Source organism: Sesamum indicum, linkage group LG3, assembly GCF_026168435.1.
Source record: "Sesamum indicum cultivar Baizhima isolate 11 linkage group LG3, ASM2616843v1, whole genome shotgun sequence".
In the NCBI taxonomy this organism is placed as follows: Eukaryota; Viridiplantae; Streptophyta; class Magnoliopsida; order Lamiales; family Pedaliaceae; genus Sesamum; species Sesamum indicum.
In genome coordinates this window covers 5,098,051-5,224,158 of record NC_142659.1, presented here as the reverse complement: position 1 = coordinate 5,224,158, position 126,108 = coordinate 5,098,051, and the positions used below count along the sequence as shown (strand labels likewise).

At 33.9% G+C, this 126,108-nt stretch overlaps 18 protein-coding genes and 1 pseudogene across 26 annotated transcripts; 9 read left to right on the top strand and 10 right to left on the bottom strand.

Moving 5' to 3' along the window:
* The first annotated feature begins 4,552 nt into the window (after positions 1–4,552).
* LOC105157463 (putative late blight resistance protein homolog R1B-8) lies at positions 4,553–11,238 on the top strand. Its single transcript, XM_011073871.2, has 4 exons — positions 4,553–6,008; positions 6,341–6,473; positions 7,275–10,047; positions 11,102–11,238. The coding sequence occupies exons 1-3, from the start codon at positions 4,874–4,876 to the stop codon at positions 10,000–10,002; spliced, it is 3,996 nt and encodes a 1,331-aa protein (XP_011072173.2). The 5' UTR covers positions 4,553–4,873; the 3' UTR covers positions 10,003–10,047; positions 11,102–11,238.
* LOC105157266 (putative late blight resistance protein homolog R1A-3) lies at positions 10,638–14,069 on the top strand. The gene has a single exon (XM_088878943.1). The coding sequence runs from the start codon at positions 11,164–11,166 to the stop codon at positions 13,828–13,830; it is 2,667 nt and encodes an 888-aa protein (XP_088735069.1). The 5' UTR covers positions 10,638–11,163; the 3' UTR covers positions 13,831–14,069.
* A 698-nt stretch (positions 14,070–14,767) lies between these two features.
* On the bottom strand, positions 14,768–16,114 carry LOC105157265 (glycine cleavage system H protein 3, mitochondrial). Its single transcript, XM_011073632.3, has 4 exons — positions 15,876–16,114; positions 15,706–15,794; positions 15,085–15,255; positions 14,768–14,992 (listed from the first exon to the last, which is right to left on the bottom strand). Exons 1-4 carry the CDS (start codon positions 15,976–15,978, stop codon positions 14,864–14,866), a joined length of 492 nt encoding a protein of 163 aa, XP_011071934.1. The 5' UTR covers positions 15,979–16,114; the 3' UTR covers positions 14,768–14,863.
* Positions 16,115–17,912: 1,798 nt separating this feature from the next.
* Positions 17,913–20,924, top strand: LOC105157263 (putative apyrase 7). Of its 2 annotated transcripts, XM_011073631.3 has the most exons (3): positions 17,913–18,098; positions 18,250–19,466; positions 20,277–20,924. In XM_011073631.3, exons 2-3 carry the CDS (start codon positions 18,320–18,322, stop codon positions 20,801–20,803), a joined length of 1,674 nt encoding a protein of 557 aa, XP_011071933.1. In that variant the 5' UTR covers positions 17,913–18,098; positions 18,250–18,319; the 3' UTR covers positions 20,804–20,924. The 2 variants fall into 2 exon arrangements, with proteins under 2 accessions (XP_011071933.1, XP_011071932.1); XM_011073630.3 differs by having other exon boundaries at positions 17,914–19,466.
* A 246-nt stretch (positions 20,925–21,170) lies between these two features.
* On the bottom strand, positions 21,171–23,198 carry LOC105157262 (uncharacterized). Its single transcript, XM_011073629.3, has 2 exons — positions 22,763–23,198; positions 21,171–21,947 (listed from the first exon to the last, which is right to left on the bottom strand). The coding sequence occupies exons 1-2, from the start codon at positions 22,981–22,983 to the stop codon at positions 21,494–21,496; spliced, it is 675 nt and encodes a 224-aa protein (XP_011071931.1). The 5' UTR covers positions 22,984–23,198; the 3' UTR covers positions 21,171–21,493.
* Positions 23,199–25,485: 2,287 nt separating this feature from the next.
* LOC105157461 (putative late blight resistance protein homolog R1A-3) lies at positions 25,486–28,443 on the bottom strand (annotated as a pseudogene).
* Positions 28,444–33,737: 5,294 nt separating this feature from the next.
* On the bottom strand, positions 33,738–36,840 carry LOC105157460 (putative late blight resistance protein homolog R1A-3). The gene has a single exon (XM_011073869.2). The coding sequence runs from the start codon at positions 36,512–36,514 to the stop codon at positions 33,866–33,868; it is 2,649 nt and encodes an 882-aa protein (XP_011072171.1). The 5' UTR covers positions 36,515–36,840; the 3' UTR covers positions 33,738–33,865.
* A 298-nt stretch (positions 36,841–37,138) lies between these two features.
* LOC105157261 (Sec14p-like phosphatidylinositol transfer family protein) lies at positions 37,139–41,883 on the bottom strand. Of its 3 annotated transcripts, XM_020692590.2 has the most exons (7): positions 41,579–41,719; positions 41,214–41,385; positions 40,574–40,726; positions 40,059–40,205; positions 38,723–38,875; positions 37,883–38,005; positions 37,139–37,435 (listed from the first exon to the last, which is right to left on the bottom strand). In XM_020692590.2, the coding sequence occupies exons 2-7, from the start codon at positions 41,214–41,216 to the stop codon at positions 37,358–37,360; spliced, it is 657 nt and encodes a 218-aa protein (XP_020548249.1). In that variant the 5' UTR covers positions 41,217–41,385; positions 41,579–41,719; the 3' UTR covers positions 37,139–37,357. The 3 variants fall into 3 exon arrangements, with proteins under 3 accessions (XP_020548249.1, XP_011071929.1, XP_011071930.1); XM_011073627.3 differs by lacking the exon at positions 41,214–41,385 and having other exon boundaries at positions 41,579–41,879; XM_011073628.3 differs by lacking the exons at positions 40,574–40,726; positions 41,214–41,385 and having other exon boundaries at positions 41,579–41,883.
* A 1,348-nt stretch (positions 41,884–43,231) lies between these two features.
* On the bottom strand, positions 43,232–44,756 carry LOC105157260 (Auxin-responsive family protein). The gene has a single exon (XM_011073626.3). The coding sequence runs from the start codon at positions 44,562–44,564 to the stop codon at positions 43,356–43,358; it is 1,209 nt and encodes a 402-aa protein (XP_011071928.1). The 5' UTR covers positions 44,565–44,756; the 3' UTR covers positions 43,232–43,355.
* Positions 44,757–45,276: 520 nt separating this feature from the next.
* Positions 45,277–47,422, top strand: LOC105157259 (plant UBX domain-containing protein 10). The gene is made up of 4 exons (XM_011073625.3): positions 45,277–46,283; positions 46,398–46,571; positions 46,705–46,848; positions 46,938–47,422. The coding sequence occupies exons 1-4, from the start codon at positions 45,693–45,695 to the stop codon at positions 47,163–47,165; spliced, it is 1,137 nt and encodes a 378-aa protein (XP_011071927.1). The 5' UTR covers positions 45,277–45,692; the 3' UTR covers positions 47,166–47,422.
* A 10,443-nt stretch (positions 47,423–57,865) lies between these two features.
* Positions 57,866–61,373, top strand: LOC105157258 (protein neprosin). Of its 2 annotated transcripts, XM_020692407.2 has the most exons (8): positions 57,866–58,534; positions 58,652–58,738; positions 58,900–59,112; positions 59,299–59,463; positions 59,717–59,770; positions 59,901–60,047; positions 60,569–60,963; positions 61,098–61,373. In XM_020692407.2, exons 1-7 carry the CDS (start codon positions 58,229–58,231, stop codon positions 60,944–60,946), a joined length of 1,350 nt encoding a protein of 449 aa, XP_020548066.2. In that variant the 5' UTR covers positions 57,866–58,228; the 3' UTR covers positions 60,947–60,963; positions 61,098–61,373. The 2 variants fall into 2 exon arrangements, with proteins under 2 accessions (XP_020548066.2, XP_011071926.2); XM_011073624.3 differs by having other exon boundaries at positions 57,868–58,534; positions 60,569–61,373.
* Positions 61,374–63,437: 2,064 nt separating this feature from the next.
* LOC105157257 (2-oxoglutarate (2OG) and Fe(II)-dependent oxygenase superfamily protein) lies at positions 63,438–68,083 on the bottom strand. 2 transcript variants are annotated; one of them, XM_011073622.3, is made up of 10 exons: positions 67,737–68,083; positions 67,501–67,656; positions 66,760–66,780; positions 66,433–66,595; positions 66,183–66,300; positions 65,721–65,790; positions 65,544–65,624; positions 64,549–64,605; positions 64,348–64,459; positions 63,438–63,984 (listed from the first exon to the last, which is right to left on the bottom strand). In XM_011073622.3, the coding sequence occupies exons 1-10, from the start codon at positions 67,944–67,946 to the stop codon at positions 63,557–63,559; spliced, it is 1,416 nt and encodes a 471-aa protein (XP_011071924.1). In that variant the 5' UTR covers positions 67,947–68,083; the 3' UTR covers positions 63,438–63,556. The 2 variants fall into 2 exon arrangements, with proteins under 2 accessions (XP_011071924.1, XP_011071925.1); XM_011073623.3 differs by lacking the exon at positions 66,760–66,780.
* A 50-nt stretch (positions 68,084–68,133) lies between these two features.
* On the top strand, positions 68,134–71,023 carry LOC105157459 (Pentatricopeptide repeat (PPR) superfamily protein). The gene is made up of 3 exons (XM_020692474.2): positions 68,134–68,345; positions 68,575–68,909; positions 70,020–71,023. The coding sequence occupies exons 2-3, from the start codon at positions 68,598–68,600 to the stop codon at positions 70,437–70,439; spliced, it is 732 nt and encodes a 243-aa protein (XP_020548133.2). The 5' UTR covers positions 68,134–68,345; positions 68,575–68,597; the 3' UTR covers positions 70,440–71,023.
* A 1,301-nt stretch (positions 71,024–72,324) lies between these two features.
* Positions 72,325–76,797, bottom strand: LOC105157256 (uncharacterized). Its single transcript, XM_011073621.3, has 2 exons — positions 73,574–76,797; positions 72,325–73,237 (listed from the first exon to the last, which is right to left on the bottom strand). The coding sequence occupies exons 1-2, from the start codon at positions 76,380–76,382 to the stop codon at positions 72,732–72,734; spliced, it is 3,315 nt and encodes a 1,104-aa protein (XP_011071923.2). The 5' UTR covers positions 76,383–76,797; the 3' UTR covers positions 72,325–72,731.
* A 6,821-nt stretch (positions 76,798–83,618) lies between these two features.
* LOC105157254 (kinetochore protein) lies at positions 83,619–87,395 on the top strand. The gene is made up of 8 exons (XM_011073619.3): positions 83,619–83,981; positions 84,201–84,266; positions 85,180–85,326; positions 85,677–85,790; positions 85,881–85,970; positions 86,061–86,183; positions 86,352–86,572; positions 87,055–87,395. The coding sequence occupies exons 1-8, from the start codon at positions 83,813–83,815 to the stop codon at positions 87,064–87,066; spliced, it is 942 nt and encodes a 313-aa protein (XP_011071921.1). The 5' UTR covers positions 83,619–83,812; the 3' UTR covers positions 87,067–87,395.
* On the bottom strand, positions 87,393–90,524 carry LOC105157255 (NAD(P)-binding Rossmann-fold superfamily protein). Its single transcript, XM_011073620.3, has 8 exons — positions 90,108–90,524; positions 89,406–89,637; positions 89,226–89,305; positions 88,615–88,768; positions 88,370–88,448; positions 88,036–88,123; positions 87,903–87,949; positions 87,393–87,733 (listed from the first exon to the last, which is right to left on the bottom strand). The coding sequence occupies exons 1-8, from the start codon at positions 90,316–90,318 to the stop codon at positions 87,524–87,526; spliced, it is 1,101 nt and encodes a 366-aa protein (XP_011071922.2). The 5' UTR covers positions 90,319–90,524; the 3' UTR covers positions 87,393–87,523.
* An 8,185-nt stretch (positions 90,525–98,709) lies between these two features.
* On the top strand, positions 98,710–105,570 carry FIP37 (FKBP12 interacting protein 37). The gene is made up of 14 exons (XM_011073866.3): positions 98,710–98,866; positions 99,015–99,066; positions 99,163–99,224; positions 99,896–99,963; positions 100,156–100,192; positions 100,360–100,447; positions 100,545–100,609; positions 100,694–100,771; positions 101,593–101,640; positions 101,995–102,048; positions 103,702–103,863; positions 104,152–104,221; positions 104,728–104,783; positions 105,141–105,570. The coding sequence occupies exons 1-14, from the start codon at positions 98,840–98,842 to the stop codon at positions 105,306–105,308; spliced, it is 1,035 nt and encodes a 344-aa protein (XP_011072168.2). The 5' UTR covers positions 98,710–98,839; the 3' UTR covers positions 105,309–105,570.
* A 109-nt stretch (positions 105,571–105,679) lies between these two features.
* LOC105157253 (D111/G-patch domain-containing protein) lies at positions 105,680–109,314 on the bottom strand. 4 transcript variants are annotated; one of them, XM_088878795.1, is made up of 10 exons: positions 109,141–109,314; positions 108,805–108,910; positions 108,561–108,677; positions 108,322–108,383; positions 108,109–108,236; positions 107,939–108,031; positions 107,329–107,601; positions 106,629–106,855; positions 106,216–106,428; positions 105,680–105,937 (listed from the first exon to the last, which is right to left on the bottom strand). In XM_088878795.1, exons 1-10 carry the CDS (start codon positions 109,218–109,220, stop codon positions 105,833–105,835), a joined length of 1,404 nt encoding a protein of 467 aa, XP_088734921.1. In that variant the 5' UTR covers positions 109,221–109,314; the 3' UTR covers positions 105,680–105,832. The 4 variants fall into 4 exon arrangements, with proteins under 4 accessions (XP_088734921.1, XP_011071918.1, XP_088734922.1 ...); XM_011073616.3 differs by having other exon boundaries at positions 108,322–108,379; positions 108,581–108,677; positions 109,141–109,313; XM_088878796.1 differs by having other exon boundaries at positions 108,830–108,910; positions 109,141–109,190.
* A 2,480-nt stretch (positions 109,315–111,794) lies between these two features.
* Positions 111,795–115,589, top strand: LOC105157457 (galactinol--sucrose galactosyltransferase). Its single transcript, XM_011073865.3, has 4 exons — positions 111,795–113,040; positions 113,124–113,301; positions 113,672–114,039; positions 114,963–115,589. Exons 1-4 carry the CDS (start codon positions 111,817–111,819, stop codon positions 115,530–115,532), a joined length of 2,340 nt encoding a protein of 779 aa, XP_011072167.1. The 5' UTR covers positions 111,795–111,816; the 3' UTR covers positions 115,533–115,589.
* The last annotated feature ends 10,519 nt before the right edge of the window (positions 115,590–126,108 follow it).

Sequence of the window (126,108 nt, the reverse complement as noted above, 5' to 3'; positions counted from 1 at the left end):
AGTTTTTATATTTAGAAGAGAAAGAATCAGTTTTTTGGCTTTAAAAAATTACTTTTGAAGTGTTTGGAATGCTAATTTTTGTGTTTGCAATTGCTAAAAAGGAACACGCTCTTCTAGTGGCTTTGATTTCTTATGTAAATAAATGGGGTTAAATCCATTTTGATCCCTTGTGAAATATAAAAATATCAACAATCCCCCTAAAAAATCACCCTCATGCTATGAATAAATAATCACACTGATTCCTGGTTAATTTGAGTCAATTTTTTTAGAAACACTGACTAAAGTACCCCTTTTAGTCAAATGGTCAAACTAGACCTATTAATATATAATTATTTTAATTTATAATATATATAATTTAATATTATTAAAATATTTATATAATATATAATTATAATTTATAAATAAAATAAAATAATAATTATAAACCCCACCGCCCACCCCGTCTTCTTCCCCACTTTTGCCCCCGCCCCCTTCTACACCTCCCACCCCCACCCCTCTCGCCTCCTCCCCCCTCCCCTCCTCCCCCCTCCCCTTCCCTCCCCCACCATCCTTTTGGAAGACGCTGGTCGCCCAGGCCGCCGCCCTTGCTGCGTTGGGTGATGGCCGTCGCCCAGGCGCGCCCTCCTCAAGCCGCCGTCGCTGTAACACCTTTTTTTTTTTATAATTTAATTTAAATAATATTTTATTAATAATAAAAATATATAATATTTTAATTAAATAATTATTATAAAAAATATTTTAAACAATTATTATAAAGATAATATTTTATTATTAATGAATATATATAATATTATATACAGTAAAACCTCTATGAATTAATACTTTATAAATTAATACTCTATAAATTAATAAACTCTCTAAAATAATAAAATCTTTCGGTTTCGACTTGGGCCTTTGTAAAAAATCATCAAATTCGATGAGATAATAAGATATAATTTTTTGAAAAATTCCTTTATAAATATTAGGTCCCATTAAAACTCTAAATTAATAATTCATAAATATTACAATTATAAATATTAGGTAATTTGCTAAAATATAATTTTGTAATGCTTTACGCATTTGATCAATCATGGATGATTTTGCAATGCCTTTTAGATGAGAAGACATGGTTAGGTGTTATGAATCATTTTATTTTCATATTGAGATTTACATAGTATTATGTTTCATTCATCATGCATGAATATATTTAATTCGCTATGATCGTTATTTAAGTGCAACGAATTAATGTAAACATGTATATTTAAGTAATTCCAATGAATTGAACATCTGTCTATAAATATAATAGTTAATTGTATACACTGAATTGATATTATACATGAATATATTTAATTAGTTACAAAGAATTGATTGATGCATGAATATAATCAATGAAATATATATGAATTTATTTATTTTTAATACATATGTAATAAATTTACTGAATTTAAAAAGTCTCTCTTTTAATTAATAAAATATTAATTTATTGATAAATTAATATCTGTCTAAATTAATAAAATTTCATGGTCCCAAGGTTATTAATTTATAGAGGTTTTACTGTATTAACTGTGAGAGAAGGGCAAAAATGTCAAAAAAAGAGTACTTTTATAGAAAAATCCCAGTCAAAGCGCGTGTGACCCAAATTTTGTACGGAGGGATTTTTTTAAACTTTATTTTATATCACAGGGGATATTTGATACTTTAATTTTTATATGGGGCTTTTTGAATATTTCTATTATCACAGGGGGTCTCTGGATTTTTTCCTAAATAAATCGGACTTTCTTTTGGACAATTTAACTCTCATTTTAATAATCTTAATGGAAGTTTAACCTTTTCAATTTATTTTCAAAAGTTTTCATCTAAGTTGATGTTGGAATTTTAAAATAATTTGAATAATTTAATATTAATAAAATTTATGATTTTACATATTTAATATTTTATAATTTTTGTATTTATTTTTCTATATTATTTGATATTTTCTAATATAATAGAAAAATACAAATTAAATTGCTATCATTAACTAATAAAAATTATTTTTGATAATCACGTAAGTTTATTTATTGCCTATGAATGAACAATTATATTAGTTAATGGGAATATTATTCAATTGAACATTCAATTTTTTAACAGTATTCAATATTTCATTAATATAAATGTCAAATATTTGAAAAAATTAGATATGTGATATACTAATTGAAATAAAATAACAATTAATAGTAACAAAAGACAAGTGTTAAGCAAAAATAATCTCTTTAACATATGGGGATAAAATAATTTTTCAATTAAGTTTATTTTAAAAGTATTTTTTTTTTCAAATCCTACTCAATTTAGTTTCAGTACAAAAAATGTGAAATTTTTTTGTAACGGCTAGGAGGCCGTTCCAACGGCCATTGTAACAAATTTGGAACGAATTATATTTGTTGACATCACGGTTTTGGGCGACTGAATTTTGTATTTTTGGAACGGCAAAATAGTTACAAAGGCTGTTCCAAAATTGTCATATGCATAAAGCTGTTACAATATATAGATTGTTACAAGTTGGAATGGCTTCTGATGTTGCTGTAACATTTTGTAACGACTGTTCTTAATGTGGAAGTTTATTCCAATATCTGGGGAGGAAGCCATTCCAAATATTTATTATGGCTAGACTATTTCAAACATTGATACAAATTTTTGAGCGCTGTAAAATTATAATGGTTTTTCGCCTGAAAATATAAACGGCCGTTCCAAAAGTTATAAACAAAACAGTTTAAAAACCTAATATATAACGTGCAGTACAAAGCAGTTTCAATTGACACGGCTTGTGTGCGAAAGGCATGTGTTGTTACAAAGGCTGTTACAATAATGGATTTGTGCAACGATTATATTTCAATGGCTATTTTGCCGCCCCAATGGTCGATCTAGATTAGGATTTCTTTTTTAATTTTTATTTGTATGTATATTATAAGTACAATTTTAAAATATTATTTTAATTTTATTAATTATATTGTTACTATTTTCTTGCTGTGCTATATACTTTTTTTATATAGTATCTCATAGTTAACAAATTGAACAAAATATTTTAACAAAAATTCCTTGGGGACGTATGACGATTATTGGTTCTTCGCTGTCCAATCTTGAAGTTTTAAATTGTTGAATAATACTTTCAGGGGGCCCAAGTGGAGTCCAGTTGAAGGGCAATTTCCTCGACTCAAAGTCTTGTTTATTTCGGATGGTGACTTGGTGTCATGGAGAGCTGATGATGTCCATTTTCCAAATCTCGAGAGCCTTTTCCTTCGACTGATGCATAAGTCGGAAGAGATCCCTTCAGGTATTGGACATATAGAGACGCTTCGTTCAATTCATTTGAACAAGTGCAGTGAGCTAGCCGTCAACTCGGCAAAGCAAATACTGGAGGAACAATCTAGCTACGGAAGTGAGCTTGAAGTCCGTGTGGATCGGAAAAAGGTCAGTGTGGATGATTTCTGAACACTAGGAATCAAACAAAACGACAACATATTTTACACAGTTAAGGTAATGTTTCATCTCCAACGAATAATATGATTAGTAATCTCCAATTTGTTTCTCATCTCGATATTTTTCTTTTTTTCTCAGTCGTGAACTTGTACTTAGAAAAACTGCCAAAATTTGAAGTATCTCATATTTTGAATTGAAGACAGACTCAATTTTTTTTTTTTTAACTTAAATTAAAAGAGAAGGTAATGTTTTTAAGTGTTATTTTTATTATTACTTTATAGAGTAAAATTTATTTTTGTACTCGAGTTTCTTCATTAAATACAATTACTACACGAGTTTTGTTATTTATGTTATTTTGATACCCAAGTAATTATGAATGACTTAATTAGTACCGAATTTAAATATAAATATAACTTTGGCACCCAATTCATTTTTTAATTTAACTTTTTTGTTATCTTTTTATGTGATGAGTATTTTACTCTTAGATATTAAATTAAAATATAATAAATTTATCAATTTTATTTTTTGCATAAATTCCTATTGATATATTTTTATCTTTATTTAAACCAATTGACTTTCATTTTCATATTTTGGCTAACAAGATTATTCTATTTTTAGTATTAATTTTTATACTTTTTACTCTTTATTTTTCAATATATATAGGAAAACTCTTTATTAAATAGCTTATATATTAATCAGTCAAGTGATGCAGAATAGAGATTTCCATGGTCGAAGATAGTTTTTGCATTTATTTGGGATATTAAAATTTGATTGCAAAACTTAATTGAGATTCAAAACTTTCAATTTTGGATTATAAATTTTCAAAATTTAGAATGCACTTTTAATATAATTAATTGCTTAGTAAATAACTTATAAATATTGATAAATAAAGTGAGTTTTAAATTAATTAAATATTACTATCAAATTTAATACTCAAATATAAAAATGAAAGCCATATGGTTCAAATAAAGAGAAAATATATTGATTAAGTTTTATTTAATTCTTTTTGATATACTTCTAAATACTAAGGGGAAACAATGGAATTTTTTAAGCATAGTATAGTGTTTGTTTATTATCGTTCCAATAATATTTCGATACGCTAAGATCAATGTGAAATAATTGTCGCTAATATTATCACAAACATTGCAGCTTTAAACCATAACTCTTAATGGTGAAAATATAAAAATTGTAAAATTAATTACACGTAGACCTCTTCTAAAAATGTAAAATTAGACACTCTGCTGTCCGACCCGCACGCAAATATGGAGATCCTGCAGATTTTAAGCTATTTTATCCTTAAGGGAGGCGCTTTTTCGCCTTATCCATAGATAGGGATAGTACCCCCGTCACTGTACTACACTCATTCCTGCAGTTGTGCATCTTTTTTCTGGAAATTTCAAGAAGTGCACTGTGCACCTGCACAAGATCGGAGGAGTTTGAGATGGCTGTTGCAGCTTATGCAGCTCTGCGTTCTCTCAAGCCTGTCCTCGACAATATCCAGAATCCCGTTCGTCGCCATCGGCTTCATGTAGACTCAGATCGAATTCAAAGCTTGCAAGAAAAGGTAGAGTTCTTGCAAGAGTTCCTCGAAGTTCATTCTCAAAGTAAAAGCCAAGAAATAGAAGATCTGTCGAGGCAAATCGCTGTTGTTGCGGTTGAAGCGGATGATGTCATTGACCGTCACGTAGTGGATCAACTTTGTAAAGGATCTCAAGATGAAAGTCATCACCTGGCCTCCCTCTCATCTTTTTGTCAAGATATAGACAAAATAATTGAAAAGATTGATGGGATCACCGAAAATTTGATGATGATTAAAGAGGAATGGGGCGACAACGTTCAAGAGAAGAATTCTGAAGTTTCCGTGCCAGTTAGTTCAAGAACACTTCCTTCCGGTGGCAACGATACTATGGTGGGATTTGAGGAAGGCTTGCTTCAGATCATGGATGTGCTTACTAGAGATGAATTTAACCTTCAAATTCTCCCAATTGTTGGAATGGGAGGGATTGGTAAGACCACTCTCGCAAGAAATGCTTTTAATCATCCATATATTGTCAACCGATTTGATATACTTACTTGGATTACAATATCTCAAGAATACAACATGAAAGAAATTCTTTTGGGCCTTTTGAATGATGGAAGTATAGAAGAAAGTGCAGAAATAGAAGAGTTAGAAGTACTATTGTACCAAAGATTATTTGGCAGAAAGTATTTGATTGTTATGGATGATATTTGGAGTATCAAAGTTTGGAATGATTTAAAAATATTCTTCCCAGATAATGGGAATGGAAGTCGAATTATGATGACTACTAGGCTAACCAATGTGGTTGTTTCTTTGGGCACTCTTAAACCCTATTCGATGGATTTTCTAGACGATAATAAAAGTTGGAATTTACTTTGTGAAAAGGTATTTGGTGAAAGAAATTGCCCTTATCCAGAATTAGAGGGAATTGAAAAAGATATAGCCAAAGGCTGCAAAGGGCTTCCTCTTGCACTTGTAGTAATTGGTGGGCTCCTTGCGAATTCCGACATGCAACGTGAATATTGGGTGTTAGATTGTGAGAAATGTGAACTCATTTGCCAATTCACAAGATAATGAGCATTGCTTAAAAATATTGCTTTTCAGTTACAACAACTTATCTTCATCCTAAATTATGTTTTCTCTATATGAGAGTTTTTTCGGAAGACCATGAGATCAATGTCTCCAAACTCATCAACTCATGGGTCGCTCAAGGATTCATAAAACCAGTAAGAGGTAAAAGTGTGGGCGAGGTTGCAGAGAAATACTTGAGAGATCTTTTTGATAGAAATATGATTTTAATTCATAAATGGACAAGGAGTGGAGAAATGAAAACATGCAGTAGGGCTAAGTGATCTGCCGAAGCTGTGGGATGTAAAAATACATCGGTAGGGGAGCGTTCCGCCTTGGAGGGAAGCCCCCGCGCGAGTGGCGCTGGACGAAGCGGAAGCGAGAATGTCGGCTTGAGTAATGCAAACATTGGTGAGAATTCAATGCCACGAAAATCTAAGGGTTCCTCCACAAGGTTCGTCCACAGAGGGTGAGTCAGGGCCTAAGATCAGGCAGAAAGGTATAGTCGATAGACAACAGGTGAATATTCCTGTACTACCCCTTGTTGATCCCGAAGGACGGAGTAGGCTAGGTTGTACAAATATTATTAAGGACCCCTTTGAGAAAATTATGACAGAAAGGAATAAAATTGGGAAAAAAGAAAAAAATGAGAAAGGGAAAAAGCAAAAAAATGAAAGAAATGGCCAATGAACAAAATAGGAAGGGAAAATAATTAAAATTAAAATTAAAATTAAAATTAAAAATAAAACTAAAACCATTAGTTTGTTGACAGAGTTGGTGATTAATTAACTACAAACAATGCCTTTTAAATTAGCCATTACAGCTAGATTTCTTGAGTCAACGATCCTCCTTAGCTGCAAACACATGGATCATGTAAGAAATATTATTTAAAATTCAACAACTTGGCTGTTAACTTTTCAACTTAATCTTTGAAAATCAAGAGCAATATTATTTCAAATCCATAACTTAAATGAGAAAATTTTTATCCAAAAATCATGTTCGGTCAAATTAAATCAATAATAAAGTAAGTACGATACATTTGTTATGTGATTAGTCATTTTTATTAAACTCTATTCCATCACACGGTAAATGTATTGTACTGACTACCATACAATTGGTTTAAATTTGACTAAATTCAATTTGGATTAAAACTTCCGGTTAAATGGTAAATCAAGGGTTTTTAATCCATTTTGTGGGAATCCTCACATTTTATTACATCAATGTTTAGAGAAATTAATTAATATATATAATTAAGTTGCAAGAAGCTGTTTTACTTGCACAAATTGACAATTGTCATTCACATTCTGCATCTAGTTCTCCTTCAACTCAGTTTGAAAAACAACTCCTACAAAGATCAAATTAAGAGGTTTGAGATGGCTGTTTCAGCTTATGCAGCTTTGCTTTCTCTCACGCATGTCCTTGATAATGTCCAGCATCCTACTCGCCGTCATCGACTTCTTGTAGACATAAATCGGATTCAAATTCTGCAGGAAAAAGTCAACTTCTTGCGAGATTTTCTTGAAGTTCACTCCCAAGGGAAGAGCCAACAAGTGGAAGATCTGGCGAGGCAAATCGTTGTTGTTGCGGATGAAGCAGAAGATATCATTGACTCCCACGTTGTGGATCAGCTTCGTGATGGATCTCGAGATCAAAGTCATGCTACGATCACGACCTCGTCTTTTTGTCAAGATATAGACAAAGTAATCGAAAAGATTGACTTGATCAAGAAAGATTTGATGATTGTTAAAGAAGAATGGGGTGACGTACAAGAACAAAAGCCTGTAGCTTCAGCATCTGTCAGGTCATCATCCAGTGGCAAGAATACTATGGTGGGATTTGATGAGCACTTGCTTCGAATCATTGATGAGCTGACGAGAGATGAATCAAATCTCCAAATTCTCCCGATTGTCGGAATGGGAGGTATTGGTAAGACCACTTTAGCTAGAAATGCTTTTGACCATCCATATGTTGTCAATCGCTTTGATATATGTATTTGGTTTACAATATCTCAAGTATACAATGTGCGAGAAATTCTTCTCCACTATCTCAATGATGGAAAAGATGAAGAGAGTAATGAATCTTTGGCTAGATTAGGTGAAAAATTGCACAAAAAGTTATTTGGCAGAAGATATTTGATTGTTATGGATGACGTGTGGAGTACCAAAGCTTGGGATGATTTTAGCTTGTTCTTCCCAAACAATGGGAATGGAAGTCGGGTTTTGATGACTACCAGGTTGTCAAAGGTGGGGGGGTCATTAGGAACTCACAATCCTTATTTGATGGATTTTTTAAATGAGGAGAAAAGTTGGAATTTACTTTGTGAGAAGGTGTTTGGTCAAAACGATTGTCCATATTCGGAATTGGAGAAAGTTGGAAAGGATATCGCAAAAGGTTGCAAAGGACTTCCTATTGCCATTGTAGTAATTAGTGGGCTGCTTGCAAGAACCGACATGAAACAAGAACGTTGGGAGCATATTGCCAGAAATGTTGCGTCTTTTGCTAGTTCAAAAGATAATCGGCATTGTTTGGAGATATTGTCACTGAGTTATAACAATTTGCCTATTCATCTTAAACCATGTTTTCTCTATATGAGTGCTTTCCCAGAAGATAGCAAGATTAAGGTCTCTAGACTAATCAAATTATGGGTTGCTAACGGATACTCGAAACCTGAGAGAGGTAAAAACTTGGAAGAGATTGCAATGGAATATTTGGAAGATCTTATTGATAGGAATTTGATTTTAATTTCTGAACGGACAGATGGTGGAAAAATAAGAAGTTGTAGCATTCATGATCTTTTGAGGAACCTATGCTTGAGAGAATCTAAGAAAGAGCATCTTTTTCGTGTCTCAAAAACACAACGAATTCGTATTTTGCCACAGGAGAAAAACGTATGCTTTACATGTGGTGAGCGAGCCTCGCCACAAGAAAGTATAGATGTCCCAGAAATTCTTGTTGGCTCGCGTTCCACATTGGTTGCTAGTGGGCTGGTGTGTGATACATGTAAAAGAAAGCACCAACATCTTGATATATTCAGATGGGTGAAGCTTTTCGGGCAGTCTTGTGAAAAACTTCGGCAACATACTAAATTGCGGTTGATTGATGTTCGAACAAGTGTGTTCTGGTATCGTACTCTTAGCAAATTTGAATTCGTGCCTTCGTCCTCTATACCTTTATTGTGGAACTTACAGACTTTACTTATAGATGGAAGCGGAGCAAATGTCAAGAAGCGACCAATCGTCGTTCCATCTAAAGTTTGGGAGATGCCACAACTTAGACATATCGTCATGGATTTGGGTTTTTTACCTACTCCTGTAGATACTCAAGATACCATCACTCTGGAAAATCTGCAGACTCTTTCCACAATGCATAATTTTAGGTGTACAAAAGAGGTTTTTGAAAGAATCCCAAATCTGAAGAAACTGAAAGCTCGTTATCTCAACGTCAAAGATTGGTCCTTCTATTGTCTTCACAATCTTGCTCATCTGCATAGGCTTGAATCCTTGTCTCTCATAGCTGAAGATTTGTTATTGGAGAAAACCGCCTTTCCGACTTCACTCAAGAGGTTGAGTTTGTCCAAATGCAGAATTCCTTGGGGACATATCACGATTATTGGTTCTTTGTTGCCCAATCTTGAAGTGCTTAAATTGTTGAATAATGCTTTTAGAGGGTCCGAGTGGAGTCCAGTTGAAGGGCAATTTCCTCGACTCAAAGTCTTGTTTATTTCGGACAGCGACCTGGTGTCGTGGAGAGCTGATGATTTCCATTTTCCACATCTCGAGAGCCTTTTCCTCCGACTGATGCATAAGTTGGAAGAGATCCCTTCAGGTATTGGACATATAGAGACGCTTCGTTCAATTCATTTGAACAAGTGCAGTGAGCTAGTCGTCAACTCGGCAAAGCAAATACTGGAGGAACAATCTAGCTATGGAAATGAGCTTGAAGTCCGTGTAGATCGAAAAAAGGTCAGTGTTGATGATTCCTGAACACTCGGAATCAAACAAAACGACAACATCTTTTACACAGATAAGGTAATGTTCCATGTCCAACAGATAATATGATTAGTAATCGACTCTATTTTTTTTTTTTAACTTAAATTAAAAGAGAAGGTAATGTTATTTTGATACCAAGTAATTATGAATTACTTAATTAGTACGAGTTTAAATATAAATATGACTTTGGCACCCAATTCATTTTTTAATTCAACATTTTTGTTATCTTTTTATGTGATGAGTACTTTACTCTTAGATACTAAATTAAAATATAATAAATTTATCAATTTTATTTTTCCATAAATTCCTATTGATATATTTTTGTCTTTATTTGACTTTCAGTTCATATTTGGCTAACAAGATTATTATATTTTTAGTACTAATTTTGATACTTTTTACTATTTATTTTTCAATATATACAGAAAAACTCTTTATTAAATAACTTATAAATTAATTAGTCAAGTGATGAGAATAGAGATTTTCATGGTCGAAGATATTTTTTGCATTTATTTGGGATTTTAAAATTTGATTTGCAAAACTTCAAAAGTTTCAATTTTGGATTATAAATTTAGAATGCAATTTCAACTTGTCTGTGGTTGTAATGCATTTTGAAAAATTTTACTTTTAATATAATTAATTGCTAAGGAATAAGTTATTTTATAAATATTGATAAATAAAGTGAATTTTAAATTAATGAAATATTACTATCAAATATAAAATTGAAAGCCATATGGTTCAAAGCCTAAGGGGAAACAATGGAATTCTTTGAGCATGGTATAGTGTTTGCGTCTTATTGTCCCAATAATATTTAGACACGTTACGATCAATGTAAAATAATTATTACTGATATTATCACCGACATCGCAATTTTAAACCATTACTCTTAATGATAAAAGTATAAAAATTTTAGAGTTAATTATACTTAGATCTCCTCTAAAAATATAAATTCAAGAATCCAAAAAATCCGACCCATACGCAAATACGGACATCCAGCAGATTTTTAAGCTATTTTATCCATAAGGGAGGGGCTTTTTCGTCTTTTTGCCTAGATAGGGTGAATACCCCCGTCACTATACTCCACTCATCCCTGCAGTTGTGCATCTTTTTTCTGGCAATTTCAACAAGTGCACCTGCACAAGATCGGAGGTGTTTGTGATGGCTGTTGCAGCTTATGCAGCTTTACTTTCTCTTAAGCATGACTTCGACAATATCCAGCATCCTGTTCGTCGCCATCGGCTTCATGTAGACACAGATCGAATTCAAAGCTGGCAAGAAAAAGTAGAGTTCTTGCTGGAGTTCCTCGAAGTTCATTCTCAAAGTAAAAGCCAAGAAATAGAAGATCTGGCGAGGCAAATCGCTGTTGTTGCGGTTGAAGCAGATGATGTCATTGACCGTCATGTAGTGGATCAACTTTGTGAAGGATCTCAAGATGAAAGTCATGACCTTGCCGCCCTCTCATCTTTTTGTCAAGATATAGACAAGATAATTGAAAAGATTGATGGGATCACCCAAGATTTGATGATGATTAAAGAGAAATGGGGCGACAACGTTCAAGAGAAGAATTCTGCAGTTTCCGTACCAGTTAGTTCAAGAACACTTCCTTCCGGTGGCAACGATACTATGGTGGGATTTGAGGAAGGCTTGCTTCAGATCATGGATGTGCTTACTAGCGATGAATCTAACCTTCAAATTCTCCCAATTGTTGGAATGGGAGGGATTGGTAAGACCACTCTTGCTAGAAATGTTTTTAATAATCCATATATAATCAACCGATTTGATATACTTACTTGGATAACAATATCTCAAGAATACAGCATGAAAGAAATTCTTTTAGGCCTTTTGAATGATGGAAGTATAAAAGAACGTGCAGAAATAGAAGAGTTAGAAGCACTTCTGTATCAAAGATTATTTGGCAGAAAGTATTTGATTGTTATGGATGATATTTGGAGTATCAAAGTTTGGGATGATTTAAAAAAGTTCTTCCCGGATAATAGGAATGGGAGTCGAATTATGATGACTACTAGGCTAACCAATGTGGCTGTTTCTTTAGGCACTCTTGAACCCTATTCGATGGATTTCCTAGACTATGATAAAAGTTGGAATTTACTTTGTGAGAAGGTATTTGGTGAAAAAAGTTGCCCTTATCCAGAATTAGAGGGAATTGGAAAAGATATAGCCAAAGGCTGCAAAGGGCTTCCTCTTGCACTTGTAGTAATTGGTGGGCTCCTTGCAAATTCCAACATGCAACGTGAATATTGGGTGTCAATTGCGAGAAATGTGAACTCATTTGCCAATTCACAAGATAATGAGCATTGCTTAAAAATATTGCTTTTGAGTTACAACAACTTATCTATTCATCTTAAATTATGTTTTCTCTATATGAGAGCTTTTCCAGAAGACCATGAGATTAATGTCTCCAAACTCATCAAGTCATGGATCGCTCAAGGATTCATAAAACCAGTAAGAGGTAAAAGTCTGGACGAGGTTGCAAAGAAATACTTGAAAGATCTTGTTGATAGAAATATGATTTTAATTCATAAATGGACAAGGAGGGGAAAGATGAAAACATGCAGCATCCATGACCTTTTGAGGGATCTATGTCTCAAAGAATTTGAAAGAGAAAATCTTTTCAGTGTCTCTAAAGTCGAACACATTGAACTTTCAGGAAAGTTTAAAAATTATGTGTGCTGTCTATGTAGTCATCCATATCCAAAAGAAAGGATACATCTCCAAGCAGTTCTTGTTGGCTCGCGATCTGCACCATCTAGTCCCTTGGTGTGCGAGGCCTGTAGAGTTATGCATCCAAATCTTATTAGATTAAGATGGGTGAAGGTAATCAACCATGTTCATGGCTTTTCCGGTGAAAATTTTCCGCAACACACTAGATTGCGGTGCCTTACTATCAAAGCATCTCGTGAGGGTCAGGGAGATTGGGCTGAAGCGAAATTTGTATTTCCGTGTACAATTTCTTTACTATGGAATCTACAGATTTTGGTGCTTGATTTGGAGTATTCATATTCTCATCCATTAGTTTTGCCGTTTGAAATTTGGGAGATGCCACAACTTATGCGTCTCAGTGTTGGAGGTTTTAGTTTGCGTGATCCACACATGCATCAACTTGAGATTACTTTGGAAAACCTAAGTGTTCTTTCTACAAGAACTTTCAAGTGCAGTGAGGAAGTCATCAAAAGAATGCCAAATCTGAAGAAACTACGAAGTAGCTATTCAAACGGCTTAGTGAAGGATTCGCACTATTCTCTTTGCAATCTTGCCCAGCTGAATAAACTTGCATCACTCTACTTAGAGCATTATTCCCTGTCGGAGGGCATCGCCTTCCCAACTTCACTCGAGAAGTTGACATTGTCTCGGTGCAGTATTCCTTGGGAAGAAATGACGATCATTGGGTCATCACTACCCAATCTTGAAGTACTTGAACTGAAGCATCCCACCTTCCAGGGGGCAGAGTGGAATCTGGTAGAAGAAGAATTTCTTCGACTGAGAGTGTTGTCAATTTCGGGTTGTAAGCTAGTTAGCTGGAGAGTGGAGAGTAATCACTTTCCGAAGCTTGAGAGACTTTTCCTTGAAGACATGCATGATCTGAAGGAGATCCCATCTAGTATTGGAGATATAGCCACACTGGTTTCAATTCATTTGGATACTTGCGGCAATTCAGTCCTCCACTCCGCAATGCAAATGCTAAACGAACAAGTTGACTATGGTAATGAGTTTGAACTTCTTATAAATGGTGAAGATATCTATTCGTTGATTCTTGGAGAAGGTAAAGATATGGGTTGGTGGAACCCGGACGACGACGACCATTAGGAATGGTAAAATGCTTTTTCTATGAAAAATTAGGAATTTGAATTAATTTAGCATTATCCATTTGCTCATCCCATTTATATCTTCTTCCTCAGTCTTATAAACTGTGACAACTTCAAGGCAATGTCCAAAGTGCCCATTCAAATGTTTTTTTTTCTCGGATCTTTTATTTTTGCATCCTTAGTCCTTTTTCTTGTGTAAGAAGATGATCCCATATGTTTTTACTTCCTTTATAGTTTTCAGAGTCGTGGCCATTTATAGTTTAGAGATAAATTAATTCTTTTTTATTTTGATGTCATAAGAGTATTTTATCAAGTTTACTTACTAATTAATAGCATCTGACAAGCTTACGATGAAATAAAAATCTAAATTTTGAAGTTTTTATTAGATGTAAACCAACCATTATTAATAATGGTTTTTAACTTTTAACGTTGTTGGATTAATGGACCTCTATTAAATAAATTAAGAAATCAAAATAGGCCTCAGTAAAGAAATTAAAATAATATTTAAGACTAATTAAATCATCTTCCACTCGAAATATATGTGGGGATAATATAATTGTGACAAAATAAATATTTTTGTCATATAATAATCACAATATTAAAATTATCACTTAATTGTTTGTACATACGTATGCATACAATATTGTAGTATGATAAGATTTGATACTACAATAAAATCAACAAGTATAAGCTCGATCTCAATCAAATTCACTCCACACTAGATAACTGCCACACATGTCTCTCATTTTTTTAAAAAAATTACGTGCTACCTTAAATATAGTACCAATTAAGCTTTGAGGTTGTAGAGTTTCGTCGTGGCAAAAATTTTTTTGACTTGCTCGTACTATCGATTTGTTGTGTTGTATGGTAATAACTTGTGTGTGATGAAAGCCCCAATTATAGATATGAGCATGCTTCGACTTGAGTTTTGAATTAAATTAAACACAAATTTAAGTAGTGCATAAAAATTGAACTTGAGTTTTGACAAAAGGGGCAAAAAGGAAAAAAAAAAAAAAAATGAGGGTGAAGCACAATTAGTGAGCAGCATCTTCTTCTTCACAGAACTTAGTGTACTCTTTGGGTCCCATCAAGGATTCCAATTCAGAAGGATTGGAGGGCTTCACCTTTATCATCCATCCATCTTCATATGGGCTTGTGTTGATCTTCATCCCCATTATTGCAAACACAAGAACCAAACATTTCATTTTTCCACAAAAAAAATGTCAATTTATTACAACGAGTAATTTTTACGTACCAATCCAGGAGTTTCTTTGAGCTTCGCGTTGATCTCCACAATCTCACCGGAGATGGGAGAGTTCACATCGCTCGTCGCCTTTACACTCTCGACCGATCCAAAAGAATCGCCTTGCGTCACCGGTTTCCCTGCCTCCGGCAGCTCCACAAACACCACTTCTCCTAGATGGTCCTAAGAACATGCAGTAGTATCACTCAAAGGTCATGTTCACATCCATTTGGCATTGATGGCCAAAAAGGTTTTTCTTTCCTTCAAAAAATATGATAAGGCCAATAATTTTAACTGTTTTTCCCCCCTTAATATGCCGTCATTACATCTTTCACTATACTAAAGTATCATATCCTTATCGATTACATCAACAATTTCATTACAACAAATAAATAAATATTTACATTCATGAAACTCAAACTCAAAACTTCTTACTAAGCTGACAGCCTCAAACGCAAGCCGAAATTATCATACTATCTACTCATTATGGAGGTATATCCAAACATATCATAAATAAACACAATATATTACCTAACACCTTATCCTACTCGAATCACAAAAAGGACATCATGAGATGCTCCAAACACACACACACACACATATATATATATCGAGAGAGAGAGAGAATAAAACCTGGGCATGGTGAGTGATTCCAACGGTGGCTACAGGGCCATCATGCTTCACCCATTCATGTGAATTAGCATACTTGAACCCCTCCAACACTGCAAAAATCCATTATTTTGCAGTACAGAAAATAAACAGAAAGGGATAAATTAAGAGTGATAATAGATTTGGTTACATACCAGTAGAGAAGCATCTGGAGAGTGAAAAAGCAGGAGATTTTGAAGCAGCAGTAGAGAGTTTGAGGGCATTGGCTGTAGAAGAAGCCCACATTCTGAGTGCCATATTCCTCAAATTATTACAACTGTTGGAGACTCCTAAACTTGGTGTTGATGTAATAACAAAAGGAGGAATAAAGGGTTGCAATATAGTTTGGTGCTTTTGTATTATCTTTGATGAATGGTGAGGAATGAAAGCCTCATCCTACGAATTCACACCATCTCCCTTCCATATACATATATATATATTATTGTTTTTTTTTTATTATTACTATTATTCTTCATGTTATTTTTTTTTTATTATTCTCAATCATTAAAAGTAACAAATATATACTTCCATATCTTGCATATTTGAGGGTTTTTTTTTTTATTTGAAAAGTAATTTTAGTTATAATAAGTTAATTACATCCCGAATATTATCATACGTGCCAGCTATTTTGTAAATACATACATTCTTGGTCATGTAATTAGTTTAAATTTGAGGAGCTCGATTATAAATTGGATTTTCTTTTATGACGCTATGATATTTAAAAATGTCGAACTTAATTTATTGAAAATTTACATCAAAGTTGGAAACATAATAATTAGATTATTGGCACCAAAGGTAGTTATGTTTAAGCAGTTAAGTTAACGTATAAAGTCGTGCACACGAGTATTTACAATTTTTCCCAACTTAATTATATATTAAAATGAAAAAACAATAGATAAGTAATTTCTTTTTTGGGGCGTTTGCAAGCATTTAAATTAAGTGTTTTTTTTTTAATTATAACTTATATTATGTTAAATGAAGGTATTTAAAAGTATAACTAATTATTTTTTATAATTTTCTTAAGTTAAATTAAAATAAGTTAAAAGTTATAAAGTGGTGGGTAAGTTTTTATTGCAATTTAAAATACTTTTTTTAAATAAGATAATTTTTTATGACTTTTGTGCCATAATTATTTTTTTATATATATTTTAAAAATGCCCTTAAATTTCAAGGTTAGTAATTTCATAAATAAGCTGATTATCAATTTTTTTTTTACTAAATATTTTCATATCAACTTCTTTTTCCTAATTATAACCGTTACTTCCAAATACTCTCAATTTTTGCATTTTAATCATTTGTGTATTTATTTTTAAAATTTAAGCATTTTTTAAAAAGTATAAGTTTTTGCAAGCACCCCTTTAAATAATTCTGTTCAAAAGGTTTATATGGGTGAAATTACGCTTTTGGTCCTATAGGATACATAGGGAGTTCAACACATTTAATTCTCTACTTTACCAAAATTTTAAAATAGTTCCGAAATTGAAAGTTTGACATATTTAATACTATAATTTATGAAATTTTTTAAACCAAAACTAAAAGTTGATATATTTAATACTATACTTTTTGAAATCTTTTAAATGATTCCAAAAATAAAAAAACTCGATATATTTGATCCCGCAAATTTTGTAAAGCAGAGGAGTAAATGTTTTGAGTATTTTGAATTTTGGGATCATTTTTAAAATTCAGTAAATGTGTCGAATTTTTTTAATTTGAAAATTATTTTAAAAATCTTGTAAAATATAGGATTAAAAGTATTAAACACAATAGGATTAAAAGTATAATTGTAACGGTTAATGTGTATATATTATATTTTTAATTTTTCATATGCTTGTTTTAAGTGGCTAATTTTACTTTTTTGTTAAAACAAAATTAAATTCGAGGCTAACGCATTTATCAATTACATGAATCAGTAGAAGAAACAAAATACTTTATGATAAATAATTAATATTAATCACGATTAAATGAAATTGATAAAAAAAATAATTTTTTTTATTATGAAAAATTTATTTTTCACATCTAAGAGTCAAATATTTTAGTCAACTTTACAAAATGACAGCCAGTAACTATGTTTGATTTTGATCAATAATTATTTACTATGATTATTTATTATTAATTATATTTTTTAAGTAATTTTTTTATTTGATTTATTACATGAATAATGAAAATTACATCAATAGTTTGAAATTAAAACATATTACACGCTCAATTTCACAGTTTCTTGAGCGTGAGTTTCAACTCTGGATTTCAGAATCTCAATCAGTACACTCTGTAAACAGAATCTTTCCAATCCCACCCTTCTAATCCTTCCATAGATCTGCAAATATCTCCTCGGAAGCCACCGGAAAGGCAATTTGGCATTTCATCAAACATCTTTCCAGGTAATTTGTTTCTGAGGTTGTTCAAGAATTGATTAGAAATCTTAAGTTGATTTTACTATTCAGTTCTGCTCTGGGTTATTCTGGTTAAGAATTATGATCGTAGATATTGCCACCTAAGATGCCTGCTATGCATAATTGCTTTGTGGCTCAGCTTTCAGAACTGGAGAAGATGTTTGGCAGATCAAAATTATTGGGTTTAATTAAGTGATTGGAAGTTATAAATGGAGCCCAAGTCGCCTTCGAAATCGAAACCTCAGATTACGGGGTTCACTTGCGATCCCAGATCGCCGAAGTTCGTTGTAGTCACTATTTCGATAATTTTGATTTTTGGAATGGTTTGTGGATATTTCATTTTTAAAGAACGGATTTGGACGACTGAGAAGATCCGGACATATTTCACTGTCGTGTTAGACTGTGGAAGTACAGGCTCAAGAGTAAATGTGTTTGAATGGATGACTGGAAATGACAGTAGAGTTTATGGAAATTTACCTGTTTTGTTGCGTAGTTACCCAGATAATGTGAATAAGAGCAGTGGCTGTCAGTACCACTGCATGCAAACTGAGCCTGGATTGCATTATTTCGTCAATGATGTAGTAGGTGTGAGGGCCTCTTTAGAGCCACTGATTAGATATGCGGAACAGTGGGTTCCTTTGGAAAGACGTGCTGCAACGCCTATATTCATTTTAGCTACAGCTGGAATGAGGAGGTTAGTGGCTGAGGAAGCTAAGCGAATTCTGGGAGATGTCGAAACTGTTGTGAAAGAGCATGAGTTTCTATATAGGAAGAGCTGGGTTAGGGTGTTGACTGGGAAGGAAGAGGCATATTATGGTTGGGCTGCACTGAATTATAAGATGGGGGTCTTTGGAAAATCTTCGAGGACGTCCACATTGGGACTCCTTGATTTAGGGGGCTCATCATTGCAGGTGGTGGCTGAAGTAGATGTTTCAACGAAAGACGAGCATGTTTTTAGATCAAAGATTGGGCCAGTTGAGCATGATATTGTGGCGTATTCACTACCAGCCTTTGGTTTGAATGAAGCTTTTGATAGGACAATCGCTTTGCTAAGTCATACTCAGGCACTTGGAGAAAGTGCTGGTGGCGTCTTTGAAGTGAGACATCCATGTCTTGGTTCTGGTTTTGTCCAAAACTACACATGCCATGGTTGCTTTGGCAGCGATTACTCTAGAGTTAAAATAAATATGAGCAATCAGGTGCAAGTGAGTGAGTTAAATTCTGTGTTCCTTGTTGGGGAACCGAATTGGGAACAGTGCAAAGTAATTGCAGGGGCAGCTGCCATCAATTCTAGCAGTTCAGAATTGTCGTACCATCTTAATCATTCAAAATGCATAGGCTTGTTTTCTTATGGAGGTCAGTTGAACTTATCTTGAGAATATAATCTTTTAACAAGCTATATAAAATTCCCACACTTTGATACCTTTAGGTTACTTGAATGTGCTGTCTGCATGCACATGGGTTGCTAGTTCTTGATATTATCATGATCTATGATGTTGCAAACAGATTAATTTCTTTCCTGCAAGGATTTTAGCTTTTTCAGATTGAAGAACTCTAAATTTTCCCATTTCCACTTTATAAATATGAAGGAATATGATGAAGCCTACCGAGCTTTACTTCATATATGAGGTTGATTAAAGCAATTTGTGGAGATTGCCTTATTAGGAAATCTTGTTGAGCTTGAATGATGAACAAGAGAACAAGCAAATCTTGGACTGTGCACTTTTCTCATTGCAGCTAAATGCAATTGAGCAATTTTAGTATTTGCCTCTCCCAGCACATGACCAATACATAACTGAGGATCATTATTTTTCCAACTGATCCGTCAGCTTTCCCCAGCATACTATCTATACATAACTAAAGAGCGTTATCATGAGTTATCCTATATTCACTAAGACTCAATCCAAAATTAATAAATCATGCTTCATTTTAAATTTTAATCTTTTTCGGTGGAGAATAGTTTGTTATTTCGAAAATGCCATGTTCTGTGAACTGAGGGGGTGAACGAAGTGTAAAACTGATCCCTTTCAATAGAAAAGGTAAACCAGATATTACAGGTAAATACCTAGGTCGCTGAATGATTTTGCTAAGCATTTGCTGTATATCTTATTGGGACATAGTTGATCTCTGCTGGATTCTGATTATCTACCTTTTTCTCCTCTGCAGGCTCTACAAAGCTTAATTTAACAAAAACCTTACACACCGTCTCACGGTACCATGCATTATCCGGGTTTTTTGCTGTCTATCATGCGCTAAACTTGAGTCAGAGGGCAAATCTTTCTATGCTGTGGGAGTCGGGCGAGAAGTTATGTTCAGGATCATGGGCTGATCAGGAAAGCAGCAATGGACAATATTGCTTTCGAGTGCCCTATTTGACATCACTCATCGAAAATGCTCTTTGTCTCAGTGACATCGAAATAATATTTGGGCCTGGAGACGTTTCTTGGACATTGGGTGCTTCATTAATTGAAGGAGAGTTTTTATGGCTTGATCCTGAGAAATCACAGAATCCCATGTTAACTCTGAAAGACTATATAATGATACCGTCTCCAGTGCTTATATTTGTGTTGCTTTTATCCCTTCTGCTCATTGTTTACTGCTGTCAAATTAAGTTGCCTATGCCTGGAAGGAAAACTGCTAGTACTAGGACATCATTGCCATCTTATTTATGTCCTAAACGTCAGATTAACTAATCATTGGGTTTATTATTTCTTCATTGGAAGATATAGAATTCAAGTGAACTTCTATTGTATGTACTTTATAGAATCTAAAGTCATCAGTGATTCAAATTCATCTGCAAATTTTGCATGTCCACACTAATTTTCCTCTTCTTCCGTAAAGTTGCTGTGTGGCTGGTTGCCAAATAGTGGACTTAACAATGTGGCTAGGAAGTACTCTTGTTTTATCCTATTTGTGTGCTATTCTTGGTTTGAAAACTTGCTTTGCTGTGCTACAAGAATCATAATATGTTTTTCCAAGCAGATCAGAATCAAAACCAGCAGATCACACTTCTATCCCCCAATAAATGTCACATGTGGATCAAGAACATGATAACATAGGTTTTGCAAATCAAGATGTCATAGCAACAAGAAAGTTTGTCCAACACATAATTTACATGAAGATTCAGCAGAAATTGCCACCTTAGATTAGGTGAAAATTCTCCTGCTTGTACGCGTGCTAGTGAGTGATATTTTGAGGAAACACAAACTTAATCCTTCCATAATAATGCTCCGAACTCCCTAGTTAGAAGCACAACACTATGAAGGAAAACAACAGAAAGTTACTTGGATGAGCTTCAGTATGTAGCTAAGAGACGGGACTTCCAACTGTTTGCCTCAGATCCAAACATCCACTCAAACTTCATTTACACAACCAATGAAGCTTCAGTATGCAGCCGAGAGACGGGACTTGCAACCATTTGCCTCAGATCCACCAACATCCGCCCAAACTTCATTTACACGACCAATGAACCTAAAAGGGGAATTATACTGTGCAATAGAGTAAGCATATTCACTCTCAGTAGAAGTTGTGTTTGCCCACTCAGACCTACTCAAACTGAGGGCAAGTTTCTTGGCCTCTTTAACGATATTGTTATCCCTTGCAAATCCTGAAAATTTCCTGACAGCAATGCACCGACTTTTCCACCAGTCGGGTTGAAGGTTCAGTTCGGGAAGAGGAAGGGGTGGGGTGGCCTGGAACTTCTCAGGCAGATAAAATTTGACAAAGTATGCCGATGAGTGAAGAGGACCAGCTCCTGGGACAATGCTCGTCAAGACGGGGACAGTCATTGGTATCCTAGAGAAGTTCAAGTTTGCGCCTTCTATGAACTGGAACAATCTGCAACCGGGAGAAAAATTTGGAATCAGTACATCTAGACCAGATTGATGCACCGCTTTTGGTTTTGCATGCATCTAACATCCAACTCGATGCTGAAACATGGAATCCTCTTTCCATCTGATAAATACAACTAACAATCTATCAATGACTTAATCCAGTCTGAAGAGATTCTTGATCTCTTACATATGAACTAGATAAAACAAACTAAGAACCCCTATGGATTAACTTGGACATTTTCAAGCCAAGTTCAGACCAAATCTTTTTTCCCAATGATGATAGTGCAATCAATTGTATCCTTCTCTCTTCTGAATTTGGTTCATGATAGGGTACCTTCCAGCCATGAGGGCTCATAGCCTGCAATACTCATCAAAAAGTTTACAGACCAAACTTACAACAGCTTTATTACTGGACTTTGCAGAAGTAACATTAGACAAAGTTTGACGCTTTTTTAAGAAACACCATAGTCACTCCTCCAACAATTCGTAGGAATTGTACTTAAGTCCCAGAATTGAAACAACCAAGAAGCAACTTCAACATAACCCAAAAAAGATGAACTTACACTACATAGCTACATGCTAAAAATGCAAGAAACACAGACACTGAACGGTAAGATCATAACTACAAACAATTATACAACGAAGTCAATTTTCATTCTTTCATCCCTTTTTCATTATCCCAAGAACAATCAAGAGATATATAGTAAAAGCACAATGATATAACTTAAATACCACCAAACAAACACCCCTCCCACCCCCCCACCCCCCCAAAAGAAAAAAAAAAAAAGAAAAAGAGAAAGAGGATCAGCAAAAGGGTACCTGTGGAAGCCATCTTTGGTAGCTTTCTCAAAGGAGATTTCGTCAACAGGGGCAGTCATCCAAGCTGATTCCCTGTAAAATCTCACCTCAAAATCAGATTCTGAATGCACTACTGTGTATTGTGGTGATTCTAACCCCTTGCACTCAACCTTTCCAGTTATAATAATTGAAATTGTAAAGAACAGTATTAGTCTTAGAATCGTGATTCTTGGAGAACCCATTTCCCAGGAACAAACGAAACACAAGAATAAGAAGATGGCGATTCTGATGATGGTGTCAATGGATGAATTCAAAACCTTCTTTCTCTTGAAGTCGAAACTTGACAAATGGTTAAGGGACGAGTTGGGGAATCTATGAGATTGAAATCGCAAAAACTAGTCTTGCTTCTCACATAAAACCGACTTTGGTTATGATAGGAGAAGTGTGTTAACGTGGGCAACAACTAAAAACAGCTGAACGAGAAAGAAATCACTATATGTATTTTTATTGGACTAAATTAATTTTATAATATTATTTTTTTAAAGAATAAATTTATAACATGATATACTTATTAATTACTTTTTACATTATACATATTTCATTTTATTAATTACTTTTCCATACTTTCATATTTCGTATTTATTACTTTTTCACATTATAATTATTTACTCATTTCATATACCACGAAATGACAAAAAAAATTACTATGGTACTATTTATAACATTTATAAAGTAAAATTCATTTTCACATTCGAATTTTATCATTAATGCCACTTTGGTACCTAAATATAAATGACTTAGCCGAATTTCACGAGTAATATTACTTTGATAGCCAATTAATTTTTTTTATTTCTATATTATCTTTTATATAAGGACTATTTTACCTTAGTACTAAAAATCAAAATAATTAATACACCAAAGAAAATTTCGCATAAATTTCAATCAAGACATTTGACTTCCAAGTCTTGTTTTTTGATTATTATACTTGATAATAATATTTTTTCTACTAACTTTATTTATAAATGTTTATAAGATAATTCATTATGTAATAGTTAATTATATTAAAGTAAAATTCAAGATATACGGCAACCTCCGAAAGAATTAAATTTCATTTTAATTTTAAAAAATTGTAATATGAAATTTAAGCTATTGAATTAAAATTTAAAGTTTTGCAATTAGATTTTAATATGTTTGACGATGCATACTTATGTCCTATATAGTTCTAATATTAATTAATTAGGAAAAAATATTTTTGAGTGGACTTACTTGATTATTGTATAAGTTATTATTCAATAATGAACTTTTTATGATATTAAATAAATATAGAAAGGCATACAAAAAAGAATAAAAGTATAATAACCAAATATAAAGAATAAAAGTAGGACGGCTAAAATAAAAATAGAATATATTCTTTGATATTTATGAAATTTTTTATTAAATGTATTTATTATTTTTTTATTTTAAATTTAATGCCAAATCGTCGTTACTTCAAAATAATAGAAAAAGAAACGAAAAACATTAATGGGGTTTTAAGATGAGATTAATGGTAAACTAGAGGTACCAATTGTGTCATTTGAAGTACTCGGGGTACTAAAATGACATTGATAATAAAACTCGGATCAAAATAAATTTTACCCGGTATTTATTTATATATTTAATAGTTAGAAGTCGTGCAAAATACATGACGGGTTTAAAAGAAAATTTCACAAAAGATAGAAAAAAGATAATAGGAAAGGGTTAAATGCAATTTAACCCCTGTCATATGTGAAATGAGTAAATATCCCTCTATGAACAAAAGATTAGCAAATTATCTCTCCATATTTCAAAAAATGAAGCAAATTACCCCTCTATCTATGGTTTAGATAGGGGAGTAATTTGCTTCTTTTTTTAAAACACAGGGATAATTTTACTATTTTATTTTTCACAGAATTTTTTTTTTTCCTCATTTCTCAAATCACAGGGGGGCCAAATTGCATTTTTCCCTAGTAAAAAAAAAAGTATTTGGCTAACTTAATAGGAAGAAAATAATTGGCAATAATATTTATCAAGATCCCAAAAGAAATTAAAATGTGGTTTAAGAAGGAGGTAAGAATGAGGTTATGTGACAAATAGATTTACATTAAAAAAATTATTTCAAAATTTTGCTTGAATTCTCTTTTAATTTGAGTTGATTTCTGATTTTTTTTTTCAGTTTAATTTGAATATTTTAATTATTAAAAAAAATCAATTTGAACTAAAATAAAATATAGTTATATCTGCAATATAATAATATTTTTATAAAATTAAAATTGTGTTTATAACAGAACTAAATTGATCATTTGAAATTATAGTGAAGAACAATTTTTTATTAGTAAATTATTGCACACTCTCTCAAGAATCGTTTAGCTAAAAGGAAAAAAAAATTCAATTCCCAATGTATTTGTAAGATAACTTTGAGTTTATATCTTTGCTAATACCATGATTGATTATATGTTTTCTAAAAGGAAGAGTAATACAAAAGAATTTTTGTTTTTAATCTTAATTTTTTTTAAAATTTAAAATAGTAAGAAATATAAAAGAATTGTTCATTGATTGTTTAAATTTAAATAATAGTTTAATTTGGTCATGCAAGAACTAATATAAATGAATTTAATTGAGCCAAATTTATAGCAAAATGTATATAATTTACTACAACCTACACAATCTAACAACATTTGTTGGGTTTTTACCTTTCAGCGGAAACACGAAAAACCTGTACAATGATGTTATCAAATCTTATGATTTTCTTGAAGATTTTTGAACCACTATTGATTATCTTGATTCTTATTGACTATAAGGGAACAAGAATTTGTTTTCCATCTACATAAACCTGAAGACTCTCGTTTCCTTTCTCCTCTTGGTCCTCCAGTATTTCGTATGCTGACTTGATGACAGACTTACTGCACCTATCCAAATGAATGAACTGTAGTGTGCATATATCTCCAATACTTAAAGGGATCTCCTTCAAACTATTCATGCTTGTGAGAGTCAGGCTCTGGAGATTTGGAAAATGAATATCCTCTGCTCCCCACTGTTCCAAATAACATAATCCAATCACCAATACTTTTAGCCGAAGAAATGCCCCTTCAACTGGAATCCACTCGTACCCACGGAAGGCACGATACAATTTAAGCACTTCAAGATTGGGCAACGAACTACCAATTATCGTCATTTGTCCCCAAGGAAAATTTCTGGTCATGGACAAACTCAACTTCTTAAGTGAAGTTGGGAAGATTATTTGCTCCAAGCTGGGACAAAATAGTTCGTAAAGTGATTCAAGTTTATTTAGCTGTGCAAGATCTCTAAGATAATAGCATGAATCATCCCTTCCGAACCTCAAATAACTAACATTTAGTTTCTTCAAATTTGGAATTCTTTCAACAACGTCCTTCTCCGAACACTTAAAACCTCCCACAGAAAGTGTACTTAGGTTGTTCAGGATATTCAAATCTTTCCCCTCCACACTTCTAACCAGTGGACCACACAAAACAAATTGTCTAGCATTGAGATGTCTAAGTTGCGGCATCTCCCAAATTTCAGATGGCAAAAGTAATAGTGGATCTGCGCTTGTATAACCCACATAAAGATGCAAAGTCTGAAGAGTCCAAAGTAAAGAAATTGTACGAGGAAATGCAAATTTATCAACCCTTAGTGGATCCTCAGGTGCTTGAAACTCAAGGTACCTCAATGTTGTGGGTTGCGGAAATGTTTCAACTGATTGATACTTAACTCGTTCGAATACCTTCACCCATCTAAATCTGTTAAGATCGGGATACATATTGTTACATTCATTACACAATGATGGACTGACAACTGTTGGTCGCATGCGAACAACAATTCCCTGGAGAAATATCCCATGTCGTCTACCTGGGTGACTACACAGGAAGCATGATCTATCATCCGTCCTTTCTGATAAAGCAATGCGTTGTACTTTAGGGAGACGAATAAGACGTTCTCTGTTAGATTCTCTAATACATAGCTCTCTCATAATGTCATGAACACTACAAGTGTTTATATTCCCTCGACGTGATCTTTTATGAATCAAAATAAGATTCCTGTCTGTAAGATCCTTCAGATATTCCTCTGCAACTTCTTCCAAACTTTTACCTTCAATTGGTTTCATAAACCCCTCACCAATCCATAACTTTATCAGCTTGGAGGCTTTAATTCTATGATCTTCAGGAAAAACTTTCATATAAAGGAAACATGGTTTAAGATGAATAGGTAAATTGTTGTAACTCAAAAATAATATCTTTGAACAATACTCATCATCTCCAAAATTGACAAATGAGGTCACATTCTTTGCAACATATTCCCAATATTCTCTTGTTTTATTGGATTTTGCAAGGAGCCCACCAATTACAACAACTGATAAAGGAAGTCCACGACAACCTTTTGCGATTTTCCTTCCAATTTCTTCCAATTCTGGGTGTGGGTGACTTTTTGGTCCAAAGACTTTTTCACATAATAAATCCCAACTTTTATTGTCATCCAAAAAATTCATTGTGAAATAATGATTGTCAAAGCATAAAGGACGAGCCACATCCAACAGTCTAGTAGTCATCAAAACTCGACTTCCATTCCCATTATTTGGAAGGTATTTCATAAAATCTTCCCAAGCTTTGAAACTCCACACATCATCCATAACAATCAAATACCTTCTACCAAATAAATGTTTGTGCATGCATTCTCCTAACTCAGCTGCTCCTAATTCATTTAGACTTTTACCTTTTTCTTCATTCTTTTCTTCAGCATCTGTAGGACATTTTTGTTTCTTTTCATCATCTTCTTTGTCCTTTTTATCATCTTCTTTGTTCTTCTCATCATTTAAAAAGTATTTCAGAAGAATATCTCTAACTCTATACTCTTGAGATATTGTAAACCAAATGCGTAGATCAAAGCTATTGGCAATATATGGATGGTCAAAAGCATTTTGAGTTAGAGTTGTCTTACCAATGCCTCCCATTCCGACAACTGGGAGGATTTGGAGATTGGATTCACCTCTAGTAAGCTCGTCTATCACCCGAACCAAGACATCATCAGATCCCACTGTAGTATTCCTTTCACTAGAAGGAAGTGTTGTTAAACCCACAGGCTCCACAGCAACTATAGGCTGTTGATCTTGGACATCGTCCAGTTCCTCTTTAATCATCATCAACTTTTTTGTGATGAAATCAATCTTTCTGATTAGTTTGATTATTTCTCCACGAAAATGTGGGAAGGCGGCGGTAAGACGCCTTGGAAAATGTAGGATGGCAGCGGTAAGAGGCCTTCGATTTTTAAGATCTTTCATGAAGTTGATTAACCACGTAGGAGTCAATGATATGCTCCGCTTCATCTGCAACAGCAACTATCTGCCTCGCCAGATGTTCCGTTTCTTGGCTTATTCTTTGGGAATGAAGTTCAAGAAAGCCTTGCAAGAACTTGACTTTTTCCTGAAGGGTCTGAATTGGTATTGCGTGTAGATGAAGCTGATGACGACGAGCAGGAAGCTGGATATTGTCCAGGACATGCGTAAGAGAAAGCAGAGAAGCATAAGCTGCGACTGCCATCTGAATGCGACTGCTTCGAAGAAAAGACGCAGAATCTGTATAATTATTGTTTGTGCAAGTGTAAGAAAAGGAAGCCCGACCCTGACTTATGTAAATCCTGGAATCTGGACAAAGAATTCCATGGTTTCAGTAGACTCTCTCTATATATTTGTTCCGACAGATCGGGCAGTAGTTGGTGGCGGATTAATCGTTCATGTCGTGTGGGATGAAGTCTGAATGTCAACTTAAATTTTCTGTTCAGCATCACACTTCACAACTGCCGCCTAAATTAAAAACTCTTGGACAGCTGAACATAATCTTTCTGTGATGATTTTCTCATTATAATAATCTTGTGATGATCGATCTTCCAGTTGAATATATATTTTTCAATTAAGTTAACTTGCTTTTTTTTAGATTGTTAAAAATAGGTTGGGTGGGTTAAACATAGGATTAAATGCATTTTTATTGTTGTAATTTAGGATTTTTAGCATTTTTGTTCTTTAATTTAGAGTATTAGGGCCGCGTTTGGTCCTTCAATATCTTTTCAATTATTATGATTTCAGTTCTTCCGTTTGCTGGTATTCAAATCCACAAATAAGAAGGGTGAACGTCAATAGAAAAAGGACTGGACAAAAATTGAAATAATGATAACAAATAATGGGTCAATTGTTACAAAAACCCCAATTTTAAGATATGAGATAGAGGGAGATGCATTTTTGGATGAGAACAGTGAGCTCCATTGAAAAAAAGTAATGGTCATTGGAACGGCCTCTGTTGGTCGTTACAAATCTAGTGACATGAAAAAAAATAAATTTGGAACTGCTTTTGTAACGGTTTTGTTGAATTTGATTTAATTGTTATTGTAACTGCTATTGCCACTACTTTTGTGACTTCCTTTTTCACTACTTTTGTAACGATTTTTGGAATGACTTTTAGCGAAATTTGTAACTGTTTCTGGTAAGTTTTTGTAATGGCCTGAGGATTTTTTATACGTTCTTGGTGTATTACAAAAACCATTACAAATACAGTTACAAAAACTATTATTTATTTAATATATTTTAATATTTATTTTATTTAATTTTATTTAATATGTTTTAATATTTATTTTTGTAAAATTAACTAAATCAATTTATATAAAAAATACATAATATAACAAATATAATAATAATTTAATTAAAAAAATAAAAATATTATACAAAATTGTATTTTTACAAAATACAAAAAAACAAATCCTAATCTAAATTATTATCCCCAGCGGCCGCGTGTTCATCATCAACGGATGCGGGGGATCAGCTATAGGCTGGGGCGCTAGATGATCGGACCAGTTCAAATCAATACTTCTGATGTACCACTCGATCACCTGCACACGATCATAGATGGAGTCACAGTCCCACCAGTACAACTTTTGCAAAATCAATAAATAAAAAAAATAATTATTTGATAAAAAAATATAAATTTCAATTAAATTAAATAATATTATACTTACCTTTTGGAACCAGAATAGCTGGTGCTCCTGTGACATCTGCGATATGGTGGCGGAGCACCAATATCATTATCGAAAATTTCAAAAAAATTTAACATTAAAAACACATAATGTTAATTATTGATAAAATGATATTTTTTGATAATTTCTTAAAATTTTTATTTTTCTAAAATTACATTAAAGTCCTCTAATTTTCTAAAAATTTTATTTAGATGCATAATTTTGATAAAAATTGCACTATAGTCCTTAACTTTTTAATAATTTCATAAATTTTCTATTTCCTAAAATTACGTTAAAGCCCTGTAATTTTCTAAAAATTTTATTTAGGTGCATAATTTTCATACAATTTCAGAAATTACAGAAATTAAAAAAAATCAGAAAATATTGGAAGTTTCTGAATTTTTTTCAAAATTACAGAAATTCCCAAAAAAATTCCAAAAATCATGAAAATTTTCTGAAATTCTTTTAAAATTATAGAAAATCAAAAGAAATTCAGAAATTTCCAAGCATCATCATAAATTACAGAATTTAAAAAATAGTCAATTTTTTTTAAAATTTTCATAAATTCAAAAAAAAATTAAAATGCAGATCTTTTTGAAAAAAATTAGAACAATATTTTTATAAATTAAAATAAATAACATATATTTCAGAAATTAAATTTACAGAAATTTTAGAAAATTTCACATAAAAAACGGAAAAATTACACCTAAAAATTTTATAAAATTACGAATAAAAATAGAGAATTAAAAAAAAAAACTGTGGCAGGCAGTGGTTGAGGATGGTGGTGGGCCGATGGCAAGCCGGGTGTCATTGGCCGCTCCTTGGGCTAGACGGTCGGCAGTAACTTGTGGAGGATGTGCGGGCGGCTAGGGGATGCCGGTCAGCACACAGGTGTGCAAATGGTCTTCGAGCAGAGACTCTTAGCAATTGGGGATTGCAATACTGTTCGTATGAGAACTTCCTTGATGTGTGGGGATGTTATCCGCCAAGTACGAAGTAATTCCGAGGACATTTGGCCACGGAGATATAAGGGCGATGATGAGGCGCCACCCTGCGTGCGAGCAGGACAGAAATGTGTGAAGCAGAGTGCTTTATGCTTGGAGATTTTCAAGATCTATGATGAGATCCTTGGAGTGTTGGGAGCACCTCCAAGATGTTTTAGAGGTAGACGGTTCCATTTTGGTAGGGAACAACGATGATGTTCAGAGTCTGCTAGTGTAGTGGCGAGATTGTAGTTTCAGAGTATTGCGGGAGCAATTCCTCAGTCATGGATGATCGGATGGGGCTGAAACTCTATAGTTATGATGTGGAAATCATAGGCTACGCTACGGTTCAAGTGGGACGTGATTTGAACATCGGTCGAAGGAGATGCGGAAAAAGTGCACTCCTCGGCCCTTTCATTATTCTACTCTTGGAACAAGAGAAAATGTTTTTAAGCCTATTATAAAGGGGGGCATGCAGTGGTGAGCTCCAACCAGCCCTTCCCGTGCACGACGGCAGTAGCATGAGACAACGTCTACACTAAATAAACTTCTCTTGGGGGCATGATGGGAGCCTTCAAGAGTCGGCTCTATGCTGCTCAAAGGAGTGCTTAGAGTTTCCGAAAGGCATGGGAACCTGATGGGCATAATGGCCTACGTTGGGCGTGAAAGCGGCCGAGAGGCTCCATGTGATGCACAAGATCGCCCCGTGGGCTGCGAGATATCAAGGGACAACACCTCTCGTGTGAATGAGTGATCGAGGCAAGCACTCCAAGGCCTCGTGATCCAACTCATAGAATGCGCTATCGAGTTCTAGCCGTCCATGGGGTTCCATTAGCTAAGATGACCGGTCGTGGGACGACGCTACACTGTGGACATATTGTGAAGCCAAGCCGAAAGGCAAGAAAGCATGTCGGTCATGCCGTGCGAGATCAAGGCAGGATGTCGGCATATAGAATGGGCCTCAGACTTATGATGCGGTCCTACTCGGGCGAGGCATAGAAGGCGGCCAAGACGTAGGCGTGCGCCTAGAATGCGCCAAGTGAGCATTGGGCATGAGATGGGCATTACGGGCGCATGCGTAGCACCGTAATGCCGAGCCGGAGCGAGTATGCTCCTTGCCGTTGAGAAATGCATCGGAAGGTTCCAAGATTGTGTGCGAGACGCTAAGGCGTGAGTGCCAAGAGCCCCAATGAGTATGGACATTTCGAATAGGTGAGCGCAAGGGCACGCGGTGCCGCGCAGGGATGCGTTCAGATGTCGCACTATGAGCTTTAGTGTCAAGTACACGCGACGGAAGTCGGTTACTCTGAGATGTGCGAAGGCTGGTCGAAGGTTAGGGGTAACCTGAGAAGCCGCACGGGCAAAATATACATGAGAATTACATTCCGTTGCGAGACAAAAGAGCACGCCCGTGACACCGGGGGAGAGGAGGTGGGGGCATGGGTGGGCAGGCCAGTGGAGTGAAAAAGGGGGACTAAAATCGTAATATATAATTATTATTAACTATGATTAAGTAAAATCGATACAAAAACTTAAATTATCCGCTATAGACACTATTTTTGCGGCTATGATCCAAAGCTAATGTTTTTGCCATGATATTTGGTCATAACAAATATTTTAGCCACGAAAATTACAATTTGCGTCCAGCAACTTACCATTTCTGCGATTTTAATCTCATTATTTTAATACTAACCAGATTCAGTCCCGTAAATTACAAAAAATTACAATTTTAGTTCCAACAAAAATTCCGTTAAATATTTAATGGAGGGAGAACATGATTTGCACGTATTCCGTTAATTAAATGATCATTAATTTAACGAAGGGAGCATGTGATTTGCATGTGTTCTATTAAATATTACGAAATTTGTGGTAGGGATAAAATTCTAATATTTTGTGACTTATTGGATTAAATTTGGTAAAATCTAAAATAATAAGACAAAAATCACCAAGAAGGTAAGTTGTTGAACGTAAATTGTAATTTTTTTTAGTCTTGATCGTAAAAATCGTGGCCAACAACCGTTGTATGTTTGTTGTCAATAATTATTTATTATAACTATTTATTTTTAGTGATGATTGAATATTAAATTTATTGTAGTGGGGCAACAATATTTGTAGTCAGAAGATTCCTACGATATAATCAAATCATAATGTAAATGCGCAAATCAAGTTAGAAGATTCGCATGATATTATCAAATCATAATTTAGATGTACAAATCAATTCCGAAGATTCACACGATATTCTCAAAGGAAAATTGCAATTTACCCTCATATCATAAAAAATAAGTAAAAATTCTGAGAAAAAAAAAGTTTGCAAAATTACCCTTTGTGTTTCGGAAAATATTGAAGCAAATTACCCCTATCAAGAGTTTCGGTAGGAGGTAATTTATTTTATTTTTCAAAATACAGAAAATAATTTATTTTTTTTATAATTTTTTTTTTACTCATTTCACATATCATAGTAGTAAATTGCATTTAACCCCATTATGAAATCATAATCTTGATGTGTAAATCAATTATGGGATTAGACTAATCATATTCTGAGTTGTGATCGCAACATCAAGTCAAAAAATTTAATGTTGTTAAGTGATTTTGAGATGGACAAGTAAGCTATGTTTGCGAAAAGAGAAAGGATATTTTGCTAATTTTTAAAAACACAAGGGAGTTTTTAGCTTAATTTTTAAAAGACGGGGAGATTTTATTCTGTTTGACCAAAAATATAATTATATTAACCTCACTCTTTCTCTCTCTCTCTCTCTCTCTCTCTATATATATATATATATATATACATATTCTTTATAGGTATAAAAATATAAATGAGAATATTAAATGAGAGGGAAAATAAAAAATTTATATATTTTTTTTCTTTACTTAAGTCAGCATTATCTATTGAAATCCTAATGGAATGAGTGTCAGGTGCAAATCGAGAATTTTTAGAAGGGAAGTAAATATAATTTTAAATATTTTTTAAAAAAAAATTGTAATTTAATATTTTCAAAGAGGGCCTAATTATAATTAATTTAGAATCATAATAATTGACAAAAGAATTAGGACAACAAAAGAAAAACAAAAACACTCTCTCTTGGATAATAAATGTACAACTTCTCTGTGGCTATAAAGAAACGTGAACTTGTTTTCCATCCACATAAACTTGCAGGCTCTCGTTTCCGTTTTCCTTTTGCTCCGTCAGTATTTCCGTTGCTGAATTGACAGCAGACTCTCCGCAGAATTGCAAATGGATGGAATGCAATGTGGCTATATCTCCGATACTTAGAGGAATCTCTTCCAATTTAAACATACCTTCAAGGGAAAGGTACTGGAGATTTGGAAAATGGATGTCCTCTGCTCCCCACAACATCAAATCACAAAACGAAATGTGTAACACTTTGAGTCGAAGAAATTCCCCTTCACTTGGATCCCACTCTTGCCCACGGAATGCATTGTTCAGTTTAAGCACTTCAAGATTAGGCAACAAAGAACTAATGATAGTCATCTTTCTCCAAGGAATTTCGCAGTATGACAAACTCAACTTCTTAAGTGAAGTCGGGAAGGTTATGTTCTCCAAGAGAGAGTAATACTCTAAGGAGAGTGATTCAAGTTTATTGAGCTGCACAAGATTGCTAAGAGAACAGTCGGAAGCATCCCCCGAGTAGCTCCGATAGCTAGCATTTAGTTTCTTCAGATTTGGAATTCTTTTAACGACCTCCTTGATACACCTAAAACCCTCTGACGACAGTGTACTTAGGTATTCCAGAATAGTGAAATCTTGCCCCTCCAAATCATTAACTAGTGGATCAGGCAACCTAAAACTTTGAACATTGAGATGTCTGAGTTTTGGTATCTCCCAAATTTCAGATGACAAAACCAATGTATGAGTATCCATATAAAATAGATCAAGATCCAAAATTTGTAGATTCCAAAGTAAAGAAATTGTATTAGGAAATACAATTTTCCATTCAAGCAAATAATCCACCATGGTAGCATGTTGATCTTGGACCGCAAGGTACCGCAATTTTGTGTGTTGCGGAAATGTTTCAAAGGATTGATCATTATCCAGGTCGAATACCTTCACCCATCTTAATCTATTAAGATCTGGATACATATTATTACAGGCTTCACACACTAAAGAACTGGCAACTGTTGTTGATCGCAACCCGACAAGTTGTTTGAGATGTATCCTATTCAATCTATCCGGTAGGCGACCACACAAGAAGCAGAAATCAAATTTGGGTTGTACTTGAAAAGCAATGCGTTGTGATTTAGGGACACGAATAAGATGTTCTTTGCTATATTCTCTAAAGCATAGCTCCCTTAGAATGTCATGAACGCCACATGTTCTTATATTCCCTCTACGCGTCCTTTTACGAATAAAAATTAAATTTCGGTCAGTAAGATCCTTCAAGTATTCCTCCGCAGCTTCTTCCAAGCTTTTACCTCCTACTGGTTTTAGGAACCCCTCACTGATCCATAATTTTTTTAGCTCAGGTGCTCTAATTTCTTGATCTTCAGGAAAAACTCTCGTATACAGAAAGCACGGTTTAAGATGAATTGACAAGCTATTGTAACTCAAAGACAATATCTTTAAACAATACTCATCATCTCCATAATTGACAAATGAGGTTACGTTCTTTGCAACAAACCCCCAATATTCTCGTGTTTTATTGGATTTTGCAAGGAGCCCACCAATTACAACAATTGACAAAGGAAGTCCACGACAACCTTTCGCAATCTCCCTTCCAATTTCTTCCAATTCTGGGTATGGGCAACTTTTTTGTGCAAAAACTTTTCCACATAGTAAATCCCAACTTTTATCTTCATCTAAAAAATCCACTGTGAAATAATGGTTGTCAAAGCATAAAGGACGAGCCACCTCCAACAATCTAGTAGTCACCAAAACTCGACTTTTATTCCCATTATTTGGAAGGTACAACATAAAATCTTCCCAAGTTTTGATACTCCACACATCGTCCATAATAATCAAATACCTTTTACCAAATAAAAGTTTGTGCAAACGTTCTCCCAATTCAGCTACTCCTAATTGATCTGTGCTACCTATTATGTCCTTGTTATCGTTGAAGAAGTACTTTTGAAGAATTTTCTGAACGCTATATTGTTGAGATATTGTAAACCAAATGCGTATATCAAAGCGATTGACAATATATGGATGATCATGTGCATTTTGAGCTAGAGTTGTCTTACCAATGCCCCCCATCCCGACGATTGGGAGGATCTGTAGATTAGATTCATCTCGAGTAAGCTCATCCACCACCTGAAGTAAGCGTTCATCAAATCCTAGCATAGTATTCTCATCACTATAAGGAAGTGATGTAGAACCCACGGGCATGGAAACTTCGGGCTGTTGTTCTTGGACATCTATCCATTCCTCTTTAACCATCATCAATTTTTCAGTGATGGAATCAATCTTTTCGATAATTTTGTCGATATATTGACAGAAGGATGTCAGGGCGATCGTATGAAGACTTTTATCTTGAGATTCTTCACGAAGTTGATTCGCCACATGGAAGTCAATGATATCGTCTGCATCATCTACAAGAACAAGAAGTTGCCTGACCAGATTTTCCATTTCTGGGCTTATTCTTTGGGAATGAACTTCAAGGAAGTCTTGCAGTAACTTAACTTTTTCCTGCAAGTTCTGGATTTGTTCCTTGTCCAGATGAAGCCGTCGACGACGACCAAGATGTTGAACATTGTCGAGAACATCCATGAGAGAAACCAAAGATGCATAAGCTGCTACTGCCATTTGAATGTTGTGTTGCGCAAGTGAAAGGCAAGGAAGACTGACTATAAATCCTGGAAAATGGACAAAGAACACGGTTTGCGTACACTATATTTGACCTGCTGGATTTGTCGTTCATGTCACATGATTTTCAGTTCAGCCGCCAGGATATAATCATTCTTTATGATCGTCTTTCTTGTGATACTCATTTTATCAAATATTTTTTTTACTTGAATCATTTAGATAGTTGAAACTATTAATCTAATCGAATTTAAACGAAACTTTAACTCAATCAGACAAATCCAGATCAAATAATTTGATATTTTTAATTATATTTTATTAATTTTAAAATAATCAAAGCTTGAAAGTTTATTGAACAAAAAATATAATTCAAGATTAATTTATTAAGTTTAACAAATCAAATTCATTGAGGCTACTATCGATTAAATATCGAATAATTTGATTTATTTTTTAACTCCAGTTAAAATGTTAGTTCAGGGGGACATAATTAAAGAAATCTAACTAAAAATGTTGTTGAAATATTATTACTCAACTTGATCAAACTTAGCTAATTAAACGCAGTTTCAATTAGGGATTTATTCATAAATCCAAATATATTAATAAATAATATCAATATTAGCTAAGATATGAATAAAGAATAACGTAAGTCCTATAAAACTAATTTGTCGTGTAATAATGTAATTCAATTATTACTTTTTTCTATGTCATTATTCTTAAGATGTGTACAATATTATATAATCAAGTTCAGAAGTCACCAAAGTGTTTCCATTATGCTACAGATATTGAGCACTGATTTGGACTACCCACCATGTTAGTGTTTTCATCAATTCTCTGATCTCCAGTTCTTCACCCCCTGAAGTTAGCTGGAACAGTATCTTCTGTAAAATACTCGTCTCTCACAGCTTCTGCAGAGCAAAATCTCACCTGCAAGCGTCGTTACATTCATGAAAAGAGCGATGCATATGAAGAAAACGAAAAAGAGCAACTGAACTAAGGTTTTGAGATTATTTGCTCGGAGTTTTCCACGTTTAGTGTAAGAAAATGATGAGATAGATGGATGCATGAATCGTATCGAATTCACCAGTCTTTTAAGTAAATTTAGTTACATGTACGAAAGATGGCAGTCTTGCAGTCGCAAAAATCTGAGATTAAAAGCTTAGCCCAACTTTCACATGAAATTCTGAAAGGAAATGCATCAGAAGGTGAAGGCATAAGATAAGTCATTAGATCCTTCTTGGTTAACTGATTCAGCAGTACAAGTATGAATACCCGATTAGCAGCAACGATCTTGTAAATGTTGCAGTTGACATATGCTACAAGAACATGTCCAGAAATAATCTATAAATCATGAGTATGAGAGGGAAAGCTCACCAGAGAAGCATATGATTTTAGCAGGGGCTTAATTAGCTGCCAAACGGGCTTGAATATAAATGGAGCGTCCACAAATAGGACTTGGCTCAGTCGCTTTGGATAGTAGTTGTAAAATGCGTCGAACTGCAGATAGACAAAGATAATATAACATGAGGAGCATGCTCCGAGAAAGTATTTCAGCCATGGTTTTCAACTTTCAACAGAATGGAGACAGATAACATAATGTCTAACTAAACAAGACAATTAACCCAAGAGTAGGGGATTGTGAAAGGAGGCAAACAAGGAAAAGGAAAAAAATTGTGAGAGCTCAAGTTGGCCTTTTTTCTTGATAGAACTTTCAGTGCATTGGTTATTACCAAGAAGTTTGGGAGAAAGGAATGCAGCAAAGATTTAGAATAAAAGTCGGCAGGGATAGAATAGTTCAACCAACAAACACAGTAAAAAATACGATCATTAATTAGCAGTTGCTGGTGCATGAATAAATTTGATGGTTGAAGAAAAATGGGCTAATCCAACCAATCTTGCTTACACAACTGAAACACCACAGGTTTATGTCTCCATCGAATCAAATTGGCCAAAGGTGTGCATTCATGAGCCCATGCTAAAGTTTCAACACAATTAGATAGAAATGAGTTGGAAAAAAAATGGTTCCTGAAAATGAAAATGAGCTACACAAAAGCGCTCAAGGAAACCCAATATCTGATGATGTTTTATCGTTTCCTAGCCCCAAAGGTCCCCTGTAAGGATCTTTTTCCTCATGACGTGAGATCATACATGAAGCGTCTCTGACCCATAAAATTGAAAAAGAACTTTAATAAATGCTGCGGTTAAGGGATTTACCACAAATGTTGTGAACTTAATATCGGCATTTTGTGTTTGAAACCCTCGGAGATCAATTATAACAAGTATTTCCTGCTTTCCAGCTGGAAGTTTGGTTAGTGCCTTCTCAATTAGAAACACACAGAGCTTCTGATCTTCATGAGATCCCTGCTCCTGTATCAGTGAATGCGATGAATATTACCACCAAGTTTGCTTGAATTTGAAGAAAAGCTAACTGGTAGAGATAGAATTTCAAGAGAGAACTCGTCTAAATGCTGCAACTTTTCTCCTAACAACAATGGCTGAAACAATATGAAAAAAAACTTGATTTATTGTCAGGAGTCAGCATCTTATAATTTGAATGATAAATGAAGTGCTGGCAGAGGAGCACGCCATGGAGAACCGGAATTTCTGTTTGATGTAGAAAGGGACTGCTATTTATTCTAAAATTACAAGCAGTTTATCATTGTTTTACCACAACTGCCAACAACAGAACAGTTAGTTGCTTTGCAATGGTTCCACTAACATACTCATTTCAACATAGATTAAAGGGCTAATTACAATTACACCCCCTTTGAAAATGCAAAATTACATTTTCTCCCAAAAAAGTTTTAAAATTATACGTACACCCCCCCCCCCCCCGAAAATTCCCCATTTACACTAAACCCCCTTCCGTTAAGGTTTGAACAGAAAATGTTGTCATTAGCAAAAAAGATTAAAAAAAGACCATAAATTTTCAATTTTGCCCCTCGTTTAACATTCTCACGTATATTTTTGTACCTATAAAGGGATAAATGTAATACATATATATATAATTATATATATGTGGAGTGAGGTTAACATCGTTATATTTTTCCCCTTATAGTACAAAATCAATACATGAGAACGTTAAATGCGGGATAAAATTGACAATTTACTTTTTGCTAACATCAATATTTTTCGTCCAAACCCTAACGAAAGGGGGACAGTGAATTTTCGGAGAGGGTGTAAGTGAGTTTTGGAATTTCTTTGGGGCAAAGTGTAACTTAGCATTTCAGAGGGATCTATGTGTAATTAACCCTAGATTAAAAGATATTAGCTTGATCTATAGATAATATCTTTTTATGCAACAATGCACTTTGAGCATGTTGGAGATCTCACCAACAAATTATTTATAATAAGTTTAAGTATTGGGTAATTCAAGTTCATCAAGTGAAATAAACCTCAAAGGATATCTATTTTCCTCGGTAAAATATGGTTTAATTTTCAGGTTCCTTATTAAGTGACTCATCAAATAGTCTGCTCTATTCTCATAATCCACAAATAATATCGCAGACGGTGGTACAGTAGACAATATTAGGAGGTTCTGATAACATACCCCAGGAAAATGCTTGCGTGCTTCCACTATCAGAACTGGTCTACCATATACATCAAGATGGCTGTGCAGATAAGCTTTTCCAGTTTCTGCTGCACTTTTGACTGATTCTTCCGATAATTCTGATACACCAAATTCCTTGCGCCATCCCTGTTCAGATAAGTTCAAAGTGAGCATCATTCAAGAAAATATTATCTAAAGCCAAAGCAATGTTATTTATTTTTGTTCTTGCCGTATTTATTTTTTAAAAAGGTATAATTATCGGTGTAACCAGTACTAGAATGACTAAGCAAAGGACTCTAAGCTTGTTTGCAATTAATATTGACTCTTCTCTTTTCTTTTTCTACATAAAAGAACATCTCTATTAGCAGTAACAACTATAAGCTCAACCTACTGAAAGAGAGAAAGAAAACAAAGGGGGGGAATAGGGCCTTGGTAATTGCCTCCATGTGCACCAAGCAGAAGAAGTTGGAAATTTTTGTCTAGCAGAATAATTGGAGGCTATGAATAATAATTACAATGGCTTTAGTCAATTTGGAGACTGTATCTTCAACAGAAAACTTTCTATCCTTCAGAAACCAAAGGATCATCTCTTCATCGTCTCTTCCACATTTGCCAACCGGGAGACTGTTCTGTTCTTTTTCAAGCTTTTCTTTGACTTCTGCCACTAGCTGCAACATGAAAGGGCCGATCAAATTTTTGATTTCATTTAACCATTAGAAGGCATGAACTAAATTACAATTCCTTATGCACACTTCATAGAGACTTGTAGGAAGCAACTTCAGCCGACCACAATCAATACTAATTGAAGGATCACAATAAAGATATTTTACGGTCTTTGGCTATTCCTCCTTGCAGCTAAGATTATACAACATGTAAAGAAACGTCTAGGAAAGACAAGACTAGAACATTTTGTTTGCTGGAGACCGAGAGGATCGCGTTAAATTAGTCAGCTTAAAGTGTCATAAAACCCCTTCATTCCTCCTATTGTGCAGCAAAGGGATGTCGACGAGGAATGCTTCAGAAAAGACAGGCTATGGACAGCGGAAATAAAGAAGGTTTCATCCTTTCCTTGCACTTCCCAAATATTGTTACAAGCTTGGAACTTCCTCGGCCATTGCATAAAGCATGAAAAGAAACTGGGAAAGAAAGATGTACCATTCAATTCAACCCTGAACAAGAACAACTTCATCCCTTAACTTTCTCCAATCGAACAAGAAAGGCGTGAAAAAGAGCTCTTTGAAGACACAAAACATGAACAAAAAGGGACATCATTCAGACCAAATTGGACACACGGTTGAAGCTCAAATTTTGTAAACCCCACGAATTTCTGGAAATGCAATTCAAACAAGTATCATATAACTATCACATTTCAAACCTCAACCAGAATCTTGAGCAATTAAACAAGAACAAAAGGTGAAAAAAGAAAATCCAGCTGAACAAGAATTAGAAGAAAATGAAAGACCCAGAAACATACAAAGGAAAATATCAAACAAGAAAAACAAGCAGCACCGGAAGAGTACCCGCCGAGCTTTTTCCGGAGCTACAAAACAACTGCGGATGCTGAGCTTGAAAACGTTGGTGGGTTTCTCGTGATGAATAGAAACTGGCTTGAAATGGTGAGGCAAAGGAGGACGGAGTCTCAAACAATGCGCCATTTCGTCAAACAGGTTGTGATCCGTTCTGGGTCTTGACTCTTCTCTCTGAAATCAAAACTGCCATGTTTACAAGTATGCTATGAGCCTACGGCATTGCGCGTGTCTCTGTGTGAGCGTGACACAGAGAAAGATGAAATCGTTGCTAACGTCGGATGAGTTGCTTGTCTCGTACGCCGATTAACTTAAAGTCGTTAATGTATCTCCACAGTTTTTCGGGTATTACACGACATGTCAAGCACCAATTACTAATGTAAAATGTAAATTGTCAAATCAAAAGATGATTGATAATTTCGAACAAATTTGAGAAAAAGCTTCGACCTTTTTTTATTTTTTTCCCTAAAATAAAACATAATTCTTTAAATATTTTTCACTTAAATTCAAGATTTTAAAATGTGGAAATTCATATTTTTATTTTGAGAATATGAAGCAGAGAGTTAGTTGTCTTGTATTTTTCATTCTTTGTAAATAGAGGAAATTACATTGAGCTTCTTAATATTTGGTATAATTATTAAATATTTTTTCGTTGTTTAAAAAATTATCAATACTTTATGAGATTTAATAAAATTATGTAATCCTTTAAACGGAGTATTGAAATTATCAACTTTGCCCTTATTATATTTTTTTAAAAAAGATATAATAAGTGGACGAGGTGGATAGAAAATTTTGAACAAGATGTAAAGACATTATCCACATAATCCATAAAAAATGTCCAAAACATAGTTTATAAAGTGAAATTATAATTTATAGTGCACAAGATCATTTTGGTTAGTTCAACAAAAAAAAAAAATGGATGAGAACCTATCAGATACTAACATAGTGGGCTAGTTATTAGATGGTTGTTAAATTCATGGTGTATTGCTACTTTGAAACAACAAAAGGTAATTATAATTATATCAGATCTCACGGAGATTGTTATAATTTAGCCTTCTAAATAAAAATTTTAAGTTTGATCCGTGTTGTCATTCTATTGTAGGAAATTTTTTTACCCAAACCTAATTTGATCGAACCAATCAATCACATAGTAAGAGTAGTATATTTGTCATGTAATTGATTATTCTTTTATAACTGTACACCAATCACACCTCGTATACAAAGATTACATGGTTAATTTATCTAAAAAAAGATATTATAGATATAATATACATCTTCACTACCAACTAGCTACATATGTAATCAAATTAAGAATTACTACATACAGTTTTCTCTCAGCATACTAACTAAATTATATTTTAACATTCGAATTATTTTAACATTCGAATTATGTCTAATTTTATAGTTTATTATTTATTTGTTTTTTTTGTGTTAGTTTGTCATTTTAATTTTACAAAAATTGCAAATTATCAAAGACGATCATTTTTAGTTATTTTTTTTTATTAAAAAAATATTACATACAATAGAAATCACAGTCTATATGGTGCATATGATGTTTTTTCTCACAAAAAAAAAAAACTAATCAAAAAATGATCATAGTAACCTGCAAATTTCGTAAAGTTGAAATAATGAATTGACACAAAAAAATAAATGAAATAATAAAATATAAAATTGACATAATTGGGATGGGAAAATGTAATTTATGGGGGCATAAATAAATGTGAGTTGCTACAAAACATTGAAATGTAGTTATAATATGAAGGAAAGAATCTCAAGCACGGCTTGATGAGCAGCTTCCTTTCTCAAAACCACCTCCAAGCACCCCTTCTCTCTTGAGCTTCTCTTCCTTTGCTTTTCTACAGAAAATGACCCAAGAATTCACCTCCAACGCAATGCAAAACCCGACCAATGTACTCAAGCACAAACAATATGCCAACTTTGCATACGAGTTGCTCTCTCCCATCACTTCAAATCCTTGGAAACAATTCACAACTCCTAACACCACACAAGCATATCCCACAAAGTGATGATATGATTTCCAGTACTTCCTGAACTTGTTTGTCGTTTTCGGCCTGAACAGCAGGGCCAGCGTCTGCAGCCATCCCAAGCAGAATGCTGCAAACCCGAGTTTACGGTGGAGGCCGTATACCCTCCCTGGTGAGAGTTCCCCTAGCTTGATTCCAATGGAGAATCCCACTGTTCCTAAGAAAACCGCGAAAATTTGCACCCCCGCATGTGCGTAGAACCATGCCGGCCCGATGGATTGGATTTGCCGGAGGTAGCGGGCCGTGATCGCACCGATGGGCAGTAGGAGTCCCCATGAGATGGCATTGATGGCGCCATGCAGTGTTTTGAGTGGCATAATGTTATTGTGCATCTTGGCGGTTGCGCCCGACAAGACGTCTATTGTTGTTGTCGATGAAAGATCGTTTATAGTGGTTGGGTGGATTGTCGGGGAGTAACCCTGGACGTAAAGTCCGCGGTTCCATATGAAATGGATCTTGGTTTTGTTCGGTACTAGCTTTATCGTGGCGTATATGTGGATGGTGGCGCCATTGTGGATGGTGGCCATGCGGCCACCATATAAGGTGGCGGAGGACAAGAGGACGTGGATGTCCAGGGGGCGGGAGAGGAGGGGGTTTTTTTGGAGCTTGACTGTCGGGTCCAAAATGTATGGGAGCAGGACTAATTGACCTGAGTTGGGATCCGGGAACGCGATCAATGCTCGTGTTCCCGTCATCTCGGGGGACGTTGGGTTGATGCCCCACCCGACCCAACCTGATGGTGAGATGAAGCTACCGAAAAAGGCAAGATCAAGAGTTGCATTGTGGGGATGGTATGACCAAGCTAGGGAGGCTTGTTGTGTAGGAAGCGTCATGCATTTCTCAAAGGTCTTGGACGTGGTCGTAGTCGTGCAACGAGACGAGACAACCCCATTTAGCCGAAAAGATAGCAAAATGTGCAAGAACAAGAGAAGCATAACTAATGGTGGAAGTGAAACAAAGAACAAGAGGGAGGAAAACTAGAAATCATAAAGATGAACATATATCTTTCAACAATGAGTATTAATTGAGCATGCTTGCTTCAACTTAGTGTTCATCAACAGTTGATACACTAATTAATCATGAGTAAGACCACTTAGTGTTCTTACCTTTGAAGAAAGGCAATGTCTAGTTTCATTACTGTCCCTCCACATGTAATCATAACTCCACCTCTCAGGTTGTCAAATCTTGTTATCATACTTAGAGTATTTCGCATTGTGTGGATTACTATGTGTAGACTGCAATTGGAAAGTGAAAGTTGTAATTTAGTCGAAATGAGACTTTGCGTCGCTTTGAAGCTAAGACAAGCTTGATCTTGTAAATAGAAACAGGCCCACATTCAATTATTACAGTTTGGTGTAACTGTAAAATCAGTACAGCATCTACCTAATAGAATCAAGTTCACACTGCTCCAAAATACTACCATCAGTTATTCTTAGTTTGATTTAACACACAAAATTCAATCTTGAACTAATTATACCACTTCAATTTGCCAGCCAGTTCATTCTGCAACGAGATTTGCCACGGAATTTTCATGTAAAATGATAATGACGCAGTATTCTGTAGTCAAGATCAGCTACAGAAACAAAAGATAAGTGTGGCCGTAATCCTGTTATAGATACAGATCAATGAGCATTTCCTATGGTTAGGTCATAAATGATGCCTATTTCCTGTGTCCTGATATTATAGGAGTCGTAGAGTTCATTAACTTAGATGTTGCCGTAGCAAGATGCAGTATTCCGTTCTTGCTACTGTTTCAATTCTTTCATCATAGAATTTATCTGACGTATAGCAAAACAATGTCTGAAAGGAAGGTATCCTCTTTGAACTCGGTAGAAGAGTAAAGAAAAAGCACATATCTCATTTCCAGGCACATTATTCTCTCCTTTGATAAAGGAGCAGACAAATTGTAAAGTTGATTATGACTTTTGTAGCATATGTTTGACAATGCAAGGCCTCTTCTGCATCTATAGTCCATTACATGATCTTAGGATTCCTTTCCTGGTAAAAAACAGTAGAAATCTTCCCATAAAATCAAAGTAAGATTCACAACAATCTTGTGCAAAATGTCAAGAGCAAGTGCCAGAGCACTGGCGGAGGCGTCCTGTACCGGGATTGTTCGTAGGATGGTGAGCCTTCCTCGAAGCATACTAGGAGGATTTTCAAGAGTTGTGAATCAAGGAAAAGACCTTATGGGAATAGGAGGAAGAAGGCCTCAGACTTTCCATTCACAGCAGCCCTTGAACTTTCCCTTCCAAGATCCTTCATATTTTCCTCTGCAATATCCACAGCAGCCCCCTGTGGTTCAAGAAGAATGGGCCTTTCTAGCTAGTTTTGAGCAGCAATATGGAACGATGCATCCGTTTTTCTATGCTTGCCGCTTTATGGATGCTCTGAAGATAGCTCAGGATGAGCATAAGTTCATGTTCATGTACATCCATTCACCAGAGCATCCGTTCACTCCCTCTTTCTGCAGAGAGACCCTTTGCTCGGAAGTGGTCGTGCAGTTTCTTGATGCAAATTTCGTTTGCTGGGGTGGACTTGCCGGCCGTGGGGAGGGTCTGCAGATGGCTAGCGCGTTAAGCGTTTCTAGCTTTCCCTTTTGTGCGATTGTCGCTCCGGCTGCTGCCGGTGATAATCTAGCTGTGCTGCAGCAGGTTTGTGCCAGGAACTCGTTTGACAGATAGTGAAACATGTGGAGAAAGTATGAAAATAAACACAAGATTTACGTGTTTCGGATCTGTTTCTTGATTTTTCTAATTTCTGTGCAGATGGAGGGTCCACTTTCACCTGCTGAATTAGTCGAAATTCTGCAAAGGACAATGGAAGAACAAGGGGTGGCATTTGGGAGTGGAAGGGCTAAGCAGGAAGAGAAGAGACAGGCCGACCGTCAGTTGAGGGAAGAACAAGATGCTGCTTATTTAGCAGCTCTCCAGATAGATGAGGTGCAGAATGCTTCTCACACTCTACTCTTACAGTTCTTGTCCAAACAATTGGGAAACAAACCTTTGAAACATGCTCTGAAGTAACCTTGTAAGTACACAAGCTTGACATTAGACTATGTTCGTGTCATTATAGGAGAAAGAACGACTCAAGAAGAATTCAAATTCAGACCACAGAGTTAAACCGAAACCCGAGAAGCCAAAGGAGACTTCAGTGAGGAAACAACCAACTTCAAAAAAACCAGATACGGCCGGAGTTAAAAAGGCCGAAGCAATTCAGGTACACGATTTTACTCCCGTCACATTTTCAAGAACTTTCGACTTAAATGTTACACAACTTAAAAACATCATTTCAATTTCAATTAGCAGATTTTGATCCGGTTTCCAAACGGCGAGAGAAGGGAGCATAGCTTCTTGAGCACAGACAAGATTCAGGAAATTTTCCGACACATCGATTCATTAGGCCTTGTAGGAGTTGGAAACTACCGACTAATATCAAACTTCCCTAGGAAAGTCTATGGTGCAGATCAAATGGAAATGAGCCTCAAAGATGCTGGCCTCCATCCAAAAGCAAGCCTTTTCTTGGAGCTTCTTTGACATTAGTTAGCACAAGACTTGGATAGATTCAGTACTTAGTTTCTGTGGGGTTTCCTACTCTCATGAGATTTCAGTTGATTTCTTTGGTTATTGAATGAACAAATTCTCGGAAGTTAGTGGAACTGAGGACTAGTCTGGGTAGAGTACCATTAGAGTTGATGTAGTAATGCAGAGTAGTGAATTAGTACTATGCTTTTGTGTAGCAAAGTAGTGCAGTTGCAGCTGGCTCTGTTTAGTGCTTTCTTTTTCCCTCCTCATGACCAAGTTGCAATTCTTGATGCCCAGAAATAATGGTAGAAAGATTTGGGTAGTGAAAATAGAAAAGGGTCTCAACAGTATAGACCAACGGTTTGAGCTCAAAATTTTTTACGTTCAATCCTCTACATGACCAAGTTACGATCGTGATGCCCAGAAATAATTGTAGAAAGATTTGGGCAGTGAAAATAGAAAAGGGTCCCGATGGGGATAGTCCAACTGTTTGAGGTCAAAATCTTTTACATTCGAACCTCTACATGACCAAGTTGCAATTCTTGATAGAAGATCTTGTGTTCAAACTTGTTGTTTGTGCACCTTTTAAGAAAATTTTATATCGATGGGCCGGGTGCCGACATTGCAGCAAAAGATAACATAAGCAAGAAAAATATCAAGCGATTATTTTAAAGTTGTTGCTTTCATCTTGTTACATTTTTAATATTAATGACAAATATTATACATTAAGTTGTCATTATAAGCAACTAGTAACATATCTATAGTGATAATAATTATTTGTTGCTATTATATTATCACCGTACATGCGTCACTATTTATTTTTAATAACAACTTTATACACAACTATTTTTGTCACTATTTTTTATTAGGAAAAAATATTATCAAAAAAAAATTATCACTACTAAACTTATAAAACCCATTATACTGACAAAATAAAAAATCTTTTTACTTAATACTTATATAGATAGTGATAATATCACAATTATTTATTTATTTATTATTTTGGGTAGTTCGACTATTTGGAAAGCACTCATTGATAAAGTGGTGGGTCGGAAATCCCCCAAGATGTCCTATATTTATTTGATAAGGGTGTCAATGGGTCGGATCTGGTACAGTGGGTTCACAGTGTCTTAGTGGACCTGAAATCCAAACTAATATTGTGATTGGACCACTACAACTTCTTTTGTAAATTTAAAATTCTTCAAAAATAAATATTTTTTAACAAAATCTTATGATATTTTTCTAATAACAAAATACTCCTAATTCACAAATGCATCTTTCCATATTTTAACTTCTACAAATTTTCAATTTCAATTTATTTTTACATTAATATATATTTAAAGTATAAATCACATATTAAATTTTATATTTTTGCTATATTTATAAGAAAATTATATTTATGTTTTATGTGATACATAGTACAAATGAAATTTGAACATACTCTTGCACAAAAAAATAAACACACATATCACAACGGGTTCCCTAATATTTATCATAATTACAAAATACCCTTTATTGTTTGAAAAATAAGAAATACCCCCTCCCCCAAAATTAACGGTCGCCTAATAAGCACCCCTTTGTGATAGCCATTGTAGCCTAATTTAGATAAGTATATATAATTTTTCAAACAACGATATAATATTTATAATTATAACAAATTTTAAAGAAGTCCGACATAATTTATGTCAAAATTTATGATGGCTTTGTCATAGTGGGAAAGCAGATATAGAGACTTTCAAGACTTGAGCAGCACATGTCCAAGTAATGATCCTTCCCTGTGCAAGATTTTTGGTGTATGGCAAAAAGTGATGGCCCTTTTAGCAAACCAAATTTCTTCTTCAAACTCCAAAACAAAGAGTGTCAATTTGATGAGTTGCTTTTAGTCCTCTTCCAACCCTTTTGCAAAAGGCCAACACCTCCACTTTTTCTTTTCTTGTACAAGAAATGGTGGGGGGATGGGGTCTTGCAGTACAGAAAATTACAACACACATTGTGAAATATGTGCCAATATAATGGATATATATAAATAAATATTGAGATAATTACACCGTTCTTCCCTGAAATTTAGAGTTGTTACATTTAACCTAATATTTCTGATGTTTGCTTTCGCTCAACAAATGGATCAATCCGTTAGTAAAATTTACGGAATTTGCTGACATCAGCCAAAAAAACTAGAATGAAAGTCCATATTTACCTCCGTTATTGCAGGTCAATAAAAAACTTTCTGATCGAACTACCCTTATAAGGATGAAAATGTACCTCTTCATATGCATCAACGTGTGAAGATGTATGAAAATAGATATGGTCAGAAAAAAGACTTGTTTCACTGGGATTATTACTAACGAAACAATTATGTATAAAATTATCACTATAAATAATTAGTGACATGTGTACAATATAACAGTAATCGATATAATTATATGATATTTGTTTTGTCTCCACAAATGTGTACGATGAAAATTTAATGCACAACGCCACTTAATATATTTTTTAAAATAATAATCGTAAAATAGTTTAATATTTTGTTACTAATATTATTTTTATTATAATAAAATTAAATTTACAAAAATAATAGACCAAAATATAAAGTTAAATCAAGCTCCACATTAAAATAAATAAAAAATAGAGTAGAAGTGGGACTTGTGACTAATCACAAACATCCCATCGAATTGAATTTTCTATTGCAAATCGTATTTCACCTCTTATTCCATTTAATATACACACCACGTATATAAAAATAATATAATATATTTTATTTAAAAAATATTTTATATATATATAATAAAATAAGTGATGAAATACAGTTTGCAACACAAAATCAGATCCCCCACAAAAACATATTAGTTAAACCATCACAATCTTGAATTTCTCAAAGGAGAGAACAAGTTGAAATGGGCTCCTGCAGGCTGCCCTCCACTACATCAATATCATCAATTCTACCCCCAACAACCCTTCTTTTCGGATGGTGCATTACTGCCACAATTCCTATAATTATAAATATTTTCTTTTTATTTAAAAAATTATAAATATTTTTTAAAATTAACAATCGTCTCAACTATTTCATATGACAGTCTATTGTAAGAAGGTATTTATCAAACTAGCGTTAATTTTAAAAGGTATTTGTAGCTTTAAAACAATAAAAAGGTGTTTATAATTATAACAAATTTCAGGAGAGTTCGTTGTGATTTATCGTAATTATATAAAGGGTAAATTACAGTCACCTCCCTTGAGATTTGGTATAATTATAAATATTTTCTCGTTGTTTGAAATTTATAAATATCCTTTAATTTTAGCGTTCATCTAGCAACAAACTCATTTCATGCCCAAATATCTTTTTGCATTATGAATTATAATTTCATATACTTTATAAAATTTTATAGAACATTTTATGAGCTAATATTCTCGATAGATCATTTATTTTACCCGCCCTCAAATTTTCTTATAATTTTCAAATATTTTATCTTTAGAAAAAATAAAAATAAGAATAAAATAGTAATTTTTATCTTATCATTTAAAAATTTTACATAATTATTTTTATTTAAAAATAATATTTATAATTTTTTTAAATAATAAAAAATATTTATAATTATAATAACTTTTAGAAGAATCTGGCGTAATTTACTCTAGCCATGTAAACTACTTGTTTTATCGTGCGCGTGCTTGTGTACCATTTATCTTCGCCATCATCACTACTCGTAAGTGCCCCTTTTTTCCCCACTCGTGGAAGTGTTTTTAGTCAGGGAAGATAAGTTTTTGTCCTGTAAATATAAGTCGTTAGTATTTTCTATTTTGTTATTTATACACATTTAGTATTTTTTTTTTTTGATAAATTTAATTTTGAGTATATCATATTTGATCTTTTTTTAGTAAATTTAATCTTGTGTCGATAATTTTGATTCCCTTCACACTAAAATAAATCTCATTTTTTTCGTATAGTTGTAGGTCATTAATATCAGAATTCCGATGAAATTGATCAAAAATCGACTAAACGTAAGATGCTCAGGACCAGAAAAATAATTAAATATATAAATATAGTAAGTTACAGGACCAGAAGTGCTAACCATATATTAGTTACAACACCAAAGATATAATTTTGCCTGTAAAGTATCATTATTAATATTTTATAATTTTTTAAATTAATTTATATTTTTATTCTTTCAAACTTGGAAATCAGACCCTCTTTCTAGAGTAGTGGAGGAATATAGAGTATAAAATGATGAGCACATAATTTCAATATTTGAAAATCATAAAAGAATATTAGAATCCTTATCCTAAAAAATACAATCATCTCATGCTTTTCCCAATGTTCATCATCCTCTCTACTATGTAAGAACATAGTTCAAATTCAGATTCCTACATCATATGCAGAGTGAAAATCAAGGCAATAATTTAAAAAATCAAGAACCCCTAATTAATGTTGGTCAATAAAAATAGGTAAATTACAACGGGTTCTTTTAAAATATGTATAATTATAAATATTTTTTATTGTTTGAAAAATTATAATTAATAACTGTTTAATAAATACCTTTCATGACAGCTCATTATACGGAAGTATTTATCAGACGATCGCTAATCATAAAAAAAATATTAATAATTTTTTAAATAACGAGGATGTATTTATAATTACGACAAACGTATGCATCACTCTCAGGTTCCATTTCCATCCATTTCTTTATTGTTGCTATACCCCAAAACATGAAGCATAAGCTGGCAGCTTTTTTTCCCACTTTTATCACAAAAGAGAATTTGTACCAAAAAAAAATAATAAAATTATAGTATGTTATCAAAAAGAATATATTTCACTAGATTTCCCCACATGCCCTCCACAACATTTCATGCCACCAACACAAATATTGAGAAATATTATTGATACCTATATACATACCCTAATTAATACCTACATGTTTTAAGTTTAATTTATAATTTAAATAAATTAATTATTTGTTATAAGGTTCTATTATATGAATCGAGCATGAAAATATGAGTTGGTTTCGTTGTTCCTTTTTTTTATATAATTGAGAAAAAAGGACAGCAATAGTGGCAACCTAGCTGCGCTCATACCACTTTATGCTTGAACTTTCACGTTCATCACTTGAACAATCAGTACAAGTACCGGCACCGTCAGCTCAGCGCCATCGAAAACTAATATAGCTCAAAAAACCCCGTAACAGTTCCCAAGTTATATAAAGAGCATATAAACGGTAAAAATTCGAGTCCGTAAAATTGAAATCACACGGTATTAGTATAATATAAGTCCCACTGTTAATGTGACATGGTTTAGCATTTTTCAGACACTTTGCATACAAGAAATTATGATGTGATTGTGGATGGAGGAATCTGTTCTTGCAGGCCACCCAAAACTTTACAGAAAGTTAATGTTTCCACTGAGAAAAAAATAAATAAAGAAATAAATGGTGTGCATAGTGTTGGGTGGTGAGAGTGACCACTTATGGGCCAATTATTCCTGGGAACAGTTACCTAATTCCTTTCCCTGCAGGCAGAGATGTTTGGATGAGAATTATGTGAGTGGGATTGTCTGAAAAGAAGAGATGTAAGAATACAATATGTACATAATTGAAGTAATATTGGTAATTAATAGGTAAAAAGAGGAGGAGATTCAGATCACTCTCAGTCTTCCACACCCCTATAAAGACAACCTATTTTAAGGCCCTCCATACCTTTCTGCTCCTTCCTAAACACAAACTAGTGCTACCACACTACATCCTCATTAATTATATTGAAAATTCTAATTTCAGATCAGCTCCGATCGAATTTGAATCAATAATACAGTAAGTATAATATATTTGTTGTATGATTGGTGTAAGTAAATTATACTTATTATATAATTAATTCAATTCAATTCAATTTTGATTTAAATCATAATTATATGTTCGTTTTTGCGGATATGACCAAAATAATTGTTAGAGTTTTCGACTATTATACATATATACTTCAATATCATACTGAGCAGATATGATCAAATGGTTTATGGTATAATAAATCAGTATCATAGCGATATGTTCTTAAGTTATATTGAAATTGATGACTTTGAAATTATTATATTTCAAATTCCTAGTAATTTCAAGTCTTTTAGTTATAAATATAAATTATATTTTATTAAATAAAAATTATATTTTAAATTATTTTATTATCGAATCATTTAAAAAAATAAAAAAAATCTAAATTCATTAATCCAAACATCCGTGGATTTGGTCTAACATATTAATTACTCAGTTAGGGTTTACAATTAATTATAATTGAATATAATTGGTGATACATAGTCATTAATTGTGATTTAGTACTATTGGTGTACGTAGGTACGATAATTAATTAGGGTTTGGCTAGGATCTTTCAATGCTTAATTAAACCTACGTAGGTATCGATGCTTTTTCATCGTAATTAATCCCACGAGAAAATTATAATTTTTAGACGACGGGTGGTATTTTAATCCTCCAAATTTATTTTGATAATTTTATTTTATAACACTTTAAGAAAATAATTCAATAATTATAAAAAAAATCTGATGTTAAAATCAATATCCAACTAATTAAAAAATAAAATTCTTATTGTTATCTATATTATTTAATTTCCTAAATCGTTAACAAGTAAAATTTTATTTTCAAATTCATTAGCAAATACTTTTTTCTGTGTTAAATAATGTAGATTAACGATCAGAATTAATCTTATTGATTAGTTCAATGCTGATTCTTGCTCGTAGTTATTTTTTGTAGTGTAATTCTGAGAAATATGCGCGTTAAAGACAAGGATGGCTGGAATTAGCTAAAATGGTGAAAAAGTGCACGTGGCAGTTTAATTGGACGCACTTTTTTAGCCATTTTAATTAATTCGGTCTATTTTTGTCCTCGTTTTGGAAAAATTTTAAAATTACTGGATAGAATTACTAAAATTGTAATAATTATAGGACTAAAATTGTAATTTTTCATTAATCGCTTGTGGGAGAAGCATCTAACTAAGCTGAAAATGACATCACATTAGGATTGATTATGACGTCAGGCCCATAATGGGGACAAGAAAATCATGAAAATCTAAATCACCATCATTTTGTGATGCCTTCTACACATTCAAATTTCCCCCTATGTTTTACCCATTGGGGTTGATGTGGAAATAGAATTTTATCCGAGGGCAAATGAGAGATTTCATAGATTGCACAAGAATTGATCAAGAAATAAGTGAAGTGAAAATACGCAATTGCCCTTGTTACATAATATTACTATGATCACCCCCTTGAGATGATATTGGTTAAAACGGTAATTTACCCTCATTATCCTTAAAAAATGTACCTATGCAATTTTTACATTAGTTATTCAGTTCTTTTTTGATCGAAATATTTTAAAATTTTGAACTAACTTGAGCATCAGAAAATTATTGTTCGAAATCTCACAGTGTCTTCGACTCTTATTCATGTCGCAAGCTGATCAAGAAAAAGAAAAAAGAAAGAACAAGACACTCTTATGATGAACTTGGAATTGTTCGGAGTTCTATTAATAGTATAAAAAAATTATAATTTTTTTGTAAGGGGAATTTGGCAATTTTAGTCCTATACGACTCTCTTTTTGGTAATTTTATCCTGTAATTTTAAAAGTTTCTCACATAAAGGACAAAAATGGTCAGAATTTGTAAAAATGCTGGAGAAGTGCACGTGCCCTGCAATTTTAGCAAATTCTGATTATTTTTGTCTTCAATGTGCAGAATCTTTAAAATTACAGAACAAAATTATCAAAATAAATTCATACATGACTAAAATTGCCACCGACTATTATAGGATCAAAATAATAATTTTTCACTATAGTATATGTGTATGATCACTTACATATATAATAGCATAATTATGACATTATTTTTTTCAGAAACAAATATATATGTCTGTGTATCGTACCAACTTTTTTAATACTCAAAATTTACCATTTAATTTCTATCTACCCTTCAAATTTTTTTTTTTTTTTGTTAAAGTAGTAATTTCAATATTTTTTAGTAATCACAGAATTATATTTTTTTTCTCTCAACCCACTACTCTCAGTTTCTCTCACACCCTAGTTGTCCATGTTCCTTTTTGTCACAATATTTATATTTTTAATAAATTCATAATTATAATTTACTTTTTTGCTCTCACCTAACTCCATATTTTTTTTTATTCTCATCGATTTCTTTCTTTCACAAATTTCTATTTTCTCTTTATCTCACACCATAATTTTTTTTTATATGCTCAAAAAACTATGCATCATGACGACTAATATATACATATATATATGTATATATTTATATATAAAAAAAATTGAGAGAGTGAGGGTGTGTGTGTGTGTGTTAAGGGGCAGATTTAGAAGAAGAAAGGTGAAAATATGCTTCTTGTTTTGGAATATATATCATCTTCACTCAAATCAAAGTCTTTTCAGTGTTAAAATCTATTATTATCCTAAGAAACAAGAAACCACATGGATTAAGGCAGGCAAGGAATCAACCACTGCAAAGTCAAAGTGAAAAGTGAAGCATCACAATTCAAAAGGTTGCCATATTTATCATCATCACCCAACCCCTCTTCCTTGCAAAATATTTCACCTTCAATCATAGCATAAATTATAAGTAGCTCTCGTAAAATTTGATATAATTATAAATATTTTAGGATTAAAGATAATTTTTGTCTCCTAATTTCAGGTCATTTTCGTTTTAGTCTCTTAAGTTACTAGGGTTTCATTTTGGTCCCGTAAAACTGAAAAAATTTCAATTTTGATACAAATTTGATTAGGGTTTGCATTGTGATTGGCTGGAAAAGATGATGTGGTGAAGACATGGCCTGAAGTTAGGGGACTAAAACGAGAATAACTTGAAGTTAGGGGATGAAAATTGCCTTTAAGCCTTTTATTTTCAGCCTATTGGTAATTTTTGAAATACCATGGGGGTATTTGTAACTATATCAAATCTTAGGGGAGCTTATTGTAATTTTTTATAAATTATATCAGCACTCCCTAAATACATAATATCATTTACTTTTTATAAAATTACAAGTGCACTCCCTAAAGGGATGTCATAATTTACATGAATGGACGTTTGTGTAAGTTTTTAGTACTATGAAAAGATGTCGACTAAATTATAATTACAACTGAAGTCATCTCGTCCTAAATCTTCAAATGGTGCGAATGACATCGTTTTATATGTTTATTTCTATTGCAGTTCATACGTCGTGACAATATTTTATTTTAATTTTTTCAAATTTTACCCTTTATATTTTCATTAATTTATTTTTAAAGAAAGTTTTTTTTTTATATGGGGTTTTTTTTTTTTTCTTTAAGAAAGTTATTAGTTCAAGCTTGGTAGTAAACTAGGGCCATGAGCATTAAAGGGCATTTACTTGTTCATCATGATGCTCTCTCTTTCATTTATGTATTTGTGTAACTTGTAATCATGCCCTCTAAGAGATGGTCCACCTTACTGCTCACCAAAATTTAACTACAATCATTACCAAGGTACAGTTTGAAAAATTACATTAGCATCCACAGATTTATGGTCTATTTACATAAATTATTATTTTTTTAAATATTATGTATATATTCATAAAAAAATATTGATATTATTTACATAAACTGTCCCTAATTTTTAAAAAATTAAATATACACCCCTAGAAAGTTGAACATCATTACACAAACTACTTATGTATTTTGGCTGACATGGGACGCTACAAAAAGATTATTATTCCCCAAATTATAAATCACTGCGGTATAAAAATTATAGTAAATTATAGCTATCTACCGTAGTTAGACAAAATCGATGTGGAAACTTAAGTTTTGGACACGATTAATCGACATCTACTATGAGTTTACCCGCGACCACAATTTTTAGCTATAGCATTATGTTCTGGCCTTATTTGTAAAAACGACTAATAGTCATTGCACATCCGTAGTTAATTAGTATCCGCCAACGATTTTTTCTTTAAACCATAATAATTAATCACAGTGAAAAAATAATATTTCTTCTAGTGAGAGGATTATGTAATTATGTAAAAGACAAGGAATATATGCGTAAATAAACAATAGATCAGGACTGTAAATATAATTTTCCCCCACTTCTTTTCATCTTTTCTTCCCTACCTTCCTTTTTGTGATCTTTTTTCAAATTTCCTTCCCTCCCTTCTCTTGCTCCACATATTTACATAATACAATCCTCTTATAAGTGAAACTAATGTCCCTAAAAACTTTGGCATCAACAAAAGCGCGTTTGTATATAACAATTCTTGAAAGCGAAAAAATTTCAATGTTTGTATAGCAAAAATATAAGTAAACGATCTGAAACTGTTTTGGTCCAAGCAAGAGAGTGTAAAAGCAAACATATATAGTTCAAAGACATGGAATGCTTTGTGGTCAAGCAAAAGACAACCTCAAACAAGAAAGCAAAAGTTGTTGTTTGCAGATGTGGTAAGTTTCACTGCTAAGCGTTGGAAAATTATCCAAACACGTAGCAAATGTATCACACTTGTTTTGTAATTGATTTGATTTGCACAGATTTAATTTGGGTAAGACTTTTTCGTATAATACATGCTTCAAAATCCAAAAAAAGAGGGGAAACTGAAAAAATAGGCATGGACCAGTACCATTAGAGCAATATTTATGTGTCAGCCTATCAAAGTCCCCATCTAAAAGAAAAAAAAAACCTTTTGACCACAAGCTGTTATGGCTTCACACCCAACTTGTTAAGACACTATTTTAATAACCTCAGCCTGAAGGTTCTCCATGTCAGAACACAGCACCAAGAAACCAGAATCTCACTGTGCCTGTGCGTGTGTAATGTGTGAGAGAGAAAGAGAGAGGGAGGAGAGAGAGAGTTATATAGTTGTTTTCTATCTGTCAATTGAGGTTTTAAAATAAAGTATAGAAATTGGTGAGTTTGAGCAAAGCAAGCCTCTTTTTAACTTTTCCTTTGAATGGTTTCTGCCAGTTTTTTTCTCATTTTCTTGTTTGTATGGAAGTGGTGGTAGCTGCAGTTGAGCTTCCATGGACAAAATTTTGGAATGAGCCCTCTTGTTTCCTTGCAGCTCTCATCACATTACAAGACAACAACAGCAACAAATGCATACAAACACAACCACCTTGTCATCACAAGTAAAAACAAGCACAATTGTACACACAACAAATATGGCTTCTTCCAAATCTCAGACAACCAAACTCCCAATCATTTTCACCTTTGTTTCTTTCCTCTTCATTCTTTCTTCCTCAACTACTTTTGTCTGTTCCAAGCCCCTCGTGTCGACAGACGGCTCCAATAGCCGTCTGCCTGCCAATCAAACATTCCGGCCGCGCCGTGAATTGCACAAGTTGAAGAGAATAAGAAGTTACCTTAGAAAGATCAACAAGCCTGCTGTCAAGACAATTCAGGTACATTTTAAGGTTAATGTCTGATGTTACATCTGTTCTTGAGTATATGTAAGGATGAATGTTTCTTTCTTTCTTTTTTTTTTTTTTCTGACTTTTTATTTGGTTAAAATTTTTCAGAGCCCTGATGGTGATATAATTGATTGCGTTCAATCTCATCTTCAACCAGCTTTTGATCATCCTCAGCTAAAAGGGCAGAAGCCATTGGTACAAAGACTAATCTCTCCTTTCCTCCATAATTTCTTTTCTTACACAAGATTTACTCAAAAACAACAAAAGTACTACTATTCAGACAAATGCAAGAGGGGCAACATCAACATGACTAGATTCTTGATTCCATTTAATTAATTGTGTACATGAAAATGCAGGAGCCACCAGAAAGGCCAAAGGGACACGACTCCGTTGAGTCGATAGCAGAGACGTTACAGTCCTGGAGAGATGCCGGCGAATCATGCCCAGAAGGAACGATTCCAATAAGAAGAATAACAGAGAAAGATGTTTTAAGGGCTAGCACGATTCGTAGATTCGGAAGAAAAATCAGACGGGGCGTCCGTCGAGACACGATGAGCAGCGATCATGAGGTTAGTACTTAGTATCTTAATTTACCAGAGCTGAAAAGTTAATTACCACCTCTGTTTCTTTGCTTCCTACCAAGAAACGTGGTTCTTTAACTAACGCAACGGGACATCGTGTGAAATGTTCCGTACAGAGACAAATTCATATTCCTAACTTGGCTAGTACTAAACTTACAATGTCTTTAATCACAGCATGCAGTGGCATTTGTGAACGGGGATCAGTATTACGGAGCAAAGGCAAGCATAAATGTGTGGGCACCGCGTGTTACCGACCAATATGAATTCAGTCTGTCACAACTATGGGTCATTTCTGGCTCATTCGGGAATGATCTTAATACCATTGAAGCTGGCTGGCAGGTCTGTAACCTCTGTAGTACAAAATTTATGACTAATATCTGCCAACTGACGATGCATTTAGTTGTAACAGCGGAGACCCTCTACAGAATGCTCACTGAAATTGCTGTCTGGTTTACTAAATTTGAATTAATCAGAAATAAATACATTAGTGCGGATAGTCAAGAACGGCCATCAAGTCTTCTATGTATTCCTATAGTTTGAATATGAGATTTGGTGTTGGGAATTCGCTTACACAAATGTTTATACATGTCAGGTCAGCCCGGAGTTATATGGAGACAACTATCCTAGGTTCTTCACGTATTGGACGGTTAGTATCATGACAACATCATTCGTCTAACTTTGTCAAAACAAACACAAACACAGAGACAAGAGGCTTGTGAGCACTGTATATATATGTAATGATAGAAATGAAGTACTAATCCGTCGTTGAACAACAGACTGATGCATATCAAGCAACGGGATGCTACAACTTACTATGTTCAGGCTTTGTCCAAATCAACAACAAAATCGCTATTGGAGCAGCAATATCTCCAAGGTCATCTTACAATGGCAGACAGTTCGATATTGGCATTATGATCTGGAAGGTGTGTATGTTTCGTATTGTATGTTCATACTGTAACAACCAAGTTCATACAATAAACGAGTCAAACTAAGCTATGTTTTCCTTACAATTAGGTAAAGTAGAGAGTTTCTTAGGTGATCAAATCCTTCAGTTTTACTAATTCTTTAGTGAACAAGGATAAAAACAATGCACACACATCAACATTTTAGCAGATTTACCAACCTATGCTAATATTTTATTTCCTACTTCCCACGGTCCTAACATAAAAAAATTGTAAGATTCTCCTCTTTCCCAAAGAGCATAGCTAATCCACCTTTATCTCCCTCGTTCTCATTTATCATTTCCTAGTTAATACGAGCAAGCTTTTGCATGTGTTTGATCACTACTTAATTTAATTATTTCTCAGGTTGTTGTAAATCTTGCTTGTTTGAAGATGTAAGAATTGCAATATAGTCATTTTTGAGCTCTGTTGTTCTCATACTTCAACTCTATCAGCGATTTATGTAACTTAGTCTGCAGTACTAACAGCTTTTCCACGTGTAGGATCCAAAGCACGGGCACTGGTGGCTTGAGTTTGGGTCGGGGCTGCTCGTGGGATATTGGCCATCATTCTTGTTTAGTCATCTACAAAGCCATGCAAGCATGATACAATTTGGTGGGGAGATAGTGAACAGCAGATCAATGGGGTATCACACGTCGACACAAATGGGCAGTGGCCATTTCGCGGATGAAGGATTTGGGAAAGCTTCCTACTTCAGAAACTTGCAAGTCGTAGACTGGGACAACAGCTTGATCCCTTTGTCTAATCTACATCTTTTGGCTGATCATCCAAATTGCTATGATATAAGAGCTGGGAAAAACAATGCTTGGGGGAATTATTTTTACTATGGCGGTCCGGGAAGGAACCCTAGGTGTCCATAATATAAAGAAGAGAATAAGTGAGTTTAATCATGTAGAGATAACCCATTATTATTATTCAGTCAAGTAGTTTGGTTTTCTTGGGTTTTTTTTTTTTTTTTTGGTTTCGGCTTCATTTTTTGAACCTCCTTCGCTAATGGGTTGTACTTGGTAGGTTCTGGGACCTACTAGTCCCGGAAAAAATCACCATCGTCTATGGATGGGGTCTCACTCGATGGATGGTGGTTTGGATCGGAAGCCGACCAAGTACTTCCCCTTCATTTAACCTAGGCTTCTTCTTAATTCACTTTCTACATTCTTTTCAGACAAGAAAAGTCCTTTCCTTCTAAGTTCTAACAGGTTTGATGTTCCCCCTTCAAGAACTTCATGTAAATGTTTGAGTTGTGAAACTGATGATATGTATACAAGAGGTTGTATTTGCTCTTTCTCATCCTTTTCACATCATCTGATGGTGATTCCCTGTCCTTGTAGAAAGCATGTAATTAATTAAGAAAACAAAACCATGGATGTCGAAAAGACTAAAGTACCCTCGATAATCGACTACAATGCCATTTTTCATATCATACATCAGCACAAGTCAACATGGAAATACAACTAATTGTGTGTGCATGCATGTGGGAAACACGGCGAAAGCGCCATACCAACATATCTGGCAGAACTCAAGACGAAAGTTATAATATTAATACTGAGATGACTCACCAAACTAGCTTTCAGACAATGTTTTGCTAAACGAGAGGAGAAAAAACCAGCTATAAAACAAAGACAGAAGGGAAATAAGACAATTGAGTGTATCTCAGTTAGGCCACCAAGACAGGTTTGTTTGTTTGTTGTGATTAGAAAAATCATTAAGGCGCAGTCAACCCAAAAATACATATAATTAAAACGCGCAAACTTCTCCAATCAAGAACCTGTGGATTTTTTCGAGAAACAATTTGATAATAATGAAATAAGACCAAGTAATTCGGAGGCGTTTTGTCTTGTATTACATGCAAGAAGACCATGAAGTTTTGTGTCCTAATAAAGATTTTTGTGTTATCTTAATCACTCGGTTTGGATTGGCCATAGGGCTCTCCTCTTCCAACGGTTACTTGGCCATAAAAAAATGTAATAGTTTGAATGTATTAATACTCTATTCTCACAAAACCAATGCGAGTTCGATGAACCAACGGTCATGATAATGCCACGTCAATATAATGTAAGTCCCACTGCAGACGTAATGTCATCATTGATCATTCTAAAGAAAACCAATTGGCATAAAAAATATAAATTCGACATTTCAGTAACTGATTAGCTGCTTGTGTTTCAAATGAAATAACATCATATTACAGCAAACTGGACAACTGGTCCTAAAATCATAAGAGCAGCCACCCACTTTGACGATGGATGAAAGGAGTGTGTTGGACATGATCGATCAATCTATCAAGAACCTCATGGATCGGAATGATGTCATTTCCATCATTAAGTCAATCCTAGGCCTACTATTGGAACTATTGCAATTTCCAACTACTGTTTAGATGACCCCTGTTGTACCACTGTAAGAGGAAATCAAGATTCTGTTCACTCACTCCAACAGCTCCCCAACTCTCTTTGAAATTTGTTTTTGGAAAGTGTGTTTGTTCAGATGTGGTCAAACAAATGCACCAACACAATAACTACTGGTATTCTCTTTTTCTATTGCAAAGTTTATTTCAGTTTTACATTCGACATATATACATGCTACGTGTATAAGATCTTTGCTAAAATAAAATACACGATGTCATCCTTATACACGTGGCATGTGTATGTCGATATAATTTGCAACAGAAAATCCAATCCGCTGATGAGCAACCCAGACGACCAGACTTAAAGTCCCAACAGTAGAGATGCCAGTGAAGAGAAGAGAAGAGAAAACATCTCTGAAGAGACTATAGAAAGAAAGATTCCACTCAATGTACCTAGGTTGGTTACATGACCTTTCAAAATGAAACAAGAAAGCATTAGATGCCCAAAGAAATAGTGGAAATTTCGACTAGATGCAGAATACGTATCAAAGAACTTTAGGAGAAACAGTGAATCCCATCATCACCAAAATCCGAAAGTTAGATCTTTTAGGAATAACTAGTGGTAATTGTTTCCAAGAATATCACCTATTACCGGTGGTACAGTATGTGAACTACACAAAATACTATGTTTATGGAGTCAATAATTTTCTCAGACCTCTTTTTTCAAGTGTAAGATGTTACAGGAAATAGTAGTTTAACTTTCAACCAATTTAAAGTTTTCTGCAGCGATCATGTGTCCTTCGCTGTCCAGGTACTTTTTCCTTCTCAAGTCATATTTCACATGTGTAATGACTAGGAATGCTTCTGCTAAATGGCAATGAAAGGTACTACTTTTTGTAAAATCATCAGAAATATAAATGCAACAAATTAGTTAAACTGACAATGTCAAGGATGGAGTGTGCTACAATACAGATTTCATACCTTCAACTGTGTAATGACCCCACACGGCAGCAGAATCTCCAAAACGGCGAATTTGTATTACAGTGTACCTCATGAGAACTTTAAGAAATAGAACTCTGCTTAGAAAGCAACAGCCTCAGAAATCGTCACAAGAAGTACAAGCAAATATTCATCAACTTATATTTCCAACTAGCTCGAGAGCACCATCAAGAAAAGTAACTAGCTCGTCAGGATTACAAATACGAGAACCAAAAAGGTCGACAAGATGCTCCTGTTGCACCAAATTTTGACTTGCATTGAAACTTTTTTCACAATGGTTGTACATCATGTTACAAGTTCTTTCCAATGCATTGCAGAACTCCACAAATGAGCGATCCACAATAGTTTCCATGAGATTAATACCATGATTTTCCCACACAGCTACAGATTTCATCTTCAAAGTGATGCATTGGATGCTTTTAAGGTTGAAACGTAAATGCCGAGCTATTTCAGATGAACTCCAGTTGATATTTTTGATATCACTTGCTAGTTGGTAAAGTAGGACCAGATTGGCTATGGCAAAACGAATCATGAAGATGAAAAAATCCCTGAAATCCATGCCTACAAGAAACAGATAGGCAAGAGTAAGGCAGGAAGAATAATTTTGCAAACCAGACAATTCTTGAATGAATTCTTACAAGACAGCACCTATATGTGTAGATCAGTAGTACAAGAGTAGTATCCAGTTCAGTTTCAATTGTGCCAAGTGGCATCTCACCAAAGTCTAATATGGCAGCCTGATCTATTTATCTTCTTTTACTAGATTTAGCAAGGACTCTACTATCAAGCTGATCAATTAAAATGCTGGAGATTCAAAACTTGGGTTTCTCCAGTAAAATTGTATGCATAAGTTGAGACCACGCAGGCTTCTGAAAAGTATGCCACTTTAGTCTTAAGTGATATATATCGTGAACTACAGAATACCTGCATTAGCCGCAAGATTCCTCTGGCAAAGGCACTCAAAATCGTCGCATATGTCCTTTATGTCTTCAATATATCCCTTAGCCTCATGATATTCTCGCAAAAGCAAATCCCACTGGCAAGATGAGATATCGTAAGCGTATACATACCTTTTGCATTATATAAGGCTTGTCCCAGCAGAGTATTTGTATATGATATTCTTACCACCCAGGAAATGTTGTAGGCATTGAACCAGTTGTGATTGATTGATATTGTATCCTCCTGAAAATCATTATTCACTGTTGGCATTGGATTCTTTCTAGTAACAGAAAGATCAACAAATTTCGTGCCAGATAATTACAGGAGCTCTTGCATGGATTGCGAAGAATCTCAGACTGTTAAGTAATTTTAGCACATGACTGAAAATTCAGTTCAGTTATTAGTGAGATTATGTTTGAACTTGATCCCTTTTTTTATTGAGCTAGAGTTTTAAACTTTTTCTTCTATTGCTTGTGACTGGGTTGTAAGAACTTATCTAATTCTTACGGTGTTTTATAATGTTCTCAAAAGAGTGTCGAGAGATATGTAAACTACAAAAATCAAAACATCGTACTTATTATTTATTCACAAACTAAATAGGCTCAAGCCACGAGCCGAATTAACAAGGTTGAGCTAGCTAATTTACTCCAGGACTAGCTCAAGAACAAAAGGAAACTTATTGAACTCAATCCCTACTTATTGAATGTTGAGCTTGAAATTCTTTTGTTCTATAACTTGAGAGTTGGTTGCAAGCATTTATCTTAGAGTGGAACTTAACAGTAAGACCAGCAGACTGCAACTCAGTTATCATATTATCCTTATCGCATATTAGACAGCTTATTTTATTTGGATCACTAGACTAATTTAAACAGTGCCAGTTCTTCCCTCTCTTTGGAGCTGATTTTGATCACCCTGACTCTTCCAAAATTACAGACTGAGACTAAGCTTACGTCTGAAATATAGCGGAATAGAGTGTATATTGAATGTTTCCATGGGCTAAACCAATGAACCGATCCATACACCAAATGAAGTTAATGTAATTGTAACCGTAACTGTATCTACAATGCTCTGTCTTGATGCCTAGTGCATATAAAGATCTCTCCAATACATTCATATAATGTGCAGACTTTATGACCAAATACAATGGAAAAAGAAATTTTAAGTGTACATGGCAAGTTTACCAGATTATGAACTTGATGGTACCACCCACTGGGGACAAAGATGATCTCATTCTGCTCTTGAGTACATTCCCACCAGATCGCCTGGACAAACATAACAATATATGAAAACTTTCCACAAAAATAATAAAAACACTAAGGGAAGATAAGATACACATGCAGTCTTTGTTCGTGACATACCTTCTCAAATCCAGGGTACTTCATTTTGCTAACATCTTCAAAGATGTCATAGACAGACGACTTCATGTATCTAAAGAAAATATAGAAGCATAAGTCATATTTTCAGAATACCAAACAATATTGTTTCAGTGCAGATATAACATTTATTATGGATCTTTTCGTGAGCAGTTGGACACATTTATACAACTGCAGGAACATTTAGTAGTTTTTCGCTGCACCCCATATTCACGTTAACATTGTATTTATGATAGAAAGAAGGGTAGAAGATGCATAACACAGGTTCTGTGTTCAAAAACTTTCCAGTGTTTGCTAAATGAAGATAGAAAGGAGGATGATGCATTCCCTCCTCGTGCCTGTTGCTTCAGGAGTTACTTGTAATTTCACCCTTACTTGATGAACTATGAAATTGTACTCAGAAATTTGTATGGCCGGATTAAAAAAATGAAAAAAAATTACACGTACCTGTCATGCACAAGGTGATGTTGATCTGGGGACAGGAAATACCAGTGTTTCCTGCCACATATATTGGCTGACCAACTATATGACCTGAAAACATCAGCATGAAGAGGTGTCCATGTACCTGCACTTCGATCCAAAGTTTCACACTTCATCTCCAAGATAAAGCATATATATTGAAACAATTTTCAGCATATTAATCAGAAATTATATCGAAGACTGAGAAGAAAAGGTGTTGCTGGCTTTATGCTCGAACCTTTTGCTCCCATGTATACAAAACGATAGTCTGAGCAACTAACTTCATCTCTCTCCTGGTAACTGTCAGGATTATCATGCATATGGTACTTATCAAGGTAGAGATTCAGCCAATCGTCAAGGAAAAAAATTGGTGTCCTGTAGGCAACATATTCCGGATACTCCTGCAAAAACGTTCAATTAGCAAGACAATTCATCAGCATTATGCCATGGATGAAGCTTGTATCTGAAGTGACAAACCTCATAAAAATCACTAAATTAACTTAAGCATTAAACATAAGTACCACGAGAGATACATTTCGAAGACTCCATGCTTAGATATGCTTACCCATAGAGCAAGGACATGGACCTGGAAAAAGGAAGAAGAAAAAAGACCTTATACTTCTCCTTTTTCTTTGTTATTTGCTATAATACGTCATGTTTCACGTAAAACAACTAACAAGGAACAAAGATAATATCTGATCCACCAAAATTAGGAAAAAAAAAACAAAAGAGAACAAAAGAATGCATAACCCAAAATCAAAAAATATCTTACCCAGAATCGAGTTAGATAGTCACCAAAGACGTCAACCATATTCTCTCAAGAGCATTGACAAACAAAAACCATTTTATATTCTTGATCGTCTTCTCCACAAACACAAATTTTGTTATAACACAAAGTAAGACATTGGAAACTAATTACTGCACAGATGTATTTATAAACCTCGAACCATTTGAAATCCTTGAATTAGATAGCATGAACCTCTAACAAGTCATAGTGGACCTGATTACATAAACTCTTCTAAAATTGTATCCTTTCATCTAAAAATCAGTACTCCATTCCCAATTTTTGACTTGATTCTACTACGAAACCAAGTGGAATCTTGAACCATAGTTTGCACTATCAAATTGTCTTTAGAACTTATGTTAGCTAACTGATAGCACTCGTGAACAAATTTCTTTAACAGGAAAGAACAACTCTAATACTCGCATACTCATGAAACAACAAATTACAAACAAAATTCGCTAGCGTTCCAACATACATTTTGACAGAAAACCAAGAAAAGAGCAACCTTTGTTTCAGACACACCTTAACAAAATGCCAATCCTTCAAATACAACAACGAAGTTCCATCAGCCCCACCATTATCAGAACTCCAGAGCTTTAGCCAACGGTCGATGAATTCGGAAACCGACATCTCTATCCTCTTTTGATCCGTAAATTCCCTCGTACCACAATCCGCAACCTACAAAATATAGAGATCATCATCTAATAGTATCCTAAAACAACAAGATATCAGTCGCACGGACGTCCTATAGTGTGTACCTGAACTCTAGAGCCGCCGAAGTGCGTGGAGAAGAAGCGGAGATTGGGTTTTCCGTCATCGGAAACCCAGTCTTTACAGGCCCGCCAATCCTCCGTGAGCCCGGTAAGGATTACGGGCTGGTTTCGAGCCAGATACTTTTCCACAAAATCGCCGTAACTCAGTTCTTTTCCGTTCACCTTCTCCACTTTTTCTCCGATTTTCAGACCCATTCTCTCTCTCTCTCTCTCTCTCTCTCTCTCTCTCTCTCTCTCTGTGCATAGGCCCAAATTATAGACTGTCTAATTTTTCAGCTGCATGTTAATGGAAGCCCAAATACGAAATTCCCGTTAGACAAAGCCCATTTTTACATCAGAGAGGCCCATCACCATTTAATTCGTTTCCACCCTCTCCATCTCTCACTCTCCTCAGCTTCGGAACCAACATCTATTCTCTTCATTCTCTTCTGCGGAACTCTATTCCCTCGCTGACCTATCAATTTCCTGTATGTATGAAATTTTCTCTCCGTTATACCCGGTCCGGTGAGTTTTTCTAGTTAATCTTTTGCTACGAAGGGCTTTTTCTTTGAAAACACGAAGCAGCTGGATTCAGAATGGTCTGGATGAACTCGGGTAAGTGTCCGAACTGCGTGGAAGTATTAAGGTATTGCTGTAAATTTGGAAATGGGGACCAAAATTGCACTTATTCCATATTTGTGCCCCACCACAATTAGGAATGGTTTCTCAGTCTTATTGACACTCTATAAGTTAGTTTGAACTTGGGATATTAGAAATCAGGTGTTTTTAGCTTTGGATGATTTGTTTGAGGCTTGCAATAAAAGCTTAATTTGTTTTTCCTCAGTTGCACAATCTTTTTCCTGGTGAATGTCGCGTCAAGGTCAGAAACTGCTATGGCAGGCCTCAGGTCGAATGTTGCTGCACTCTAACCCACTTAAAACTAACACTAGAAATGTCGTAATGGGAGCAGCATCTAGCCCTAGCTTGTCGATATGGCGGCGGAAGAAGGAAATGGGAAAGGAGGGGTTAATGGTGGCGAAAGAGCTCAAGCGCCTGCAGAGCCACCCATTGCGGTTTGACCGGTTCATGAAAACCCATGTTTCCCGCCTCCTCAAATCCGATCTTGTTGCAGTCCTTGCCGAGTTTCAACGCCAAAACCTCGTCCCTCTCTGCATGAAGGTCACACTATATGTTATCAGTCTTTTGAATTTAATTTGTGGAATCTGCCTTGATGAAATCGCATAATGTCCTCATAAAGATGGTTGTCTCCCTCTTCTCTCTTTAATGTCACTGCACAGGGAGACATAGATTGAATTTTAGTCATAGAATGATCAATCTGTGGTGGTTGTAGTTGTGAAGTGCACAGATTGAGTGATTAATTGACAATTAAGGATTCATCATTAACATATTTTGTAAGAATAGAGGTGCTATCTGTACTTTTAATCGACTTGATTGCACTTTGAAATTTGTTTGAGTCTTTGGATTGACTTTTCGATTGTTCACAGTTGTAGTTGTATTCTGTTATGGGAATTGTGATCAACATTCTTCTATTAGTTTGGATCTAAAATTATGATGTAGAGAGGGATATTCTCATAAAGTAATTAGTCGGAGATAGAACGAGTAAGAGGGGATGTTGAATGTTATATCTGTTGCATTATGATAATGGAAAATCCAGGTTGCAATTTCTGCTGCACTGAGAAATATTGGTGAGTGAGAGTTTTCATAAGGGTTAGACTGGCTTGCTTGATCTGATGTATTTTGTTGACCTTAGAGGGACGAGTATCATTAATTCAAGATGTCTGTCATGTAATTGTGGCATCAGCATCGTCATAAATTTTGTGGTGCTTCATGGAGATTGAACACTTTATGCCTGTGATTCTTTTTAATTTCTAGGTGTGAAGCATGTTTATTTTCATCTTGTTTGCCATCTGCGTGCTTCACTTAATTGTGTGAGCACCGACAAGGAGATTTTTGTCAGACTTTGCCCTGAGAGAAATGGCATATGGACTATCGTAGTAAATGGATTTAAGGAGGACGAGTTATGACCGATTTCAGGATGACCTTCTGTGAGAGTTGAACTGCATAGTTGGAACAGTGGCTAGTTTGAAAGTGAATTGTGGTTACTGGTTATCAAGATAATCTTCGCCCTTTATGTTTGGTATCCTGAGTTCCATTCCTATATGTTAATTTTGTTCCCTCCATTGTCTTTTCATGACTGTTTAAATTGACATTAACTGCAAGCAGTACCCAGACTTCACATAACTGATTGACTTGCATTTTCTCTGGCAGTTGTATGATGTGGTGCGGAAGGAAACATGGTATCGGCCGGATATGTTCTTCTACAGGGATATGCTCATGATGCTTGCCAGAAACAAAAAGGTTAATGAAGCAAGGACAGTATGGAATGATTTGAAGAGAGAGGAAGTCCTTTTTGATCAGCATACCTTTGGAGACCTTATTAGGGCCTTTCTCGACAGTGGATTGCCAGATGAAGCGATGCGAATATATGATGAAATGAGAAGTTCCCCAGACCCCCCACTATCTTTGCCTTATCGCGTCATACTGAAAGGGCTAATCCCGTACCCTGAATTGAGGGAGAAGGTGAAGGATGACTTCTTGGAACTCTTTCCCGACATGATCATTTACGATCCACCAGAAGACCTTTTGAATGATGATCAACAATGGAGAACAGAGAGCGACGAGGACTAGAGTACGCGGCTGATGTAAATTTGCCTCACCACACAGGACATATATGCAACAAGCTGACAAGCTGGCTGAATTGGAATATGGACTCTGCCAACAAGTTTCAAGTAGTGTGCAGAATTGCTCAGGAGTTTGCTACTTTAGTGGTCTACTTGAACACTAACGGGAGAAGTTGTCGTAATTTGAAGCTCAAACACGAGAGGCTCTTTAGAGGTAGGACTCCACCTGGTAAAGTGCTCGGTAATTTTCACATTTCTACCCGCAGCTTCATGTGGAATATAAATTCAATGTTGATTGGATATGAATTGATGTGCGTTTGAAGTACAAAACATGGAGGTTGTTAGAGTGTTAACACGAGTTATTCAATCATATGTTTCATCGTGCCCTTTGAAATTCTTCCCATGTAAACACAATCTAAGTGCCTTGCATGCACTTAGACTCCCTTATCCTTGAAAAGAACTGAATAGATGCATCATCGCAGATGGTTGATCAAGCCGTAAGCGGCTGAAAGGTATTTGTAATGATTCTTGCGTATGAGAAATGTAATTTTACTACACTATTCTATTGATAGGGTGTATTCATCATTTTGACCTGATACTCTACTTAACCTTTCAAATAGTAATACTAAGGGTGTTCGAATATTTTATCCTTAATTATTTGGACGAATTACAGCTACCTCTTCTAAGTTTTAGTAAATTATAGCTACCTTCCCTAATTATTTTCCATGACTTGTCCTCCCATAGATTCTAGCGGTAGTATTTCAACAAACTTTCAATCCTATTCTGTTCATGTGCTTCAATTATGCCTCATCAGAAACCCTGAAACTTACTATGCAAGATGAGGTAGCAAAATCTATGCTATTCCAAGAACTCATGCTTTGGACCCTTAGACTTAATGCGATACTGTCCTTATAATGTCCCTTTGGCTTTATTTCTCCCCCAAAAAGCACTTCTCCTGAACAAGTTGTACTTTTTTTACTACAAAAATGGAAGTCATTTCAGCAGCTGTAGCCAACCCCCATGTGGGCTTCCATTCATTTGCAGAGGGACTTAATTATTTCTGTCCAAAAATGATATTTTTTTCTGTTTTTACGTCAAGAATCTGTGGTAGGAAGTAACTGAAGTGTAGAAAGGAATGGAGCCCATCTTGAATGGAGATGGTTAATTCCATTGCCAGTACACAAATTATTTACCATGAGACAGTCGGCCTTAGTTTACTCTGTACAGTTTCTGCTGATCAGATGAAGTGAATAGAGAGCCCCAAGTATATAGAAGTTTGCTTTGTGTGTTTGATATTTTTCTTTTTTTCTTCAAAAAAGAAGAAAATATTCGATTTATTTTGATTCATATCTTATACGATGTTGTAAAGGCCTTAAAAAGATCTTATTTTATTATTACTTGACATATTTAATATATGTGTAAAAAGTGTCTTATACGGTTCTTCATCTAAGATAATCTTTTATTAATATTATCGACACGTTGGAAATATAGAATATATATTAAAAAGAATTTGAAAGCAGATTATCTTACTATATTAAAGTATGTGCCAAGGCATGGGAGGTTTGTGTTTTCTTAAAAAAAAGAAATTGTTATAAGTAATATAAATTTAAAATATAAAATAAGTAATCAGTGAATAATTTAAATATCAACCTCTATATATTAAAGTATCACATTTGATACCCTCCATCATATATAGACAATGCAAATTTTTATATTTCTTAAAGTATTAATTAAATTATACAGTTTTTATTATGCATGAAAAATTAGAATTTAATGGGACTATCCATAGTACATTGCAGCTTCTTAAATGCATCTAACCATCAAAGATATTAAACAGTGACTATTGCTAGTCCCCAGATGTCACACCACGATTTACTGTATAAATGTCAATCACTGTATGTCATCTCAAAGGAGAGAGAAAAATCATCCTCGAAAAGTACATTGAATTTAGAGAATAAGAAGAAAAGAAGCACATGCCCCATCAAGACATCCTTTGCATGCTCCTTGGTTCTTGAAACCATGGAAAGTGACTTTTTCCACCTATCAACTTCATATTGAAAATTATTACAATCAATTTATCTAAATGAACTTAATTGAAAATTCCAAGGGATTAGTCTATAATATATAGAATTTTTTTTTCAAATTTCAATTTGAAAATGTACTTATAATAAAGTCTAACGATGTAAGTTGTGAGGCGAAAAATCTCTTATAATAGCTTCTAATCAAATTGCTGACGTCCTAATCTTTTACAATGTTGGTTGACTAACTGTTGTCCTAATCCTAAATAACAAATCTACAGTTATTGATGCCTTGTATTGTGGCTTGTGGAGGAAGAGGAGTAAGCGAGGGAGCAGTTAGACGACCGTTGGAGAAGCAACAGTTGGGCTGGAGTTATCGATGATGAAGAAAATGACGAAACTTCAGAAGCACTTGTCAAAGATTTAGTCATGGACTTATGAGTTGGATCCCCTCCGCCAACCGACTCGTGCCTGATTTCTTTCAATAAGGCCACCACATCTTTCATCGTGGGACGGTCCTCTGGCCGGTTGCTGGTGCAGAGGAGGGCTATTCCGAGGGCTTGGAGCATTTCTTGTACTTGTGTATCTGGATGGCCTTGGAGTTTCTGATCAATGATATCGACAGGGTTCTTTTTGCTCTTCAGATGATCTCGTGCCCACTGAATTATGTGTTGGCCGTCAGGGAACGAGGGGTCGACCGGCTTCTTCCCTGTTATGATCTCTAGCAAGACGATCCCATAGCTGTACACATCACTCTTTTCGGTAATTTTTAGCATGGATGCATATTCTACGGAAGAACAAAAAGAACAAGATTATTAGAGGTACTATGATTAGAAAGAAAAACCAGCAAACTGTCAGTGTTGGATTGAGACAGGTGAAGAGAAAACTTGTTAGGATAAAGTAGAAGCAATCACATGACTTCACATGAATAAGACCCCAACTCTTGTCAAACATAACATACAAATCCTAAGTACAAGAAACATCACTTGAAGTTTCCAACTACACTGCACCAACTTCCAGGAAATGTGGATCCCCCTTTCACTAATCATGTTTATAGCAGAAATATTCCAAATTATATTGAGAAAAAAATGAAGACAAAATGTATAGTAAAGAGAGAAATTACCAGGAGCAAAGTATCCATATGATCCAGCAAATTGGGGATATGCTGAAAACGAACCAGTTTCATCTTCAAGAAACCTTGCAAGCCCAAAGTCTGCTAAACATGGTTCATATCTGTTCCCCAAGAGTATGTTGTGTGTCTTGACGTCACGGTGGAGGATGGGTGGCACGCAATCATGGTGCAAGTAGGCTAAGCCCTCGGCAATGCCTAACGCTATCTTAAACCAAATCTCCCACTCCACTCTTTCACCACATCCCTCGTGTAACAATGAACCTAGTGTACCATTAGGCAAGTAGTCATAGAACAACAACTTCGTCTTCCTATTAGTAGCCCATCCCAATAGCCTAACAATGTTGCGGTGTCGTATGCGGGCTAGTGTCATTATCTCAGACGAAAATGCGGACGCAGAGTGCTTATCCGATGCACGGAATCTTTTTACAGCGATGGTTGATCCGGACGGGATTATTGCTCGGTACACCATGCCTGATTGACCGTGTCCAATCACATTTACATCGGTTAAGCACTTGGCAACATCGATAATGGATAAGTCGAGTTTCTGATACACGGTGATGTCCCATGGGCCGCCTAACTCCTCTTCCTCGTTGTCCATATCATTGGTCCTACGGTCTTGGATTTGTGCTCCAAGGATAATATAGAGTGCTGTCATAAGCAGCACGCATGCCATACAAAGTAACACCACCATTGCAATCCTTGCCGCCTTGCTGTGCCTGGTGGTACTGCCTTTGTCAGCAGAGCATCCGTTACCGGAAAAGCAGAGCTCAGGGTTGCCAGATAGGACACTAAGTGGCAGCTTGGTGAAGAATGGTGTGTCGGGCACGTGTCCTGAAAAGTTGTTGTGGGAAACATTGAGGACTACAAGGTTTTGGAGGTCGGCTAAACAATGAAGGTCCCCAGACAGTTGGTTGTAAGAAATGTCCAAGACTCCCAGCCTGTTCAAGGCCGTGAACTCCTCAGGAATTCCACCGGAAAGTTTATTCCAGCTCAAATTCAGAGAAATTTCCAATGCCGGAATCCTTCCCAGACTCCCTGGAATCTGGCCTTCAAGCTCATTGTTGCTTAAATCAAGTAACTGAAGCCTGGAGCATGAGCCAAGTTGGCTCGGGATCAAACCGGAGAACCTGTTCTTTCCAAGAATAAGCTTTGTGAGTGAACTCAATGAGCCAAGGCTTGAACCCAAAGTACCTTCTATGAGATTATCAGAAACATCAAGAAACTGGAGAGTAACAAGCTGATTCAGATTGCCTGGCAAGTTGCCAGATATCGAATTTGAGTGGAGGTCAAGAAAAGTGAGATTTTGGCATCCTGAAATCTCACTCGGTATAATCCCGGATAGCCGGTTGGATCCAAGATCCAAAAAATTCAGATTCTTCAACCTCCCAATATCTGGAGGCACATTCCCTGTCAGCTTATTATTGTTAGCCCGGAATCGAATCAGCGACGAACAGTTCCCAATTTCAGGGGGTATAGAACCAGAAAGATTGTTCGCCAGCAGCAAAAGCTTGTTCAGATTCTGCAAGTTGAAAATACCGCTCGGAATCGGTCCTGTCAATGCATTTTGTGACAGATCAACAGCCTCCAGATTACGACAAGAAGATAAAAATGGTGGAATATTACCCTCGAGGCGGTTTTGCCACAGAAATAACAGAGTTAAATTTGTCAGGTTCCCCAACTCTGAAGGAATGTTGCCTGTCATTTGATTATTGTCAAGCTCAATATGAGATAGAGCCTTGCAATTCCCGATTTGTTTCGGAATCATTCCTGAAATTTGGTTCATACTCAGCTGCAGCTCTTGCAACAGGCTCAGGTTCCCGAATGATTCAGGAATGCTGCCAGTTAAAGAATTCATGGACGCGTCGATAATCAGCAATTGTTGACAGTTTCCAAGCTCAGGAGGAATAGTGCCCACCAAATTATTTTGCCAGAGGAGGAGGCTTTGGAGATTCCGAAGGTTTCCTAGCTGGGCTGGGATCGAACCAGTTAAAGAGTTTTCATACAGATAAATGTTCCTCAGGGCGGTGCAGTCGCCAAGTTCCGGTGGGATCTGGCCGGATATAAGGGAAGTATAAACAGCCAGAGTTTGGAGATTCTTCAACAGGCCGAGGGAAGGTGGAAGGAAACCCGAAATGCTCGTCTCCGCCAGGCCTAACAACACTAAACTAGTGCAGTTCCCGATTTCTTGAGGAAGAGGACCTGCAAGATTCTTGTTGCCACCAGCTCTAATCACTTGCAATCTATTAAGATTGCCAATACTGCCTGGAATTCCACCACTGAGTTGATTATCAAAGATTGTCAGCTCCACAAGCCCTGTCAGGTTTCCGATTTCATCGGGGATCGATCCTACCAGCCTGTTCGTGTTAAGAGAAAGGCGTTCGAGCTTCTTCAGGCGACAAATCCAACTTGGGATTTCACCACTCAGTCCATTGTCACTCAAATCCAGGAGCCTCAGCTCCTGAAGATTTCCAATTATCTCAGGTATCGGGCCTGTGAGATTAATCCCCGACAAGACAAGCTTGTTCAGAGACTCCAATGAACTGAAGTTAGAAGGAAAACTCCCATGTAAATCAATGTACCTCAAGTTCAGCTCCACAACTTCATTCTTGAAGTTGCAGGAGACACCAAACCACCGGCACGGTTTCTCGTCGGCGGGATTCCAATTGCTCAATGAATCAAGTGATCCACTCAGGCTGCTTATCTTCCAGGAGAGAAGAGCTTGGCCCTGTGGATTGAGGGAGAAGGCGACCTGGAAAAGAAAGAAGAAGAAAAAGAACAAGGAGCATGGATGAACAGGCATTACAGAAAACTGAATGCTACAAACTCCAATGTCGATCAACAGGCAAAGAGAGAAAGGAATTGAGCATGAGGCAATCTTGGAAGGAAAACCAAATCATGGGTTTGTGGGCTAATGAATTTTAAATGAAGGGTATGTATAAAATAGTCACGCCAAATAGCCAGAATCTCCGGATCCAAGGAACAGCTACCCCTGCCCATTATCTTTGTCTGTGCACACACACACATGCGTATATGTGCGTGTTAATACATACATATATATATAGAGAGAGAGAGAAATGGGAATTCCATGGGGTTGGTGGGAAGGGAGATGGAGATGGAGATGGTGTTGTGTGTGGGCAGAGAGAGATGGTGACTTTGCAGTTGCATTTTTTTTAATGTTGTTTTGCTGAGAATGGAGAGACTTTCATAACTTTTCATGTGACCTTTACATGCTGTAAACCTTTTTTACTTTGATTTTATTACCTTTTATGTGTTCATCACATAGAATATTTTAAGATAAAATAACAACAGTCTTTTTTTTTTTAATTTATCATAATTATAAATATTTTTTATTATTTAAAAAAATTACATATATCATTTTAAAATTAACGATCGTATATCAAATACTTCTTTGTAAGGATATTTGTTAGATGACAGTTAATTTCAGGAAAATATTTATAATTTTTTAAAATATTAAAAAAATATTTATAATTATGCAAACTTAAAAAGAGCCCCATCGTAATTTATTCATATTTTAATTCTTTTTTTTTTGTTTGAATCCATATCATTTTCAACTAATTGTTTGCCTGTCTGTGATGATATTCAAAACTTTGTATTTCTTTAATTATATTATTATTATAATTGAAATTTTTTAATAAAAATTTAGATTCACGTCTGTTTGATCATAGTAAAAAATGAAGGCGAGAGGACGAGAAGGAGGTGGAGGCGGCAGGCACAGATGGGGAGGCAAAGGAGCACAGAGGAGGAGGCAGACAGAGGCGGCGCACAGAGGAGGCCCTCGAGGAGGAGAAAGGAGGAGGAGGACAAGGTACGCGGAGGAGGCCGGTGGTGAGGAGGCGTTGGTGGGGGTGGGGGGGTGAGGGGTGAGGGGAAGGAGACAATATTTTTAATTTTTTTAACATATTTAATAAATAAAATATGATAAAAATTTATATATTAAATCTAGACCATTAATTTAAATTAGATGAAATTTGAACCACTGAATTGTGCATTAAATCTCGACCTTTGAATTCAATGAAATCTAACCATTAATTTATTTTTTACAAATTTCAACCGTTAAATGTATATCAAGCAAGATCTAATGGTTCATAAATTAAAACGTAAAATTAATTTATTGTAAAAAATTAAGCCCTCTTGCATGAAGGGCGCATGTGATACACCTCCAATCCGAGGGGGTGTTTTGTTATATTTTTTAAATCACAAAGGAATTTTTTGCCGTTTTATTTTTTACAAAGGGTATTTTACACATTTTTTAAAACACGAGTGGCTAAATTGCATTTTACCCAAAAATAAAAGTGGGATCTACATCTAAACCAATTCTGTAAAATTAAATAATCTATACAATCTCTGTAGATAATCTCCAAATTAATCCAGATCTATGACACCATTAAACTAATTAATCTTTTACTAATCACACTAGTAATTAAGATTAATATCAATCTTAACATGTGTCAGTTTCATGAGATAATTTAATGCACCAAATTCTATTTTTATTTTATTCAAGCAATTAATTAATTTTCCTGATACCACACTTTATATTTTTATTTTAGTGCCCATTTTGACTTATTGGTGTCTCAATAATAATAACCCAACAAAATCAAATAAAAGTATATAATACAATAATATGACATAATTATATTTTCCTCTCCTAAAATTTTGTGTAATTACATGTAGATTCCTAATGATTTGAGAAATTACATCTTGTACTCCTGATGTTTGTTTCCGTCTAACAAATAGATCCCATTGTTAGTAAACATTTACCGAATTTATTGTCAATAACAAATAAATTGTATCAAATTATCCTTATACATCTTCGCACATTACTACATATGAGAAGGTATATTTTCACTTTTATGAGGTAGTTTGGTCAGAAAAGATTAATTTAACTTGAAATAAATCAATAAAGGCAATCGAGTGTAAATATGAATTTTCATTAAATTTTTTTACTAATATAAAAAAAAATTAGTGGTTTTTAACAAATACAAACCTCAGGGGTTTATAAAATAATTTCTTAAATTACAGGAATTTTTCACGTAATTATATCGAATTTTAAAAAAAATATTATTTAATAATTATTCCTAATAATCATATATTTGTGTGATCTTTGTCTTTCTAAAGAAGAAAAAGGAAAATGAATCTTGGAATCACGTGATGTCGCATGACAGCAGGCTATGGTGAGAGTATGATTTGAATTTGTTGTTGCACATGTCGGTGTCCTCTGGTGACTTTAGGGCAACCAATTTATGTCATTTGTACTTAAATTATCTTACAAGGATGTAAGATTAGGAATCTAAGCACATGACACTCATCAGTTCATGCATAGACAACACCTCACATATATGGCGGAATTCGAACCCATGACCTCTAAGATCATAGAACCTCAACTTCACCAACTGAATTAGACTTCATTAGCCGACCAGTGCATACTTTTGAAATCATAAATTTTTCATCAACACAATTCCATCACATTAATAGAGAGAATTAAGCCCACAATCATTCCACTAAAGATTTTAACAAAACCAACTAGCACAACTTCTGGGCAAATTAAAACTTTGTTACTACGGTGGTGGCCACATATAGAATTCTGAGTTCATCCCATATCAGTGCATGCTTTTAAAATCATAAATCGTTTGTAGGAGTACTTATAGATTACTCATCAATTCAGCCCCTTCATATTAGTATAGAGAATTAAACACATAATCATTCGACCGAAAGCAATTTAACCAAACCAACAAGCATTCGCGACTTCAAACCAAATTACAATTGCAACGATAGTGATGAACTCACGACAATTTAATTATTTTTTCAAGAAACTTAGCAAGTTAACAACCAATTCTTAATGTTGAAAATTACGACGAATAATTCTTTAAGCGAGAAATTCCAAACTAAATATTGAGCCATTTTCATTATTCATATTTAGATTTTTATAGTTTAAATTATATACTAAAAAAGTATTCGGATTTAAGAAAAAAAGTTCATAAGTCCCAAAAATAATATATTTTCAATCTAATATATAAGCTCTATAATAAATAAAAAGTGAGAATAATCAATTAATATTGTCAACTAATGGGGATTAATTAATTTTACTCAATCTATTAATTTAATGTATTATTTATGAGTAAAATGAGAAATGAAAGCAATTCTTTGCTTGAGGGTTTGGCAATTGAAATCTCTTTAATGTTTGGGGCAATTACTTTGCAGTTGTTGCTTTGTTGATGGGAAAACACTAACATGCAATAATTTTAAATATTTCTTGGGAAACATTAACAATCAAAAGTAGTTTACCTAAGTTGCACTTACATACATAAATACCAATTATTACCTATTGTTTTTAGGAATGTTTTTCACTTCTTCCAATGTTTTACTAACCTTTCTTCTTTTCCTTTGCTTTGGGCACTAATTGCATGACAATTTATTACATTCTTGAATTACACAAAAGGTTAATAAAAATATACTTTTATAAAGAACATGTTACATATCAATTACAATTCATATATTTTTTTAGGAATAATTATACTCCTTTTTTTTTTTTAAATTTAGTGTACTTACACATAGATTTATATAGTTTGAAAAATTATATTTAACACCCATGATGTTTGTTTTCGTCTAAAAAATAAGTATCAGCGTTAGTCAAAATTTGAATGTGCTGATATTAATAAAAAAAAATTGAATGAAAATTGATATTTGCAAGAACAAGGTCCAAGTATTCGACCTTTGTTCTAAGGCCTACATCTCTAACTGCACATTCACATCACCATCGCCACTCCCAAACCCAGCAATGGAGGACCACATAGGTCGTCTCGAGCTCATGATGACCATGATGAGGGAGATGCGGGTCTCCTCCTCGAACGCAGCACCACCTTTGACAAAACCCCCAACCTCAAACAGGACGATATGGACGTTGTTGACGAAGAGGGGTTAGATTAGGTTTTATATTTTTTCATATTAATATAGTATTTTTTTTAAAGTATTCATGTTTCATAATGTTTATTACATTTTGTTATTTTATATTTAATTAATTAATTAAATTCATAAATACAATAATTAAAAATTCATTAAATTAATTTAACTATATATGAAAATTTATTGAAATGTATAAATTTATTAAAAATATTAATAAATTATAAAATTATAAATAAATCATAAAAGTCAAAAATTAGGAACGATTTTAGTAATGGTACATAAAATGTTACAAAATTAAATACATAACCGTTCCAAATATTGTCCCTAAAATTATTATAAACACGTGTTCTTAAATTGAACAAACCCTTCCAAAATTGTTACAACCATTTCAAACAAGTGTTTATAATTGTGGCTAATCGTTCCAAATACAATTGCTATTCTAGTTTCTATTATGTGTTCCAAACTAAGAAAATTGTTTCTAATACCATTATTAAAACAGTTCTACAAATATGTTCCTAATTAAGACTAAACGTTCCTAAATCTGTTGCACTGTGCAGTTCCAAAACCCGTTCCTAGATTTATCATCAATACAAATACAAAAAAAAGAAACGTTCCAAAACCCATCCTAAATCCTACCTTTTTTTGTAGTGTAGATATGTGAAAAATATCACATCACTTAACCTTTACGTATCACATGTGTATTGCATGTGATGTTTTTTTCGAAAAAAAAACTTGGTTGAAAAACAGTTATAAATAACAAAGTACAAAATTTTGTAAAGTTAAAATGGTAAGTTGATACAAAAAAAAGTTCAGATGCCAAAGCGTAAAAATAATCATAGTTTGGATGGCAAAATGTAATTTATCCTAATTATAAATATATATTTGTTGTTTGAAAAATTATCAATACACTTCTAATTTTAACCGGTCGTCTAACAATTAGTCCAATTCATTAGTTTTCGTTAGGTTTCTATCTAATGTTTGTGGTGAATTGATCAAAATACCCTTGTGGACTATGAATTATAATTTTATTTATTTTTTAAAATTTTTTAATTTTTTTTTTATGGATTAAGTGGACAACTCTTTCTTTTTAACAATTTTTAATTTTTTCCACCCATCTCATCTGAATTTGTTAATTTTTTTTTAAAAAAAAATATAGCAAAGTAAAAAATAAAAAATTATTCGTAATCATACCAAAACCTTATAAAAACTTATTGTAATCTGCCCCTTACAGAAATAAAATGCAGAAATCTTCAATAAGAAACACACAACAATATTGATTAATGGTTTATGTTTTGAAGTGAACTAAAATATTTAAATGTATAGAACTTACTAATATGTAAATTATATTCTTTTTTTAAGTGAATTGTAAATTATTTTTTTTTATTTACCAAAGAATTAAGCTAAATTCAAGTAAAAAAAATCAAAATATCACTACAATTCTCTTACAATACATTGTTATATTCAGAAAACTTATTAAAATATTATAAATTTTAAAAAAAAATTCATTCATCAAATTTTTTTTTGCAACTATGTATCAATTCTTGCCCATTTAGGACCAAAAAACATTGGAATTTTTCATTATAAATTCTCTTATGTATTAATTAATGTTTAATTCATTTGTTTTTCTTTTCACCATACTATTCATATGTAGCAAAACTTTTACGAATTTGATGAATGAATTTTTAGGGATAATTGCATTTACGCTCCTTGTTCTATGGTCTGTTTACACAAATCATCTCTATCTTTTAGATAATTACACATACACCTACCAAATATCAATTTTATTTACACAAACCATCATTTACCTTTTTAAAAAATTACAAATACGCTCCTTAAAAATAGTATTATTACACAAACTACTCCTATTTTTTTGCTGTTAGAGATAGTTTCTATAATTATGCAAAAGACATGGGTGATTTATGTAAATAAACTAGAGGTCAGGTGATGTAAATGTAATTATTTTAATATTTTTATTAGTAGTGATAATTTTAATTGTTTAGTCTGAAATAAAAGAAAGATTAAATATCTCAAAGTTTAAAATTTTTACTACAAATAAATGAAAATAGTTGAAGAAATAATTTAAAATTAAAATTAATAAATGAATAGAAATTGATAGCTTTGAGCGTATCTAAAAAATGAAGAGAGCGTATTTAAAATAGATCATATTTCTAAAGGCCATAATCATCAGGTAATAATTTAAGATAAATACGAATTAAATTAGTTATAAAGTTGGAGACAAGATTTCGGGTAATTTTAAAAATATATATATTATTAAATTAGTTATAATGTTGGATATAAGATTTCGGGAAAAGTATTATTTTAGTCAACTAAGTATGTCTAATTTTAATTTTAGTCCGATAATTATGTTCATTTTTGTTTAGGTCCAGTAACTTACGAAATTGCTTACTTTTAGTCCTTTGGTAGATTTTCGGACTATTTTACCCCTATGCAACATTTGAAAGGCAGTTTTAGTCCATACGCACTCATAGGGGCAAATTGTCCGAAAATATGCCAGGGGACTAAAAGTAAGCAATTTCGTAAGTTACTGGACCTAAACAAAAATGAACATAGTTATTGGACTAAAATTAAAATTATGCATACTTAGCGGACTAAAATAATACTTTTCCCTAAGATTTCAGATAAATACAAGATATATTCACAAGTCGAGCTCGAGCTACATTCCTTGTATTCGTGAGCTCGCGATTTTTTTTATTTTTTATTTATAAATATTATTTAAGTACATATTTAATATTATATTAAGTTTATATTCGAAATTCACCGTATATTAGAATTATTAGTCAGTGTATCACTTATTTTAACAGGTGATTTTTTTTTTTTAAATTTCTTTTACAGTTTGTAGAAAAACTTTTATGAACAAATTTTGGTTTTAAGGTGTGAACAAATTTTGCTTTTAACGTGTTTGATAAAATGATTGATTGAGTTTTTATCGAGTTTGTATGATTGTGTTTGCACTTTGGCTGGATTTTTGTTATCATGCTTGTAAATGTCTATGTTTTAGAGATGATCTTTTGTTCATAATTTGTCTTTTTAAACGAGCTCGGAAGTGTGTGTTTAGCCTTCCGCAGCACGAAATCAGCTTAAAATAGGAAAAGTTATTATTTGCCTTTTAACCCCAATTGTTTACTGAAATTTCAGATTGGTCATATGTCGGCTTTCAGAAAGATTCAAAAAATCAGAAAAAAATGGCGGGCTAAACACATCCTCTCTCTCTCTCTCTCTCTCTCTCTCGATTGAATCCAAATCCTCTTTTCACACACTTGTACACTGTGGTTTTTCACGTAGACACAGATGCAGGGTTCAGGGAAGAGCAATATGAGGACGCGGATGGCGGAAATGCGGTTAGTATGCGAGCGAGAAATTCCCATTCAGCAGCACAGAATTGACTCTTTGCATACTTTATATTCGAATCGTTTCGACTTTGCAAAGTCCGAAGCCCAGCGTACCATTCAGCTTCAAGGTACTACCTTTCATGGTCTTCTTGTTTTCCGAAAGAAAGTTTTGGTTTTGAATCGAAATTTAGGGTTTAGGCTATTATCTACCTTTGCTTTTAATTCGAGAAGGCTTCTCTTTAAATTTTCTTTTCTGTTAGCAAAAGCCAAAAAGTTTGGTTTTTACTGTTAGTGAAGTTTTTAGGTTCTTGGTAGTTCTTGAATCCCGTGATTTTTCCTTTCGACAGAGAAATTGGGAAAGCTTAAAGGGGAATTAAGAGAAGCTGAGGATGCTTTAGTGAAGGCTCTTGCTGGTATTGCTCTATTCTTTTTTCTGGCTATTCCGTTCAGGGAAATTGTATTTCTTTTTTGTTTTTCCTTTTGCATTTGTAGATAGTGATTAACATTTTGGATTTAATTTTCTGCAATGAGGTTGAAAACTACCATTCTTGTCATGCAAAACGGTGATTAGGAACATTTTATATGTTATTTGCTTCAGACCTCCAAAACATTCATGCAAGTAAATGTGTTATTGAGTTACTAGGCCCTAAACATCTGGACGTTTCTTAATTGGAGTAATTCAACAAGGTAGACTTAGTTTCTGCATTTCACCTGTGTATTGAGTTACTCAGTTGAAAGAACGAATAATATTTTTCGATGTTCTTTAGATGGCACAGGAGACTCAGTGTCTTCCGCCAGCTAATATGCCATTAAGGTGCTATGTTTTTTAAATGACTTACAATTTTAAGTGTTTCTGTTTCACATTATACACTGGCATCTCTATACGTACACTATATTTCATAGTCAAGGATCTCAACATTCAAAAAAGAATTGTTTGTCTAATAAACAGGAGTCATGTGACACTGCAAACCACCATGTAATTTAATTCACTACAGAGAACATCTTGTCGAATTAAGTACAAAAAGGAAACTTCTGCAGATAAATCTAATTTAAAGTGAAAATTCTGTAGAATCAACTTGAAAAGAGGAATCTATAATAACCACAGTAAACGTCAGATGAAATAAGAGATAACTGCATTATTTCCAATTGTGCCAACATTCTGAGGAATCAACAGGCATTTTTCGCAATTTCACCATCTACAATATCCATTTAACTCTCTCACTAGTGGTTGCTTATTTATTGTTTCTATTGTCAATTTAACATGTTTTGTTTATGTTAATTTCTCTGAGCATGTGTAACTTTCTTCAATTTCTTACATATTTGTAGTCAAAACTCGAAAAGAGGCAAAGAGGATGGCGATAGAGGAGTCTATATCTGTTATGAAAGCTAGAGTTGAAGAGTTAAAAGGAATTGTGGAAGATCAAAGGGGAAGAAAAAATGAGTATGCTGCTATAATATCTCAACAATCTGAAGGTGAATACTTGTCAAATATTCTGGCTGCAACTGTTTACTTCCAGTTTACTGAGTGCTATTATACTTGAAAATTGGGCCGTTTAGCTGACTACAGAAAGTTGACACTGTATTCGAATTGGCAAGAGAAGATAAGAAAAATAAGAGACTGAAGAATGCATATATTAAGATATGGAAACATACATACTTCATGTTCTGAGTTATTTGGTCATTTCGAAATACCATCTATGCTTCTAGTGTATATCAATAATGTTTGTTCCTTATATATTTATATTTGAAATCAATGTTCTTGATTTTAACTTACACCCTTATTTTGAGCTGATTCCATACCTTCTTTCTTTTCTGGAAAACAGCATTGACTGCTTGTAAAGACAAGTGTAATCAGAACAAAGAACACAGGGAGCAAATAGAAGAGGCTATTTCATGGTATAACAAGGTCCTTGGTTTCCGCATTGAATGTGGTCATGGTGCGTAGTTTCTGGGACTTGCTGAAAACTTTTATTTATCTTTCTGACTGTGATGATATTTCTTACTCACTCTCCCGTCCCTCCCTCAAGGTGTAAAGTTCATATTCTCTAGCATTAATCCAAAGAACCCAAATGAGGAGTACTCATTTATCATTCGCCATGAGAATGAGAAATACACGTGTAAGTAACATGCATTTGGTTGAATTTTTACTCCATTTACCGAGTAAAAACTTATCATTTCTCCTTTATGTTTCTGGATTTTCTCTTCAGTGCTTAACTGCGATCCACATTTGAGTGACACAAAAGAGCTGGTTTATGAGTTAAATAAAACCAATGGACTGTTCAAATTTGTCAGAACCATGAGAGAGAAGTTTCAAGAAGCTGTGGCACGTGGTATGGCCTTGTATCGTGCATGTTATCTCCTGTCTAATATTGTGTTGTTAAAGAATCTACAAGAGTTGAGTTATGCCCTTGCAATTGTGGAAAGAATAGTCAATAATGTTTTATCAGCTCTATATTTTCCTGAGGCATGTTTCTAAGAACAATATAATGACTATCCAGGAATTACTCTGCATGGATCGTCTCTTGATCAAGACTCTTCAATAGTTTCCCTTTCTGCTCCAGTAGCTTCAGTTTCAAGTGATCACAGATACGAATCTCCGCTCAAGGAAAAGGGACTTCAATTTTCTGAATCTAACAGCAAGTCAAGAAAAGTTGGCAAAGGACACATAGTTCACTCGCCCGGATCTGCCTCTTCTCTTCGCCGTTCCTCACGTTTGAAGGTGACTTATATGAACATCAACGGCTGACTCATATATGAGTTCCATAAATACTAGGACTTCTCTTGAATGTTTTACGTACTGAAGAATTATTCACAACTGCAAAACTTGCAAAATATAGTTGTTTTAATATGCCAAGTATATGTTAGTTGTGGTATGTACTATGAATTTCAGATTGATGATCATGTTTCTTTCTGGTTCTCATGTTTTCATATCCTGCTGCTATGGTAGATAAATAGTAAAAGGATAAAGTAGCTTCTAAAGTTACTACTAAATGAAAAAACAGTCATGAACATGTGGCCTGCATCCTTCTTGCCTCGCATGGCCGAATATCATTAGATGCTTGTGTGTGATATGGTTACAACTGAAATTTATTAGGTTAACTCAGACTAATTACATTTGTGCAAATTCATAGACCTGCAGTGCACGTATTATGAGCTTATTTGTCATACAACATTTCTGAGTGGAACATCAAATCTTTGCAGGGTAAGAATTGAAAGTGATCTCAATCACATCTCCCGACCTGCTCATTCTACCATCAGTTTTGTTTAAGCATTTGAGGTGGCCCAGCTCGTTTACAGAATTACTGCAGTAGCGAATGACTTAAGTAATGCACCATCACAGAGGCCCCATTAGTGTGCTATAGAGCTCTGATGTAGTATGTTGTAACTTGTCTTGAACTGTCAAAGGACTATGTTAGCCTTTACTCAATTGATGTAATTAAGTTGATTTTTCTGATTTTCTCTTTATATATTGTACTGATGTTTGCTCGAGTGTACTAATACCCCACGTAAATTAGAATAAAGTGTAGCTAGAATTTGGATTATTGTGCAGCGACAGATTCCTTATTGCCATGAATTTAGAATTTACCTAAGGCTAAGAGTAGACTACTTGTGTGATTGTCCTCTGTGCCTTGGATACACTGGTGTATTATTTACATGCCTATACCTATGTCTAATTTGTGGAAGAGCCCTTAACATTTTGGCCTACTGGAACAAGGAATCGCCTGTGTATCAAAGCACGTGTTTGCTTCCATAGTTTCCGAGCTTCAGCTTCTTCATTTGCCAGTGCTGAGCAGCGACTCTCGTTGCAGTCTGCAAAGTATTTGCCACTAAGCCCAGCGGTCTGTGGGCTTAATGCAACGTAACATGTTGTTGCTGCTCCCTGCAGATAGCAAAACATAAATCTGTAAGAATACAAAGGTCTTTGTAATTTCAAGAAAAGGTTGGAAACAATCGATAGTTAACATTGTTTGCAATTGGTGAAGGCAGCTTTAGATATGTCAAAAGGAATCTTGAACTAAAAGGAAGAAAACAAGGATGCATGGACAAACCTGTGATGTTGACTTGAGCAACTTGGATGCCATAAAATATAAAGAATCTAAAAGTTTTCAAATAAAGCGATATGTTAGTAAGTTGCAAAAGCAAAAACTTCAACAAAAGTGGCTTGTAAAAGACAATGCATGCCTGTGATAAATCCTCTGTAATCCCTGATAATCCCAGTCTTCACAATCCCTGGATGCACAGCATTGATTGTTACATTTGCTTTTCTTGCCTGTTTAGATTCCCACAAGAACATCATGGTCAGACTAAGATTTTGTCTGTATTGCTGCTTTTCCTAACCCTTGCTTCAACTACATGAAGCATTCGGAATTATAATTAGGTCACTGTTATTCCATAATACACCTACAAAGAGTAGGAAGCTCTACGTTTTCAATCAGATTCGAGCTTGTAACATTCAAGTAGGGTATTAAAAACTTAACTACTAGACGGCTGTGCTATTGATGACTAGAAAATTTACCTTAAGCTGTCTTGCTAGTTCCTTGGCGTGCAATATGTTGGCTAGCTTTGATTGAGCATATGCGCGGGTACCGTTGTAACTGCATGCAAGAGAACTACACATACTTAACCAGAATATGAAGTTGAAGGAGCAACAAAGGAATAATCATAAAGTATATGCAAAAGAAAAAACACTGAGTCCTCAGCAGCTTCATGGTTCTTGTTTTTCAGGACATCAGCTGTCTGTAAAGACAATGTTTTCTTTACCTTTTTGGACTGAGCAATTTGCTGAAACAAAAGTGTTTTCTGTCTACCCAATTGTGGATCACAGAAGAGACATTCACTATTCTCCCTTGGATGCAGGATTGTGATGCTGTCTCCACCATTTTCCCTAACAGCATCTCTGTTAACAGAAAATGACCTTAAAAAAGGCAAGAGTAAAAGTGTCAGTTCCCTTTCACTTTTTCATTTTCTTACACAGTTCAAATTGGACATCGTAACTAGGGGTAATTACATAGTACCCCCTAAATCATTGCCAATTTACAAAAAAAATATTATTTACTATTTGAACAATTACGCCGACACCCCTTATCAGAAAGATATGATTCTAAAACTGTTAATGAGATAAAAAAACTAAGAGCATTGTGTTTGTGTTGTTATTCAAACTATGAGTAACTTCTAAAGTTCAACGTTCGATGGTCGAGAAGTATAATATCAGAAGAAAATAAAGCGTATTCAAAATGGCTTCAACTCTTGATCATGGACTAATGTCAATTCATATGCTGAGAGGTGAAAAAAAAATAGAAAAAGACATTTCAGTGTGGTTCTTGATTAAACTAAGAAACTCAAAGTTAAGAGAAGAGGAGGAGAAAAAATACCTAAGTAATTAGTGGCAAAAGTTAGCTCAATTTTGTCCTCAGAAAATTCCAACTTCTGTGAGTATTTGCCGGCATTGTTTCTGCACATGATGTAGGAATTTTGGTATTTTCCATCAGTTTCAGACATTAAAGACAGCAGAAAAGTAAAACAACAAAGAGAAAGACAGAGAAAATGCATACATGAGGATATGAAGAGGTAGTCCTAAAGACAAGAACTCAGAACAACATCTCTGGATTGAAGCAAATGAGCTCAAATCTATCTCCAAGATGATTATTTCGGCTTCTGGACTCTCCCTTTGTATACTCTCCTTCACCTTTTCTGCCTTCCTCAAATTCCTTGCTGGAATTACTACTCTCACACCCCTCTTGGCCAGCACTCTTGCTGTCTCAGCACCGATGCCTGATGTTGCGCCTTTTCGTGCAAACAAGAACCGAAAATTTTAATGATGTTTCATGTAAAAAATACGGTAGTTGATTCATGTGTGTGTTAGTGTATTCTACAAGAATTGATCATCTCATCACCACTTTTAAGGATGAAATAACTAGTACTGTTAAGAAAGAAGTGATCTAACTAACATCAGCTAAAGATCAAGAAAAGCTTGGAGGTGATGAAGCTCTTGCATCATGGGATTTCAATGCAGAAACAAGAATCAGAACCAATTTTTCTTGAGCCCTTTTCCTTAAAACACAAAACTAATGCTGTCTCTAGAGCACTGGCCGTTCAGCACAGAAATTCTTGGAAAGAATGACAAAAACTCAGACCACCTTGTAAACTGTCTGAAAAACTTGCTTCGGAGTCATGCTTTTCTATTCAAAGATACTAAAGAAATTGCTCATTGCATCTTCATTTATCCAGATAAAGACATGAGAGTCATGACTAACCAGTGACAATTGCAGTGAGCTGGTGAGATGTTGGCATAGAAGACAAGCAATCCTGAGCAACTTCATCGGCAGTTGTCTTTGAGCCATAGCCACTTGGGCCAGCAATTCCTGTCAAGTACTTCAAAGTTGCCTTCATGAGGGGGCTAACACTTACAACCTTAAAATAAAAGATTGTAACACAGGTGGAAAACCAAGTATATATAAGAGACATCAACTTTGAGGTTTTCCATGCACTCCTACCACGTCATGGACCGATCTTTTTTACGTATTTCTGACCGTAATCTGTGTTTCCTTTCGTTCACACGGAAAAACCGTAAACGTGTGACATAAGTTTCGGGGCCAAATATTACAACTCTTGGTTATGGCAAAGAACTTTTTAGGTTATCCCAACCAATTTGGTGCTTAGGGAGAGGAATTTGTAGATGGCATCAAAGTTTAAGGTGGTCCAAATTTGATGATTCTTGAGGGCATGTAATTGTGAAAGTCCACTGTTGTTGGCCATTTTTTCTACTGATAATAATTGTTGTCTCCCCATATTAGGTGACTTTCTTCTTGTGGTGGGCTGTTGAGATTGTTGTTTCAGGGCACATTTTACTGTTCCAGATGATTTTGTGTTCCAACTCCAAGATTAGTGGTGCAGGGCCAGAATTGACAATTCACATGTGTTGTTAGTGTTGTTTTACTATGTTTATATGTATATATCCACTCTCATTAGGAAAGAAACACATCCCTTTTGTGTTCCTTCCTTTTTAAAAATGACTCGTACCCATAGGGATAATAACTCAATGGTTTGAGCTCAAGATTTCATACGGCAGATTTTGTTTTCGAACTTAAGTCTATGCATTAGAAAAAAAGAAGACTCCCTTAAACTGTCAATTAATCTATATTATTTGAAAATTTAACGACGATAAATTTATTAAATAAGTGATAAAAAAACATAGAGAATTTGTTCATTTGAATAATCACAAAAAAAGATGGATATATTTCAAATATATATCATTATGATTTCTTTTATTTAGTTTCCTCACACTTTTATCAAAACTCATGTATATATATATATACACTTTTAGTGACTTGAAAGCCAAACTAAGTTGAAAAAAGAGGCAAAATTAATGTGGTCTCCCATTACAACTTTTTTATCCTTGTTCTTACTTTTACTCAAGTGGTTAATGAAATTGTCTCCAAATTGACAAAAATGTTATGATAAAAGCACAGAGGGAGTGGGTTCGGACACACACCTCTCACACGTGCTCATCTTCATCAACCCCATAATTGTTTTTGGCCCTTAAGTCAAATATGTTCTTGAGAAAAAAATAAAAAAAAAAACAGGCAATAAAAGTTAATGGGCACTTGTGAAATTATTAATTTTGTGGACTCAAGAAACCATGAAAATGAAATCACAAAAGTTTTTAAGGGTAAATTAAGACATCCTTTTTTAAGGTTTATCGTAATTATAAATACCTTCTCGTTATTTAAAATATTATAAATACCCTTATAAAATTAATGATCGTATAACAAATACTCTCTCGTAGCAGCTTATGTAAGGGGTATTTGTTAGATTACCGTTAATTTCAATGGGTATTTATAATTTTTTTAAATAATAAGAAGGTATTAATAATTATAATAAACTTTTGGGATTTCTATCGTAATTTACCCGAATTTTAGATATACTTAAAATGAATCTATTAGGACAAGATTGTAAATCAAACAAAAGAGAGATGAACAATTTAAACTCAAATTTGTTACAATATTATAAGCACTTAATTATAAAGATGTAATAATAATAATTAAATAACGAAAATGTTTTTGGATTAAATGGACATAATCAACTAAAGATCAAATTTGAAATAGAATTTTTGAATAAAGTGGTATGATTAATGTGGATAGAAATAATAGCTTCTAATGGACAAAAGTGATTTTATTGCGTGCGTGCAAGAAAAAAAACACACCCCATTAACACTTTTGAGACACTTTTGTTTTTTCTCAAAAATAAAAATATTTTTTTATTCAAAACTTTAGAAAAAATGATTGGAAAACAACATTCACGTTGATTTCTCCATATATTTATTTAGTCTATTTTTAATAATAATCGTACTGAAAAATTACTTTTATTAATGTAAAAAAACATAACAAATGTTTTCTTTTTATGGCTCGAATGTTTTAAACACACTTACAAAAATCAAGACCAACAACGGTTGTATGACCGTGATCACTAATATTTACTACCGTTAAAATTGTCATGGTAAAATGTCAATTTTTTTCTCTAATGTGTGTTTTTATTTATTTATTTTGAATTTATTATCTGATTTGAAAATATTGATGTATTGCGTACTGAATATTGTAATAATATATTAATTAATTAAAATTATTAATATTTTTTTATTAAAAAAAGGGGGGGGGGGGGGGGGGGAGGGGTGGTTGAAGAACATTGAGGTTGACTCCTCAAGTAGGGGTAATGCAGGTTGGACCCATTAGTTCCCCATTTACTACACATCTTTCATCACTATGTTATTACATTTACCAACACTTGTCATTCTTGTAATTTCACATGTCACCACCTTCTTCCTTTTCCATTTTCACTTTTCTTTTCTTTTTTTTTCTATTCTTTTCCTTTTCCTCTACAAAATTCAAATGAAATGTTTTCTATAATTCATTGTTGTAAATTACAATAAATTTTTTCTAAAATTTATCATAATTACGAATACTCTCTCATTATTTGAAAAACATCATTACTTTATAATGTCTGATAAATTTATGTAATCCTTTGATGTAGGTCTAAAATTGTCAGCTTTGTTCTTGTTATTTTCATTTCCAAAAAATAAAAAAACATTTGACAGCATTGAATGGAAAATTTTGAAAAAATATAAAAAATTGTCTACATTGTCCGTATTTTCTTAAAAAAAATTAAAAAAATATATTTTATAATCTATAAGGCCATTCCGACTAGTTCACCATGAAAAATCGATGAAAACCTAATGCAGATTAACGGATTGGGCTAAATGTTGAACAACTGTTAAAATCAGGGAGTATTGATAATTTTTCAAACAATAATATAATATTTATAATTATGTCAAATTTCAAAAAAGCTCGTACCTCCGACCATTCATCTCTATCAACCACTACTCCCCCACTCACTTTTTGACAATAATATTAGATTAACTTTTAAGCTTCAATTATAGCCCACTAATTAATATGCTTAATTACAGATCCCATCATCAATCACATGGAAATTAATGATATTAGATTACACACACATTTAAAAAAAAAAAAAAAAGGACTTGATTTAATTAATTTTTTAGTGTTTTGTCTCAAATTTAATCCACTTGATTTAATTAATTTTTGAATTAATTGAATTCAGAATTCTTTTGATTGTGATAAAAAATAAATGTATAAAAAAAATTAACGACATGCGATATTTTCCGACAAGTAAATGTCACAAGGACTATAGAATGGAATAATGAAAGTCGAAAAATTTAATTTCTTAGACAATATTTATTATGTTAATTTTTTATTTGGCTTTGAGATTTTAAAAAAAATAATCAAATTAAATTAGTTGTTATGTTAGTTTTTTTTTTATTAAAGTTATTATTAATTATTGAATATTATGTTAATTATATTCATTTGAAATTAAATTATCACTGTTTTTTCTCTAATAAATTTAAATTTTAAAATAAAGCGATCTTTCAGTATGATTTCATTGCACACGTCTGTACAGAAGTCTAATAGCAATTTATTGTTGAAGAAATGATCAATAAATAATCATTCGATTTAGGACCAACAGAATCCAATTATTACTCCAAAACCATTCATTTAGCAACAACTATTGCCCTTCAACTGCTCAACTCCGTGTACGTTTTTAAGGTTGTAATATTTGTACTTCAAGTTGTACATTATTTTGAATTTTAACTTTTTTGATCCTATATATATATATACACACACACGAGTATAATTAAGAATACACTGAATAGGCCTCAATTATAATTCTGTGATACCTAATTAGTGGACATTGATACGAGGATAAAACTTCGTACACTAAATGCGGTTTGAATCACTTACTTTGTCATTTGAGGTTGAGGGGTGTTTATAAATATGATCATTTGGGTCAGTCACATCAAAGTGACGTAATTCATCAGTAGCCGTTGTCGCGTCGATGTAGGAGAGATTAGATGTGCTGGATTATGCCATGACATTATTAGGTTAGGTCGACTCGGTCCGATCCTACATATCTGATGTAATTCAATCCCAAATAAAAATACATAGTTTTAGAATATTTAATTATTCTTTATTTTTTAAAGGACGTTTTGATAATTTTTCAATTATCGGAGGGACCCCACGTCAACTATCAAAATAGATGGACCTAATTAATTAGTAGGTAACTTATGGATTTAATTTATTCATTTATCATTGGCTGTCCAATTAATTACACTAATTACGTTTCCAACCTGAATTAATGCATTAATCCAACACAATTAAAGTTCAAAATTAAACTGATGACATCAATCCCCGACAAAAAATTAACATTATTTCCCACCAATCACACTCTCCTACAGTGTCTTGCCCTCCAACATCCATGTCAAAAAGATACACTATCATCACTAGACCAAACCACACAATCTTGATGCTCACACTATACATAGAGAAAACCCTAAAACTAAAATCATTTCAATTAGTGCTAGCCTCACGTGCTACATACCATCCGTGGGGCGACATCCCCCACCCACCACACACACACACACACATGTGTGTGTGTGTGTGTGATTATGGCAAGAGCCAATCACGGAAATCTTGTTGAAACTTTAAAATAATTGTGGCTGGAAAATTGATGTGGTAAGAAAGATAGCATGATTAATGGAGGGTGCAAAATTATTAGGCATTTTGAAGTCTTAAGTGGCTAGATTATGTTGTGGGTTCGGACATTAATCAAGAATGTAGTTAATTAGTTAGGGTTAACTACTTTTTTCACCAACCAAACATGCATTAATGATTTAATTAAATTTAGGGTTTTGTATCATATATATTGATCTTTGATCAACCCGACGAAATTCAGCCTGCATCGAGCCTGATTAAGTTCAAATTAATTACATGACGAGTATATTATACTTAATAAATGTATGCACATGTTTCATATATAATTTAAAAAAGAGTGATAAAGTACATAATATGTATTTATGAATACACGCAATTGATTTATGGGTTACATTTTGCCACATGAACTATGACTGTTTTTACGCTTTGGCATCTAAATTTTTTTTTTGTGTCAATTTACCATTTCAAGTTTACTAAATTTTGCACTTTGTCATTTGTAACTAGTTACCAACCAAGATTTTTGTTGAAAAGCCACTGCATGTTGTGCACACATGATATTTAAGGATTATGTGATGTCGTATTTTTCATGTATGCACAAAATGTGATGTTTTTTTCAGCAGAACAATCAACAAAAAGACGGTGATATATGACAAAGTGCAAATTTCGCAAAATTGAGATAGTAAACTAACACACAAGAGAGTGTCAATGGCAAAATATGAAAAGGGGTACAGTTCGAATAACAAAATGTAATTTACCCTGATTTAATTATATATGACTTATATGTTTTGGCTATGACAGCGTCTATTCCGTAATTAAACAAATCTTTGAATAAATTGCATAACAAGAATTATTTATATAGACTAAAAATTAAATGAATAACATATACCATATGGTCTATGCATGTCCAAGTTATAAACCCTAGCAATTATCCCAAAAGGGGCAAGTGGGACTTTGAATTTGGACAGCCATTAGCAGCAAAGTTTGAAATTGAGATATATATTACTTCTTTTAAGGTAGGAAGAAAAGGTTTGTTGTCTTCATCTTCCATATTTGTATGATCTTACCAAACCAAAAAGTGCAAATTCTTTAATACAAAAACAAATTAAGATTGAGTGCCCTAGAAATATAGAATTGTACAGCAAAGTAGATACTAACAAGATTTATATTAGTAGCCTAGGGTTGTGCTAGATGGAGGACATACCACCCTTTTACCCAACATTTTATTACAAAGATGATCATGTTTGTGCATGTGTTCTCATCTAATCGGACATGTTTTCTTACCTACTTCAACAAATCTTGAAAAATTATATGAAGATAAAATTTTCTTGTTATGAATATTTTTTTTATTGTTTGAAAAATTACAGATACTTCCTGATGTTTGATAAATTTATGTAATTTTTAGATGGATGTATGAAATTCTGAATTTTGCCATTATTGTATTTTTCTTAAAAAAAATATTAAAATAATTAGACGGGGTGGATGATAATATTTGAAATTTTTTTTTAAAAAATTATCCACTCAGTCCATAAGATTTTTTTTTAAAAAAATAAAATAAAATTATAATTCTTAGTCCACAAGGCCATTTTGATCAGTTCACCACATAAATAGATAAAAACCTAATTGAAACTAATGGATTGAATTAATTGTTAGACGACCGTTAAAATCAAGGGGTATTGATAATTTTTCAAATAATAAAGAGGTATTCGTAATATGTCAAACCTTTAGAAAAAATTATTGTAATTTACCCTACATTTAATCTCGATTTATTCTTTTATTCGTATAAATCATATCAAAAGTAAATGGGCCTTAACGAAAATAATTAATATGGCTAAGTCCAAGTTTTATATAAAGGGCCATGAGAAAGAAAACTCACGGGCCAAGTCCTTTATTATTCTATTCATTTTTGCAAAACATTGTCATAATATTTGGATTCGTTTTCTGAATGTTTTGTTGTATTTTATGTAGATAGAGAGAGAAAAATAAAGATAAATAAGTGTGTGTTAGAGATAGTATGTATGTTTGGATTTATTTTTGGATATAATTTAAAATAAGTATTATATGTTTAATGTTGTGTTTTGGGAGACAAAAATTACTATTTATTGTCAAATCATGTATTTTTTATATATATTTATGTATATGTGTATGTATATATATATGCATGTATTTTTGTTAAAACAGTTAAAAACACCTAAATAAGGTGTTTTTGAATGATGGCAAACATTGGGTATATTTTGACTTGTTTCGAAAATAACTTGAAAATGAAAACAAACATAGTGTGTATTTTCGTACCTCGTTATTCAATTGATTTTCAGATGAACTAATATCATAATATTACAATCATAAAATTAAATAAAACGTATATCTATATTTATAATTCACCAACATAAAATATCACAATTATTGTTATCTAATTATAAAGGTAAATTACAACAAGTTTATATGTCTATAAGATTTGACATAATTACAAATATCATCTCCTTATTTAAAAATTTGTCAGTTGTCAATACCCAGTTGGCGTTAAATGAAATTATGTACCCTTGAATGGAGACTTGCAATTCTTTGTTTTGCCCTTATTTTGTTTTGTTTCAATTAAAAAAATTCTTAAACAATGTCCATTTAATATGTAGAAAAACTTCAAAAAATTTTGAAAAGTAAAATTATAATTTATAATCACACAAAGGTATTTTGAGCAATTCACTAAAAAATAGATGTAAACTAACAGAGGTTAACTAATTGGACTAATCGTTGGACGATCATTAAAATCAAGGGGCATTTTGTAATTCTTAAACAATGAAGAGGAATTTGTAATTATGTCAAATTTTAGGAGAGCTAGTTATAATTTACCGTAATTGTCATTATTAATAGATATAAAATTACTGATTGACTATTATTTATTTTTTTTGGTCGAATGAACCTAATTATACAGAAAATAAATATTTATTTTTTCTAAAGGAGAAAAATGGAAAAGAACTCTTATTAAAAAGGGAAAAAATTGTAATTTACCCCATGTATTAAGTAAAATAAACAATTTACCCCCTTGTGAAAAATAATACTAATTTACCCCACTGTGTTATTAGAAACAGAGCAAAATACCTCTTAGATCTAGTTATGCACTACACGCATCTTATGTGCATCTCAGCATAATTTTTAACCAATAAAACTATTATTTTAAACATGTTAAATTTTTATATATTAGTTATATAAAAATAAGATATATATATATATATATATATTTTTTCCCTTGTTCTTTCCCTTTCTATAACCGGACCTCCTCCACCGCCGCCTTCCTCCTCCTTACCTGCCTTCCCCCTTCCTCCTTTCTCCTCCCCTGTCGCCACCCCTTTCCAATGCCCTAATCAGCGGATGCGCCGCCTCCTCATACCCAATCCCCCCCCCTCCCTTCTCTCTCTATATATAATTATATATAAATACATGTAAATAGTATAAGAGTATTCGAATTTAATTATATATAATATATAATTTTAATTTTATTAATTTAAATTTAAACCGTTGATTTGAATTAGATAAATCTACATTGTTGATTTATGAATTAAATTTAAGCCATAGATTAATCAATATCCAACAGTTATTAAATAAAAAAGACATAAAAATATCTTATATTTTAAAATTAATAAATAAAAAAAGGGCTGTTTTGTTTTTCACAAAAGGTAAATGATTCATTTCCATTAATACAGGGGTGAATTGCATTTAATCCTATTAAAAAGTATCAAAACGACACAAGGATGTCCAGTCTTCTAGTGCCACGTGCAGGTTGTACGATAAGCTTGTATTCTATCCATACATGATTATAACCCAACTCGGCTTTCTTCCTCTGGAACGGTATCCCAATTCTCAATCGTACACCTCTCTGATTTCGCTCCAACTAGGGTTTGGAATTTCAGTTCCAAATTGACAGTTCAATTCCAATGGCGTCACATGACCATCTCGATGACGTAAGATCCTTCTACATCTACTGCTTCTTTGATTGCAATCACCGCGTTTTATGTGATTCTGTTTGTTATGGTGTTGTGCTTCTTTTTTTTTTTTTTTTATTTATATTCCCCTTTAGTTGTCTTGCGGATAATACTTGAAAATTTGCAGGAAGATGATTTTGGTGGTGATTTTCCCGGAGGGAATGTTGCAAGACGTTCAGGTTTTAAGACTAATTAATTCAATTGAGTTGGTTCATGCCTGCAATGAATTTTATTTTATGCTATCGCCGTTGTTGAAAATGCGGTTTTGATTTTAGGTAACAAGAGAAGCTTTGGGGATCTTGACGATGACGAAGATGATATTTTCGGGTCAAAAAAGGTAACTTTTTCGTTCTTCACTGCTTTGGGGAGCACGAGTTTTGCTTCATGTCTTTTTTATTTGTTATACGAATGTTTTTCCATTAATTAGCATTCTCCCTGGAGCTTTGTCATTTTAGTCTTGCATTATTATTCTTGCTTGCTGGTTAGCAGATACTGATGTGTTTATGATTAGAAATTCTGAAATCAGATTCTTTTGTTTAGTGTGTGAACGTTAAGAGAGGATGGTGGTCCATTACGGCTCTGTCTGGCATTTTGAGCGAGGATAGTGATGGTTTATAAGTTGCAATGGTGCTTGTATCAGCATTGGCTTATTATTGCTGCAATCTTATCAAATAAAGAAAAAGTTTAAGATAGCCAGTAGGAGAGTTGTATAAATTAATTTATTATTGAAATTTATCTTCTTCTGCAAAATGAAACCATTATCCTATGGTTATTTTTCATAGCTTTTTCAAGTTACTTTATATAACTTACTATAGGTTTCATGCACTGAAGCTGTTCTTAATCTTGGCATGCAATCATGTTGGAGCAATAAGAACTAAGAATGAAGGATTGCTTAATATTTGTAGTTTTCAGTTATTTGTTAATTTGTCCAAGTTTAGTACATTGTGCCTGCTACGTTATGCTTATATGAGTTTCTTTTGACTCTCCATTTGTGTGTTGACACCTAAGGCTAACCTGAAAGTAGAGGAAACAGCACCTGGAGTGGCAACCGGGATGATATTATCTCTTCGTGAGAGGTATAGTTCCTTGTTAGATTTAATTTTTGTTTTGTCTTCTGAAATAATATTGATGCAATAAACTTGTGGTGGTTGATATTTTTGATACATAGCAGGCACTTATAAAGCTAAAGCCACCAATTTCTATGTATCTTTTTAGACTGCAAGAGCTTATTGGCATGTTTCTGTGGCCTTTTTTTTTTTTTTTGGTAGTCTCAAGAACTGTCAAGATGAACTCTCAAGATGCCAGGTATGTATCACATCCAGTTTTGCTGAAATTTTTCTTTTTATATTTCTTGTCTACAGTTCAGCATCTCTTGGTCACGATGGTCTAAGTATTTTGGCGTTATTATTGTTCAGTAGGAGATATTCTTTTAACTGCTAACTGGTTCTGTGATCTTGGTTTGTTCACTTCAGACAAAACTGGAAGATGCTAAATCTGAGATTCAAAAGTGGCATTCATCTTTTCAGCACGAATCCTTCATACCCCATGGCGCAACTCCTGGTTCGTTTCTGGTTTTTGTATCAATGGTTAAAGCTTTCCTAACATTTTTGTGATTGTTGTTTTTTTTGACAAAACTACTTTCCTGTTTTTTTGTTAGAACCAAAATTTGTGGTCAGCTACCTTCAGACTCTGAGGTCGTCCGAGGAGTCTTTGCGAGAGCAAGTATGTCTGCTATATGAGGCCCCTTAGATTTGAAGTTTTGTACTTGATAAATCTATTTAATTTTGCTTTATCTTTTGTTGTTAGCTTGAGAAAGCAAAGAAAAAAGAGGCTGCGTTCATTGTGACATTTGCAAAACGAGAGCAGGAGATAGCTGAATTGAAGGTGAGAAAAGTTATTATTTAGATTTGCATTTTTAACTGCGTACTTGCATGCAGTTTACGCCTGTGCTTATTGACAATTTTTATGAAGAAGATGAGAATTCATTAAGTTTGAGCAAACATGGTGAATATGCGTATGTTAAGACCAATATTTTACTTCATGAAATTGAAGTGGTCCTCTGATAGAAGATGTATCTTAATTCCAGTCAAATGCCATTGGACATGACCATGCCATCATATTAAGTCCTTTAATTCAGCAGCTTAACTGCAAGCCTCATTATGTGGTGAATAATGTTAGAATTGGATTCCATGTCACAAAATAATATTTTCCTGCATACCATGTTTTTTCTTTGTTTCTTGTTGATATTTTCTACTCCAATTCTTTCCACTGTGATGATAACTGTGATTATTACAATAGCTATTTTATTCATAATAATTAGTAATGTATTTATGTTTTCGGAAAGATTTGCTCAGTACTTGTATCATATCAGTGATGTAAAGAAAATACATTTTTTTTCTGGTGCCTTGTACACGGGTGGGACCAGAATATCTGAGAAGCAACAGTGGTAAATGCTGATAGTTTGTGTGATTGCAAGTCTTTGTCATTCCTTTTGTGGTTGGATGTACAATCAATTTTGAATGGCTTGTGTTGTGATAGTTAATGGTGTTAAAATCATGTACAAGACACTTGTTAGAGCACCAACATTAGTTTCCTTTGTTATATGGTTGTGTATAAAGTTGTTACTTTTAGTTAGAAATAAGTTTTCCATTGCCTGTTGTGCTTTATTTCTGTTCTCACCATCTCTCCTTCTAACTTGGTCACAGTCTGCTGTTCGAGATTTAAGAGCTCAGCTGAAACCACCGTCAATGCAGGTATAGTGGGAAATAGTGTCATTCTATACCACTTTCATGTTACTCCATGGCCATCACTCCCATAGAAAAGCAAAGTATAGTAAAATGATATTTGCCCCTTAGTTTCTCTCGCTCTCTTTTCTTCCTTTCCTTTTAAATGCTCCAAAATTTTCAACTTCTGAAAATCTGGTTCCAAGCTCATCCCAAAACAAGAATCTCTCGCTATTTCAGTTCTTAAACTGGAAAAGCAGTTTCCTAGCTTGAGTTAAGTGTGGAGGGGAAAAAGAAAACTGCTTAAATTTGAGTTGTAATGAGTTATTTGGTTTATTTCCTTTTCTTCTCTTTACTGTTGTTTGTTTTGTGATAACCTGGCAGGCAAGGAGATTATTGCTAGACCCAGCTATCCATGAAGAGTTCACAAGATTAAAGGTGCTCTTTTAGAATTGTACTTATAGTTACAACTGAATTTCTCTTGTCAGCATTTGTCCATACTTCCTAATTGGGTGTTGACAAAGTGCTTTTTGCTTGCTATGTGCTTGTTTCATTCTTATACAGTACAGAATGGCTTCCTGAAAAATTAATAAAATGCCTTATCTTCCATTAGACTGTCCTCTAATTAGGGTTATATTTTCATGAACTGACGAAAAGGACATAAGCTTTTTAATAATGTTGCTCACATGCTGGCCTGACATTCAATGAATTGAATCTTTTGGCTGCATTTTGTGGATTATGGTACAGAAGAAAAGAATTCTGGTGTTCAAGTTGTTGTATGTGGACACTTGGTAAGTTGTCAATGAAAGATAGGATCATTTTTGGACTGGTAATGAATTGGATTTAACTGATTGTGTGATTCTAGAACTATGAGATTATGGGAGTGTTTGCGAAAACTTCTCGTTTTATAGAAGTATTTTTGTACAAAAAGTTGGAAGTTGTAGTAGAATTAAAAGTGGGCAGTGTTTGTAAAAAAAGTGAAAAGCATACAAAAGCTAAGTTGGTTAGTATTTTGGGAAAGATCACTTCTTAAACAAACTTAATTGATTAAAGGCCATTTTGGCCCCATTTATTAGAAAGATGCTATTTCTGCCTATATTTGCACTTCTTGTTGTCTATAATAATTATCTTTTCCAAAAAAAACAATAAATTTTTATTTTGATTAGTATATTTCGTAATTATTTCTTTTAAATAATAATAGAAAAAAGCGAATGTTTAATCTCATAATGCTCCACTAAGTAATAATATATAATTGTTGATTCATACACAATGATTAAACTTGCATGATGGCAAAAAAATTGTTTTATTAATTAATCATAGCCATTTAATTTATATTTTTTAATGATATAGGGATAATATAATTAGATAATATAGCAAATAAAATATGTTATTTAATATGTGAAAGTAGAAATTTGATTATTGTTAAATTATTCAAATTATTTAAAAATTGCGATATTAACTTTAAATATGCAACTTTAGAATAAATTAGAACAATAAAGTTAAATTAAGATTATTATGAGGTTAAATTCGTAAAAGATGAAGTTAAATCTATTTATCAAAAAGCCAAAGCAGCTAGAAGCACCCTGGCCTAGAAGCCCTTTTCTTAGCAGTTTCACAAAGAAGTTGGCACCCCAAACTCCTTAAAAGTACTTTTTTAGAGTCAGAAGCTGAAAAGCGCTTTTTTTTAAGCTCGGCAAAAACTTTTTATATCTAATATTTCTAATGCTAGTCGTGTTAGCTAATTGGTAAGAAACTACGTACTTGTAATCTGATAACTTGGTTATACTTTTTACAGTTGTAGAGTGATTATTTAAAATGTATGACATTGTAAGACCATGAGGACTATTGTATCTTTGCTATTTGTGCTAGAATTCTGAAGAGATTCTTACTTCTTCCTTTGCAAAAATTCCCATGCTTAATAACTTCTGACTCTACTTTTTGTAACTATGCTTTATATTACTCTTCATTTGTCTCTTGTTGTGCTTGATTTTTGCTTGCTTTCACCACTTCAAAAACAAATCTGCTGACAACTTTATGCTTATGTAGACATGTATTTGGCAATAACTGATTTTTGCCTGAACAATTTGCCAGAATTTGGTGGAAGAGAAGGATAAGAAAGTTAAAGAGTTGCAAGACAATATAGCTGCAGTCAGTTTCACCCCACAAAGTAAAATGGGAAAGATGTTAATGGCAAAATGCAGGACCCTGCAGGAAGAGAATGAGGAGATTGGCAACCAAGCCAATGAAGGAAAGGTATTGAATGGATTCTTTCAAAAGATACTTCTAGAGGTTTTGATTATTTTTACAATAGGGAGGTCATCTAGTGGTTGCCTACGGTTGCTCACTTACTCAGAAGAGTTGCCAAAACAAGAATTCCAGAAACTTGAATATCTTTAGCTTAGTTGATAAGGATGAATAGGGCAATGGATTTTTAACCAAGAATTTCTATCGTACATTAGCTTGTAGCATGATTGGAATCTTTACTATATTGATTAAGTTCGGTGGTTCTATTGTTTATTTTTCCTTTGCTGTTTATTGTAGATGCATGAGCTGGCAATGAAACTTGCTTCACAAAAATCTCAGAATGCTGAACTCCGAAGTCACTTTGAAGGTTAGTTTTACATAACATTTCTGATCATTCCACGCTGCTGTGTGATTGATTAGATGGTTATATACTACGAATAAGATATAGTTGCTTTGCATTTGCGATAGTCATACCCTGACTTGGCAACAATTCCACGTCACATGCTATTGTATGTATGGAAATCAACTCTGTTAGAAGGAGGATTTGGTGTATGGTTATGTAGCAGTAGCAGTAGCAGTAGTGTGGGGATGCCTGCACTCTATTTTAATTTTCATGTGCATCATACATTGTGTGGCTGTATTTTGTATTTTGTTGTGCATTTGGTGTACATCAAATTTGACACGACTTGCTGTTTTCTTTCTTCTTGGGTGACAAGAAAAGTAGCATTTCACTTAAGTTTTTAATGACTTTCCCAATGCTGCTTGGACTTAGGATCTTATGGTAGATTATAAGTTTCTGAAGTTATCTACTATTCTCTCGGTTTATGCCTTACTGATTTATGTGAATACTGACATATTTACATTTTTCTGCAGCATTATGCAAGCAGATGGACAGACTAACCGGTGATGTTGATAGATCAAATGAATTGGTACATCCCTGTTTTTGATTTATTTTTGACAGTGCTTCAAATCGTTACATGATTCAGGATAAGCTATTACTATTTTCAGGAGCAAACTTAAACTTCCTTCAATACATGAGATTCGTTCCATACTCATCAACGTCCACATTACATAGCTGTGTTCTATTGTAATTGTTCCTGTTTATTGTTTCATCTAACCTCATAATTATTTCGCTGCTTTATTATTGTTATTGTTTAGTTTGCCTTTCTTACGTACACAACTAACCTAATTGTGGAAGATTATGCAGCGATTCTGACTTAATGCATCAGAACTTTAGTAGGTCCTTTGCTTGATTTTGCATATTAACGTGGTTGCTATTGTGACAGGTGGTGATCTTGCAAGAGAAACTAGAAGAAAAAGAAGACGAGATCAGAAGATTAAAACATCAGCTGCAAGAAAATAACACTGTAGAGGAGGAGCAGACTGTTCTAGCCCCTAATACTGAAACTAATGATGAGGGACCGATTCCTGCTGAAGGCCAAACTGAAAACTAATTTGGAAACTTCTGCAATCGTTGTTGCGTTTTTCCCTCCTTTGTGGAGGATTTTAATTTTGATGGGTTGCATTTTCTCATAGTACAGATATTAGAAGTTACAGCAAGTGTAGTTTCCATCCCATCAGTCAATTGAATTACGGCTCCAGCCAGGTTTGCTTGGTTTTTGTACCGTATACGTTTGATTTGTCAAAGATTTTCAAGCTAATCATCTGTAAAAACTCATCCAATTTGGTGTATCGAATATCACAACCTTTAGATGATGCTTCCCCTTCTTTGGTTGTAACCTTCTAACATAATAATTGTACCTCCGTCCATAATTGTATTAGCTATTTGTTTTTTTGCTTTAATCTGCTGTAAAAAGCATAAAAGTTGTCACGTGCAGTTACTTCAGATATTCCCAAGGAGAAGAAAAAGGGAAAACAATAAAGAACCAAGAGTAACATTGTTAACTCATGCCAAGATAGTGACACGGTAGTATTGCTATTCTGTGGTTTCTTGCTGCAGAAATTGACTCTTTGAGAGTTACTTTCTCCTGCCATCATCCCAACCCAAACCAGCAGTTCCCTTGTTTCCAGTTGCTCGTAGAGGTTCAGTCAAACCCTTCATGCTACAGCCAAGTGTCTCTCCCTGTACAAATAGCATTAACAAGTTGTGTAACAATGAAACAATAATAGTTCCATACTGACTATCTCAAAGGAAAATGCCAAGCTGCAAGAATTGCACATCATTCAATTCTTTCTCATTAACATTGCTTATTCACACTTTTACGCCTGTCTGAGTAGTGTGGTACTGGATTTGAATGAGGATAATCAAAACGCTAGGATAATCGATAGTTAAACAACCAATGTGGAAGCATGATACAGAAAGCTTCTCCAAACTGACACTAAATTGGTGGAAAAGTTTACCTCCTTCCAGCCCATGCCTTCAAGGATTTTTCTGGCATAACTTCCTGCCCCAAATGACATGCTCAATGACTCAGCTGCTGCCTCTTCGGGTTGTAAAGTGGGAGATGATGGAGTAGACCCAGTTTCAGTAAGGGAGTTCTTTTGTCCTGGACCTATGCCAAAGCCACCGTGAAGAGCTCTTCTCTCAGCAGCTCTGTCCCGGTATACATGATCCTAAGATTGTAAACCACAAAGATCAAGATGGCAGAATCTAAGTGAAAAAAAGAGTAATCCAACATATATTACTTAAATTGCCGATATTTTGCACTCCGGAACATTTTCGTATCTAGAATCACATTTTTATATCAATCTATTCGATATACAGGAAGGTACATAAAAGGAACTCAAAAAGCTGAAATAGCTTATTTAGTTACCTTCTTTGATGAGCTGAGCTTTAATGATGACAGATTTTTGCCCTTCCGAACTCCAAGACTTTCCAGGCTTTGGGATTCAGACTGCTGATCATCCTTTGCCAACTTCTCTGTCTGATTTTTTATGGACAACTGTGGAAACCCCCAATCTTTAGTTGGGTTGGAAGCATCATAAACTGACAAGGATGCCAAATATTGCAAGCTAGGTATCCTCAATCTGTATATCCGGCCTGTGAGAAGGAAAAGAAACAGATATAACTAACTCATAGCCTTGTGTCTTTTAGTTTGTTCTGAATTGGCTTTCTGCTTCTGCATTCGCTGGCAGACCATAGTGACAATAGGGCCACATTGGCAGCAGTTGGAATTTAATAATTCCAAGTTTGCCTCTGCCAACAGCGAATAGTGTTTACCAATGTCACCGGCAAAGAGCCTCTTTATCACTTAGTCACAATTTTCATATATTCTTTTTCCACCAGAGTGAATGAATCTATATAGCTCGTTGGTGGGGGGATCTCATAACAGTTTTTAACATAAAATGTACTTAAATGCTACGACTTGGAGGAATTTCAAGGAAAGACCAAGCGAAATTGTTAGAACTTAATCCAATGGAGGTTGGTTTAACAGTTTATCCCTTGTCCCAAACCTTCTTAAGCAATTCAAACTTACCACACTTAATAAAAAGCAAACGGGATGAAGAGCAAACCTGATGTCACTCGTACCATATCAAGGTGCACTTCACATACTGGTGCAGTTTTCAGTATACCACCACCTGAAGACACTGACGGATGAAGCTTGTGAGAGCGCTTCCTCAGTCTACCAACCAGCCTAGCCACCTCTGTCTTTCCATCTTTTTTTGTCCCTCTAACCAAAGCCCAATCCCACAAATCCACCGCTTGCAAATCTGACATCCACTCCTCATCTAATTGACTTACTTGACCGTATTGAGCACGCCAATTTTCTTCTTCCTGAGATATACCTGACAGAAGATGACAGCGCCAACTGTCAATACAAACTATGATATTGTGATAAACCAGAATCTCCACTCTCCTTCATGTTTCCTTATTGCGTGGAATTGAGCAAGTCCGTAAAGTTCAAGTCAAGAGGAATTACATGTTTTAACTCAAATTTCATGGATATGATATTAAGCAGAGAGAAAACATATCCAACCAAACAATATCCTGAAATAGCTCAAGCTACAGCTGGCATTTTTTATTAAGATGAGGTAGCAGCAAATAAGAGGATTATACACAGGGAATATGGACGAACATAAATTTACATGAAAGCACAAGCTGACAATTTCAAGCATTAAATACCTTCATCTAAAATTTTCTCGTCCAAATTCCTCCAAAAATCTGGGTCATCAGGGATCCATTCGCCTTCCTCCAGTTCTTCAATATCATCATGCCCTGCACTTTGACAAATAAAAATTGTAATAATACCTTGCAATGAATATTTCAGTCACGTTGAAAAATTTCCAACCAACCATGAGCTGGCAGATTCAGTTTCTTGGTGTCATTAGTTTCCATGGGCGTCAACGTGTCAAAAGCAGCAGCATATGTTGTTTGATTGGAATAGCCTGATAAAAACATATCAATAAGAGTGTCTTCCAACCTGCATATAAACTGCCTTAGACATCAAATGTGGTCAACCAAGAAGTCAGGCATAATGACACAATCTAGATTGAACCTGAGCTCACCATTCTGATGGCGGAGGTGGATACTCCGATTGGTTGCTGCTACTACAAGCCGAGGAGTCTGTCTAGATACAAGCACAGAATAGAATATCACGGATGGTGAAAGAAATAACACATGCTTAGCTAAAACAGATAAAATATTACTTCATGCACATTCAAACAACCAAAGTAACCAAAGAAGATATCATTTAGCAAAATATAAGCATTCGACTTCAAAAAAGACGCAGAAGATAAGTACTGACAACATAGTACACTAGTTCACCTAGGGAAGGCTCGACCGCAACTTCTTTTCCTTCCATTTGAGCGTCAGATGTTTCTCCTTGACAATTAGTATTATGCATTTCAGGTTGTTCCCCAGCCTGGGATAACCACATCACAAAAGTTATTACTTCCAACAACAAAGAACTTGTAAACCTCTGCCACCTTGAATAAAAATCATGGGACTTTATGCAAACATTCAGGAGAAAAAGAACTACAAACCACTACCAGATTGGACTCAAGAAGCACATACTTCCCATCTTCAAATTTGTAATAAAGTCCATCTTTACTGCTATAATACCATCCAGCTTGTGGGTCATGGTAAAATCCAGAACTGCATCAAAATGGGCTAAAAAATTAATTTTTTTCAAAAGGAAATTGTCAATCCTGATCCGGGCATAAAAATTTTTACGAATATATACACAAAGATCGACGCTTTAATCGATGGATTCAAAAATAAAGTCTTGATTCCAAGTGGGATCACCGTCAATCAATCAGAATCCTCGGTAATTGGAAAATTGTGCACGCAAAATTCAAATTCTTGAAATTTCTGTTAAGGAAAACCTGGCGTGGTAGTAGAGCTGGGAATTTTCATCCCACTGAAATCCGCAGTCTGTTTCCTCTGGTTCATTGTTTCCCGCCATGATTGAGCTTTCAACTTTCACTTCTCTATTTCGCTGCCTGTTCTTGCACAGGTGAAGCCATAACCACGGTTTTCCTTTTCGTTTTTTTCCTTTTTAATTTCCACAACACCCAATTATTTTTGGGCCTCGTTACCTTTGGGCTTTCACAAGCTGAAGAACATGCAAATAAATTTCCAAGAATTTTAAATAAATTGTACACGTAATTGGTCTACTGTAATCAATATTTAAAATATATATATATATATATATATATTTGTAAAAAAAAAAAAGAATTTTAAATAATTATTTTTTATCTAAAAAAAAAGAATTTTTGAGAATTTTAAATAATTCTTATGGTTTGTGTTAATTATTCTTGTATACTTTGACCTTTATATCATGTTTTAAAAAAATAAATCTTAAAGTTTAATACGAGGTTTTTCGGTCATACAAGTAGTTCACTCTCTTGTTGGTAGGAGTGGATATTCGAGTCGAGTAAATCAGGTCCCGACCTCATCTTCAGGTAAACGAGATTCTCATTTGAATTCAAAATTTTTTATTTGGACTGATTTGGGTAACATGTTAAATGATAATTCTATCTTAAAAATTTAAATTTTAAAAAAAATTATTTAATATTAATATGGTAAGAAATGGTAAAGGAAATATCTTTGTAAAGTAGAATGAGTGTGTAACAAAATTAAAGAAGTAGAACTTCACAAAGACACATCCATAATAGTAACACATTTTACTTTACCATTTAACCACCCCAAAAAGCATCTAAAATGCTCTGCAAAATAAAACTAAAATAAGAGAGGATTGGTTAATTATACTTGGACCCTTTTTTAAAAATATAAAATTATATATTTTTTAAAAAATATTTTTAAATTATATTTACATTCTTTTCGAAAATTCTCATTTAATTCTTGAATTCAGATGAAAAATATTGAACTCAACAAAAACATTACATAAATTTTAAATTTTGCTCATTTAATATTCTTGTATACAATTTTGTACTTATAATGCAATATATATATAATATTATTATAAATAAGTATAAAATTATTTTATGAGAATATTAAATGAGAAGTAAAATTAAAAATTTATAATTTTTGTTGTTAATGTTAATGTTTTTCTTTCAAACCATAACGAGAGGGAGTCAGATGTAAATAATGAATTTTCGAAGCAATGGAAGACTAATTTTGAAGCTTAATTTGAGAAAAATATAATTTTACATTTTCCAAATAAATTTAGGTGTACTTAGCCCTAAACACAGAAAAGAAATGAAGCATCTGGAAAAGGCAAAAAAATGTGTCTAGAAACAATCTACATAGTACTATGTTCAAACATACTTTCCAACTAAAATCAGACAACTAATGAAACTTCAACTTTAATTTTTAAAATAAAATTTTATTAATTTATATCTATACATATATATATATATATATATATATATATTCTATGCTAAATGTACAAATCCAAATAACAATTAGGTTCTTTCGAGAATGAAAATTCTAAAGGAAAAACAAGAATGATAATCTTTTTTCTAATCCTAAAATTCTTTCAAAATTATAGCAAATTTTATCGAAATTTCAAGATTTATATTATCACATAGCTATTCTCCCAAATGCCAAAAATTTCTAATTTAATTTCGACCCTTCAAATGTCGTTTCAATTTTTTTTTTATTTTAAGTTTATTACATTTTATAGGAAAAATTATTTTTTTCATCTTTTAATTTTACCTTCTATTAGATTTAGTCATGTAGGTATGCCCATTAACTAATTAGTCCTGTAAGTTTGCAAAATGATCGACAAATACTTCTTCGATGATCGGGAATTTATAGTTTTGCTTGAAAATGTGACACGATAGTTGAGTTGTATAATTTTTTAGGGATTTAACATTATGTGGTTTTGGATCCGACTTAGAAACCATGCAGGACATGTTTTGGAGGGAAGAAACCTCATTTTTTTCCTCCAAAACTCATTACATGGATGGTACAGTTGGATAAGTGGTCGAATAATTCAACAAAAATTTGCTACGTGTGTACATTCCGGCATAAATTTTAAAAATTGTCGGAAACTTTACAAAAAAACCCTGAATCAGACTTAATTTCATTATTTTGTAAATTTATAGGAGTAATTAATTAATGGGCATACTAACAGAACTAAATCTAATAAAATGTAAATTAAAGGACGAAAAAATAACTTTCGCCATTTTATATTTCATTCACAGCAATGTAATATATATAAAAAAAATTGTGTTGTCTATTTTATTTTTAAGAGAAATTATATATACATATATATATATTCAATAAAATAAAAAATAGAGTATGACTTGAAATTAATATTCAAATGAAATACTCTCTTAAAGTCCCCTCCCCCCATCCTACCCCACACAAAATTACTATTATGCCCTCGGGTGCTAGAATGTCCCACATAAAGTAAAGCTTAAAAGAACTTTGACCAATTTTTATTTTTTTCTTACACAAGCTAACTACTAAAGTGCATGCAGATTTCTTCTATTTAAACCTTTCTCCATTTCCATTGATCATCATCCCACTACAAATCAATCCCTTTTCCTGTACCCCCCCCCCCCCAAAACAACCCTACAATTTTCTTGAATATGGCTCCTAGCTTGAGCAAGAATGAGGTAGGATTCTCAGATGGGCTAGCTCAAGATGGAAAGCCATCGTCAATCACCCTTGACGGCTCACAATTTCTGGCCAATGGCCATCCAATTCTCACCCAAGTCCCTACCAATATCACTGCCACACCATTCCCCTTCATTTCCAAAGCCTTGACCAAGAATGTTCTCGGCTGCTTCCTCGGCTTCAATGCCGATGAGCCAAGGAGCCGACACGTGGTCCCTATTGGCAAGCTAAGAGACATAAGGTTCATGAGCATATTTAGATTTAAGGTGTGGTGGACTACTCATTGGATTGGAAATAGTGGCAAAGATGTAGAGAACGAGACACAGATGATGATTCTTGATAAATCTAACTTTGGACGCCCTTACGTTTTGCTACTTCCACTCATTGAGGGGGCCTTCAGGGCTTCGCTGCAGCAGGGCTTGGATGATAACTTGGATATCTGTGTGGAGAGTGGGTCCACTAAAGTCCAGAGCTCAAAATACAGGAGCTGCTTGTATATGCACGTTGGGGACGACCCATATCGATTGGTGAAGGACGCCATGCAAGTCATTAGGGTCCACTTAGGGACCTTTAAACTTGTCGAGGAAAAGTGTCCTCCAGAAATAGTAGACAAATTCGGATGGTGCACTTGGGACGCGTTTTACTTGAAAGTACACCCAAAAGGTGTGTGGGATGGGGTGAAAGGCCTCACGGAAGGTGGATGCCCTCCAGGACTAGTCATAATAGACGATGGGTGGCAATCTATATGCCACGACGATGACCCCATCACAGATCAAGAAGGCATGAATAGGACATCTGCGGGCGAACATATGCCATGTAGGCTAATAAAATTTGACGAAAATCATAAATTTCGAAATTACTCTTGTCCCAAAGTACCCTCTCAGAAGGGCATGGGTGCGTTTGTGAGTGATCTTAAGAACGAATTCAAGAGTGTCAAACACGTCTACGTATGGCATGCTTTATGTGGATATTGGGGCGGGGTTAGGCCGAATGTCCCACAAATGCCCGAGTCTAGGGTCATACGGCCTAAGTTGTCACCGGGACTAGGGATGACGATGGAGGACTTGGCCGTGGACAAAATTGTCAATAATGGGGTGGGCCTAGTCCCACCGGAGAAGGCGCAAGAATTGTTTGAAGGGCTGCACTCGCACCTGAAATCAGCTGGAATTGATGGCGTCAAGGTGGATGTGATACATGTAAGTTTTTAATGTCCAATTTCTTGCAGTAATGCTACTCATAATAATGATAATTTATAGTATTTTTGTGTGTGTGTGTGTAGTTGCTGGAAATGCTGTCCGAAGATTATGGAGGTAGAGTGGAGCTTGCAAGAGCATACTATAAGGCTTTGACAGCTTCGGTGAGGAAGCACTTCCAGGGAAATGGGGTCATAGCCAGCATGGAACATTGCAATGATTTCATGTTTCTTGGAACCGAGGCTATCGCTTTAGGCCGTGTTGGTAAGGATTCAACACTAATTACAATGACTGATCAGTGCGAGAATTATGATTTCTGTTACAATTATTTTTTATTGTCATGATTAATTATGATTTCTCTTACAATAATTCATTTTTTTTTTTAGTGATCACTCATATAACACCAACATATATTGCTAAAATAAAAAGAATTATTTTTTCTCAATTTTAAATTAATTAACTGATCGCGATAAATGTTATTCAAATTTAAATTGATTTATATTTTACATACAAACATAAAATAGAATTAAAAGAATTAAGGTCTAGAAAGCAAAAATTTCTTTTTTGTTTTTTTAAATATATGTGTATTATATACGTAGTAAGGCAACTTCTATAATGATTGAGATAAATGCAGGGGATGACTTCTGGTGCAGTGATCCATCAGGAGATCCGAATGGTACGTTCTGGCTTCAAGGGTGTCACATGGTGCACTGCGCCTACAACAGCTTATGGATGGCCAACTTCATTCATCCGGACTGGGACATGTTCCAGTCCACACATCCCTGCGCAGAATTTCACGCAGCATCCAGGGCTATTTCCGGGGGTCCGATATACGTTAGCGACTCTGTCGGAAAACACGACTTCGAGCTGCTCAAACGCTTGGTTTTGCCGGATGGGACCGTCCTCCGGTGCCAACATTACGCGCTTCCGACAAGGGTTTGCCTGTTTGAAGATCCATTCCATGATGGGAAGACCATGCTCAAGATTTGGAACCTCAACAAGGTGAGATTCATGATCCATCTCTCTTTAATCCTCTGATCTTGTAGTACCAATTTATACGTACGAGTTGGGGAAAATATTTTTTTTAGTTCCATAAAATAAGAGCAAATTATTTTTCAGTGCCACAGCTATGGCAGATGGCGCTTTTAGTCCCAAAATCACGTCGTCTTTTTAGTTACAAATAATATCATTTTAAGCACATGACTTTTTCGAACTAAAAGCAACACCTGCCATAGTTGTCATGCCAAAAAAAATTCTGCTTATTTTATGGGACTAGAAAAGCATTTTTTACCCATACGTGTTGCTTGTTCATCTGCTGTTTGGATTGTATATTTAAAAAGAATTAAAAATTATGTCTATAATATGTTTCATTTAATAATAAGATAAATTACAACGGGCTCTTCAACATTTCACATAATTATAAATACCACTCGTTGTTTGAGAAATTAAAAATACAATGTCTGTTCAACATCAAGTCCAATCCGTTAGCTAGCTTTTCATCTAGTTTTATGGTGACGCTACAAAAAAATTGAATTTTCCTTACACTATAAATGACCACGATTAAAAAGCTGTGGTAAATCGATACTATTGGTTAAACAAAACCAAAGCAAAAATTCAAGTTTTTACTACGATAATCAATATTCACCATGATTTTTAGACATAGTCAAAATATTTTCCAGGATTTTAATTAGTCATGACTAATGTTTTGGCCATACTTGCAAAAACAACGACTAGTGGCCATTGCAAAACTGTGGTTGATTTGTATTTATCACGTTTTTTTTTTCTTTTGGCTATAGTAATTATTCGTAGTGGAAAATTATATTTTTTCCAGTATGAATTAAGAAAAGAGCCTTTTTGGATTAAGAAATATAATTTTATTTACTTTTTAAATTTTTTTATAAACTAAATGGATAATTTTTTGACAGTTGACAGGTGTTATAGGAGCATTCAACTGTCAAGGAGGGGGCTGGTGCCCTAATGCAAGGAGGAACAAGAGTGCTCCTCAATTCTCAGTCAATGTGACCTGTTTGGTTAGCCCTAATGACATTGAGTGGACTAATAATGCCAAAAACCTCAAAATCCCCTTGAAAGGAATCCATCATTTTGCTGTTTACAAGTACAAACAAAGGAAGCTAAGCCTCTTGAAGGCCTCAGAAACCCTAGAAATCTCCCTACCTCCGTTCGAGTACGAGCTCTTCACCGTCTCCCCCGTGAACGTGCTAACTAGAAAAACGGTGCAATTTGCACCGATCGGACTAGTGAACATGCTCAACTCAGGGGGTGCTATTGAGTCGCTTGAGTATGATAGCAACGGAAGTTTGGTAAGAGTTGGGGTGAGGGGAGCGGGAGAGATGAGGATTTTTGCATCGAGGGAACCATTATCCTGCAGCATTAATGGTGTGAATATAGAGTTCAATTACGATGAAAATATGGTCGTCGTCCAAGTTCCATGGCCTAATTCATCGAAATCATGTGTGGTTGAGTATGCATTCTAAGCTTCATCAATGTGTGCGAGCGTATCATTACCATTATCTTATCAATTTTTGTTTTAATTTTTATACATCGAAAACCTAAAATAGTATTAAGATCACGATCATTCTCAACGGTACGTATAAGGCACAAATTTTTCATGAAACACATAATTAATTTACTTGAATGACGATCTTCTTGTAATAAAACGAGCCATAATTATTGGACAAAAAAGGCATTTTTCTTTCAAAACATTAAATTTTGAAATGAGAAATTAAGAAATATATGGTAATAGCATTTTATTAGTGGAGTGAACTTTGGTGGTATATATAGTAAAATTGATGAATGACAAATAATTAAGGGAATAGGTCATATTTATTTTACCTATATATATACACACACATATATAAGACTATGAAAGCTGAAATTCTTCCAAGGCATAAATTGGGCATAGGATTTGTACGTGGTGGTGGGTGTGTTTTGGAGTCTCCAGGTTGTAAGAGACTGTGCTGGTGACATGTGGCAACCCTTGATTTGTCCACATTGGAAATCCACTGTCAGGTGACTAAGTTGCATAATTGGAAACATGTCGGTGACCATATTTGGCTAATATCAACATATTTATTGATTTTAACTACTTAATTAAATTATTTGTTAAATAGAAACAAACATTAAAATTATTAGATATAACTTTTAAAATTATAAAAAATTTACGTATAATTTTCTAATTATTATAATCACTTTCTATAATTAACTTTTTTATATTTTTTATAAATTATAATTATTAATTTTGCTATGATTATATTAGTTTGTAACGATATGGGGAGGAGCCAAGCCACGTCGAGCTCTAGCGACCGACAAGGCTTGACTTCGGCTTGGGTCTATATTAGTCTATTAAGTCCTAAGTCTAAAATTATCTTATCTATTAATGAAAACAATAATCAAAATTTATATTAACGTGTTTAAAAAATAATTTTTTTGATATTTTTATTTTTAGTCTCTCTATTTATTGGTTAGAGATACATGATTTCCATTTAGCGAAGAAGATAAATTTGTTATCTTGTGATTTTCTCAACACCAGATTATATCTCTTACCAAAATTCCTCTTGCTTATAAATTTCAACGTATCCTCGTTGTCGGAATAATAATTTGTAAGAATTAATTTTACTTATATTATTATATTTATTTAATTCGTAATGATTATTATAATAATTTATTTTTTGATGAATTGGATACTTTTATTTATCACTTAATTAATTAAAATTTAATAAGAGTAAGCCAAATTTTTGACTTCGCCACTTTTTGTAGAAAAGCGTATGGAATGTATTGTGCATGCATACTTTATTGGTTCCGAGAAAGTAGTGTGAAATAATTAAATTAAAGCCAAAGCTCTTGCCATTAGTCCTAGTAAATATATATATATATATATATATATATTGATGTAGGTCGCACAAAATTCGGATCGGATCGCAAAAATGGATCTCAAGGTCGGGTCGCTAGATCCTTCTTTAGAGCTATCTGTTAGTGGATCCTGAGAACAAGCAAATGTAAGACTAGCCGAGTAGCCCTCGGCGATGGCCCTCTGATGCGTAAGTTAGAAATGTGGGGTCGAAAAAGTGAGATCGAAAATAAACTGAGGTCGAATGAGATCAGAAAATGGCAGCAAACAGTAATGAATGTGTGTTGAAATAATCATAAATGAAGATATTTATAATAGTACGGTACCCTATGTACTTGTGACACGTGGCACTAATGAGAGAGAGCTTGCTACATCTCTCCCAAAGGCTGTTGCAGTGGTTGACTTTAGCCTAGTCAAATGGGTCCCACTTGGTCAGTTATATAACATAAAAATACCATAAAATTCAAAGGTATTTTGATAATTAGATAAATATCCCTCATCATATATATATAACTATATATAAACTTATGTGCCAGACAAGGCGCCGTCCGACAAAGATTTCATCCAACATTAATTAACACTCTTAAGTAGACAATTAATTAAATACTTACAAAATAATACACCAAATTATGATGTCTTACAGGTTTCGTCATGTATACAGCGGCACCAAATTATGTCACGGGTCTCAATTAAAAGAGATGTCTCAACTAAGATACGCACTACCAAAAACAAAATTAATTTATTTTTACGATATAAATCACTATAATTTAAAAATTATAATAAATTAATATTATCTATCACAATCATATTAAAAAAAATTACAATTTTAAAGCTGTAACTTGGGGGTAGTATTTTTAGTTCTGTACAAATTGATTTTTACAATTTACTCCTATAACTTTATAATTACGGCAATTTTGGTCCTTTTCCGGCAAATTTACAATTTCAGTCATGTAAATAAATTTACAGGACTAAAATTGCAACTTATTTGGATCATGTGCAAGTCACATGTGATTTTTCAGGCAAATTGGCCGAAAAAGGATGAAAATTCCCAAAATTTAAAGTTATAGAACTAAATTGCGAAAATTAATTTGTGCAAGACCAAAATTGCCACCCCCCATAAATTACAGGACTAAAATTATATTTTTTCCGATCAGATAACATTGATGAGAAAACTTAACTTGTAACCACAATTAATTAATATTTGTCATGATTTTAACTTTAACTAAAATATTTTTTCATAATTTTGAGCTATAGCAAATGTTTGGCCGGCTTGCAGAAACTAATAGCTCTGGTGCAATCACAGTTAATTAATATCTATCATGATTTTTTAATTTTAATCATGGTAATTAATTATATAAAAAATTATATTTCATATAAATTCAAGTACATAATATATATATATATATATATATATAAATAGAAGTATGTTATATATATTTGCGTTCTCAATTAATTAATTAATGTAATATAAATCAAAATTTTTTAACTGGTATAATTTACACATACTAAGTGATTAATTGATAAAAAATTTATTTTTGACAAAGATAAAAATTTTAATAACTCATGCATTATTTATTATCAATATCACGAAACTAAAAAGTATTATTTTATTTCGTTTATAATATCACATATCCCACGACTCGCAAAAATAAAATTAGGGTTCCTCTCCCCCAACTAATTACTCACTAATACTAGCTAGACCTAGCTCCTCACTCCTATCATAAACTCATCCACCTCCTACCAACTCCTGATTTCTATATTACGCAGCCGGGGCATAATCATAGTCTGCATCATCATCGTCGTCTCCATCTCCTTCTGTACACACAGTTGGAACATAATCGCACACGACATCAGCACCATCGTCCCCATGAGGGCAATTCTTGTACCAGCAGCACCCAGTGTCGGCCGTAACAATGAGGGGCATTTTTGATATTTTGGGTTGAGTAAATGTGACAGAAAGAATACTTATAAAAATACAAACACGAGTCTTGAATGAGTTCAAGATGGAGAGGGCAAAACATGGGTAGATATATATATAACCCTAGAAAAAGGCAGTGGGCATGGCTTGCTTAGGGTTTGCGCGTGCGATGTGTTAGAGGTGTGTGCAAGGCCCCAAGCTGGTTAGCTGTGGTACAGCCAGGTCGGAAATTGGACAGCCATGTCAGCTTTTAACATGTGGAAATTTATTTATTTATTTATTTTCTCTAATTTTGTTGGTTGGAAATAAATTACCATCTTATCTTTAAGAAAGAATGTGTGGGAAATATATATTCTGTGGTGGGGTTTGCTGTTTCCTCATCTCACGACTCGAAATCTTGAAAAGTAGGGCAGCATAGATGTACTAATATTCTATGATGCCCTAATATATACGAACACGATATTAGCATGTTTGATCGAAAAATTTTTTAGTAAAATAAATTTCAACATGATGTCGACACGACTGAAGATGTGTTAGATAATTTTCGAGTACGTATAGTGATTTGTATTTGTGTGTTTATATTTATTTGTTTTTTTTTAAAATAAAATAATTTCAAACATGTCGAAAGGAATATAAGAACGAATATTTAAGTACCTAAAATTAATGGAAAAAAATAGCTTTTAGAAATGATTAATTTTAATCACATATATATCCCCAAAAATTGAGAAATTTATTATTACTGAAAATAAAACTTACAATTTTAGGAGGAAAAATAATATTTATTAGTGGTGTGTTAATTTGATATAATTAATATATACAACCTAAACATGATAAATTATTCTATGTTATTTTAAAGGTTTCTAAATCACAAATAAATACTATATAAAAATAATATTTTGTGGTCAATTTGTTACGTACGTTTAGTTACATCACTGCGAAGATGTCACATTGCATCGTACAGGACAACCTTTTTTATTTAGCTTACATCATTTACGGAAAAATTGTAATTTTAATCGTGTAATTTAAAGGTGGCTTTTTTATTTTTTAAGAATTAATTTTAATAATTTAATTCTACATTATTATAATTTTGATAATTTTAGTTCTTTTTCGACTAATTGGATAGAAAAATTACATATGACTTGCAAATGCGCCAGTTAAATTACCTGATTGAAATTGTCCCATCAATTGGCCGAAAAATGATGAAAATTGCCGAAATCTTAAAGTTACTTGACTAAAATTGCATTCTTTCCTTACATTTAACTAAACACTAGTCCCGAATTCTCTATTTAATTGGATGATATATAAATTACATGTATTTTTCAGTTAAATTGGTCAAAAAATAATTCAAATTATCAAAAATTTTGAACTATAGAATTAAATTACAAAAATCAATTCGATTAGATTCAAAAATGTCACCCCATAAGTTACAGTATTAAAGTAATTGCAATTTGCCCTTTCACTAGCACAAAAATGATATGATACAACATTCTACCAAGATAAATTGGTAGGAAATTATCACATGCCGTGCATGTGACCTCGAAATTTTAGTCTCATAATTATTGGAGGGTAGCAAATTTAGTCCAAATATCAGTAAAGCAAAAATGCTACATTAGCATAATTGGCCGAAAGATTTAAAATTTTTCAATTAAAGACGTGCCAAATATATGTTAATTTCCGATTGAATTTTGCATTTTCAAAGACATTTTGTACTAAATATGCTAATCTTTTTTAGTTATAGTACTCAATTACAAATTCAAAATGAGAAATGGCTAAAAATACCACCCCTATGATTTATAGAAATTACAGAATTAAAATTTTCCTCATTATATTCCTTAGAGAGAGTTCGATCACAACTTATGATATATACGGCATATGGTTCAAATTCTTGTCGGGCCAATTTAATTTAAGATCATAAGAACCAAAAAATAGAAAGAAAAAAAAACGTATAAAAAAATACAAATTTATCCTAGTTGTAATTAAGGATTAAATATATATTTGGTCCCAATCATTCGGTATTTTCGTTCATTAACTTATAAAATAACATTTTGATTTCATATTTTTTTTTTAATTTTCGTAATTTAGATTCTCTGTTCTACTGGAGTTCACCTCCACTATAGGAGAAGGGTGAACGTGGAGGTGAACTCTGGCATGAAATCTCAAAAATTAAAAAAATACAAAATTAAAATGCTAACTTAAAAAGCTAAAGGACAAAAATGCCGTAATTTTAAAAGGGAAGAACATACATTTTTCAGAAAGAAGGGTAACTTTCGGTGAGGAAAAAAATAAAAGACAAAAATTACAAAAATATAAAACAAAAATGCTACCCTGAAAAGTTAAAGGACGGACGCGCCAAATGATGTAAATTATGGGACAAAAATGCATTCAAGCCTTGTAATTAATAGCAGTAATCGGCCACTGATTTTGATAGCAACAAAGAGGTCTTGGACGTGTGAGGTAAAACAATAATTTCATTGAGCTGAGAATTTAGGTTAGAAACTAATATATGATGACAGCCCACAACTCAGAAAAGCTTGGGATCTTCGTTAAAATAGTTAATTTCCTACAGATACAACAAAAAGTAAGTTGTTAGAAAGAAAAAGCTGGTACTAAGCTCATTTTAGCTACAATTAAGCAGCCGGCGAAGCACATATCGTAATCTCCATCCAACTTCTCTAGCTAGGATTAAGCAGCTGGAGCATAATCATAATCTCCATCATCGTCGTCTCCGTCGCCTTCTGTACTATAAGCAGCTGCCGGCGCATATTCATAGCCGTCATGCCGCCGGTTCTTGTGCCATGATGAGCTACCGTTAATGGCGGCCATTGAGATGATGAGAGACATTCTTGAGACTTAATTTGAGTTGAAACTAGGGTTTGTTTGGAAGAGATTATTAAGCTGCTTGTGGCTTTTGGTGAAGTGAGGAGGGTGTAGGATCTATATATATATACATATATCACATGCAGGTATGCGTAAGGGTATGAGAAAAGGTGGTGGGCGTGGTTTTGGCGAGGTGGCGCGTGGCGGAGGTCGAAGAGATGAAGGGGGGTTCAGAGGTGGCGCCATGGTGGCTCCGCCACGTCGGAAATTGGGATGACAGGTGGGATATGGAGATGGAAAATTGAATCTTGAATACGGTTTTTAGTGTGGAAAAAGGTTGGTTTGTGTGGGTGACATGCATATGGTTGGGGTAGGGTGTGTGGGTGTGGCAACATTATTTGTGTGGTGGATATATACAAAAATCTTGAAAAGTGAGATATGATTTTATTCCAAATGGTAAAGATATTAATGGAATTTATTTTATTTGGATGACTTATATATATATATATATATATATATATATGCTTGGATTAAATTATTTGACTGATGAATATCTCCAACCTAAAAATTAGGGATTTGACTTAAATATATTTTGGTCCTGTAATTTTGATATTTTCATTTTTAGGTGGAAAGAGATCTGTAACTTTTTTTATATTTAATAATTTTCGTCTTTTAGTGCCAATTTTTGCAAAAGTAGTTGGGATAAATTATGTGCACTTCACGCGTTTCATTTAAATTGATATTTTTGTCCTAACTGATTTGTTTTTGCCAACATAAAAACAAAAATATTAAAAAAAAAATAACGCCGCACATGATTTGATCCTTCTGCTTATGTGTGTACATCGTAAAGGGGGTCAAGGGATGAAATTTTCATTTTAAATTATATTGTATATTTTGTTTTATTTAATATATATATATATATATATATATATAAATCGTTCACTTGTACAAAATTTAGATAATTTATTTTTCAAAAAAATAAATTACATATATATCGTGTAATAAGCATTGAATAGAACATTTAATCAAAATTTGTTGTGTAACAAATAAGCAGATTGTCAATTAGTTGAAAATGTTGGAAAATTAAAATCTGTGCCGTGGACAAACCATTGTCTTAAAAGCGAAATTTTGACACTATCGTGGTACAGATAATATAAACCGTTCGCTCCCCAAGATTAACACAGCTATAACTTTCTTACACACGTACTCATGGTAGAAAGTTTGGAACAACGAACAGAAGAACACTCAAAAGAGGAAGTAGAGAAAATGTAAGTAGCGCAGATAGAAGAGGCTCGAATAATTTGCGTGTAAAAATGCATAGGAGGCTGAGGCTATTTATAGAGAAGCAACTCGGTTGTTTGAGAAATTCGAACTCTTCACCTAGCAACACAAAATCGGACTCCTCATCAAATTAAACCAGACTCTTCATCAGTAGAAGCAGAAAAAAATCGGCCAGTGAGGAGGATTTTCCTCAACCTCTATGACTTGGTCATCTAAGGGTCCAAAATATGAGAAATGAAGCCCAAATCAGGACAAAACGGGCGGACGTGCGCGTGTGGTGATTGTTCCAAAATCCACCCACCCACACTTCTCATTTCAAAAGTAGCAAGTTGGTTTAATATATAGAAGGAAAGATGTTTATACTATCTATGTGGGACGAAGTAATTTATATTAGTCATTCCCAACAGAAATAATAAACAATTAAATAATAATTACGTTGCATGCTTCTATCAACATCACATCTCGTTATTTATTACTATATATGTTCATGTGTGAAACGTCACGATTAAATTACATACTATATATATATGTGAGGTACGTAGATCTCATCACTAGACAAATTAAATTAAGATATAAATCTATTTCAAATCCCTCTTCCAATTAAATTTTCTTTTTATATGATTTATGTCACTATCAAATTATTATTTACATATATCGCTACCACCCATCCTCATCCCTTTGTTTTGGAAGAAGTATTAATAAAGTATTTTTTTTATATAAATTGAATGTATATGCATGCAGATTTTTACGATATTATAGTCATGAGTCAAGTCTTGCTCTTGACTTAAGAAGATTTAGAGTTGAAAACTCTCTTTCAACGAGATATGTTGCTCATATTATATGTTTTTCTACTATATACTTTTATATATGATAATTTATTAATATACTCATTCAATATTTTATATATATATATATTAATCACTACAAAAAAAAAGAACAATTATTTCTACTTTATAAATCACTATGGCTTGAAAATCATGTAATATTATCTATCATAATTAAAATAAAATTAATTCAAAAATTTTAATTTTGATCACGGATAATAAATATTTTCCATAATTTTACTTATGATTAAAATATTTTTTCTGACTTTTAGTTATAAATGATTAAAACATTTGATATGATTTTAATCATGACTAATGTTTAGACTGCACTTGCAAAAACAATGATTAATAGCTATTTAATTACTTTGTAATCATCATAATTATTTTTTTTAACTATATTAATTAATTGTGGCGAAAAATTATACTTTTTTTATTAAACACAGCAATGTTTCACATTGATTGAATATTCTATATACTTCAAATTCTATTACATATTTTATTTAATAATATAAAGACACCACGTGCACCAAAATATTTTTTCCTTAAATAAAATAGATGTGTATATATTAGATAAAATAAAAAATTATAATACAATTAAAAATAGAAAATTCAATTCATCACATAATAGCAAATAAATTTATACTAATATAAAAAGAAAAGCCTCTCTATACGCACCAACAATGGATAATGACACAATCGCACCAATTTTTTGCGAAATAAAAAATGCCCTTCATGATAAAATAATTAACTTATTTAACTTTTTAAGATTTTTATTAATTGATAAAACATTATTCCTTTCTATCAACGTAACGTGTCAGTTTATATATTTTACTCTTATTTATAATACATTTTAAAGCGTAAAAAATTATTTATTATATGCACATAAGAACGACGTACCACAACAGCTAGTAATATATTAATTCTTTTATGATCACGGGCATAACGTTCTAAAACCACTAGAAAATATTTAATCATGGTTAAAAATAAAAAGTCATAGTAAATAGTAATTGACCACAACTACACAACAGTTGTTGGCTCATGGCTCATAATTATAGCAAAAAAAATATTTTATATGGTGGATAAACTAATTTTTCGTATAAAATTTATCAAAGTAAAATTTGTAGTAATTAATTATCACAATTTTTAATCAATAACCATAAAAAAAATGTAGGAAATAATAATTCTGTTTTTCTATTGAGCAAATTTTTCTTTAAATTCTCCTAATAGTGAAGGAGAGGAGTAGATTTAATAATATCAAAATGGCCCCACAACTCTCTCTAAATTAATTCCTACAAAGATGCCCACTATAGCAAAATAAGCTAGAAATTAAAAAAGCAGCTATTAAGCTCATGATTCTAGCTTGGATTAAGCTGCCGGAGCATAATCATAATCTCCATCGTCGTCGTCTCCATCGCCTTCTGTGTACGCAGCCGGCGCATAGTAGTAGGGGCCGCCGTCGTCGTCTCCGTCGGATTGTTTCTTGTGCCAAGACGAGGAGCATCCATTATTAAAGATGGCCATTGTGATCACGAGGGACGACATTGGAAACTTAATTTAATAAGCTTTCTTCTGCTGGTGGCTTTTGGAGAAGTGAACGGGTTTGATTGAAGTGGGGAGGGTAAACATGCACCACTTACATATATATAGGATGGGAAAAGTTGGTGGCTTGGTCCTAGCGTAAGGCGGCGCGTGGCGGACGTGGAGGATGTGAAGTGGGTTTTACAGGTGGCGCCGCCACCTCGGAAATTGGGATGACAGGTGGGATTATGTCTGAATCTTGAAAATGGTTTTTGTGTGGAAAAAGGTTGCTCTTTTGTGGGTGGCATGCTTATGGGTGTGGCAACTTAATTCTTGTGATTTTATGCATTTGTGGGGCTGCAAATCTTCAAAAGTGAAACATTATTCTATTCTAATTCCACCAAAGATTTTAACGACTCTGGTCAGATCTCAACTAATTATATTATGAACATAATATATTTATAGTGTAATTAATGTATTATATTAAAAAAATAATCAATTATATAATAAGTATATTACACTTACTCTGTATTGGTGTAGTTTGACAAACTTGGTTTGAATATATATATATATATAACTCTATATGGTCTCATAAGTTACAAAAATTATTCATGTAGCTGTTTATTCAAAAGAGTAAAGAGTAAACTGAACACCTAGCTTTTCTCAACAAAATACTAAGAAAATCTAACGAAAAAATTTAAAATGAAAAAATTTACAGCTTATGTGATCACTAATAAGAATCCCGTGATCAGTGGGACGGAAAGTGGTGGAGCCTAAGATATGGGACGAAAAATGTATGTCTTAATTATTTTTTTTTTAATTAAAAAAAATGAAAATACGTATAG

What these genes read in the sequence shown, in the direction of transcription:
- LOC105157266 (XM_088878943.1), top strand. Translation starts at nt 11,164, where the DNA reads ATGGCTGTTGCAGCTTATGCAGCTTTACTTTCTCTTAAGCATGACTTC.
- LOC105157463 (XM_011073871.2), top strand. Translation starts at nt 4,874, where the DNA reads ATGGCTGTTGCAGCTTATGCAGCTCTGCGTTCTCTCAAGCCTGTCCTC. An exon ending in TGAGAAATGTGAACTCATTT is followed by an intron (nt 6,009 to 6,340) that starts GCCAATTCACAA and finishes ATACATCGGTAG; the next exon opens with GGGAGCGTTCCGCCTTGGAG. An exon ending in TCTAAGGGTTCCTCCACAAG is followed by an intron (nt 6,474 to 7,274) that starts GTTCGTCCACAG and finishes TATATAATTAAG; the next exon opens with TTGCAAGAAGCTGTTTTACT.
- LOC105157457 (XM_011073865.3), top strand. Translation starts at nt 111,817, where the DNA reads ATGGCTCCTAGCTTGAGCAAGAATGAGGTAGGATTCTCAGATGGGCTA. An exon ending in TCAAGGTGGATGTGATACAT is followed by an intron (nt 113,041 to 113,123) that starts GTAAGTTTTTAA and finishes GTGTGTGTGTAG; the next exon opens with TTGCTGGAAATGCTGTCCGA. An exon ending in AGATTTGGAACCTCAACAAG is followed by an intron (nt 114,040 to 114,962) that starts GTGAGATTCATG and finishes ATTTTTTGACAG; the next exon opens with TTGACAGGTGTTATAGGAGC.
- LOC105157265 (XM_011073632.3), bottom strand. Translation starts at nt 15,978, where the DNA reads ATGGCACTCAGAATGTGGGCTTCTTCTACAGCCAATGCCCTCAAACTC. An exon ending in CTCCAGATGCTTCTCTACTG is followed by an intron (nt 15,795 to 15,875) that starts GTATGTAACCAA and finishes GGATTTTTGCAG; the next exon opens with TGTTGGAGGGGTTCAAGTAT. An exon ending in TCAAAGAAACTCCTGGATTG is followed by an intron (nt 14,993 to 15,084) that starts GTACGTAAAAAT and finishes ATGGGGATGAAG; the next exon opens with ATCAACACAAGCCCATATGA.
- LOC105157263 (XM_011073631.3), top strand. Translation starts at nt 18,320, where the DNA reads ATGGAGCCCAAGTCGCCTTCGAAATCGAAACCTCAGATTACGGGGTTC. An exon ending in AGGCTTGTTTTCTTATGGAG is followed by an intron (nt 19,467 to 20,276) that starts GTCAGTTGAACT and finishes TCTCCTCTGCAG; the next exon opens with GCTCTACAAAGCTTAATTTA.
- LOC105157253 (XM_088878795.1), bottom strand. Translation starts at nt 109,220, where the DNA reads ATGGCGGGAAACAATGAACCAGAGGAAACAGACTGCGGATTTCAGTGG. An exon ending in CCACCTCCGCCATCAGAATG is followed by an intron (nt 108,237 to 108,321) that starts GTGAGCTCAGGT and finishes GTTTATATGCAG; the next exon opens with GTTGGAAGACACTCTTATTG. An exon ending in ACTGAATCTGCCAGCTCATG is followed by an intron (nt 108,032 to 108,108) that starts GTTGGTTGGAAA and finishes GTCAAAGTGCAG; the next exon opens with GGCATGATGATATTGAAGAA.
- LOC105157258 (XM_020692407.2), top strand. Translation starts at nt 58,229, where the DNA reads ATGCATACAAACACAACCACCTTGTCATCACAAGTAAAAACAAGCACA. An exon ending in CTGCTGTCAAGACAATTCAG is followed by an intron (nt 58,535 to 58,651) that starts GTACATTTTAAG and finishes AAAATTTTTCAG; the next exon opens with AGCCCTGATGGTGATATAAT. An exon ending in TTGGCATTATGATCTGGAAG is followed by an intron (nt 60,048 to 60,568) that starts GTGTGTATGTTT and finishes TTCCACGTGTAG; the next exon opens with GATCCAAAGCACGGGCACTG.
- LOC105157459 (XM_020692474.2), top strand. Translation starts at nt 68,598, where the DNA reads ATGTCGCGTCAAGGTCAGAAACTGCTATGGCAGGCCTCAGGTCGAATG. An exon ending in TCGTCCCTCTCTGCATGAAG is followed by an intron (nt 68,910 to 70,019) that starts GTCACACTATAT and finishes TTTCTCTGGCAG; the next exon opens with TTGTATGATGTGGTGCGGAA.
- LOC105157255 (XM_011073620.3), bottom strand. Translation starts at nt 90,318, where the DNA reads ATGTCTCTTATATATACTTGGTTTTCCACCTGTGTTACAATCTTTTAT. An exon ending in TTTTGCCACTAATTACTTAG is followed by an intron (nt 88,769 to 89,225) that starts GTATTTTTTCTC and finishes GCCTTTTTTAAG; the next exon opens with GTCATTTTCTGTTAACAGAG. An exon ending in AAATTGCTCAGTCCAAAAAG is followed by an intron (nt 88,449 to 88,614) that starts GTAAAGAAAACA and finishes TCTTGCATGCAG; the next exon opens with TTACAACGGTACCCGCGCAT.
- LOC105157259 (XM_011073625.3), top strand. Translation starts at nt 45,693, where the DNA reads ATGTCAAGAGCAAGTGCCAGAGCACTGGCGGAGGCGTCCTGTACCGGG. An exon ending in ATCTAGCTGTGCTGCAGCAG is followed by an intron (nt 46,284 to 46,397) that starts GTTTGTGCCAGG and finishes ATTTCTGTGCAG; the next exon opens with ATGGAGGGTCCACTTTCACC. An exon ending in CAGCTCTCCAGATAGATGAG is followed by an intron (nt 46,572 to 46,704) that starts GTGCAGAATGCT and finishes GTGTCATTATAG; the next exon opens with GAGAAAGAACGACTCAAGAA.
- LOC105157256 (XM_011073621.3), bottom strand. Translation starts at nt 76,382, where the DNA reads ATGCCTGTTCATCCATGCTCCTTGTTCTTTTTCTTCTTCTTTCTTTTC. An exon ending in ATATGGATACTTTGCTCCTG is followed by an intron (nt 73,238 to 73,573) that starts GTAATTTCTCTC and finishes GTTCTTCCGTAG; the next exon opens with AATATGCATCCATGCTAAAA.
- LOC105157257 (XM_011073622.3), bottom strand. Translation starts at nt 67,946, where the DNA reads ATGGGTCTGAAAATCGGAGAAAAAGTGGAGAAGGTGAACGGAAAAGAA. An exon ending in TCGGCGGCTCTAGAGTTCAG is followed by an intron (nt 67,657 to 67,736) that starts GTACACACTATA and finishes TATATTTTGTAG; the next exon opens with GTTGCGGATTGTGGTACGAG. An exon ending in CCTACAACATTTCCTGGGTG is followed by an intron (nt 64,460 to 64,548) that starts GTAAGAATATCA and finishes TCATCTTGCCAG; the next exon opens with TGGGATTTGCTTTTGCGAGA.
- LOC105157254 (XM_011073619.3), top strand. Translation starts at nt 83,813, where the DNA reads ATGCAGGGTTCAGGGAAGAGCAATATGAGGACGCGGATGGCGGAAATG. An exon ending in GCGTACCATTCAGCTTCAAG is followed by an intron (nt 83,982 to 84,200) that starts GTACTACCTTTC and finishes TCCTTTCGACAG; the next exon opens with AGAAATTGGGAAAGCTTAAA. An exon ending in TCAAGAAGCTGTGGCACGTG is followed by an intron (nt 86,184 to 86,351) that starts GTATGGCCTTGT and finishes ATGACTATCCAG; the next exon opens with GAATTACTCTGCATGGATCG.
- FIP37 (XM_011073866.3), top strand. Translation starts at nt 98,840, where the DNA reads ATGGCGTCACATGACCATCTCGATGAC. An exon ending in ATATTTTCGGGTCAAAAAAG is followed by an intron (nt 99,225 to 99,895) that starts GTAACTTTTTCG and finishes TTGACACCTAAG; the next exon opens with GCTAACCTGAAAGTAGAGGA. An exon ending in ATATTATCTCTTCGTGAGAG is followed by an intron (nt 99,964 to 100,155) that starts GTATAGTTCCTT and finishes TTTTTTTGGTAG; the next exon opens with TCTCAAGAACTGTCAAGATG.
- LOC105157460 (XM_011073869.2), bottom strand. Translation starts at nt 36,514, where the DNA reads ATGGCAGTAGCAGCTTATGCATCTTTGGTTTCTCTCATGGATGTTCTC.
- LOC105157262 (XM_011073629.3), bottom strand. Translation starts at nt 22,983, where the DNA reads ATGGGTTCTCCAAGAATCACGATTCTAAGACTAATACTGTTCTTTACA. An exon ending in ACCAAAGATGGCTTCCACAG is followed by an intron (nt 21,948 to 22,762) that starts GTACCCTTTTGC and finishes TCCCGGTTGCAG; the next exon opens with ATTGTTCCAGTTCATAGAAG.
- LOC105157260 (XM_011073626.3), bottom strand. Translation starts at nt 44,564, where the DNA reads ATGCTTCTCTTGTTCTTGCACATTTTGCTATCTTTTCGGCTAAATGGG.
- LOC105157261 (XM_011073627.3), bottom strand. Translation starts at nt 41,713, where the DNA reads ATGGCGCATTGTTTGAGACTCCGTCCTCCTTTGCCTCACCATTTCAAG. An exon ending in CTCCGGAAAAAGCTCGGCGG is followed by an intron (nt 40,727 to 41,578) that starts GTACTCTTCCGG and finishes TTCATGTTGCAG; the next exon opens with CTAGTGGCAGAAGTCAAAGA. An exon ending in TTAAGTTCACAACATTTGTG is followed by an intron (nt 38,006 to 38,722) that starts GTAAATCCCTTA and finishes GTCTATCTGCAG; the next exon opens with TTCGACGCATTTTACAACTA.